Source organism: Ovis canadensis, chromosome 7 (genome assembly GCF_042477335.2).
Source record: "Ovis canadensis isolate MfBH-ARS-UI-01 breed Bighorn chromosome 7, ARS-UI_OviCan_v2, whole genome shotgun sequence".
Classification (NCBI taxonomy): Eukaryota; Metazoa; Chordata; class Mammalia; order Artiodactyla; family Bovidae; genus Ovis; species Ovis canadensis.
In genome coordinates, this window is record NC_091251.1 from 23869338 (window position 1) to 23988927 (window position 119590).

The window sequence follows — 119590 nt, forward strand, 5'->3', positions numbered from 1 at the left end:
TATTAAAAGAAAATCTGGGCAAGTGGGGAAAGACTGAAAGGAGATATCCTTTGACAAGAGAGAGAAAAGCATTAGTTACAAATATAAGTTTAACCATTTGAGTGACAGCTCCACATAGGGTGGGGTTCTGGGTGTCCCTGTTACTGGCACTGAGGGCCTCTTAGGTGGCTGCTGGGGAAGTGGAAGTCTATTTCTCTCCTTCTCTGTCTGGGTAGGCAATGATTTCAAATTCAAACCACTGAACGCTAATCGTTCAGCTGACAAGAGACTGGGAGTAGGTGGTGAGCATCAGTTCAGTTCAGTTCAGTCACTCAGTCGTATCTGACTCTTTGCGACCCCATGAACCGCAGCACACCAGGCCTCCCTGTCCATCACCAACTCCCAGAGTCCACCCAAATCCACGCTTACTGAGTCAGTGATGCCATCCAGCCATCTCATCCTCTGTCGTCCCTTTCTCCTCCCGCCTTCAATCTTTCCTAGCATCAGGGTCTTTTCAAATGAGTCAGCTCTTTGCATCAGGTGGCCAAAGTACTGAAGTTTTAGCTTCAACATCAGTCCTTCCAATGAACACTCAGGACTGATCTCCTTTAGGATTGACTGACTGGATCTCCTTGCAGTCCAAGGGACTCTCAAGAGTCTTCTCCTCATCAATTCATTGGTGCTCAGCTTTCTTTATAGTCCAACTCTCACATCCATACATGACTACTGGAAAAACCGTAGCCTTGACTAGACCAACCTTTGTTGGCAAAGTAATGTCTCTGATTTTTAATATGCTGTCTAAGTTGGTCATAACTTTTCTTCCAAGGAGTAAGTGTCTTTTAATTTCATGGCTGTAGTCACCATCTGCAGTGATTTTGGATTCCAAAAAAATAGGCAGCCACTGTTTCCACTGTTTCCCAATCTATTTGCCATGAAGTGATGGGACCATGCACCAAATTAATGACCTAAATCATTCACCACCTAGCCGTGTTACCTCACAGGAGAAGTGGGCCCACCCAGCTGTCCTGTCAGAGTGTCCCCATATGGATGATGCCTCAACCAACAAAAATTTCCCCTTTGCATCTCTCCACCTTGTTTTCTGTTCTTCATTTTTTGTTGAAATCCTCGCTTCCTTCCTTTCCCTCAAAACACACAGGCCGTCTCCTGTGTTATCGTTAAAATCCAAGGTTACTCCCCACCTCCAAGCCAATTTTCCATTGCTCGGTAAAAAAAACAAGAGGTCATTCCTTGAGTAGATATTTCCTGAGTGCATACTGGGTGCCAGACACTGTGACCAAGAGAGGCTTAATCCTTTTTTTCAAGGTGGAGCCAACAAATTAAATGATTATAGATTAACACTATGAAGGAAATAAATAAGGATGGAAATGGAGCTCTAATCACAAAGCCAAGGTAAATTTCCCTGCAGAGGCTGAGAGCTGAAAGAGGAGAAGGAGCTAGATTTGCAGTGGATGCTGGAGAACATTCCAGGCAGAAGGAACGACTTGCTGGAAGGTAAGAACAGCCTTGATCTGTGAGAGAAACTGAGAAGTAAGGTCTGGCTGGAGCCCAGTGAGAGAGAGGAACAAGACACACGATGAGGATGGATTAGAGAGGAAGGGACTGGCTCACTTTAGGCCTTATGGGCCAAGATACTGAGCTTGACTTTCAAGAGCCGTGGGACCCCTTCAGAACAGTTTTGTTGGAGGGGAACATTATGATCTAATTTGTTTTGAAAGGGTCACCCTCCAGCTGAGGAGAATGGACTGAAAAGTGAAAAAAATGAAAACTGATAGAACAGCGACCATTAATGTGCATACAAATAAACTAGAGAGCTTGTTAAAGTGCTGTTTCTTGCATGGGGTGCAGGGAACTGAGAGCCTGAAATTCTATTCATTTCCCACGTGATGCTGATGCTGTGGGTCTATGAACCACATTTTGAGTGGCAAGTTACTGGGAGACCATGGAGTATCCAGGTGAGTTCAGTTCAGTTCAGTCGCTCAGTCGTGTCCAACTCTTTGCGACCCCATGGAGTGCAGCACACCAGGCCTCCATCCATCACCAACTCCCGGAGTTTGCTCAGACTCATATCCATTGAGTTGGTGATGCCATCCAACCATCTCATCCTCTGTGGACCCCTTCTCCTCCTGCCCTCAATCTTTCCCAGCATCAGGGTCTTTTCAAATGAGTCAGCTTTTCCCATCAGGTGGCCAAAGTATTGGAGCTTCAGCTTTAACATCAGTCCTTCCAATGAATACCCAGGACTGATCTCCTTTAGAATGGACTGGTTGGATCTCCTTGCAGTCCAAGGGACTCTCAAGAGTCTTCTCCAACACCACAGTTCAAAAGCATCAATTCTTCTGCGCTCAGCTTTCCTGATAATCCAACTCTCACATCCATACGTGACTACTAGGAAAACCATAGCCTTGACTAGACAGATCTTTGTTGGCAAAGTAATGTCTCTGCTTTTTAATATGCTGTTTAGGCTGATCACAGGCGTTCTTCCAAGGAGCAGGCGTCTTTTAATTTCATGGCTGCAGTCACCATCTGCAGTGATTTTGGAGCCCCCCCAAAATAAAGTCTGCCACTGTTTCTACTGTTTCCTCATCTATTTGCCATGAAGTGATGGGACTGGATGCCATGATCTTTGTTTTCTGAATGTTGAGCTTTAAGCCAACTTTTTCACTCTTCTCTTTCACTTTCATCAAGAGGTTCTCTAGTTCTTTGCTTTCTGCCATAAGGGTGATGTCATCTGCATATCTGAGGTTATTGATATTTCTCCCTGCAATCTTGATTCCAGCTTGTGCTCTTTCCAGCCCAGCATTTTGCATGATGTGCTCTGCATATAAGTTAAATAAGCAGGGTGACAATATACAGCCTTGACGTACTCCTTTCCAGATTTGAAACCAGTCTGTTGTTCCATGTCCAGTTCTAACTGTTGCTTCCTGACCTGCATACAGATTTCTCAAGAGGCAGGTCAGGTGGTCTGGTATTCCCATCTCTTTCAGAATTTTCCACAGTTTTTTTGTGATCCACACAGTCAAAGGCTTTGGCGTAGTCAACAAAGCAGAAGTAGATGTTTTTCTGGAACTCTCTTGCTTTTTTGATGATCCAGCGCATGTTGGCAATTTGATCTCTGGGAGATGATTGTAATTAGGAACAGGGTCATGACAATAAAGATAGAGAAAAGTAAGTGTATCCAAAACATTTTATGCTGGACTGGGAAAAAAGAACACCAAGATGGGTGGTAACTTTCTCCTTCTGCCTCCCCCCCTTTTTTTAAATGAGAATTCTCACATTGGAAGGATGGATTTTAGGTCAACAGCTCTCATTACACAGAAATCTCCTCTGAATGCTGGAGACACTTCTGGACTTTACTATGCTAAAAGAGCATTTCTTCTTCATAAATGTGCATTACAATATCTTCTCCTATTGACATATATTGTGATTGTCATTTTCAATCACTCTTGTTAGTTCTTAGGGTTCCATCCCCCTCGACAGTGGTAAGTATGAAATTAGTCACTAGAACAGCCATTCTCAAAGTGTGGTCCCCAAACTAGCAGCATCAGCATCAAATGGGAATTTGTTAGAAATGAAAATTCTTAGATGCCACCTTACGTGTACTGAATCAGAAAATCTGAGAATGGAAATCCAGAAATCCGTGCTTTAACAAATCCTCTAGGTGATCATGGTGCTCATTTAAGTTTAGGGAGCACTGAATTAGAAAATTAGAAAATATTAGTGTATATATTATTGGACATTAACATCTTTCTGAATGAATCTTTTGGGAAGCAAAGACAAAGAAGATAGAACAACCTTAACCGAACAAATTAGAATACCTGGAAACCACAAACACAGCCATCTGAGCCTCTTAGATTATGTGTATAGACAGCTTTCACTATTACTGTTTGTTCTTTCTGTGTACTACTATGATGACAAGAAGAAAATTAGGAAATAAAAAGAAAACCCTATCTTCTTCCCTTTAAAATAAATTAAGGGACTTCCCCGGTGGTCCGGTGGCTAAGACTGCGCATCTGCACTCCCAGAGCAGGGGGCCTGGGTTCGATCCCTGGTCAGGGAACTAGATCCCACATGCCATAGCTAAAACCCAGCATGGCCAAATAAGTAAATAAATATTTTAAAAATAAACTGTTTAATGCTTTTCAGCTTAAGAGGATATTTGAGAGGCTCTTGTCTTTGTGCCTCTCCTTTCTCTTAGCCACAGTTGTCAATTAGGGGTATGAGGATGGAGGAATACGAGAATCACCTAACAAGCTTTCTCAAAATAAGTTCTCAGCTCATCCCAGCTGAGATGCTGATATAGGAATGTGGGTGGACTAGCACATATATCCCAAGAAATATTCCTTGCGATTCCAAACTACTTCCATCCTCACCTCTCCCCACATCCCCAAGCAGCTCTCTTAGTATCTTGTCAATACAGAATTAAGTATCAAGATCACAGAATCTATCTTCTGTCCTCTAGGACTCACTAATATGCCCCTACTGCGGCTTTAGTAGCATGCTGTGAGGTATGGTCTCAGCCCTGAAGGCTGTAATACTGAAGATAAAAGAAACAGCTAGTGAAAAGCATTAGACTAAATGCAATCAAGTGCCACATTGTGTGATGGAGACCTTAGGACTATGAAATTTGAAGAATAAGATTTGGCTTCCCATTCATTTTCACAATATCTTTTCATCTTGGAATACTGGGGGCCAGATGGCCTGAGATGCCAGAAGGACAAACACACAATCACATCCCACTCATGCATAAGAACAAAAACACAGTAGGGAACAGTAACAGAAGTCACTTTATGAAACACACCTGAAAACTGCAGATGCATTAGGGCCAAAGCAACCTGAGAGAAAACAAAAGAAGTCTTTTAAGAGCCACTGTTGAGCTTGTATTTGATGTTTCTCCATTCCTTTCCCGTTGCCTGATTCTTCACTATTTTGCTTCTTGTTTATTCCTTCAGGAGTGGATAAGTAGGACAGGGGAAACAGCAGATAAATTTTAGTATACTACCTCTGGTATTCTTTAATAATAAAAGTTCCAGTGATGAGAGTATTTCAAAGAGTTAGCTAAGCTTTGGGTAGGAATATGGATGTGAATTCCAAGATGTTTGGTAAAAAGCAAAAACCCAAGGTGAGACTAGTGTGCATGTATGTTACTTTTGTTAAACACATGAAAAAGAATATTTGTATTTCTCTATAAATGCTTTGGGAAAGATACACAAGTAACTGGTAACATTAGTTGCTCATGAAGAGGAACTGAGTGAGTGGACAGGGTTAAAAGAAGAGCTTTCACTGGATGCTCTTGTTATTTCTTGAATTCTGTACCATGTATTTGAATGATCTACTTTTTAAAAACAAATAAGCTTTTTTTAAAGAGTACTGGCTAAAAGGAGATTTAGGAATCTCAATCCTGTCTTCTAGGAGGCTTCATGGTATACTAGAAAAAGCATTGTTTTAGGAGTTCACACACACACAAAATAAAAGATCTGGTTCCCAAACCTGGTCTGCTTCTTCCTAGTTTTGTGGCCTTGGCCAAGTTCCTTAAATTAGCTGAATCTCACTTTGTGCATTAATAAAATCAGTATAACAAAAGCTACTTTGTGAGGATCAAACATTATATAAAACTGCCATGTGCTTACTCAATGATAGCTATTATTCTATGGATTTCAATTATTCCCACTATTCATTTCCACTAGTTATGTGTTGGATGTTGATTAAAGGGAACCTGAGATATGAATGAGGTCTAGGAGGATCTTAGTTTACAGATACCACCTACCTACCTTTGGGAGAAAATCAATCATTCTTTAAAAATTTTTAAAATCATTCTTTTAAAATTGTACTCAGGTACTTTTGGGGTCTTTAGGTGCAAAAGCCCAAAGGCTTCTTAAGCTTCATAAGGACTATTCCTTAATGTTCAAACTACAGCACAATTGCACTTATCTCACACGCTAGCAAAGTAATGCTCAAAATTCTCCAAGTCAGGCTTCAACAGTACATGAACCGTGAAATTCCAAATGTTCAAGCTGGATTTAGAAAAGGCAGAGGAACCAGAGATCAAATTTCCAACATCTGTTGGATCATCGAAAAAGCAAGAGAGTTCCAGAAAGACATCTACTTCTGCTTTATTGACTATGCCAAAGCCTTTGACTATGTGGATCACAATAAACTGTGGAAAATTCTGAAAGAGATGGGAATACCAGACCACCTGACCTGCCTCCTGAGAAATCTGTATGGAGGTCAAGAAGCAACAGTTAGAACCGAACATGGAACAATAGACTGGTTCCAAATCATGAAAGGAGTACATCAAGGCTGTATATTGTCACCCAGCTTATTTCACTTATATGCAGAGCACATCATGCGAAATGCTGGGCTGGAGGAAACACAAGCTAAAATCAAGATTGCCGGGAGAAATATCAATAACCTCAGATATGCAGATGACATCACCCTTTTGGCAGAGAAGAACTAAAGAGCCTCTTGATGAAAGTGAAAGAGGAGAGTGAAAAAGTTGGCTTAAAGCTCAACATTCAGAAAACTAAGATCATGGCATCCAGTCCCATCACTTCATGGCAAACAGATGAGGAAACAATGGAAACAGTGGCAGACTTTATTTTTGGAGGACTTCAAAATCACTGCAGATGGTGACTCCAGCCATGAAATTAAAAGACGCTTGCTCCTTGGAAGAACACCTATGATCAGCCTAAACAGCATATTAAAAAGCAGAGACATTACTTTGCCAACAAAGATCTGTCTAGTCAAGGCTATGGTTTTTCCAGTAGTCACATATGGATGTGAGAGTTGAACTATAAGGGAAGCTGAGCGCAGAAGAATTGATGCTTTTGAACTGCGGTGTTGGAGAAGACTCTTGAGAGTCCCTTGGACTGCAAGGAGATCCAACCAGGCAATCCTAAAGGAAATCAGTCCTGAATATTCATTGGAAGGACTGAAGCTGAAGCTCCAATACTTTGGCCACCTGATGCAAAGAACTGACTCATTGGAAAAGACCCTGACGCTGGGAAAGATTGTTGGTGATTGACAGGGAAGCCTGGCGTGCTGCAGTCTTTGCTGAGGTTGCAAAGAGTCGGACACAACTGAGCAACAGAATTGAAGGACTATTCCAAGAGATCTAGCAACCTCTGGCATGTAATGATGGCCAGCTCCATAATGCAATTTCATACTAGCTCCCCCTCCTTCCTTGCTTCACTCTTTTTCTTATTCCTTATATTACAAAGGCCTTATTTTGGCCTTTACTATGTTATTACTTTCCTCTCTTACTGTTACTGTCTCCTCACATACATTTTGTTTATTCTGCTGTTTCTTTTCTAATTTCCTAAGTTTTATGCACTGAGCATTCATTTCTAGCCTTTCTTCATTTCTAATAAAAGCATTTAAGACAATAAGTTTCCCTCAATGCTCTGTCTAGCTGTCACTTTTCACTTATAAAATTTCCAGTTGGTTCTGTTTTTCTAGTTTTCATTTCTTGGCTGAGATTCCCCATCTGTTTACTCACATTTTTCAAGGAAAATTCCATCTTTTGCTTTAAACCCTTGAACAATGTATTTGTAAAAGCTGTTTTAAAGTCTATGTCTACGTATTCCAACATCCAGGGTCATATCTGTTTCTATCAGCTATCTTATCTCTTGATTAAGGGTCACATTCCCTTGTTTGTTGAGTTCGTTGTCCAATAATTTCTTCCTGTACGTGGAACAATTTTGGCTGCTACACTGTGAGGAACTGCATGATACTGTTTTTCTTTAAAGCTTGTTGAGTTTTTTGGGGGCACATTGTTGATTATACTGATTTGCCTTGATCCTATTCTTTTTTTATTTTCCTTGCCTTGATCCTATTCTTTTTTTTATTTTCCTTGCCTTGATCCTATTCTTTTCCTTTTTTCTTGCCTTGATCCTATTCTGGTTTTGTCCTTAATTTAAGGCATGGACCTTACTGGAGTTTCAACTGAATGCCCAGGTACTCAATAAGATCCCTCCAGTCTGGATGAATTAGAACTCCACAATCTTTCAGCAATGGTGTTTCTGTTAAGTTCTCAGTCCCCTAATAGTCTCTCCTGGCCAATCTCACAATGGCCTTGACTTATGTATGTGCAGTCAAGCACTTAGCCACACTCCTGAAGACAACCTCCTATGAGATTCCCCTCTTCACAGCTCCATCATTTTGGGTGTACTGGCTCACAAATTGCAGTCACCTTAGCAACTCAAATCTGATCTCTGCTTCTTCTACTCAGCTGCTCTGCACTACAGCCCACCTCTTGCACCACACACCAAAAAGTGCTCCTGTTCAGAAAGGGAAGGCAATTGTAAAGGTCACTTCACGTTTCCCTTATGTTTAAGGATCATTGACCCGTGCTGTTGCCCACTGCTTGAGAGCAGTCATTTTCTGTGCTTTGCCACCTTCATAATCATTTATGGCACGAAGCTAAGCCTAATATCAGTTATTACATCAAGTATAGAAACAGCAATCCCCATCATTTTTTGATATGCAACATTTTTAACATTCAGTTTAAAGACTCTCAAATTCCCACTATTTTCTAAGTGGTTCATGAGTATGTTTCTTAGTCTCCAAACATGAGCTTTTAATATTTTTTCAGTACATATTTCTTATTTAATCCCAATGTGATCAAAGAAAGCAATATGTATGATACCACTCTTTTGAAATTTGTTCACACTTCCTTTATACCTCAATATATGGTACAAATATTCCATTGAAAGATGTGTATTCTGCAGTTTTGGGGTGGAATGTTCTATGGGTCCACTGAATCAAATATATTCATTGTTTTGTTCAAATTTTCTATATTCTTTACTTTGTTGTCTGCTTGATCTACCACTGAGAAATTGGTATTAAAATCATTCATTATAATTTGTGGGACTTCTCTACAATTCTCTGTTGTTTCTGCTGATTTGATTCTTATATCTAGTGACTCTCTTTATTTTTAATAATGCTCTTAGCTTTAAAAGCATACTTTTTCTGATAGTGATAGATTTATACTTGCTTTTCTGTTTGCTTGATATATACTTTTCATGCTTTTATTTTCAACCTTCTTATATTCTTATTTTTAGCTGTATCTTTTGTGAAGATTTATAGACATTCAGTTCAGTCCTGTTTCATTACTGTGAAACAGGTGTCCCCCAGCAACACTTGGCATAGTAGCTTGTGATGAAGCTTCATAATAGCTTTCTCATTTTTTGTTCAGCTTTGGAAAAACTGGTAAAACATAGGAAAGATTAGTAGCTGGAGGGTAGAAGGTGTCTGAGTTTATTAGAATGTCATGGGGAAAAAAGTATAGTTAAAAAAAGAAACTTCAATTTGTGGGAGTGATCTTCAAATGAATCAGATATTATATGAGACATTTCAAGATAAGAGAAAACAAGAAATTAGTTTTCAGTTCAGTCACTCAGCCGTGTCTGACTCTTTGCGACCCCATGATTGCAGCACGCCAGGCTTCCATCACCAACTCCCAGAACCTACTCAAACTCATGTCCATCACGTTGGTGATGCCATCCAACCATCTCATCCTCTGTCTTCCCCTTCTCCTCCTGCCTTCAATTTTTCCCAGCATCAGGATCTTTTGCAATGAGTCAGTTCTTCACATCAAGTGGCCAAATTACTGGAGTTTCAGCTTCAGCATCGGTCCTTCCAATGAATATTCAGGACTGATTTCCTTTAGGATGGACTTGTTGGATCTCCTTTAAGTCCAAGGGACTCTCAAGAGTCTTCTCCAACACCACAGTTCAAAAGCATCAATTCTTTGGCGCCCAGCTTTCTTTATAGTCCAACTCTCTCATCCATACATGACTACTGCAAAAACCATAGCTTTGACTAGACAGACCTTTGTCAGTAAAGTAAAGCCTCTGCTTTTTAAAATGCTGTCTAGGTTGGTCATAGCTTTTCTTCCAAGGAGCAAGCATCTTTTAATTTCATGGTTGCAGTCACCATCTGCAGTGATTTTGGAGCCCAAGAAAATAAAGTCTGTCACTGTTTCCATTGTTTCCCCATCTATTTGCCATGAAGTGATGGGACTGAATACCATGATCTTCATTTTCTTAATGTTGAGATTTAAGTCATCTTTTTCCCTCTCCTCTTTCACTTTCATCAAGAGGCTTTTTAGTTCTTCTTCATTTTCTGCCGTAAGGGTGGTGTCATATGCATATCTGAGGTTATTGATATTTCTTCAGGCGATCTTGATTCCAGCTTGCGCTTCTTCCAGCCTGGCATTTCACATGATGTACTCTATATATGTTAAATAAGCAGGGTGACAATATACAGCCTTGATGTACTCCTTTTCCTATTTGGAACCAGTCTGTTGTTCCATGTCCAGTTCTATTTGTTGCCTCCTGACCTACATACAGGTTTCTCAAGGGGCAGGTCAGGTGGTCTGGTATTCCCATCTCTTTCAGAATTTTTCACAGTTTATTGTGATCCACACAGGCAAAGGCTTTGGCATAGTTAATAAAGCAGAAATAGATATCTTTCTGGAACTCTCTTGCTTTTTGCCAGCGGATGTTGGCAATTTGTTCTCTGGTTCCTCTGCCTTTTGTAAATCCAGCTTGAACATCTGGAAGTTCACGGTTCACGTACTGTTGAAGCCTGGCTTGGAGAATCTTGAGCATTATTTTGCTAGTGTTTGAGATGAGCGCAATTGTAGTTCGAGCATTCTTTGGCATTGTCTTTCTTTGGGATTAAAATGAAAATTGACCTTTTCCAGTCTTGTGGCCACTGCTGAGTTTTCCAGATTTGCTGGCATATTGAGTGCAGCACTTTCACAGCATCATCTTTTAGGATTTGAAATAGCTCAACTGGAATTCCATCACCTCCACTAGCTTTGTTCATAGTGGTGCTTCCTAAGGCCCACTTGACTTCGCAACAGTTTTAGAATCTATAAGAAAATGTGTGCACATACGTGTGTGTGCATGCTCAGTCCTGTCTGACTCTTTGTGACCCCATGAACTGTAACCTGCCAGGCTCCTCTGTTCATGGAATTTTCCAGGCATGAATACTAGAGTGGGTTGCCATTTCCTTCTCCAGGGGATCTTCCTGACCCAGGGATCGAACCTGAGTCTTTTGCACCTGCTGCGTTGGAAGGCAGATTCTTTACCACTAGTGCCACCAGGGAAGACTTCTATAAGAATGAGTAGACTTGGTGCAATATAAAGCTAAAGCTAGTACAAGCCTGAGTGCCTGGACTAAAAGGACATAAAATACCCATAAATAGGACTGCAAACAACCACTAAACGGATATAAATATCCAGAATTTATGAAGGAAGACTTGGGGATTACATAATAAACGTAATTTTGATGAGAACCTATATTTGTATATCTATATGTAATTTGCATCCTAAGGTTTTTATATTCTAAATGTCTTATTGTGTATGCTATGTGCTGGTCAACTATGATTCATGACTCTCCTTCCCAAACCTTCTCTTCTTCCAGGATTCCTTATTTAAATAAATGACATCCACCCATTTGGTTTGGCCAGGAAATCTAGAAGTTAGCCTTGATTCATCCTTTCTTCACAATCAAATCCTATTGACTCTGTCCCTTAAGTATCTCTTGACTCAGTCCACTTTTTCTTCCTCTTCTCTGCCAACTTCCTAATCTATTTCCTCTAACTGCCTCCTAACTGCTTTCTCTACGTGTATCTGTACAGGATCATCTCCTCCATTCTGCACATAGTGCCTAGAATGATCTTTTAAAAATGCAGGTGACCATGTCACTTCCTTGCTTAAACATATAAAACAACAAAATAAATAAATAGGAAACTCCAATGGCCTCCCTCCCATCACTCTCAGAATAGAGACAAAGCCCTCAGTGAGGCCCCTGAGAACTGGCTCCTGCCTCTCACCACAGCCCCTCTGGCTTTCCTCTCACGGTACTTCAAAATCAACCCAGTGCTGTTGCCTCTGCCTAAATCGCTTTCCCCTCTATTCTTCACCTAGCCTACTTCTCCTCATTTTCCTTGTTTAGCTTTGATATCTCAAACAATCCACCGTGACCTCCCAAACAGGTTGAAAGCTCCCACAACACCCTGCACTACGTCTGCATAATCTCAGGTCATTTATAGATATTTGTAACATTGGTGTCCCTCGCTCTGTTATCAGTTCCATAAGGGCTGGAAGTTGCCTATCTTATTTCTCTTTAGATCTCCAGTCCTTAGCATTGTTTCTTGGTATATAGTTGGATCTTAATATTTGGCAAATGATCAACACACAAAAGAATGAGTGAATGATCATTGAATAGAGAATCTGTGATATATTAGAGGAGTATAAAGCAAAGCTCTATCCTCAGGTAGACATCTAAGGAAATCCTTCCTTCAGAGGAGGATTAGTAATTAACATAGGGAACATATGAAGGCCATATGAATGGTTCTTTTATGATTCTTTATGTTTCCCTTTGTTCAGGTTTCTGCCTGGAAGAACCAGGCTTGGGATTTTCGTATACTCAAACCATACCAGTAAAATACAGAAGGAGGATAATCTGTGTCTCCACGTTTTGCAGGAGGAAATTGAAGTTCAGAGATCACAATAACCATTTATTGTCTCAAAGCAGTTTTGTGACCTTTGAATTATAATGATGCTATTATGTTTTCTGTGTTTGACATTGAGGTATGGCCACTATTCTAAAGCTGTTTTCATGATTAAATAAGGCCAGTGAGTAGATAGTCTGATACTGAAAAAATAAATCATTCTAAATCCTAAAAATGTTTCCAACTGAATGTCAGGATAATGCAGTCATCCTTCCTTTCTGAGGTAACAACACTGTTCTCAAAATAGAGATTCTGCCTCACAGAATACATCATAACGGGGGTGAACTAAGTTATGAAAACAAGAGTCTCTATGCATCAGACTTCCAAGTCGTCTGGGTCAATGAAGTGCAGCTCTCTCTAGATTGAATTCTCTTTTCTTTGGCCACAGCTCTTCCAACATAGCTTCCTAGCAGCATCATGCACTTTCCTTTAAACATGATGTTCCAGTTGTGTGACTAACAACAGACCAATCTGACAAGAGTTTCTCACTGTTTGACCAAGCCTGTCACCACTTCCATTAAATGCAGGGTGGTTCTAAGTGAGTGCTCTCTCAGACACTCCTCCTTGGGGCCTGGGTGTGCCCTCACAATCTGGTCAAGTAAGTGTGAGACAATCCAGTAAACTCTGGGCCAAACTGGGCTGATTTCATTTTTTGTTTCAATCACAGTCATCTAACTGTTGAGACTCTTGGTCATTTTAAGGAAAAACTGAATTTACTCAAATGTTTGTATAATGTAGCCTAATTCTATGGCAACAGAAAGGAAATCACTGAAAGAACAAAATTTCTAGTGGAAGAATCATGGCAAGTATGTGACGAAGAAAAGTCTCCATTTAACTGTACCTCACACTGGCCAATTACTTGAAAAAAGTGCCTAAAGTACTTTTGAGCTCTCTAATCCTCAAAACTTTTAAGTCGCTTGTGGATATAATATTTCATGTGGCTTACTTTTTTCTTTTACATTCTCAACATAGCAAAATGCTGTGAGAATGATTAGTGACTGATATTATATTTAACAAAGTCATCATTAAGTTTTATTTCTCATTCCATAATTTCCATAGAGAATTTATGTCTAAACATGTTAAAGGAATGACTGAAAGGGAGATAATAAAGTAATGATTAAGAGTTTAACAAATAATTAGAAAAACAAGACTAACATATACAAGTATGCAGTGATAAACAGCAAAATGTAATCAAATGCTAGACTGTACAGTATCCAGAGTTAATGAGGATGCAGAGAAATAAACAAGTTAAAACACTGTTTCTGAGGAAGTAAATTGATAAACTCTTTTTTTTTTTTTAGAAAATGTTGAAGATCTGTTAAATTTTCTATCATGATTTTTCTTTTCCAAAATGCAGACATAAAATTTAGATGTGAGTCTTACAACTGGACCTCCCTAGTGGCTCAGACTGTAATCAGTCTTTCTGCAATGTGGGAGACCCGGGTTCAATCCCTGGATCGAGAAGATCTCCTGGAGAAGGGAATGGCTACCCACTCTAGTATTCTTGCCTGGAGAATTCCATTCCTTGCACCTGCTCATGCCTTTAAATGTTTAGCTTCCCAGGTGGTGCCAATGGTAAAGAATCTGCCTGCCAATGCAAGAGACAAAAGATGTGTGTTCAATCTTTGGGTTGGGAAGATCCCCTGGAAGAGGAAATGGCAACCCATGGAAAATTACATGAACAGAGGAGGAGCCTGGCAGGCTCCATGGGGTTACAAAAGAGTCATGGCCATATTTTTGTTTTTAATTTTTTTCATGGAAAACTTTAAACACATACAAAAATAGAAAAATGCATTTTCATGTACATATCACCAAACCACACATCATTTTATTTTCTTGGAACATTCATCCTCTGAAAATAATCACAAAACTTACTTCATCATACCTTTCAGTAAAAGGGAAAGTGTTAGTCATTCAGTTGCGTCTGACTCTTTGAGACCCCATGGATTGTGGGCTACAAGGCTCCTCTGTCTATGGGATTGCCCAGGCAAAAAAATTGGAGTGGGTTCCCATTCCCTTCTCCAGGGGATATTCCCAACCCAGGGATCAAACCCTGGGCTCCTGCATTGCACGCAGATTCTTTTCCCAGCATCAGAGTCTTTTCCAATGAGTCAACTCTTCACATGAGGTGGCCAAAGTACTGGAGTTTACTGTGTATAAAATAGACATGAGAACCTACTGTATAGAGAACAGGGAACTTGACTCAATGCTCTGTGTTGACCTAAATGGGAAGGAAATCTAAAGGAGAGGATACATGTATATGTGTAACTAATTCACTTTGCTGTACAGCAGAAACACAACATTGTAAAGCAACTATACTCCAATAACAATTTTTTAAAGACTGTATTCCCAACACATCCCTATTTCTCATCATAACATTTATTACTTCTAACATATTATACTTAAAAATATTACACTTCCTGTTTGCAATGCATTAAACTGTATGAAGACAGAGATTATCAAATGTTTTTTTCATTGGTATACCCTATACCTAGAACGTTGCCTGACGCACAGAAGGGCTTAATGATTAATAAATGAAGGTGTATTGATATGGAGAGATGTCCATGATATGGTAAGTTTAAAGAAATAGAAAACTACATCACAGTTTAAATAATAATATACCATGCTGAGGGGAAAGAAGTAGATTGTGACAGAGGTGGTAGCACTCAGCCACTTCACTCCACATTTCTCAGCTTACCTGCAGTTATAGCCAATAAATTGCGATTGGAAGGGGAGAATTATGGGCTGAGGCAGTAAAAATTCCATGTGAGATTTTACAGTCTCTTTTCACTGCTATGGTGAGTAAAGGGGCCTTGTATTCCAGGGTGCGACCACAGCCTGGTGGACTCTCCAGTACCCTGGGTCTCTGAATGACTGTATGAGGAAACGGTCCTGCCAATCTGTGTAAGACACGTAGCCCTGGCAAGAAATAAACCTTCGCTGTGTTAAATCACTGAGATTTGGGGGGTTGTTTGTTAATGGCGACATAATCTAGCTTATCCAGATGAATACATGTAGAAAAACTAGTATTCATTAAGCTCTTTCTATATGCCAGGAACTACACTGAACACTTTACACTTTATCTTATTAAAACCCTCACGAACCCCCATAAGCCATTACTATCACACTGAGGAAAGTGAGGCAGTACGAGGGCCAATAACTGGTCCAAGGCTGCCAGCTAAATGCAGAAGCTGGAAATGGAACCCAGGCAGTTTGGAGTACAAGCTACCAAGCTGTTAACTGGAGTTATCCCTGAGGGCAGCGTTATGGGGACTTACTACTCTGTTCTGCATTTCTGTAATGTTGCAAAATTTAAAATAATCATTCATTACCTTTGCAGTAAGCAATAAGCAAACAGATAAATGACGTGTTAGATACTTAAAGACTGTGAATTCAGAGACGGAAGTCAAGTGACCGCTGGAGTTCGGTGTAATTAAGAAACATCTAAAAATGGCCCTCTACCATCCATATAGGCATGCCTGGTTTTATAGGTGAATTTCAGCAAGGGAATCATATTTCATAATAAAACTGGATTTTTTTTCTAGGAGAATAATATTCCTACATATTTTAACTTTTGGCAAGGAAGGAATTAATAAAAATGGCATGCCTATAGCAAGATGAAGTTCTGGGGATGTTTTGCAGGTTTTCCAGGAAAGTCATCCCTCAATACCTGCAACAAGTTGGTTCCAACTGGGCTATCTTGGGGATAGCAAAATCTGCAGATGCTCAAGTCTCTTATATAAAATGGCATGTTATTTGCATACAATCTATACATATCCTCCCCATATACTTTAAATCATCTCTGGATTACTCATAATACCTAATACAATGCAAATGCTATGTAAATAGTTGCCAATGCACGGCAAATTCAAGTTTGGCTTTTTAGAACTTTCTGGAATTCTTTTAAGGTTTTGCTCCATATTTGGTTGAATCCATGGATGCACACTTGTAGATACAGAGGGTCAACTGTACTTCACGGCAAATAGATGGGGAAAAAATGGAAACAGTGACAGACTATATTTTCTTGGGCTTCAAAATTACTGCAGACAGTGACTGAAGCCGTGAAATTAAAAGACACTTGCTCCTTAGAAGAAAAGCTATGATAAACCTAGACAGTATATTAAAAAGTAGAAGCATCACTTTGCTGACAAAGGTCCAATAGTCAGAGCTATGGTTTTTCCAGTAGTCAGGTAAGGATGTGAGAGTTGGACCATTAAGAAAGCTCAGTGCCGAAGAAGTGAATCAATTGTGGTGTTGGAGAAGACTCTTGAGAGTCCCTTAGACTGCAAGGAGATCCAACCAGTCAATCCTAAAGGAAATCAACAATAAATACTCATTGGAAGGACTGATGCTGAAGCTCCAATACTTTGGCAAAGAGCCAACTCACTGAAAAAGACCCTGATGTTGGGAAAGACTGGGGGGCAAGAGGAGAAGGGGGCAGCAGAGCATGAGATGGTCAGATAGCATCACTGACTCAATGGACATGAGTTCTGAGCAAACTCTAGGAGATAGTGAAGGACAGGGAAGCCTGGCTGCGGTTCATGGGGTTGCAAAGAGTCAGACATGACTTAGCGACTAAACAACAACTGTACTTAACAGTGCTCTTTAAAAAAAAATGCAATAATAAAAAAAATTCCTTACAGCTAAATATGGCTATATTAAATGTATTTTTAACTGCTCTATTCAGTGATATTAAAACATATATGGCATAATATATAATAATACAGTGTATAACTAGCTTTGCTGGCTGCCCATGATCTGAATCCCCATTTTGGGAACTGAACAACAATTGACTTTGGACAGGAGGAAACTGAAAGGCCAAAATCCTGGTCGTCCCAGATTCTGAGCAGCTCACTGGGATACTGGCTGCTTCTATCATCATTGTCTGATCTTGGGTCTCACCAGGCTTCCCACCGATTCTGTAAAGTAATAATCCTTCCAGAATTGGTTTCTTCTGTATAGAAGGAAGAACTTGACTACCAATCCAGGCAAACTGACGGCTATATAATCTGAAGGCACAGTTTAGGAGAAATGAACCACCTTTGAAAGATTCAAGAACAAGGCCTAAATCTATAACGCAACAATGAATGTCATGAAAGCACTTTGACCAGACCTGAGAAACGCTGCATACCACCACATTTATCCCAGGCTTAATTTTTTGCTTCCTATCCAGGATTTTCTGTCATATCTGAGTGTTCCCTGACTCCATGCATAGAACACCTATGCTTAACTCCCATCTTTCATCTTTCATTTGTAATATCCCACTTTCAGAAAAGTGTCATTATGGAACATGATCTACTCAACAGTAAAAATGCTCTAAGTTTGTGGTTGAATGTTACAGAAAACAAATCTCTGAACTAGTTTTTTAGGTTAGGTTCAAAAGTATAAAATAAAATACCACCTCACCAGTAAGAAAATGAAAATTCCCCAAATTTCATTTGCCTGATCTCACAGTATTCATATGAAAAGCAAATGAAGCAGTTTATTTCAGATATACCTACTGTAAGATGCACTATTAGTTTTTCTTAGTGGTATATAATAAAAAAGTTAGTTTATTATAAACCACTAAGAAAGAAAAATATGGCCAATTAAAAACTATAACACATACTTTCTTCTTACTTGGAATGTTAACTCTTAAGAGTCTTTTATACTTAACTAAACATGGATCATTATATCTAGTTCTTGTGCATACACTGAGAGAAAAATATGAAGAAAATAAATTGGTTAAGGTATTCTTAAAACTTCTCATTGAATCCCACATCCTGAATCACTTTTCAATTCAATCACTGATATTCATTTTTTTTCCCACATAATATCATTACCCATCCCAACAAGAATGTTGGTGGTGCAGCATTTCTTATAAGAAACTGAAAAATGTTTTTCTGCTTCAAAATGGCAACACAGGAGAATCCTGAAACCACTTCTCACAGACACACTGAATCTATAGCTACACACAGACCGATTTCCTTCGAAAGATATCTGGAAACTAACTGAGCAACTCATACACATCAGATGAACCAAACCTCTCAACATCAAAATGGGTAGGTGGGACACAATCTCACCATAAACCTCATCCTGTGCAGTGACATAAAACCAGCAGAGAACTCACAACTCAGCTTCTCCCAGAGGACTGAAGGGTTTGGACCCCACTGCTGGTATCACAACTCTTAAGACTTCCACCTGAGAAATGGACCCCAAAACATCGGCTCTGAAAGCCAACAGGGATTGCAGACATGAGACCCACAAGGCTATAACAATCTAATCTAATAGATAGTTCTTAGATTGTGTGGATTCCCTGTGGTTAAACCCCAGGGCCCAGCACAGGGGCAGCAGACTGAAATGCACCTAGTCTTTGAATGAAACAGGATAGTCACTAACCTTAAAAACCCAAGGGACAGGCTTCTAACTTAAAAGGCTTCCAAGGGCCGACTGTATTGCTCTCCAGAAACCGCAGAGGCTGGTGGGTTCATCTTCCCGCTCTCCCCCTGCCTCATCCAGGTTGCCGGGATCTTCCAGAAAGGGGCTCATGTGCATGTCTGATGCTCCAGGTTTTGTGGCTGCTGCCCGGAGGATGCCACTTGCTCTCCTGGCTTTGGTGGCCAGTGAGGCTTCTGTTCAAGGGTCCCACCGGACTGTAACTAACAGAGAAACACCTTTCACCAGTTATCCCTTCCAAGCCCAGGGTGGAGGGAGCAGACTGAACTGACCAGTCTTTCTATGAGAGAAGACTATTAGCTCTGTTAATAGCTGTGGCCTGAGGGGCTGACAACCCTCCTCTCCACAGCTCAGGGAGGCCAGTGGGCACCACCTTAATGCTGGCTCTGTGCCCCACTCTGTACTACCGGTGTCTCTGAGAAAGGCGCTTATGCCCACATCTGGCCCCTGGGGTTTTGTGATTGCCCCTCAGAGGTCTGGCATGACCTGCGGGCCTTGTGTTCATGGGTTCAATGGGATGATAGCAAAAAAGAAAAAAAGTTTTAAACTGGCTATCCCCTCAGGGCTCAGCAGAGAGGGAGCAGACAGATTCATTTACCAGTCCTCCCCTGAAGGAAAATATTCACATACTAAAGTATGCTGCCTGAGGGTCTGGCTTCCATTTAGTCCCCCTCTAGATGCTGACTGAGATCCTCCCCTTTGGGATGCAGACATATCTTGGCAGATCCTGAACTACTGGGAGCCTATAAGAACACAGAAGGCTGCTTGGATAACCACAAAGGTTTAAGTGAGAGGCATGAGCTACAACAGTGTTGAAGAAGTTCCATCTTCTAAATCAGACCACTCCTTCAAGACTGAGACATGGCATTAAGCCAATATAGACAGTCAGGGAAAATGGAAAACACAGAGGAATAAGTTCCAAAGAAAAGAATAAGATAAAATCCCAGAAAAAGACTTTAATGACATGGAGTTAAATTCAGAATAATCTAATGTTTTAAGGGTGGTGGGTTAGTCAGTTATAAACCTGGAAAATAACTACAACTACTGTAATTTGTTAATGCATACACAAGATAAAAAGATGCAAACTGTGAAATCAAAAATATAAAATGTGAAGGGGGGTAAAAATGTAGAGCTTCAGAATGTGTGCATACTTAAGTTATTATCAACTTAAAATAGACTGTTAACAAATATAGCATATTTCATGTGAGCCTCATGATAACCACAAAGCAAAAAACTATAGTAGGTATACAAAAGATAAAGAAATTAAAGGTCACCACTACAGAAAATCACCCATCACAACAGAAGAGAGCAAGAGAAGAAGAGAACAAACGAATTACAAAACACCCAGAAACCAATCAGCAAAATGGAAATAAGTTCATACTTATTAATACTTTATATATAAACAGAATAAATTCTCCAATTGAAATATGTAGAATGGCTGATGGATAAAAAACAAAACAAAAACAAGACTGAAATATATGCTGTCTACCAGAGACTTACATCAGCTTTAAGAACAGACAAAAAGTGATGAAAATATTCTCTGCAAACAAAAATCAAAGAAAACTGTGGTAGCTATATCTACATTAGACAAAAGACTTAAAGACAAACCTATAATAGGAGATGAAGAAGAATGATAAAGGGGTCAATCCAATAAGAAGATACAGCATTTATAGATTTACAGGTATCCAACATTGAAGCAGAGGAGACTGGTGGCCTATAGTCCACAGGGTCGCAGAGTCAGACACAACTGAAGCAACTTAGCAAACACACACACACAACATAGGAACTGTGGAAAATTCTTAAAGAGATGGGAATACCAGACCACCTTACCTGTCTCCTGAGAAACCTTGATGCAGTTCAAGAAGCAACAGTTAGAACCGAACATGGAACAATGGACTGGTTCAAAATCAAGAAAGGAATACGTCAACGTTGTATATTGTCACCTTGCTTATTTAACTTATATGCAGAGTACATCATGCGAAATGCCAGGCTGGATGAAGCATAAGCTGGAATCAAGATGGCCAGGAGAAATATCAATAAGCTCAGACATGCAGATGACACCACCCTATGGCAGAAAGCAAAGAAAAACTAAAGAGCCTCTTGATGAAAGTGAAAGAAGAGAGTGAAAAAGATGGCTTAAAACTCGACATTCAAAAAACAAAGATCATGGCATCCGGTCCCATTACTTTACTGGTAAATAAATAGGGAAACAATGGAAACAGTGAGACTTTATTTTCTTGGGCTCCAAAATCACTGCAGATGGTGACTCTAGCTAAGAAATTAAAAGATGCTTGCTCCTTGGAAGAAGTTCAGTTCAGTCGTGTCTGACTCTTTGCAACCCCATGGACTGCAGGAAGCCAGGATTCCCTGTCCATAACCAACTCCTGGTGCATGCTCAAACTTATGTCCATTGAGTCAGTGATGCCATCTAACCATCCCATCCTCTGTTGCCCCCTTCTCCTGCCTTCAATCTTTCCCAATATCAGGGTCTTTTCCAGTGAGTCAGTTCTTCCCATCAGGTAGCCAGAGTATTGGAGCTTCAGCATCAGTCCTTCCAATGGATATTCAGAACTGATTTCCTTTAGGATTGACTAGTTGGATATCCTTGCAGTCCAAGGGACTTTCAAGAGTCTTCTCCAGCACTGCAGATCAAAAGCATCAATTCTTTAGCATTCAGCTTTCTTTATAGTCCAACTCTCATATCCATACATGACCACTGGAAACACCATACTTTTGACTATACAGACCTTTGTTGGTAAAGTAATGCCTCTGCTTTTTAATATGCTGTCTAGATTTGCCATAGTCTTCTTCCAAGGAGCCAGAGTCTTTTAATTTCATGGCTACAATCACCACCTGCAGTGTTTTTGAAGCAACCCATCAACAGAAAACTGGATTAAAGATTTACTGAGCATGGCCCCACCCATCAGAGCAAAACCCAGATTCCCCCACAGCCAGTCCCTCCCATCAGCAAGCTTCCATAACCCTCTTATCCTTATCTATCAGAGGACAGATAGAATGGAAACCACAATTACAGAAAACTAACCAAACTGATCACTTGTCTAACTCAATGAAACTATGAGGCAAGCCTTGTAGGGCCACCCAAGATGGATGGGTCAGGGTGGAGAGTTTTGACAAAACATGGTCCACTGGAGAAGGGAATGACAAAACACTTCAGTATTCTTGCCTTGAGAACCCCATGAACAGTATGAAAAGGCAAGAAGATAGGACACCGAAAGATGAACTCCCCAGGTCGGTAGGCGCCCAATATGCTACTGGAGAAGAGTGGAGAAACAGCTCCAGAAAGAATAAAGAAGCTGAGCCAAAGCTAAAACAGTGCCCAGTTGTGGATGTGACTAATGATCAAAGTAAAATCTGATGCTCTAAAGAACAATATTGCATAGGAACCTGGACTGTTAGGTCCATGAATCAAGGTAAATTGGAAGTGGTCAGACAGGAGATGGCAAGAGTGAACATCAACATTTTAGGAATCAGTGAACTAAAATGGACTGGAATGGGTGAATTTAATTCAGATGACCATTATATCTACTACTGTGGGCAAGAATCCCTTAGAAGAATGAAGAAGCCCTCACAGTCAACAAAAGAGTCCAAAATGCAGTACTTGGATGCAAGCTCAAAAACGACAGAATGATCTCTGTTTGTTTCCAAGGCAAACCATTCAATATCACAGTAATCCAAGTCTATGCCCCAACCACTAATACCGAAAAAGCTGAAGTTGAATGAATCTATGAAGACCTACAAGACCTTCTAAAACTAACACCAAAAAAAAAATATATCCTTGGGAGAAAAGTTATGACCAAGCTAGACAGCATATTGTAAAGCAGAGACATTACTTTACCAACAAAGGTCCGTATAGCCAAAGCTACGGATCACTCTTCTACCCTGGTGGCTCAGCCGATAAGGCGTCTGCCTATAGTGCAGGAGACCTGGGTTCGATCCCTGGGTCAGGAAGATCCGATCCCCTGGAGAAGGAAGTGGCAACCCACTGCAGTACTCTTGCCTGGAAAATCCCATGGATAGAGGAGCCTGGTGGGCTACAGTCCTTGGGGTCGCAAAGAGTTGGACACGACTGAATGACTTCACTTTCACTATGGTGTTTCCAGCTTCCCTGGTAGCTCAGACAGTAAAGCATCTGCCTACGATGCGGGAGACCTGGGTTCGATCCCTGGGTTGGGAAGATCCCCTGGAGAAGGAAATGGCAACCCACTCCAGTATTCTTGCCTGAAAAATCCCATGGACTGAGGATCCTGGCAGGCTACAGTCCATGGGGTCAGAAAGAGTCGGACACAACTGAGCGACTTCACTTCACTTCATGGTGTTTCCAGTAGTCATGTATGGATGTGAGAGTTGGGACTATAAAGAAAGCTGAGTGCTAAAGAATTGATGCTTTTGATCTGTGGTGCTAGAGAAGACTCTTGAGAGTCCCTTGGACTGCAAGGAGATCCAATTAGTCAATCCTAAAGGAAATTAATCCTAAATATCCATTGGAAGGACTGATGCTGAAGCTCCAATACTCTGGCTACCTGATGGGAAGAACTGACTCGCTGGAAAAGACCCTGATATTGGGAAAGACTGAAGGCAGGAGAAGGGGGCAGCAGAGGCTGGGATGGTTGGATGGCATCAACAACTCAGTGGACATGAGTTTGAGCAAGCTCCAGGAACTGGTGATGGACAGAGAAGCCTGGTGTACTGCAGTCCATGGGGTTGCAAAGAGTCAGACACGACTGAGCGACTGAACTGAGCAACATGGTGACTGTAATTAACAATTGTTGTTTAGTTGCTAAGTTGTGCCTGATTCTGTTGTGATCCTGTGGACTGTAGGTCGCCAGTCTCCTCTGCCTATGGGATTTCCCAGGCAAGAATACTGAAGTGGGTTGCCATTTCCTTCTCCAGGGGATCCCAACTCGGGGACTGAATTTGCATCTCCTGCATTGTAGGCAGATTCTTTACCACTATATCATCTGGGAAGCCCATAGTTAACAACACTGTACTGTATATCTGAAAGTTGCTAAGAGAACAAATCCTAAATTCTCATCACACACACACACACACAATTTGCAATAATGTGAGGTTTATGGATGTTAACTAAATTTACTGTGGTGATCACTTCCCCGTATATATAATACATATATCAAAATCATCATGTTGAAGACCTAAAACTAATATTTAATACAATGTTTTATGCCAATTCTATTTTTTTTTAAAAGAAACTATAAAAAAATCACTAGAGGACACATCAATGGTTCTATTAAACTATAAGTTGATACTGTCCCTGGGCTACCTTGAGCTCATCTTGACAGTCAAAGAAAAGAGGGTCACTGTCTGGCCAGATTGACTGAATCTGACTGTTGAGGAAGAAATGGGTTCTCATGGTACAATGAGGGAGTAGTATGTCTTGAATGCAGATCTTCTGGGGTACCTCTTAGAACTCCTGTGGTTTGTGATCAATTTTGTAATTGATTATTTCACTGATAAATTATAAAATCCACAGAGTTCTTTTGCTCAGGAGGAACTTGTTGTAAACATAGGGCCAGAAGTCTGAAAGAAAACAAGGTTGTATGTTTCTTAAGATTGCATGCATGCTAAGTTGCTTCAGTTGTGACCAACTCTTTGCGACCCTTTGGATTTTAGGCCACTAGGCTCCTCTGCCCATGGTGATTCTCCAGGCAAGAATACTGGAGTGGGTTGCCATTTCCTTCTCCAGGGGATCTTCCTGATCCAGGGATCTATGTCTCTTATATCTCATGCATTGGCAGGCAAGTTCTTTACCGCTAGTGCCACCTAGAGCCAGACAGCCTGGAGTGGGAAGTGGGCCTTAGGAAGCATCATTAGAACAAAGCTAGGGGAGGTGATGGAATTCCAGCTGAGTTATTTCAAATCCTAAAAGATGATGCTGTTAAAGTGCTGCATTCAATATGTCAGCAAATTTGGAAAACTCAGCAGTGGCCACAGAACTGGAAAAGGTCAGTTTTCATTCCAGTCCCAAAGAGCAATGCCAAAGAATGTTCAAACTATCGCAAAATTACATTCATTTCACATGTTAGCAAGGTAATGCTCAAAATCGTTCAAGCTAGGCTTCAATAGAACATGAACTGAGAAGTTCCAGAAGTACAAGCTGTATTCAGAGAAGGCAGAGGAACCAGAGATCAAATTGCTAACATCCGTTGGATTACGGAAAAAGCAAGAGAATTCCAGAAAAACATCTACTTCTGCTTCATTAATGACGCTAAAGCCTTTGACTGTGTGGATCACAAAAACCGTGGAAAATTCTTCAAGAGATACCAGACCACTTTACCTGCCTCTTGAGAAACCTGCATGCAGGTCAAGCTGCTGCTAAGTCACTTCAGTTGTGTCCGACTCTGTGCGACCTCATAGACGGCAGCCCACCAGGCTCCCCCATCCCTGGGATTCTCCAGGCAAGAACACTGGAGTGGGTTGCCATTTCCTTCTCCAATGCATGAAAGTGAAAAGTGAAAGGGAAGTTGCTCAGTTGTGTCCGACTCTTTGCGACCCCATGGACTTCAGCCTACCAGGCTCCTCTCTCCATGGGATTTTCCAGGCAAGAGTACTGGAGTGAGATGCCATTGCCTTCTCCGACGCAGGTCAACAAGCAACAGTTAGAACTGGACATGGAACAGTGGACTGGTTCCAAATTGGGAACAGAGGACATCAAGGCTGTATATTGTCACCTTGCTATATAAGTTAAATATAACGTATATGCAGAGTACATCACGTGAAATGCTGGGCTAAATAGAGCACAGGCTGGAATGAAGACTGCAGGGAGAAATATCAATAACTTCAGATATACAGATGATACCACTCTAATGGCAGAAAGTAAAGAGGAACTAAAGAGCCTCTTGATGAAAGTGAAAGAGGAGAGTGAAAAAGATGGCTTAAAACTCAACATTCAAAAACAAAGATCATGGTATCTGGTCTCATCACTTTGTGGCAAATAGATGGGGAAACAATGGAAACAGTGACAGACTTTATTTTCTTGGGCTCCAAAATCACTGCAGACAGTGATGGCAGCCATGAAATTAAAAGACGCTTGCTCCCTGGAAGAAAAGCTATGACAAACTTAGTGTATTAAAAGGCAGAGACATTACTGTGCCAATAAATATGGTCTGTATATTCAAAACTATGGTTTTTCCAGTAGTCATGTATGGATGTAAGAGTTGGACCATTAAGAAGGCTGAGCACTGAAGATTTGATGCTTTCAAACTATGGTGCTGGAGAAGACTCTTGAGAGTCCCTTGGACTGCAAGGAGATCAAACCAGTCAATCCTAAAGGAAATCAGTTGTGAATATTCATTGGAAGGACTAATGCTGAAGCTGAAGCTCCAATACTCTGGCCACCTAATGGGAAGAGCAGACTCATTGGAAAAGACCCTGATTGCTGGGAAAGATTGAAGGCAAGAGGAGATGGGGATGACCGAAGACAAGATGGTTAGATGGCATCAGCAATTCAACGGACAAGAGTTTGAGCAAGCTCTGGGAGATGGTGAAGGACACGAAATCCTGGCGTGCTGCGTGGGGTCTTAAGGAGTCGGACACGACTGAGCAATTGAACAAGTGCCACCTAGGAAGCCCCCTTCTTAAGATTAGTGTTTACTTTTGTTTATATCTTAGTTGTTTTGTATACATGAAAGCAAAAACAAGGATGGATAGAGATATTTGAAGGTTTGAAATATATCAATCAGAAAGTTATCTGAAATTTAAGTCTCACAAATAAGCAGAAAATGCTAATCCTTTGAAGTATTAAAAACATAGTCGATAAATTGAAATTTATGATACAAGACAAGGAAGAAGAGCTACTGGCTATATAACTTTGGTTATGTAAAGCAGTTAACATCTCTGAAGTTGTTTCCCAATCTGTGAAATGAGGACACCTGCTAGTTAGGTAAGTCGCTTGGGAGGTAGGAGGTCAGAGAAGTCAGTTTCTTATCTTAATCCAGGGTTTCTCAACTTTAGCAATACTGACATTCAGGCCAGGTCATTGTTTGTTGTGGGGAGCTGTCCCGAATACTGTAAGACATTTAGCAGCGTCCCTGACTTCTACGCCTCTATCGTCATGTGAGAGGCCAGTAACACTTCTCTCCTAGACTCAAGACTGAAAATGACCACCCATTGTCAATTGCCTTCTGGGAGGCAAAGTCGCCGCAGCTGAGTCACCGTGTTCATCCAAAAAGGGTTTGAGCGGGAAATAAAACGTAGTCTTAGAGTAGAATGCAGGGGGTCCACCTCACAGAGGCAGGATCTGTGACTCAGAAAACTGGGGATGAGGAGCTTCGAGCCTCCAGTGAGTACCCGAAGTCCTAATCAATGAATGAATTGACTCTGAAGGGAAGGTGCAACAAGGGGCAAACAAGAGGGGAAGGCGCTGAGACTGCGGTCTCCGAATCAAAGATACACACCCTAGTCACCATTACAGTGCTTAGCTGATTCCGAGGCAAAATTATTTTCCAGTTAAACCGCGACACCGAGGCTGTAATGGGAGCCTGACAAGCGAGGAGGTGCGAGCCGAGATGAGGATTCCTCCCGGCGCGCCGGCCGGTTGTAGACCCAGAGACATCTCCAGCGGCTCCCGGCCCCCGCCCCACGCGCTGACGTCAGCCGCAGGTCCCGCCCCCACTCCGCTCCGCCCTCCGGGTCTCGCCCCCGCCCCCTCCGCAGCCTCCTCCCCCTTCCCTGCTCGCGGCCCTGCGTAAGCGGGCAGGGGCGGGCTGGAGGCGTTGGTGCTGCCACGTCTTGGAGGCTGCGAGCGCAGCGGCCGAGGTGCAGCGGGCTGTAGCGCGGGAGGCGGGAAGAGGTGGGGCTGGCTCTGAAGCCGGATCCGGATCCAGTGCAGTGTACCCGGGTGGGTGAGAATCCGTCGAGCCTGGAGAGGAGCGCAGACTGCTGACCTCTACGGGTGAGAGGGTCTGGGGGTCGGGAGAGAGAGCGGGTCCGGACCGGGTGCCCTGAGTGCCGGGTTGGGCCTGCCTTCAGGTTTATCAAACAGGTGTGACTGCTACCCCCGGGAGAGGCGAGCTAGGCCCGGCGAGGGGCGGGGGCAGATTCCGTTCGGGGATCCAGGCATTTATCTTCGCCACCTGGGTGCACATGGGGGCGTAGAGGGCAGTTTGGAGTAAGTTGAGCGAACGCACGCCTGGAGCAGAGGTTAGGGATGGTGGCCAGTGGTCCAGCCATGCAGGAGGTGGCCTTAGCAAGGCAGGAGCAGAGACTAGGGTGAAATTAACTCTTCGTTCGGCAGCTTTAACGTGGGGGATTGAGACAGCTGTTCATAGTCTCTGCCGCCTTCGGTTTTGAAATGGGCATGAACGCCGTTGGCCCCCGTTCCCTTCGGAGGAGCACCCCACGGCGGTCAGGAGCCACTTGAGGACCTGATTCTGCTCCGAAGATCACCTCCTGCACTGATTAAATTGGGGTTTCACTGTGGGAAAGACAGACATCCTTTGTCTCTTCCAGGGGATTCTACCCTCTAGAGACACTAAGTATTGTGACTTCTCTTACAGGAGCTAACATTTATGTAAATCGAACTCTTAAAATGCCATACAAAATTGAAGGGCGACTAGTCTTTCTAGGATATACACTCGTGAATGAATCCTAGAATGGATCTCAGGAAATCATTTAGGTCAGTTTCATTAGGCAGGATTCACTGACGTTTTTTAGAACAGGGGAGATAGCTCCCAGTCTGGCACGATGATGTAAAGATTGGCCTCTACTGAGTATGGTACTGTAGGGCAAGAACGACATTGGAGGATTTAAGATTCACTCATTGGCTATTTCCTTGAGGTCAAGTCCCGAAAGCTCCACGTGCTATAGCTTGCTCATGGATAGACTGGGAATAAGGCCTAAATTATAGGAATCAAATAAACTATCAAGAAATTTTAAAATTATCAACTGAAGTGTAATTGCATAATATAGCCAGGCCTATTAAAATCATCAGTAAATGAAGTGTTCTTAGGTTCAAACAAAATTCAAATTATTATTGAAATTGTTATGAAATGTATGTAGACGATCCCCAAAGTCTCAAACAGCACAAGGTCCCCCTTCCTGCTTTAACCGTGTACTAAATAAAGTAATGCTCCAAGAGCTTATGAGATATAAAGACGTTTAGATTTGACCTTAGATTTTTTCAAATTTTTATATCAACTTCTGAAATCTTCATTCCCAGTATCTATTACTTGTTGCTCTCAGTTGCTTGTTCCTAGCAGCAGCTCATCCCCTTGTATATCAGTAAAGATGGTGAGAAACCTGTTGAACTTGTGTCCAAAGAACAGTCAACCAACTGATGTGATCTTACTAAAAATGAATTTGCTGTATGGTTTTTGTGATATAATTTGTGGCAGTTTGGAAATCTTTGTTTCTTCTGGATTTTCTGAATGAGCTCCAGATAAGTCTTATACCATTTGTTATTCATTCACTAGGCATTTATTGTGCTAATCTTAGGCATTATGGGCCTTTAAATACATGCTAACTTAGTAGTTAAACAGATTTTTGAGAAATACTTAATGGTTAGGGTTCATTTTTTTAAATTAATCTAAAATTTTCAAAGTAAGACCCCAACGAGGGAATTCCCTGCCAGTCTAGCAGTTAAAACTTGGTGCTTCCATTGCCATAGACCTGGGTTCGATCCCTGGTTGGAGAGCTAAGATCCCACAAGCAGCACACCCCTCACCCCCACCCCTGGCCAAAAAAACCCCAAACCCCAAATAAGACTCCAGTGAGGATGGAATTCGGCTTCAAATTCCTAACGTGGTACCTGGGGGCACTTTAAGACACTGAAAATTATCTTTTGCAAACCAAATTTAACAATTTTGCTCTTTTCTAAAATCTTTTGAAATTTAGTATCAAATCACATCTTACTTTAACTTCCTCAATAAATTAGACACCAACAGAATTTGGAAGGAATGATGCTAAAGCTGAAACTTTTTTGGCCACCTCATGCGAAGAGTTGACTCACTGGAAAAGACTGATGCTGGGAGGGATTGGGGGCAGGAGGAAAAGGGGATGACCGAGGATGAGATGGCTGAATGGCATCACTGACTCGATGAACGTGAGTCTGAGTGAACTCTGGGAGTTGGTGATGGACAGGGAGGCCTGGCGTGCTGTGATTCATGGGCTCACAAAGAGTAGGACTCTACTGAGCGGCTGAACTGAACAGAATTTTACTACATGGGGACATGGTAAAATAAAAGAAGGTAATCTTAAATATGCTTCCCTGGTGGCTCAGACAGTAAAGCATCTGCCTGCAATGCGGGAGACAGCTCTGTTTTATAAAATAGCTCATATAAACATTTTGATATTAATTTTTGATTGTGATAAGAATATGGATTCTTATTTCTATCCAGAATGCTTTAAGAATTTTAACTAGCCTGAAATTCTTATTTTCCAAATATAGGTTACGAGTGCTGCTTTGACTAAACTTTGTGTGTTAGTCGCTCTGTCATGTACGACCCTGCAACCCATGGACTGTAGTCCGCCAGGCTCCTCTGTCCTTGGGATTCTCCAGACAAGAATACTGGAGTGGATTGCCATTCCCTTCTCCAGAGGATCTTCCTGACCCAGGGATTGAACCCTGGTCTCCTGCATTGTAGGCTGATTCTTTACCAACTGGAAGTGGCTCACTCATGTCCAACTCTTTGGTACCCCATGGACTAAACAGTCCATGGCATTATCTAGGCCATTGCAGGCAGATTCTTTACCAGCTGAGCCACAAGGGAAGCCCAAGAATACTGTAGTGGGTAACCTATCCCTTCTCCAGAGGATCTTCCCAACCCAGGAATCACACCAGGGTCTCCTGCATTGCAGGTGGTGGCTTTACCAACTGAGCTATCAGGGAAGCCCCTTCTTTCAGATTACTCAAGAGCTTCAGGGGCCCTATTATCTGGGACAAATAAAGTGCACGCACTTAAATTACTTATTTAAAAAACCTGTTTCAAATGAACCCTGGGTGTGTGCTCAGTCGCTTCAGTCATGTCCAACTACAGTTCATAGGATTTTCCAGGCAAGAAAACTGGAGTGGGTTGCCATGCCCCTCCAGAGTATCTTTCTGACCCGGGGATCAAACCTAAGTCTCCTGCATCTCCTGCTTTGCAGGTGGATTCTTTATTGCTGAGCCACAAAGGAAGTCCCCAAATAGACCATAAGCTGGTTAAATTTTATGAATGATTGTTTTAATCATCACAATTTCCTTTCCTTACTGTTCTTAGATCCAAGCATAGTGTTTAGAGCAAGTTTTTTCTTCCTTTCCAAGAATGTTTTCAGTTTAACATAACCATAACCTTGTTGTAGCCGCTGTACCCAGCAGTATGACTCATGAATTAAATGAAAAGTGAAAAAACACGAATATATGTTAGAAAAGTTAACATGAACATATAAAAAAATAAACTTTAAATTAGTAGCTGACTCAATCATATCTTGTTGAGCACATAGTGTGCGACCCACTGTCAGGTGTTTGTATACACTAAGCCATTTCTTCAACAGTTTCATCTCCATTTTACAAATGAAGAAACATTGTTTAATTTACATAGCCATGATCAGACAGTTGACATCTGAATATCAGGTCTGACTCTAGAGCTTGTGGTCTTTACTTGTCTAGGTTTCAATCTCAGCTTTGCTATTATAATTTTGTGACCTTGGGCAAGTTACTTGTCTACACCTGCATTTCCTCATCTGTTAACATGGAGATAATCATCTTTAGTACTCTAGGATTATTACAGTGAGTCAGTAATGTGTGAAGTTCTTTGAACAATAATAAGTGCTGAACAAATAATAACTTCTATTATTACACCACACTACCTTCCCAAAGCCTCTGCTAGATTGCAGCATTCCCTATATAGTTACATTGGGTTATACAATATAATCTAGCTTTATGGAAAAGCTAAAAATTGTTGCCCTTAGACATACTGTGATTTATGAAATGAAAACATCTGGAAGTTGTGTTATTGGGGGAAGTTATTCTGTTATTAAGTGGACTTTAATTTTTTCCTGTATTGCTTTATGGTAGTATATTATGCATATACATAGATTTGTCATTAAATTCTTTGTTTCAAAGAACTAGAGGCAGGTATCAAATAGAATACAGTTGACCGTTAATAAGATGGGTTTGAACTTCAAGGATCCACTTACCCACAGATTTTTTTTCAGTAGTATTACAGTACTACACATTGCAAAGTAGGTTGAATCCCGTTACAGAACCAGAGATACGGAGGGCAGAGTACAAGTTGTATGCGAATTTTCTACTGTGCATTTTTGACAGCACGGAGGATTGGTGCCCTAAACCTGTGCTGTTCAAGGATCAACTCTGGCTTCTGTTAACTGGGTGTGGTGTTAGAAATGAAAGTTTAGTGTTACCACACAGTCTCCTAGTAGTTGTTTGGAAGACTGTTTCCTCCAGCAACCCTCTTCTACAGAACTGTCCCTCCCACCCCCTATTTCTATGCTTCATGATTTTCATTCTAGCATTATAGCTTTCATTTAGTTTCAGTTTTATTAAGACTACACCTACCTAATAAGAACCTGACCATTTCTGAATGTTCAAAAAAGAGAGAAAAATACCATAATTGATCATTTTTCAATAGCATGAAAAACACAGGCTATTCTTAAAAAGTTGCTTAGAAAAAAAAAAAAAAGTTGCTTAGATGCAGCTGAGCAACTTCTAGATTTTTAGAAAACCTGCTATCAAAACAAAATCCAATAGATACTTAGTGTGAATTTATCATAGCTGAGACCAAATATTCCAGTGAATTCTGTTCATGGTTCATATTTATTTTTAAAGGTACATCCTCAGTAGTCTTCCTTAGTATCAGATAAAACCAACAAATTATTCCTTAATCCAGGAATGTAAAAAAAATAAATAAAGGAAGTCATTTAAAAGTCAGTTATTCAAAATGCTATGCCAGTAGCACTGGCCCATAGGAAAAAATGTTTTAAAAGTCCTGTTAGAAAAATGGAGTTTAAAAGTGTAACAACTTCTAAATTTAGTCATTCATTTACTATATGACAGAATTTCTGTTTTCTATATAGCTCTAGCTGTGGCATTTGATGTTACATTGAGGATAGACTAAATAAGTATCTTGCATACCTGTTAAAGGTTTTCCTAAGTGCCATTTATTTTTATTAAGAAATTGACAATCTTGCCAATCAAAAATTTTCTATTAAATAAAATGCCTTAACATTTAAAATTTTGTTTTAGATCTTACTGCAAAGATGAAACCTGATGAAACTCCTATGTTTGACCCAAGTCTACTCAAAGAAGTGGACTGGAGTCAGAATACAGCTACATTTTCTCCAGCCATTTCCCCAACACATCCTGGAGAAGGTTTGGTTTTGAGGCCTCTTTGTACTGCTGATTTGAATAGAGGTATGGGCTCAGTTTACAAATGCTAGTTAGACTTACAGTTAGCATTTTTTCCACATACATGATGATGCTGATAATTTTTTTAAATATTTGACTTTCATATTACTTTTTTGTGCTTAAATTTTAAAGTGACTGAGAACTTAATTACAATGTGTATAGGCCAGATATTACTGTACTACAGTACGGTATTACACCACTTATATAGAACAGTGCTCCTTCCTAATTAAGCAGCCAAAAGGGGGAAATTAACCTTGTATAATGACACAAAAGTTAAGAATCTTCTCTAAAAATCTGGATGGAAAATGAGAATGAAGATAATTTGCCTTGGATAGTTGCAAAAGGTTTTGTCTACATGTATTCCTTTTTTTAATATCTAAATTCTCCAAAACAATATCCTTAAATTTCAGTAATTAAAAATCAACTTTTTATAGTTTCTCTTGTCAGGAAATCTTAAGTTATTTTGGTCAAATCAGTTCTTCAGTATATAAAAGTTAAGATTCCCAAAGTTCTATGCTATTCATGTTAACATAACATTAATCAGTAATCTTTAAAAAAACTGTTATCTCAACAATATTGTATTTTACAAATAATATTTGGTCATAATGAAAATCTTGCATTTTTAAGTAAAACCAAAGCACATATTTGGGAAAATTTGGCATCCCTTACATTGAATCTACTGCAAATTACATTTAAAACTGTATATGCTGGTTCTATTTACTGAGTCTTAAGGTCAGCACTATTCCAAAAATCTTATGCAGGCAAAAACATTAGTAAAATCTATTATTGTTTTATATATTGATTATATAGAAGAATGGGTTTGTTTAATCTTTTAAAATAAGAATGGTTCATTACAGAAAGTTTTGAAAAAATAATGCCCACCAGCTTGACACATTGCTTCTTTTAATATATATTTGCTCTTCTCATGACTTGAAATCTGTTTTTCAAAACTAGGTTTTTTTAAGGTACTAGGTCAGCTGACGGAGACTGGAGTTGTCAACCCAGAACAATTTATGAGTAAGTCCTACAGCCTCTTTTTCCTGAAGAAAAAGAAATAAAGGGAAACAAGATTTTACTTTTGTTTCAAACTCTGTTCAGTGTCTGCTTGTTTTATTCAAATAGCTGGAAAATATTCAAATAACAAATTAGCTATTATTTGTTTAATGTGGCCAATCTATTCTAGAATCCAAAAGTAACTACTACTGTTTTACAAAATACCTGGTATTTTTAGATAATTACTATAGCATAGAACCTGGGTGGCAGAGAAATTTCATCATCAAAAAATGTAATAAAAATATGTGAGGATAGAAACCCAGAAAGGTCAATTGACTTCCCCAAAATCACAGGGAGTTGTTGGTAAGGAAAAAAATACAACCTTCCTAACTCCATCCAGTGCTCTTAACACTGTCTTCATATCTTCTTCATTTTCTTCAATAGGTAATTTTATTTTGTACTCTATATGACCCTCCTGAAATGAAGGTTATTATTTTGTCATTGTTTTCCTTCTTTGAATCTATTTCTTCCTATTTCAGACCCATTACTAGAATATAACTGTGGAAATAAACAGTATGTTAATACTCTTGGGCTCAGTTTTTATTCCGAAATTCTTCTTTGCGGGAATATTAGATGAGAAATTGTTATTTCATCACTATAAGTCAGTCTGAGGGGAAGCTATTTATTCCATTTTTGCTCCTATTTGCTAACTGGCTTTGGAAAAATTACTGGGAAATGGAGACTTATTTTTTATCTGTTTCATAGGGTGCTTTCAAAGCAAACAAAAATGATGATTGTATTTCTAAAATAGGTCATGTAATCATGAAACACTTGTGATCACAAAAGGAAAATTGAAAACTACTTTATCAGATTGTAAAATAGCTGTATTAGCCTTCCTTCATTCTGCTAGTAGATCTTTGAAATGTATGTACTATGTTCTACTCAGTACTGACTGCTGTTTCAAATACATGGTCATTCTTAATAACTGACATTTTCTCTAGACACAAAGTGTAGTAAAATAGCTTTAAATATTCATTAAATTATTTCAGTTAATTCTAGTTTGTTTTTTTTTTGGCACCTAATAAAGTTTAATGTCTATATAACACTCTTTTCCAATTTCCACAGAATCTTTTGAGCACATGAAGAAATCTGGGGATTACTATGTTACAGTTGTGGAAGATGTAACTTTAGGCCAGATAGTTGCTACAGCAACTCTGATAATAGAACATAAATTCATCCATTCCTGTGCTAAGGTATGTGTTCACATTAACGCTTATGAGTAAAATGGATATCAACTTTTGAGTTTCCATCAGACAAGTCTGTTCTCCCACTGCTTTTTACTGCAAAATGAGAGCAAAATATAGCCTGGAATAGTTTTGCTTTCTAGAAATCACTTAGTCATTTTCCCATTCTCTTAAGAGTTGTGAGACAGAAAATGTTATTAATATGAATTGTTGTGTGTGTTAGAACTGGTAACAGTTCAGTTCAGTCGCTCAGTCGTGTCAGACTCTTTGCGACCCCATGAATCGCAGCACACCAGGCCTCCCTGTCCATCACCAACTCCCGGAGTTCACCCAAACTTCTGTGTACTGAGTCGGTGATTCCATCCAACCATCTCATCCTCTGTCGTCCCCTTCTCCTCCTGCCCCCAATCCCTCCCATCAGGATCTTTTCCAATGAGTCAACTCTTTGCATGAGGTGGCCAAAGTATTGGAGTTTCAGCCTCAGTCCTTCCAATGAACACCCAGGACTGGTCTTTAGGATGGACTGGATGGATCTCCTTGCAGTCCAAGGGACTCCCAAGAGTCTTCTCCAGCACCACAGTTCAAAAGCATCAATTCTTCGGCTCTCAGCTTTCTTTATAGTCCAACTCTCATATCCATACATGACTACTGGAAAAACAATAGCTTTGAACAGATGGACCTTTGTTGGTAATGTCATGTCTCTGCTTTTTAACAGGCTGTTTAGAGAGGTCATAGCTTTTCTTTCAAGGAGCAAACATCTTTTAATTTCATGGATGCAGTCACCATCTGCAGTGATTTTGAAGCCCCCCCAAAATAAAGTCTCTCACTGTTTCCACATCCATTTGCCATGAAGTGATGGGACCAGACGCCATTATCTTCGTTTTCTGAATGTTGAGCTTTAAGCCAACTTTTTCACTCTCCTCTTTCACTTTCATCAAAAGGCTTTTTAGTTCCTCTTCCCTTTCTGCCATAAGGGTGGTGTCATCTGCATATCTGAGGTTACTGATATTTCTCTGGGCAATCTTGACTCCAGCTTGTGCTCTTTCCAGCCCAGTGTTTCTCATGATGTACTCTGCATATAAGTTAAATAAGCAGGGTGACAATATACAGCCTTGACATACTCCTTTTCCTATTTGGAACCAGTCTGTTGTTCCATGTCCAGTTCTAACTGTTGCTTCCTGACCTGCATACAGATTTCTCAAGAGGCAGGTCAAGTGGTCTGGTATTCCCATCTCTTTTAGAATTTTCCACAGTTTATTGTGATCCACACAGTCAAAGGCTTTGACATAGTCAATAAAGTAGAAATAGATGTTTTTCTGGAACTTTCTTGCTGTTTCAATGATCCAGTGGATGTTGGCAATTTGATCTCTGGTTCCTCTGCCTTTTCTAAAACCAGCTTGAACATCAGGAAGTTCATGGTTCACATATTGTTGAAGCCTGGCTTGGAGAATTTTGAGGATTACTTTACTAGCGTGTGAGATGAGTACAATTGTGTGGTAGTTTGAGCATTCTTTGGCATTTCCTTTCTTTGGGATTGGAATGAAAACTGACCTTTTCCAGTCCTGTGGCCACTGCTGAGTTTTCCATACTTGTTGGCATATTGAGTGCAGCACTTTCACAGCATCATCTTTTAGGATTTGAAATAGCCCAACTGGAATTCCATCACCTCCACTAGCTTTGTTCATAGTGATGCTTTCTAAGGCCCACTTGACTTCACATTCCAGGATGTCTGGCTCTAGGTGAGTGACCACACCATTGTATCTGGGTTGTAAAGATCTTTGTACAGTTTTTCTGTATATCCTTGTCACCTCTTTTTTAATATCTTCTGCTTCTGTTAGGTCATAATATTTCTGTCCTTTATCGAGCCCATCTTTGCATGGTATGTTCCCTTTTTATCTCTAATCTTCTTGAAGAGAACTGGTATAGATGTAGAGAAATCAAGTCAGCATTGTGGAATTTGGCAGTAATGTTTGGAATCACTAATGCTAATTTTTTAAAAAAATGACACTTGGAATGTGCTGCATTAACACAAATTCCCATGTTTCCCACTGGTAAAAGGTTCAGAATAATATGTTCTAATCATGACCCTTCTAATGCCTGTAGAGTCCCTTCACTCCTCATGATTCACAGGAAATATTAAAGAAAACAAGATCTAGATAACTCAATGAGAATATGATTGAAACACTTGGAATGTAATTCTGTGATGTATGAATTTTGGTGTGGTTTCTGTACTAGAAATTAGTATACTGTATTTGTATGTCTGAAATAAATTGCTTTTAAGCAGGAATAGGATAGTGGATGTAGTACCTTAATAACAAGATTACATTTTGGTGATGTGGATTCTGAGATTTGTTTTTAAATAATGGGATGGGATTTTTCAGGATATGGGTGAATTAGGTCACAAATTGATTCACTGTATTATTTCCTCTATAATACGTTTAAAAATTTGCAATTTTTGAAGGTTTATAAAACATTTATTTATCAATGAATTCTTACCATCATTTGTTGATTTAACTAAAAACAAAACCTACATGCTTAGTCTTTTAAACATTGTAAATATTTTCAGAGAGGACGAGTAGAAGATGTTGTTGTTAGTGATGAATGCAGAGGAAAGCAGCTTGGCAAATTGTAAGTAGGCAGAAACAAGGTAACCCTAGGTAAAGTAGCTACTCTGTGTTTCCTTTTACATTTTCTTGCCAAGATACTTGTTAAAAATGTTTCCCTGCTTGAAGTTTTTTAAGCCTCATTAATTATGAACCCATTCTCACTCTATAGCTTAGACTGAATTTAATGAAAAGTATTTTTATATATAATTTATGCCATAAAGTTTGGAAATTGGAACTGTACTGTTAAAACAGCCAACACCTTAAAGTTATTAACTTTTAATAGTAGTACTTTTTCATATTACTAGGAAGAAGAAACTTTTGGTGAGTCAAGTAATTTGTCTATCATATTTAAAAACAAAGGACATGTTCTCAGTCATATGACTTTTAGAACCACATACTGAACTGGCCTTACACTGTATAATCCTCTATATATTTATCTAAGTCTTTTAACTTTCATAGGTTAGAATTTACTTTTAAATATTTTCTGAGTTTTAAGGAATTCACTCAGTAAATATTAAGCACATGTGCTAGATACTAGTCCAAGTATTTGATACCTATCAAATATCCTCCCTGGTGGCTCAGATGGTAAAACGTCTGTCTACAATGCGGGAGACCTGGGTTCGATCCCTGGGTTGGGAAAATCGCCTGGAGAAGGAAATGGCAATCCACTCCAGGACTATTGCCTGGAAAATCCCACGGACAGAGGAGCCTGGTAGGCTACAGCCCATGGGGTAGCAAAGAGTCAGACATGACTGAGCGACTTCACTTCAGTGAACAAAAGAGACCAATTTCTAGTATTTCTGGTGCACGTTCACTTAGCCATACCTTTTATAATTGTGTAACTTCAAGCAAGAGGTTCCGTCTTCAGAATGATGGTTTTTTTCTATATGGGCAACATGAGAAATTCCTAGTTTTCTCTCCTTAAGGCAGTTAGAATCACATTTTTATACTTGGTTTGGACTCTTTAAGGATTTATAAAGATGTATATGCTTTTGTTTTCACTTCATATTAATTAGACTAAATCCATAGGTAACCTGATACATTCTTTCACAGATATTTAGGTAGCTTTTACAATGATAAAGAACAAAGCAATTATTTATCCACTTTATGTGGGAATGTTGACTGAACAGTTTTGACTATTCAACACTGACTAAATAGTATGAATAGAATTTAGATACAAAGACTAATTTTGGCCATATTTTTTAAAAGGCTGCCAGTCTTTGGTGTTAACATTAATTTAAAAATCTACTTGTAAAGAGGGTTTGGGGTGAGTTTTCTGTTTATTAATAGACCAGAGATTACTACATAAAGTATATCTGGAACAAAATAAAATGCTTTGGGTTATTTAAATGCTTTATATATTTGTAACTTGAATTTTAAATGAATATAGTGAGAAAGGCCATAATATAAACCTATTTGTAATGTAAACAAAGTTTTGTAAACTATTCACTCACATTGTTATTAATATCCGTTTTTATTAACAAATGCTCTATGCCTCTCCCCCCAACCCTTTTTGAAATTTCAGGTTATTATCAACCCTTACTTTGCTAAGCAAGAAACTGAACTGTTATAAGATTACCCTGGAATGTCTACCACAAAATGTTGGTTTCTACAAAAAGTTTGGATATACAGTATCTGAAGAAAACTACATGTGCCGGAGGTTTCTAAAGTAAAATCTTTTAAGAAAGACATCTATCAAAGGAGCTGATGCAGCAAGGCTATACTCTCTTGAGTTAAAATATTTTGTTGCTGCAACCAGGTGACCTCTATAAATACTGGGTTGTGATACAAGTATAATGACACTTAGAAGATTACTTTGGGCTGGTGGGACATGCTGAGTTTAGATTACAAATAAATTATTAAGGGGATGATTTTTAACCAAAGGAGTATATTTTTAACTTGAATCTTTTCTTGCATTGTATTTTTCTAAAGTTTGGCTTCATTTCTTAGTGGTCAGAGTATAGGTAGTAAGGAGTTATGTGTCTGCTATCTGTACTGCTCATTAAAAGGAAAAAAGCATACAGTGAATAAGATTGTTTCTTATCACCATTCATAAAATTAGTATTTTTGTTTCAAAGAAATATATCTAAATACCAGTTAAGGTGTGTCATTTCACAGGTTACATGAAATTGGATGTTAGATATAACTAAATGTAGTACAGTCCAACATTTGCCAATCCTAATACTGTACTGGCAGACAACCTGGTGAGCCTTTAAAAGAAGTAGAAATGAAGATTAACTTATAAAATGTGACAACTAAATATACATCTAAAAGTTGTTATAATTCTAATGTAGCTGAAGTACTACCTGTCTTATATGTGAAATATAATAATTATTCATTTGTTTAAATATCTAAGAAAAATATAAGGTACTTTTTAACAGTGAGTTAGTAAATAAATCTGGTATATTATATATTTCTAACCTTATTTCTCATCTTTCCATGGGGTGTCCAAAGCCTGTCTTCTAACATTTTTATGAAAAATGGATTACAAAGTTGTGGAACATTTTGAAATGTATCAGACTGCATTTATTACATCCTTAAGATGTTGATGGAAGCTTTTCTATTTAATGTGACTATAAAGGTACTATTATTCTGGTCACTATCCTATTTTAATTTTTTTTTTTAAGTTGAAATAAGAATTAGATACTTCACTACTGGTTCTTATCTTCTGCATTCCATGTTACATTAAACCTGTTCATATGAATAATTTTGTTAGAATCCTAATGTTTCCTGTGCTTTTCTTGAGCTGTCTGTTGAAATTATTAGGTCGAGTCAGGGTTAGTAAAATTTTAATTTAGTGTACTCTTTGTAAAAGGAGAATAGAAAGTAAAAACCACCTGTTTCTTATCCTGTTGACCCACACCTGCTTCAACTAGATTTCATATCTCCCTCCATGCAGTAAAGCTAGTTAACTTTCTAAATAATAGAAATTCTTTACTAATAGAAGGTGTGCTACTTACCTGCTGATGACCTAGGCAGATGAACTGGTGTGTTCCTAGTGAAAGCAACAAAACTAAATTTTGCTTTTTAAGAAAAAGGAGTCCTATAACCTTGGTAACAGTAGCTTTATTAGGTATATCCTGGTACTTAAAAACCCATGTTAAAAAATAACCCTAATAGAAACTTCTCTGGTGGTCCAGTGGTTGAGACTCCTTGCTTCCTGTACAGGGGGCATGGGTTTGATCCCTGGCTGGGGAGCTAAGATCCCTGTGTGGCTGTGGGGGTGGGACCCTAGTAAAAGGCAAATGTTTTATTACATTTCTTACCACTAAACAATGTGAAGTAAAACTATAAGGTGGCTATTTCAATAAATCCCTTTAAATAATGTTCTTACGGTCTTATCTTGAATTCCCCCCATAGGAAACAAAAGTTGTAGGTAAGGTATAACACATAAAAATTGTGTCACTGAGGAAATTGATGATCTGCATTTAGCTTTAGTTAACCAGAGAAGCTTGATTTCACTAAGGCATCCTGTGGGTAAACTTGAGTATGAAAAAAACTGCATAGATACATTTCAGTAATACATTTTTGAGTACTCTTCACTTTTGAAAAGGTATAATCAAGTGGCAGTTGTGATTTTTATTTTGCTCCATGTGTTTTATATATTTGTATTTTACTGACTAAAACGCACATCTTTTTTTACATGTAACATTTGGAAATCTGGATGCATTTTATGATCAATGGTTTGTCATGATTTATTCAGCAATATTTTTGCCTTTTAGTGGGATCAAAAAGATGGTGTAGTGATGCTGATGATGACATCTCAGATTTGATGAAGGATATTATGTAGGTAGGCTAACAAGGGGAAAACTAAAAGCAAGAAGTATTTTTTTAAATGAGCTGGAAGCTGTTCTATGAATGGCCTTACCTCTTCCTTCAGACACAAATTCCCTCACTTTCAACTCCAAACTTGTTCAAATAATCATTAAAAAATATCTTGAGCCTAAACTTGGGACTTCCTTGTACTGACTATAATTTTTATGTGTGTAATCACAATGTTTTAGAAAATACCCTTAAGTGCTTCTCATTATCCAATGTTCATTTGTCCTTCATATTTAATCAGTGTGCGGGATTAAAACTGGGTTACTTTTACCTAGAAGACAACAATCTAAGTAAAGCAGTTATGGCATAAGCAGTACAAATGAACTTTTCAATCTTTTTTGAGGTATAATGGCACAACAGTTTTAATACAACCACCAATCTTCACAAAATAATTTTAATACTTTGTGCCTGAGCTAGCAGCATCTTGCACTGTGACATTCCTATACATACATAATAAGCATTTTATCCAAGTACAAATGTTAAAAGCAGAGTAACTTAAGCAATTGTCTATACAAAGGTAAATAGACACTGTAGGTTATTTTTCTTCTTGAATCATTTTTGCTGCATAGTAAATTGCAATTACATGTCAGTATAATGTTACTGATCTATAGAATACACTTTGAACTGTGAGGTATGGCAACTCCCTATGAGAGAGAGCTAACATGTAAACCTGAATATTTTGAGTGATTTTTTTTTTTTTTAGCTGCCATGGATGGGTAAGACAAAAAAAATCCAGCATTCAAAGACCCTAGCAACTCATTTTTCTAATAAATAAAAAAAAAATAAAATCTTTTAGTATTTTTCAGCTATTTCCTATCATTTTCTTATTGGAGCACTGATGAATGGACAAAAATATTGAGGTGAAGCTAAGTCTGTTATGGAATTATGGATTAAACAGTTACTTAAAAAAAAAAAAATCCGCCAGGTAACTGCTCATTTACTTTACATCAAGTTGAGATTTTGATATATATCTCTATATATGCATCCCAACTTTATAATTCAAGATTGCAGTTAAATACTTCTAAATTCACTTAAATTACCATGGTAATAAGACAATTAGAAACCTTATATTTTCTTTAAAAGGACATGCTTAACATTTTCTGACATTACTTCTAAACTCAGATGAAGCACAAAATCCTCCCAAAACAAATATACTGCTCTGAAAGTTAAGTGGTTGAAAGTTGGTAGCAAAAGCTATCATGGTTTAACATTTCCACCAGAGTAGATACAAATAAACAAAGGTAACTGCTCTTTATACACCTGATACAAAATTAACACAGACCAATGGACTGAAATTACAAGGTAAAAATACTGCTATTCTAGTTGAATATTTTCAATATTTGTTTCATACTTTCAAAATGGACAATAAAGCAGTTCTCCTATGTTCTGATGTGATATTTTAAATTCTGTGCCCAGATTAATATTTAATGCTTATAATTGGGTGCTGAGTCACTCATATATTATTCAAATATTCTATAAAATAAATCATGATTGGTTGAATGTACTATAATTAGCTATCACAAAATATCAAAGGAAATAGAGAAATTATAGAAACAGAACCAAATAAAAAGAATAGGAAGAGCTACCAGAAGAACCAGTTGAACACTGGATGGAAGAATATACTCAAACACTTGCAGTGTTCTTATATGAAAGAAAAAATAAAGTTTTTGTCCATATTAATTTGTACTCAAGAAAATGAAGTCCCTTTTTCTAGTGTCTGTGAGAGTCTTTACAGTGCTGGGCAGGCACTTTAGTGACAACATAAAAATTACAGTGATTAAAAGTGGAAAATTACCGAATATAATTCAATAACCAAACCTGTATTCTTGGCCAGACTACTAGAGAGGATATGTATATTTTAAGAAATTAATTTAGAAAATCTTAACTGCCTCATTTTTAAAACCTAAATGGACTATTATGAAGATTCTTTTAAGCAGTTTTTGTGGAAGGAGCATCACAGATTATTAGTTTGCAAAAGAGTCTTTGCTGACCTACCCAATAGTAATCTATATACAGGGAAGCTGTGTTATCTGGCACTTTTACCAACTGGAATTTCTGAACACTCAATGCAAATCTTGACTATACTAGACCAGTACACCCAATGATACAACACACCAATCATACAACAGAATACAAGACCTCAAGGGATTGACAATATGCTGTTTTTAGGGTGGTAAAATAGGGGAAGGGAAGAGAAAAGAAAACCATCTGGGTCAACAGAATTAATGCTTAATTAACAAAGCAGTTTTGATTCACTTCCACTCTCCTGTTATGCTGCATAAAAAAACTTTTCCTGTATTATTTCACCTCAGGGAGGAAAGCAAAGTAGGTAAGTTGGTATAATAGGTTACCTTATGTGGTACCTCTTGGTACCAAAGGAAGGTATGGAAATCACTCTCATCAGTAAAGCACCTCAAGAGAGGACTGAGAAAAATGAAATACAAAGGAGTTTCATTTGTGCTACCCTAAATCATCAACTATAAAAAGTTAAAACACTCCTCTCCTCCCCAGCATCATACTTAAAATAGTAAAAGTTTTTTAAGAACAATTTTTATATGTATAAATAAAAACATGGAGAACCTAGGATCCATAAAGTGACTTTGCTAATGCAAATTATGGGGGAAATTTGGATTAACTCAATGTAAAGAACTGATTACAACACTAATTTGTATACACTGAAGTCTTCCACAATCACTTTTCTACAAAAAACGCATCCTCAAAGAAAAGTTACTGTCTGAGCCAGAACAATCTCACAGAATCATTAAGACAACATAAAATGAAGGAGTAAATGTTCCATATTTCAAATAATTTACTCAGGTTTCTTCAAGCCTTAAGACTTTCAGTTTAAATCAATTTATCATTAAAATTATAGAAAAACGTTCAAAACTTTTCACTGTTCTACATACTAATTTAGAGGTCATAAGGATTTATTATTTTTTCTAATGAGGCAAGGCACTTTTCTTTTTTGGGCTTTGTTTAGGAAAAATAGTGCTACATTGGTTTATTATATTTAGAACCATTTTGGACAAAGAAAAAATGGGCTACACGACTCCAAAAAGAAGAAATAGAACATTTGGCTTTTAAGAATGCTAAAGGAAAGTTTAAAACTCTCCTTGTATTTGTGAACATCTGGTATTATAAAGCAAACATTTTCCTTTGTTCATTAAACTTTTTCTTTCTATAGAATAAAATTAGGAAGGTAACAGGAAAGAAAGCAATACTTGGATCATGTTAAAATAAGGACAGTTGGCTGTCATGATTTAAAGATTATTAATAAGGGACCAAGAAGTTTAAAAAATTAAAAGATAAACTATTGAGTTATACTAAAAAAAGAAATGTGGCAGATTCCTACATTTGTTAATGTTTCTGTAAGAGGCTCCATCATAATATTGAACTGTAAAATTATTTTAAAAATGTACTATGTAGAACATAAAATGAATTTTTAGCAAACTTTAGGAAATTCTTTTGTTATAAATTACCCAGATTTTATAAACAAATCCCCCTAACTTGCATTTTGTTTAAAGTAACAACTTTATATCATACAAATAAATTTCAAGTATGAAAAGTGCATTATTGCAATAATACCTCTTTGCAAGTCCAAAATTCTTGGTTTATAATAAAACTAAAGAATTAAAAAAAAAAAAAAAAGGAGTGAAACCATCAGTGCCATCTATTACAGAAGTCCAACATCTTAAAATGTTGCTCAACAAGTCGCAGAGAAACACGTCTGGAAGCAACATATAATTGAAAAGAAACTACTTGTGTTTTTACCATTTTACATTATTACTGTCTGTAGTATTTTTCTCCTCAAATAGAAATTCACATCCTCTATAATGTTGCTCTTGAATCAGCCATTCTGTGCAGCTGCCACTTGCATGTTTCCAAAATCATCTTCTTCTTCATGTGTTCTCTTCAAACTGCCTAAAAGTTATTGCATGAACATAATATATGGTATAATGGGAACTTAAATTCATTCATTAGAATGTTACAGCTAGGAAAAGCTTCATTTTTCATGAAGTGTTATCATATATATGACAATGAAAATTTCATGACTGAATTTTTAGTAAACCTTTGTACTGATAAAATACTTTTGTTACAAATTACCCAAAGAACTTAATACCTTCATGACATTGTCCCTCTTAATAATTATTAAGGTATTTTATATAATGAACATTAATTTTTAAAATAACAGTTCATAAATGTTTGGTTACCATTTTATAGGCATCCATCATAAACATGACTCAGAACATTATTTATGAACTTCATATAACTTTATGAAGTTATAATTTGTATAATTTTATTTTGTAGATGTAATTATCCTTTTGCTTTCACAGATGCTGTCAAAAATGTTTTTCCAGTGAAACTGATTGTTACCAACAAGTGTAGAACCGGAAGGAAGGCATGTAGCAGATAAGATACTCCTCATATCACAGTCTGCTAGTACAGAAATTTCCCACACAGAGTATGTGTGGGATTGTACATGCCCAACAATCATAATCAAGAAATTTGAGTCTCAATGGAGGAAAACTTTAGGGAACAACTGAACTGGTAAAGGGTTTGCTGCATTATCTGCCAAATAATTACATCACCTCAAACTTATGCCCTAAAAGTTGTGCTAAATCATGGTTAATAATGTTAGACCAGAGGGTGGACTGGATTCCAATGGGAAACTAGTATTTCACTATAAGATTAATAAGAAAAGAACAGAATTATAGTACTGATGGAATAAAGAAGAAAATATGCTAGTCATTAAAATAAGTCTAAATGTATGCGTACGTGCTAAGTCGCTTCAGTTGTGTCCGATCTTTGCGACCCTATAGACTGCAGCCCACCAGGCTCCTCTGTCCATGGGATTCTCCAGGCAGTAATACTGGAGTAGGTTGCCATGCCCTCTTCCAGGGGAATCTTCCTGACCCAGGGACTGAACTCGTGTTTCTTATGTCTCCTCACTGGCAGTTAGGCTCTTTACCATTAGCACCACCTGGAAAGCCTTAAGTCTAAACACAGCTGTTATAACAGATTCAGATGCAGTGCCACATCTGCACTCTACTAAAGGAGGTTGAGAGACATAGATAACTAATTCCAGGCAGAAAGTGAGGAGGTACAGATAAAGCTCTATGGTGGAAAAACTAGAAATTACTGGAAGAATAAGTTAATCATCATGTTTTCTTGAGGCAATGACATCTGAACCAAGTTTTTATGGAGAGACTGGATGTGATGCTTTCTAGGTGGAGAACAGAAGACACATGGGAAAGCATTAGTAGCTCAGTTTTCTGCAGTGCATATATAGAGGTACATTCAGAGATACAAATAAAGATCATAAGGGCCTTTAATTACTATCTATGATGTGTTTGTTTCAGTAAAAAATTAAGCCAAATGAAGACTTTTATACAAGAAGAAAACCATTATTAGAATTATCTTTCATGAAAATATGTCTGGCCACAATATATGGAACACTTAGGATGGGAGGCCAATACAGACCTGAACTATACTGAGATTAAAGGTATTATAAAAAGAAAGAATTTTTGTTACTGAAGAAACAGACCCTCCCATTTTGGAAAATGACTACATAGAAGTTGCAAACTAAAGAGTCAATAACAACTAGGAAGTTAAGCTTGAAGAGTGGTTATATAGTTTCATCACTAAGGAGGTATAATATAGTGCTGGACTTGTGGATGAGATCACCAGTGTTCAATTTCTAGATCCAACACTAACCAGGTATGTAACCTATTTTTCCTAACTTAAAAGGTTGTTGCTGCAAGTAAGACTGAAAGGAACTCTGGGAGAGAAAAATAATAAAGTAATAAATTCCATGAATGCTCTAATAAAAAGAAAGGAGACAAAAAATGGTAGCAAGGTCTTGGAGAGGAATGTAAAAGTTAAAAGATTTTGAGAGCAAGCCTGGATCATTAAATGGGGGAGGAAACACTCTAAAATAGGGAAGAAAAAAGGACAAATATTTATGGCAAAAGAGAAACTGAGTCACCCTGCTTTCACTTAGTAGCCACGTTTTATTTTCAATAAGATCACCTAAGTGTATTTAGGGCCTCTGGTACCAGACCCCTCTTATTATTTTAATCTTTGCAACACAGTTATACTACTTAATTGTGGAGAAGGGAATGACAACCACTCCAATATTCTAGACTGGAGAATTCCATGGACAGAGGAGCCTGGCGGGCTACAGTCCATGGGGTCACAAAGAGTTGGATACCACTGAGCAACTGACACTTTCACTTTAAACTACTTAAAGATTTAAAGCTCAACAAAATGGAAATCTGATCTTCCAACCAGCATGTTCTACTTAACTAGTGGCCTACACACAGAAGCTCTGTATAATACATAATTAATCATAAAACTAAAATTTCAAATTATTTTAATTCAATAGCCCATCCAAAAGTTTCTAAACAATTTAAATTGCTCAGTGTAACTTGCTAATAAGTGACAGATGCATCTTCTCTTCTACTTTTCATATCATCTATCTCCCCAAATTGCTCCAAAAGGAAAAAATCCTTACCTGTGGAGTCAGAATGAACAGATAACGACCTTTCTATCTGAAGTGGTGACATCATCTGTATTGTTAATTTTGCTAGGTAGATGGCTTCATATTCCTAGAAAAGATTTTAATTAACTTGAATATACATTTAAATTCTTGGATACCCAAAACAAAATGAAATTTAAAAAGTGGTTAATGCATGCATTACTGGTATTCTTAGTTTAGACTGAAAACTCCAATGCCATATGGCGTAACAGAAATGCTTAAAATTCCTATCTTATAATTTCACATATAATGATGAGACTATAAATTAAATCAAGCCAACAGCCTGCACTAGGGTATCACACACTGAACTAGCAATCAGTACATATTCTCTGCCACTGGGGCAGATCTCTGACTTAAGAAAATGAAATAAAATATTAAAAAATCAGACTAATATAAAGCACTTAATGGATTCAAGTATATTCAGTTCAGTTCAGTCACTCATTGTCTGCCTCTTTGTGACCCCATTGACCGCAGCACGCCAGGCTTCCCTGTCCATCACCAACTCCTGGAGCTTGCTCAAACTCATGTTCATTGAATTGGTGGTGCCATCCAACCATCTCATCCGCTATCGTCCCCTTCTCCTCCCGCCTTCAATCTTCAAGCATATATCTGGTTCAAGTATATATCTGGTTCTAATTTCTTAAAATCAACAGTCTCTACTTCCAGTTAAAGATGAAATAATAAAAGCATTCATGTACCTTCTTTCCTTAAAGGGAAGAGATATAACAAGATACAGAGAACTCCTGATTTAATGAAACTACAAAACATTGATAACCCTGAATATGAGAAAGAAAAGTAAGGAAAAAAGAACAGTGCCTACCTTTATGACAGAAGAAAGAGAATTATAATTAGGAAGAGGCCTCAAGAGGACTTTTGGAATTCTGGAAAATGTTCAATTTCATTATCTAGATGGTAGTCACATGGATGTTTGTTTACACTTTATGCATTTACGTATGTGTATTATATTTCACAATAACATTAAAAAAATGGAACCAGACTAAGCTATGCACAGAAGATACCTGGCTGCATACATCAAACAAAGTGGGTACAATTTAGAGTTCTCCAAAAGAGGTGGCAGACCTAAGATAAATCTTAGAAGCCCTTGCATAGTATGAAGTATGTGTGGGTCTATCAAGGAAAATGTGAACATCCACACCTGGCATTTTTGCAAGAAGCAAGCCTAGTAGAGGAGAAACTGTTGCCAAGCATCTGCTAATCTTGGTCAGCTAAAAGTAAAAACTGAATCACTAATTCTCAGGCCTGACTATACCTGAGGATCACCTGAGAAGTCTTAAAACCAGTGTATATATACTCAGCTTACCCCTCTCCTTGGCTGCCCCCTGCCAGTGATTCTCATTTAATGGTATGGGTAAACTTCCCCAGGTGATTCCAATGTGCATGTAGTATTTATGAACCTAAACAAAAAAACTTGTGACAGAGGGGCTCTTTTTCTCCACTCACTGAGTAGAGTCATACTACTGGAAAAAACTGTTGGTGAGAAAGTCTTCCAAAACAACTGGGAAAATTTAAGCTGCCTCTATTTCCCAGTCTCTTCCCACAACTTTATTATTGGGAAAATGGCTTATCTAAGAAGAACGTCTCCAGTTCAAAGATGACCAATAATCAAAAAGGAACCAATGTAAGTCTTATGTAAAGGTGTTTGTAAGGGGAAAAAAGCAACATTATAACCAAAGTCCATATATGAAGAAAACTGCATGAAAATTACACGAGGCAGGTGAAAATTGTGAATAATTCTCCATAAAATCAATGAGATATGGCATTTCTGAAACGAGTTCAAAGAAGAGATAAAAGGACTCATGAAAGAAATGTTACAATGAAAGAGATGACATAACTCTTAGAACTCAACAGAAAAACAGAAAAAAGAAAATAAACCACAAAAATAATGACTGTAAGAGAATCAACAAAGAGGAGAACAGACCACACCATGCAATTCTAGCACATTATTAATGTACCCTTTTCTCCTGGATTGTTCCCAACAGCACATAAATATGCCCTTTCCTACCATGTTAGAAAACAAACAAAACGCCCCTCTTAATCCTAGTTTCCCCTCCAACTACTGTTTTTCTGTTTTCCCCTTTTAATTCCTGGAAATATCTATTCTTGCTGTTCACATTCCTCTCTTCCCATTATGCTTATACTCCCCATTCCACAAAAACTTGTTTGTCAAGGACACTGATCACTTCATGCTCCTACCCAATGTCAGTTCTCAGCCTTTAGTTCAGTTCAGTCACTCAGTCGTGTCCGACTCTTTGCAACCCCATGAACTGCAGCACGCCAGGACTCCCTGTCCATCCCCAACTCCCGGAGTTCACCCAAACTCATGTCCATCGAGTTGGTGATGCCATCCAGCCATCTCATCCTCTGTCGTCCCCTTTTCTTCCTGCCCCCAATCCCTCCCAGGATCAGAGTCTTTTCCAATGAGTCAACTCTTCCCATGAGGTGGCCAAAGTACTGGAGTTTCAGCTTTAGCGTCATTCCTTCCAAAAAAGGAATGGTCTGTTCTCCTCTTTGTTGATTCTCTTACAGTCATTATTTTTGTGGTTTATTTTCTTTTTTCTGTTTTTCTATTGAGCTCTAAGAGTTATGTCATCTCTTTCATTGTAACATTTCTTCCATGAGTCCTTTTATTCTCTTTTAGAATGGACTGGTTGGATCTCCTTGCAGTTCAAGGGACTCTCAAGAGTCTTCTCCAAAACCACAGTTCAAAAGCATCAATTCTTTGGTGCTCAGCTTTCTTCACAGTCCAACTCTCACATCCATACATGACCACTGGAAAAACCATAGCCTTGACTAGATGGACCTTTGTTGGTAACGCAGTGTCTCTGCTTTTGAATATGCTATCTAGGTTGGTCATAACTTTTCTTCCAAGGAGTAAGCGTCTTTTAATTTCATGGCTGCAGGCACCACCTGCAGTGATTTTGGAGCCCCCCCACAAAATAAAGCCTGACACTGTTTCCACTGTTTCCCCATCTATTTCCCATGAAGTGATGGGACCGGATGCCATGATCTTCATTTTCTGAATGTTGAGCTTTAAGCCAACTTTTTCACTCTCCTCTTTCACTTTCATCAAGAGGCTTTTTAGTTCCTCTTCCCTTTCTGCCATAAGGGTGGTGTCATCTGCATATCTGAGGTTATTGATATTTCTCCTGGCAATCTTGATTCTAGCTTGTGCTTCTTCCAGCCCAGCATTTCTCATGATGTACTCTGCATATAAGTTAAATAAGCAGGGTGACAGTATACAGCCTTGACGTACTCCTATCAACCTTTGAAACAAAGGATCATCTCCTACTCTTAAAATGCCTTCTTCACTTGACTTCCCAAGCACCAGACCATCCTGGTTTTCTTCCCAATTCTTTGGCCACTCTTTTCAGCCTCCTCTGCTGATTCCCCATCTCCCCAGTCTCTACATGTTGGGAGTACATGAAGTTTCTGGTTTTTAAATCCTTCTCTACCCAAACTCCCTTCTCTGGTGATCTCACTGAGTTTTAAAGCTTTCAGTAGCATCCATATACTGAAAACCCCTAGATATAAGGTTCTTTCTCATGAACTCCAGGCTTATGTGCAGACCTGCCCACTATCTAATAGCTCTCTTAACCCTAACATGACCAAAAATGTCTCGATTTTATTCCCTTCAAATTTCATGCAGTTTCTCCTATACAAGAAAAAACAACAGTTCCTCTTCCAGCTGTTCAGACTAAAAGGCTTAGAATCATCTCAGTCTCTCTTCTCCAATCCAACAGCAAATTCTATAAGCTATACTGTCAAGTAAATCCAGAATCTGATCTCTTTTCATCAACAATCACTTTTGTCTAAATCCGTATTCTCTCTTGACTCCCTCCCATCACTCCATAGCCTCGTAACTCATGTACTTGCTTCTGCCCTAACCCCAACAACCCTTACAGTATATACACATGGTATACTACAGTTAACACAGATGACCCAGTTATTCCTTCACTTAAAAGTCAAAGGCCTATAAATGCCTATCACGTGGCCCCTTACCTCCCAGGTTTAATCTATTATTACTATTCATTTGCTCACTCTGTTGCAGCTATACTGACCTCCTCACACTTCTTGAAAATACTATGCATACTCCCATCTCAAGGCACTTGCACATATTCCCTCTAACTAGAATGCCTTCCCCCAAGTATCAAAATAGCTCATTCTCTTAATTTCTTCAGGTCTTTGGTCAAATAACATTTTTGCAATAAGGCCTTTCCTGATCACCTTTCAAAAATGCAATTAATGTCACACTTCTTTATATGACCTTAACAGCTCTCTTATTTTTCTCTGTGACCCATTACCATATGATCTACTACTTTTGTGTTGTTGTAGTTTAGTCATTCCGTCACGTCTGACTCTTTGTGACCCAGTGGACTGTAGCCCACCAGGCTCCTCCGTCCATGGGATTTCTCTGGCAAGAATACTGCCATTTCCTTCTCCATGACCTACTATATTTTAGTTTGCTGTTGCTTAGTCGCTCCAGTCGTGTCCGACTGTGCGACCCCATAGACGGCAGCCCACCAGGTTGGTTTACTGTCTAATTCATTAAAATAAGTTTTATGAAGTCAGGGATTTCTGTTTTGTTCTCTGCTTTACTGCCACTGCTTATAACAATGTCAAATAAACATCTGATGAAACAACAAAGCATGGGAAAGGAAAAAAAGCTTGCCAAAAATCAAGCCAAAAGACAAAAAAACAAAGTTGAAAATAATTACAGAGAAAAGGGTAGATATGGAAGAAAAAAAAGAAAACAATATAAAATATGTCTCTGGGAGAAAAAAACAAGCAAATGAAAAAGAACAACAATAGTCAAATACGCATTAGAAGAAAACTTTCTGTATAAGGGAAGATGTGAATCTCTAAGTGGTAGGGCATATTATAACTAAAAGGAAATTAATATAGAGCAATCAAAAAGATATACTTAATAAAGCATCCTATGCTCATCCAGACAACACCTCCTCCTCCCAATCAAGTCTTCTAAGAGGGAGGAGTTTTAAAAATTAGGCTACCTTCAGACTTCTCTGCTGCTGCTAAGTCACTTCAGTCGTGTCCAACTCTGTGCGACCCCATAGACGGCAGCCCACCAGGCTCCCCTGTCCCTGGGATTCTCCAGGCAAGAACACTGGAGTGGGTTGCCATTTCCTTCTCCAACGCATGAAAGTGAAAAGTGAAAGGGAAGTCGCTCAGTCCAACCCTCAGCGACCCCATGGACTGCAGCCTTCCAGGCTCCTCCGTCCATGGGATTTTCCAGGCAAGAGTACTGGAGAGGGGTGCCACTGCCTTCTCCGTCAGACTTCTCTAGGGACAATTATTCAATGTTAGGTCTGTGTACAAACTCATAAGAGAAAAAGTATTAAATTTTTTTTAATCTAGCCAATTGCCATTCAAACATAACACAACAGAGCTTCCCTGGTGGTCCAGTGATTAAGACTCCGTACTTCCTCTGCTGGGGCATGGGTTTGATCCCTGGTCAGGCAACTAAGATCCCACATGCCATGCAGTGTGGCCAAAACAAACATAAGAGCAACAGAAAAACATTTTCCAAAATGCTAGGACTTAGTTTCCAAGAACTCTTCTTGAAAATAATGCTCAAACTCCAGGAGCTGAATAAAGAAGCTAGAATCCTATTTAAATATAGAACTCAGCATGAACAATGAGAAAATGCGGTTATAGCATAGAAGGCAAATATTATAATTTGTAACAATGTAGAAAAAGTAAAATCCAGGAAATGTAACAGGACATAGTTTAAGTGGATGATCATATATTGCTAAGTAACAAGAGGTATAATATTTAAATATTTTTAAAAGTGTAAGCAGTACCTCCTAGAAGAACTAAGATTAGTATCAACAAAACAGGTTGTGAAGGGGAAGGAGGAAAGTAGAGGTATACAAATTTTTATCTTTTATACTGGAAATCCATTGATAGTTACTTAAATGTGATAACTCAAGGAACATATGTATATACTATAAAGTTAGATTGTGCCCATTAAGTAAACAACTTATAAATTTAAAAAGTATCAAAAGAATACAAACAAAAAACTCATCAATTTGTAGTGAAAAGTTTAAAAAAGATGTATTTTAAGAGAAAGCATGATATGAAAATAAAATGACAGACAAAAGTGCATGTCATTTTTAGTACAAAAATAGTGGGATAAATTCACCTATTGAAGAAAAATACAGGTAACAAATCAAAATAACAAAATCCAGCCATAGGGCACATGCAAGAAATGCATATAAAACAAACTGATTTACAAAGGCAGAAAGAAAAGCAATGAAGAAACTCACAAGGCAAATGCAAACAAAAAAGGATCACAATATTAAGGTTAATTTCAAAGTAAAATAACTGGACAATAAACATATAACTACAATGAAGATCCTACTTGAATTTTATCTACCAAATAATGAAGCACTAAAATTGGCAAAGAAACTAGAGGAATTAAAGAAATAAACAGAAACAGAGCAAAGTGAGTTTCAGTTCACCTCTAAGCCCCCAAAAGATGAAGTGAACAAATACAATGTGCCCTCTGTATCCATGAATGCAGAACCCGCAGATACACAGAACTGACTATACTACGCCGTTTTATGTAAGATTTGGAATCCATGGTGAGGGAGTAGAGGGGTGTGTGTGGCCCTGGAACCAATTCCTCAGATATAGAAGGATGACTGCAGACTGAATTTTATGCCCCGAAAACAGAGAATATATCTTCTTTTCCAACAGTCTTAATAACAACTGTTTATTATACCACAGAACATTTAAAATTTAGTTATATGATTTATAAAGAAAACTCTCAAATACTAAGTAAAAAATAAAATCAAAAGTAAAATGACAGAATATCGAATTATAACAAGAGTAAAAATGTTACATAGCAAAATCTATGTACGATATGTAGAATATGGCTAAAGAAATGCTAAGAGGATAATTTACAGTCTTGAATTCTTACTGCTCAGACAGTAAAGGAGACCCAAGCTTGACACCTGGGTTGGGAGGATCTCCTGGAGAAGGGAATGGCTACCCACTCCAGTATTCTTGTCTGGAGAATCCCAAGAACAGAGGGATATAGTCCATGGGGTTGCAAAGAGTCAGAGATGACTGAGCGACTAAGCATGCACCTGAGAAAATCCACAAAAGAATAACAGCAGCAGCAGCAAAAACAACAAAAACCTAAGGAAAGCACAAAGCAAGAAGAAATTCAAATACAGAAAAATTATATAAACTAACCAGATCAGGGGGAAAAAGAAAGCACTGATATACAAAATTAGAAAAAAAGAATGAAAAAAAATAACCACAGAAATTAGAAGATATCAAAAAATACAAAACATTATTTTCCTCAATTTTATCTCAAATCCAATGAAATTATATAGAAGATTATGAAACCATCCAAAGCGACCTAAACAGTCTACGAAAATCAGACCTAACTATTAACCAAATGAAGAAAGCTGTCCAAGAATTGGTTCACTCTCAAAATATATTAATGAATGAAATAATAACTTAATTAAACTGAAAAAATCAAGGTCCAGTGATTTCACAGGTACTATATATATCTCAAATATTAAGAAGCAGTTAACTCCAATCTAATTTACACTGTTCTAGAGCACTGGTGTCAGAGGTTAAAGTGTCTGCCTGCAATGTGGGAGACCTGGGTTCGATCCCTGCGTCAGGAGGATCCCCTGGAGAAGGAAATGGCAACCCACTCCAGTATTCTTGTCTGGAGAATCCCATGGACGGAGGAGCCTGGTAGGCTGCAGTCCATGGGGTCGCAAAGAGTTGGACACGACTGAGCAGCTTCACTCACAGATCACATAAAGAGAAGGCAAGTTTTCATTTTAAAAATGAGAAAACCATGACAGACATTCTAACCAGAAGATGGTAGTACAGAAAAAAAAATTATAAACCAGTATCACTTATTCAACTAACTCCAAAATCTTAAAAAAAAAAAAAAATTTTTTTTGACAAACAGAATCTAGCAACACATTAATGGAATATAGTCTACCATAACAAAGTGAGATTCATTTGTGAATCAAAATGATTCAAAATTAACAAGTCCAACATAATGTGATTCAATTCACCATATTAATGACTTAAAGGATGAAACAAGTCATTTCATAAAAAATTGTTTTAAGTTAAAAATCAGTATCTATTTCTGATAAAAAAACTTTTTAAATATGCACAAGCAAATACACACTGAAACACACACACACAGTGCAATAATAAAAGCAATGACATTGAAACCAAGAATAAAGTACGAATATCACATCACTATTACTTATCTAATTGTTCTGATACAATGACCATCAAAGTGAGAAAGAAAAAAAATTAGAAAAGAGGCAAAATTATTATGATTTGAAGATGAAAATGTAGGACAATCAACTGGAAAATTCTTTAGAATTGGTCCTAGAGTTTAGTAAGATTGCCAATTGAAAACATAAACAGCTTTCCTATAAACAAATAAGTAATTAGAAACATACTAGAAAGAAATTTGAAAAAACAATTCTAATTATAATGGAATAAAAGAAAATAGCTAGGAATAAATTTCATAAAAAATACATATATTTTATATAATGAAAACTTTAAAACACTAAAGGACACAGAAATTGACTTGAATAAATGGAACATACTCTTAGAAACATACTCTTTGGAAAATTTAAAGGTGTCAATTGTTTCTGCACCCTTTCCAGTAAAGTTCACACCACAAAATATGTGTTAAGAACTTGGCAGGAAAATTTCAGAACATTAAGGAGGAAATCTTGATTAAATTACTTAATATAAGTAATACAGACTATTTACAAATATTATAGCATTTAAAACTTTGATACAAAGGCAGCAATAAGCAGATCAATGGAACAAAATACAAAGTCAGAAATAGACTCAAGTGCGGATTTAGAATTTGGTATATAATAAAAATGGCATTTCAAATCATTAGCTGTGCTGTGCTTAAGTTGCTCAGTCATGTCCAACTCTTTGCGATCCCATGCACTGTATGTAGCTCATCAGGCTACTCTGTCCATGGAGATTCTCCAGGCAAGAATACTGGAGTGGGTTGCCATGTCCTCCTCCAGGGGATGTTCCCAACCCAGAGATCAAACTCAAGTCTCCTGCATTGCAGGTGGATTCTTTACTATCTCAGCCAGGAGGGAAGCCTTCAAATCACTGGCTACAGATAAATATTCTACAAAGAATCTTTACAAACCAATGAGAAAAAGACCAACAACCTATTAGAAAAATGGGCTAACTATAAGCAGCTGTCACTTTTACCACTATGACAACAATGATCCAAAAGTTTCATAAAACACTTTAGCTATTGGTATTGATTAGGTATGGGTAAGCAGGTACTCTTTGATTCCCGGAGTCTTTTTAAAGGCAATTTAGCAACATCAACTTTCAAATGCCCTCTGACCCAGCAATTCCACTCTGATCAATTATCTTACAGGTACATTCACACATAGGACATTCTTTCCAATGTTAGTTAAAATCATGAAAGACTGGAAACAACTTAAAGCCCTATGTATAAGGAACTGGTCACATAAAACTGTGAAACACACACACACACACACAAATATTATGGAGGTAGAGCTATATATGATCTTCAAGATATACTATTAAGGAGACTTACTTTTCAAGTATTCTTCTTAAGCATTACTGAATTTTTATTTTTTTATTCATGACTATTTTTCTCTTTTTAAAATGAAATAAAAACTAAAAGTGAATTAAAAATAAAAATGGATTTTCAGTTTCGGTTTCGCCCAGTGGGTCGGCAGAGGCCAGGCTTGTGGGTGCCCAGAGTAGGGGTTTGGATCCCGGCCGTGAGATTTCTGATCATGATTGTTAAAGTGAGTCTGCAGAAGCAAACACCCAGTAACTTCCTGAAGCAAATCATCGGGCAATCAGTTGTTGTGAAATTAAATTCAGGAGTGGATTATCGAGGGGTCCTGGCTTGCCTGGATGGCTACATGAATATAGCCTTGGAGCAGACAGAGGAGTATGTAAATAGACAGCTGAAGAATAAGTACGGGGATGCGTTTATCCGAGGAAACAATGTGTTGTACATAAGTACACAGAAGAGGAGGATGTGAAGACACCAAGACACAGTACTTTTCATACCGAGATATATTTTTTATCAAGTTTTTTGTTTCTTCTGTCATATAATTTTTCCTATTTTGTAATAGTTGGTGATTTCCCACTGACACATGATTGAGATAAATGTGTAAAATTGTGGATTTATGTATAGAGTTCTTCCATATTTAAGTTGCAGTCATTTTTTTTTCTTTTACCTCTATGTCAGTGTGCAGAAAGCAAAAAGATTTTTTTTTTAAACTGGAAAGAAAATTTTTTTCTCCCTACATGGAAGTTTCCAAGCAACGCCATTTGATATGACTGTTTTGCTTATGGGACTGACCGAAATGATGGATGTGAGGTTAATTAAAACACTGTAGAGATGGCAAAAAAAATAAAAATAATAAAAAATAAAATAAAAATGAAGTAAATTAAGTTTGGTAACTAACACATTTTGTAGTGCTCTTAATGTTTCAATGTAAGATTTATTCCTGCATAACTGGATGCAATCAGCCAGAGCACATTCTTTGACTTACGATTTTTCATCTTGGAAAAAATTAATCAGATAATCCACAGGTTTACTTTCTTTTTAGTGTATCTTCTACACATCATCAAAGTGTGAAAGAACATGGAGAAGATAAAGCATATAAAATAGAAAAAGCTGCTACATGTAACACACTTAGAACCAAACTTCTCTTATGCTTTGTATGTAATCAAAATAGAGGGAAAATGGAGGACACGTCTAAGATCAACTATTTTACTTTAGATTTAACAGTGTGCTTTTAATCCTTTTTTTCTTGTCAATGGCAGCTTTAAAAAAATACTTTTAAATAGATTCAAACTTGAACAAAGAAATTAGTCAGATTACGGCAATTTTTAAGTATTTACCAAGTACTACAACTAAATTATAGGAATACAAGCTTTTAATTATCATATTTTCTGACTGCCTTTTTGGAGAAAGAAATGGCAACCCACTCCAGTGTTCTTGCCTGGAGAATCCCAGGGACGGGGGAGCCTGGTGGGCTGCCGTGTATGGGGTCGCACAGAGTCGGACACGACTGAAGTGACTTAGCAGCAGCAGCTGACTGCCTTAACGAGGAAAAATAGAGAAGTTACCTGAAGTTGATGGACAAATCCAGCATTAGGATTAATACAAAATCTTCTTTCTTGAACATAAGCAAATGCATCTCTGAAAACAAAAAAAATAGGAGAACTAAGGCAGTAACATTATTTCATGAATTAATCTCAATTTTCCCAGAATTTACCTAAAGTAGGAACTTACCTAACAATTTACCTAAAACAGAAAATCATAATCAGACAGCTTGTACTACAGAGAGGTAGTGAACTGCAGTGGGAAAATCCTTTGCTTCCCAGCTGTGTTCTAGGGGATACTTTTCAACTTCTCTAAGCTTTATTTTTTTCATGTGTAACTTGGGGATCATAACAATTCCTATCTTTAAGCACTACTGTGAATATGGAAGATAGTAAGTATAACATATCGTGTATAGCATGTGTCACACACACTACATGCTCAGATTTTATTACTGGTTAAATTAGAAACATATGGACTTCCTTGTGTTGTTGAGATAAAAGTGTCCAGAAGTGTATCTGGCATCTGGCAGAGACCCAATAAATAGAAGTTATTTTCACTAGTATTGCTGACATGGCACCAAATAATAAAAAAAAATATATAAAACAAAATCTACCAAGCATTAATCTTTTCAATGAAATAAACACAAAAGTTGTATTCAAATAATATTTAAGAACACCTTTAAGCAAACTTTTCCATTATAATTTTAAGATAAAACTACCAAATGAACTAAAAGATTTGAATGTCCACTATGTGTCAGGCATGTGGATCCAATGTTGAACACAGCTCAAATGGACAAGGTTAACGGAATACACAGCATAAGAATGGAAGGTTGATACAGGCATGTCGTGACGTTTCACTGGCCACATTTAGAATTATTAAGGATCAGAAACCTCTGAGAGCTTTTTAGGGTAAGGTGAAATATGATTTATCTTTAGAAACAATCAGTGTGAAGAACAGAACAGACTAGAGGAGGAAAGAAAACAGAAGACCACTAAGATGATAACTATTGGAAGAGCTTGTATTATGGAGATTAAATAATGAGACATGACTAGAGCTTGATTAGGGTAATTCAATAATGAGAAAGAGCCAGAATTGAGGAATATTTTAGGACATAAAACAGAATTTGGTAATGGATTAGTCTGGGACATGAGTGAAAGAGTATCAATGACTACAGTAGATTTGTAACTTGTACAAGACACTCTAAGAAAGGAAATACTGTACATTGGCCAGCTTTGTTTTAGGGTGAAAAGCACATTAGCCTCTCTCTCCCTTTCGTCTATGCAATATGCTTGGAAAAGATGATTTTGCATAAAACAAATAATAAATTGTGAATAGACAATAAAACAATTAAGCAATTTTTCACCCAACTACTGTTAAAGGAAAACATAATAAATTAACCTTTTAAACAAGGAAAGCAATTACATCTTTGTCTAATAAGAATTTTAAAACTTAGATTAACCAATTTCCTAGTAGTAAGCAACCAGTTTTCCATGGGTTACTCCAACTGTAATTATCTTGGGTTTTTAAAATAATAAAATAACTAGCTTCATAAAGTAACAAAATAGCCCAAGTGGATCTACAAGGCAGACAGGCTACAGAGGTTAAGAGACTAATCACAGGATAAAAGGGCCTCATTAATCAACCATAACTAGATGACAAAAATCAGTAGATTATTAACTTCCAGTGCCCAAATTGTCTCCATTAAGCTTCATTTTAATGAGAATTTAAACTGTGGCTAGGTTTCAGAATACTTTCTTACCTGTACTTCATTCCAAATGTTTCCATAATGTATGCAATAACAAAGGCAGCACTAAAGAGGGGGAAAATATTTTAGAAAAAAAAACAGAAAACATACTCATTAATTAAATGCTGGAGAAAGAAAGATTATTGCTAACATCATACCTCCTGGAGATCCCTGCATTCCCATGGACAAGAACTTTTCCTGAAAAACAAGAAATAGTTATTCTGATAGAAAGATACCTGATGCAGCAGCTAAAATATACTGAAACCATGTATCATACCACAGTAAAATAAATCTTAAGCATTTTATGTATTCTGTATACACAACTTGGATACTTACTAATTTTCAAATCCTTGAATTTATTTATATTAACTGTGTGGAAACTACAATAGACTTTTAGAGTAAAAAGATTTAAAGCTGACAACATGAAAATAGTTCTATAGAGATATTTAAGAAAGTCTATACAAATAAAATAAGTTTTGGGAAATTTGGAAAGTCTATTATACATAATTATAATTTTCATATTCTTCATTTAAGACAAATACTAAAAATTAACTATAATGAATAATTTCCTAAAAATAAACATAGTTAAATGAAAGAAAAATTATTTACCTCCACTTTGTAAGCTCTCATCAATAAATTCTTTTGTCTGAAGGAAAAAGACAGTGTGTTATAATAAAACATATAGAATAACATAAGCATTCAATACAAACATATATACATAGTGAAACAAAATATACTGAAAATATTTTCCTGCTAATTTATATGAATAAAAATTACCTTACATCAAAAATTTCCAAAATGCTACAGATATAATTATTATAAGTTTAAATATTATTTTGCATTTAAGAAATCTGAAATACAATTTCTCAAATATTTGGAGATCATAAAAAAGATTTTTTAAATAGTCAATTTTCTTTAAAATACAATCCCACAATTTTCAGACATTACAAATAATAGCAGTATAGGAGAAAATCATGTTTCATTAAGTTTTAAAAGCACAATTAAGAAAGCAAATCATAAATATTAAATGATATTAAAATACTGTTACTTACCATGGGGAAAAAACGTATTATATTTTCAACCGGATTATCTGCAATATCCAAGACTAAATATCTGAAAATAGAATATTGTATGATTAAGCACACTTTCAGATAAAACTCTTCATATATTAAAAAAAACAAAAATTTCTTGACAACCATGAAAATAACTTTCAAAATATCATATTCCCAAGGACCAAGCCATATATTTTATAATGTTTGAAGGCACAGCAATTAAAGCCTTAAAGAACAGTTAATACATTAACATTTCTCTGATATGTATATAAAAAAAGTCTACCTTCTTAAAACAGAAAAATCATAAACAGGAAGAAATTTTCCTCTAGATCAAAGTAGACCTAGAAATTAAAGACAAAAATTGCCTATTTTCTCCTCTTTGTTATTCTTCTATTTCTAGCAACTTCCCTAAGACTAGAAGAGTTTTCTTTGGATGGCCCTGCCACCCTTCCTCACAACCCTACAGAGGACAATTCAGAGACAGACCAAAGCCTGAGAGAGAAAAAACTAATGGAAATAGAATGCAGCAGTCTGACAGAGCCGTGAGTCAAACATTCATTGTTTGAACTAACCTACAACAGAGCAACAAGCAACCCAAAGACCGTCTGTCCTCAAATTTTACACCTTGAAAAACATTTAAAATAAGTCATTTCAATATACAAGCCTTACTTTATCTTGTGAAAAACTGCCATTTCTGGAAATCTGCTGGCAGTTCAGTGGTTAGGACTCAGTGCTTTCACTGTTGGGGACAGGGTTCTATCCCTGGTTGGGAAACTAAGATCCTGCAAGCCTTGTCATACAGCCTCAACAACCACTCCCCTCACCCCACCTCCAGCCAAAAAACAAAGATGGATTTCTAATCCATCCAAGACGATCTATTTATTAACACAACTTAATTAAGTAATTGAGTCATAACATTAAAATGTAAAGTCAATATCGCTTTAATAATTACTTTGGTGGTAGCAACTTCAATAAATTCAGGACTTATCACAGAAAAGCTATACCCAGGACATTTTGGCACTAAAAACAAAAACTAGAAAGGTATACTATGGCACTTTGAAATAGAACACTGTCATTTTCTTTAATATATACAAGTCTAGATGTGTGGATACATGATGTGCATGCAATCATGCACGGTAAGTTGCTTCAGTTGTGCCCAATTCTCTGCCACCCTATGGACTGTAGCCCACCAGGCTCCTCTATCCATGGGCATTCTCCAGGCAAGGGTACTAGAGTGGGTTGCCATGCCCTCCTCCAGGGGGCCTTCCTGACCCAGGGGTCGGACCTGCGTCTCCTATGTCTCCTGCATTAGCAGGCGGGTTCTTTACCACTAGTGCCACCTGGGAAGCCTGTGTATACATGAAACATACGTAACACAAAAAATTTAGAAGGAAATTTAACAAAATGTTAAAGTCAAGCTCCTCTGGGTTGTGGAATTATGGATGGCTTTTAAAATATTTTTCTTGGTGTCATTCTGTATGTTCATAAATATGTATAAAGAACAAGTGTATCTTCTGCAATTAGAAAAAAATCAATCTATTTCATTTTAGATTACATGCAATCCCCTTTTTAAAACTAATTTTCTTTAACTGAAAAATGTGTAGATGCCAGATCCTAAATTTCCCTTCCCAGAAGTAACCACTGTCAAGTTTCTAGTCTGTCAGTCCAGAAATTTCCCACACATCTGCAAGAATAATGCCTAATTACTGCACACACTTTAAACACTGTGAGAGCACACATGTGGCTCTGCACCTTGTTTCCTTCATGCAATAAATCGTAAAGATTAGTCTATATCAGCACATACACAAGTATTTCATTCTTTTTCATGACTACATAGTCTATTTAGTATTCACACAATATATTTTAGAGTATCTTACACTGAGGGACATTCAGGTTGTTTTCATTTTTAAAAAAATAAAGCAGAACATTAAAAGACTTTTAACATATATGGTTTTATACAAATACTTCTAGAATGATATCCAAAGAAGAGTTAACAGTACCTGCCTCCTAGCTAGGGATAAATCAGGTAGTTGGGTTTAGGGAAGGAAAGAAATTTTTCCTCTCATACCTTTTTGACCCTTTAGTCTTTGTATCATGTGTAATATACGCTTTATTTTTTAAGTGAAGCCAAAATAAAGAACATTAAAACCATCAGACGTGCACGGGGATGACCCAGAGAGATGTTATGGGGAGGGAGGTGGGAGGGGGGGTTCATGTTTGGGAACGCATGTACACCCGTGGTGGATTCATGTTAATGTATGGCAAAACCAATACAGTATTGTAAAGTAAAATAAAGTAAAAAAAAAAAAAACGCAATACAAAAAAACAAACAAACAAACAAACCTTCAGACACTCAACCTCATCATTTTAAGATAAATGTGAAAGGCAAACTAAAACTACACAACACAATTTTTACTCCAGGAGATCACAAGGCTGAAGAGCAATTTACTCCAGATCAGGTGGTGAAGGGGCTTGCAATAAGGCAATGAAGCTACCAGCGAGGCCATGCAGGGCTAACCAAGACAGACGGGTCATAGTGAAGAGTGAAGAGTTCTGACAAAATGTGGTCCACTGGAGGAGGAAAAGGCAAACCACTCCAGTGTTTCTGTCAGGAGAACCCCACGGACAGTATGAAAAGACAAAAAGATATGACACCGGAAGACGAGCCTCCAGGTTAGATGTCCAGTATGTTACTGGGGAAGAGCAGAGGGCAATTACTAATAGCTCCAGAAAGAATAAAGTGGCTGGGCCAAAGTGGAAATGACACTCAGTTGTGGATGTGTCTGGTAGTGAAAGTCAAGTCCAATGCCATAAAGAACAATACTGCATAGGAACCTGGAATATTAGGTCCATGAATCAAGGTAAATGGGACACAGTCAAGCAGGAGATGGCAAGATTGAACACTGACATCTTAGGAATCAGTGAACTAAAATGGACTGGAATGGGTGAATTTAATTCAGATGACCATTATATCAACTACTATGGGCAAGAATTCCTTAGAAGAAATGAAGTAACCCTCATAGTCAACAAGAGTCCAAACTGCAGTACTTGGGTGCAGCCTCAAAAATGACAGAATGATCCTGCTTCGTCCCCAAGGCAAGCCATTCAACATCAGTAATCCAAATCAATGCCCTAACCACTGATATTGAATAAGCTGAAGACAACCAGTTCTACAAAGACCTGCAACACTTCCTAGAACTAACACCAAAAAATGATGTCCTTTTCACCATAAGGGACTGGAATACAAAAGTAGGGAATCAAGAGATACCCAGAATAACAGACAAGTTTTGCCTTGGAGTACAATATGAAGCATGGCAAAGGCTAAAAGAGTTTTGCCAAGAGAACACACTGGTCATAGTAAACACCCTTTTCCAAAAACCCAAGAGATGACTCTACACATGGACATCACCAGATAGTTAACACCAAAATCATACTATGTTCTTTGCAGCTGAAAACGGAGAAGGTCTATACAGTCAGCAAAAACAGGACCTGGAACTGACTGTGGCTCAGATCATGAGCTCCTTATCGCAAATTTCAGGTTTAAATTGAACAAAGTGGGGAAAACCATTAGGCCATTCAGTTATGACCTAAATCAATTCCCTTATGAATATACAGTGAGGTGACAAATAGATTCAAGGGATTATATCTGGTGGACAGAGTGCCTGAAGAACTATGGATGGAGGTTCATAACATGGTACAAGAGGCAGTAACCAAAACCATCTCAAAGAAAAAGAAATGCAAGAAGGAAAAGTGGTTGTCTGAGGAGGCTTTACAAATAGCTGAGGAAAGAAGAGAAGTGAAAGGCAAGGAAGAAAGGTATATCCAACTGATGCAGAATTTCAGAGAATAGCAAAGAGAGATAAGAAGGCCTTCCTCAGCGTACAGTGCAAAGAAACAGAGGAAACAACAGAATGGGAAAGACTAGAGATCTCTTCAAGAAAACTAGAGATATCAAGGCAACATTTCACACAACAATGGGCACGATAAAGGACAGGAACTGTAAGGACCAAACCAAAGCGGAAGAGATTAAGAAGAGGTGGCAAGAATACACAGAAGAATTATACAAATAAGGTCTTAATAACCTGGATATCCAAGATGGTGTGGTCACTCACCTAGAGCAGGATATCCTGGAGTGTGAAGTAAAGTGGGCTAAGGTAGCATTACTAAGAACAAAGTTAGTAGTGTTTGTTAGTTGCTCAATTATGTTCAACTCTCTGAGACCCCATGGACTGCAGCCTGCCAGGCTCCTCTATCCATGGAATTCTCCAGGCAAGAATACTGGAGTAGGTTGCCATTCTTTTCTCCAGAGGATCTTCCCAACCCAGGGATCAAACCTGCGTCTCTTATATCACCTGCTTTGGGAGGCAGGTTCTTTACCACTAGTGTCACCTGGGAAGCTCAAAGCTAGTAGAAGTGATGGAATTCCAGGTGAGCTATTTAAAACCCTAAATGATGCTGTTAAAGTGCTGCACTAAATATGTCAACAAATTTGGAAAACTCAGCAGTGGTCACAGGACAGTAAAAGGTCAGTTTTCATTCCAATTTCAAAGAAGGGTAATGCCAAAGAATGCTCAAACTACCCATACAATTGTGCTCATTTCACATGCTAGTAAGGTTATGCTCAAAATCCTTCACACTAGGCTTAAACAGTATGTGAACTGAGAATTTCCAGACATACAAGCTGGATTTAGAAAAGGCAGAGGAACTGGAGATCAAATTGACAACATTTACTGGATCATGGAGAAAGCAAGGGAGTTTCAGAAAAAAAACATCTATTTCTACTTCTTTAAATTCTGACTGTGTGGATCACAGCAAACTGTGGAAAATTCTTGAAGAGATGGGAATACAAGACCACCTTACCTGCCTCCTGAGAAACCTGTATGTAGGACAAGAAGCAATAGTTAGAAATGGACATGGAAAAGCTGATTGGCTCAAAACTGGAAAAGGAGACAACAAGGCTGTATACTGTCACCCTGATTATTTAACTTATATGTAGACTACACCAAGTGAAATGTGGGGCTGGATGAATAACAAGCTGGAACCAAGATTGCCAAGAGAAATGTCACAATCTCAGATATGCAGATGATACCACTCTAATGGCAGGAAGTGAAGAGGAACTAAAGGGCCTGTTAATAAGGGTGATAGAGGAGAGTGAAAAAGTTGGCTTAAAACTCAACATTCAAAAACTAAGATCATGGCATCCAGTTCCATCATTTCATGGCAAATAGAAGGGGAAAAAGTGAAAGCAGTGACAGAGTTTATTTTCTTGGAGTCCAAAATCACTGCATGGTGTGGTGACCACAGCCATGAAATTAAAAGACACTTGCTCTTTGGAAGAAGAGTTACGACAAACCTAGACAGCGTATTAAAAAGCAAAACCATCATTTTGCTGACAAAGGTCCCTATAGTCAAAGCTATGGTTTTTCCAGTAGTTATATACATATATGAAAGTTGAACCATAAAGAAGGCTTAGCACTGAAGAACTGATGCTTTCTAACTGTAGTGCTGGAGAAGACTCTTGAGAGTCCCTTGGACTGCAGGGAGATCAAACCAGTCAATCCTAAAAATCCTCAATCCTGAATATTCATTGGAAGGACTGATGCTGAAGCTGTATCTCCAATACCTTGGCTACTTAATGCGAAGAGCTGACTTACCGGAAAAGACTCTGATGCTGGGAAAGATTGAAGGCAAAGGGACAAGGGGGCAGCAGAGGATTAGATGGTTAAGATAGCACCACTTACTCAATGGACATGAATCTGAGCAAACTCCAGTAGACAGTGGAGGACAGGGCAGCCTGGAGTGCTACAGTCCATGGACTGCAAAAAGTCAGACATGAACTAGCAAATGAACAAGACTGGAAAAAATTAAAAATATTTTATAATTCTATCTGAGAGAGATACCAAGGAAGGAGTCACTGTCATTCACTTTGCACTAGGAATGCAAACTGATGCAACTCACTGGAGGGCAATTTGTAACATCTATTAAAATTTAAATGCTCACATTCTTTAATCTAGTCATTCTACTACAAATTTATCCTATTGATATATTCACATATGAATTAAATGACATAGAGGGATAGTCACTATTAGCAAAAGTCTGGAAACAATCTAAATGTCTAACAATAGGAGATAGTTTGAACAGATTTTAGTAGAGTAATACAATAGATTACTGTCTACTTAAAAAGAATAACACAGGAGTTCTCTGGCGGGCTAGTGGTTAGTATTCTAGGCCGTCACTGATGTGGCCCAGTTGGTCAGGGAACTGAGGTTCTACCAGCCAGAAGATGCAATGAAAAAAAAAAAAGAGAAGAATGTAGCTAAGTAATAATATGAAACAATCTCCAAAATACATAATTTTTTTAAAAAGCCTAAGTTGATCTGTGAATATATATGTAACATAACTCCAAAAAGATACTCAAAAAGAAGTAACAATGGATACTTGTAGTGAGGGGAATTGACTATTTATAGGACAGGAATAGGGAAACTATTTTTCAGTACACATTCTTCTGAACATTTAGAATTCTACATTATGTGCATAAATTACTTATTTAAAATATTTTAAGGGAAATTTATTCTTTAAATGATGTACTGTATGACCCATCTTTATAAGACATATATATACAAAGTCCAATATAATAAAATCAACTTAAAATAAAACATTACATGTTTGATACCCATAACATTTTTATACGTTACATCAACAATTCTTACCTAAATAATTGTTGAAAGTTGGGTTTAATAAAGTTTGCTTCAATATTTTGTCGTATACATATTATATGAGTTATTCCATGTTTCTGTAGTATAGGTAGCTATTAAAAAAAAGAGAGAAATAGTTTGAAATACAAAACTTCATCTTACTGTAATAGAGATTTGAAAATGCACAGGACTCAACTTTATAGTTAATACAGCCACATCTGAGCTTTAAATACAGGGAATCAAAGCTAATTTCATAACAACATGCTTGGAGTCATCAGCAAAATATTTCAATGATTCAAGACAAATACACTACATGTTCTCAAAAGGCTTATAGAATTATTTTATATCTATAATTTTAGAGCTTGGTATGACCTTAAAGATAATTTATTTGGGAAACAATATTCTACCTTCATTATACATATTAACCCTTTGACCTTTATATTATGTATAACATACTTTATTTATAATTTACATTTATACACTCTTTATTATTTATTTTTAATACTATATAGTGGTTAAAGGCATGGGCTACATACAGAGTCATGAGCTATGGAGGCCAAGCTCTAGATCCCAGCTCTGCTAATGACCTGAGCACTGTGGCTCAATTTTCTCACGTGAAAACTAGGAAAACAATACCTATTCACCAAATAGTTGTAAGAATTCTGTAAGATAATCTTTGGCATAGAGACTGGGACACATAGCAAGTATTTTTAGTAAATGGCAGTTATATATATTGGCTACAATTCTTATTTATTAGAGAGAACTACTCTAACATAAACAGTTATTCAACATTTCTGACCTAGTTAATAGCAGTGCTGGAGCCCAAATCTCTAGACTGCTCTCTGCATCTCCCAGTAAGTACAGTTTTTCTATTTTAAGCCAGAATTAATTTATACAATTCACAAAAACTAACTTCTAGGGTTTAAAAATTCTCCTAAAGTTAAAACTGGCAACTCCAAATTATTCTGTGATGCTTTGTGGCTCTATATTTAAAGAAATTTAACATGATAACTCTAAAAACTGTAAGTTTTTATTTGTAAGTGACTATAGGTTTCAGTGAAATTTACAGACAACATGTTATTTAAATAGTTAGAATATATATGCCACGAGAATAAGGACTTTGTTCACTGATTCACACTATGTATAAAGCAGTGCCTGGAACATAGTTGTTGTTCAATTATTACATGTTCAAGAAATGAATGAACAAATCATGAAGAATCAGAATTATTAATAAGCCTGTGTTTTCTATTTTCAGTTTATAATCCTATATATTTAATTCCCTTTCTGTATTAATAGAACAGCAATACTAATAATTCATGGAAAAAGTTAAAGAATAATTTTTACCTGTTACAGATCGAATGCTTGTGTCTCCCTAAAATTCCTGTGTTGAAGCCCTAACCTCAAAGGTAATGATATTCGTTTGCGGGGCCTTTGGGAGGTAATTAGATATAAATGAGGCTATGAGGTGGAGCACCCATGCTGGAATTAGTGCTCTTACAAGAGGAAGAGGCATCAGAGCTTCATCCCTCTGCCATGTGAGACTATCTCAAGAAGGAAGCAAACCTTTGAAGAGGGCCCTCACCAAAACCTAACCATGACGGCGCCCTCATCTCAAACTTCCCAGCCTCCAGAACCGTGAGAAATAAATGTCTGTGGCTGAGACCATCCACTCGATGGTATTTTATTATAGCAGCTTAAGCCAAGAAAATGTGGTTTCTAAATGTTAATTTTTGCAGCAAAATTATGTCTGGCATAGATTACAGTTCAGTTATCTTTGTATTTCCTGAGTACATCCTGAGATAGGGGAAAGGAGGTTAAGAATTTGGTAGGATTAATAATAAATCAATGTTCCATATTCACATTTATAGAACCCCCAAAATGAATTCAATATTCATTCCTTTGTCTATCACTGATCTATGATATATGAACTTTTCATACCTACTCTTAATATGAGAAACTACAAGAAGACATATTTAATCAGGGATAAAACCTGTTTATCAAGCTTGGAAGGCACATTAGATTACCAAGTAAAAACAAACCTTAAGACGGAACCCAAATATAACAGCACACAAAATATTTTTTTTTAGTTTTCAACACTTTTATTTATACAAAGCAAACTATAACCTTATCTCATACCTGCAAACAGAAAAAATTTTATAAAAAGAAACAGTTCACTACCTACAAAGACCCTAAATATATCCCTTTTATTAAAACTGTATTTGAATGTAATAAAAGATAGGCCGAACTAAATGAGTTTATTAGGAGCTTATTCCTTAAGGTTTCTTTATTTCTATTATTCTTCTGATGTTACTGTTTTATATGATGATATGAAAAGAAATATGGGCTGAACTATAATGATTTATGGTGGAAAATAATCAAATTTTGCCATTGAAGCTTTTCTTCAATCTAATGAGACCACAGCAAAGTTAGGGGGGAAGAGGTTTTGAGACAACGTATCTGTAAACAAATACTTACAAATTAATATGACAAAGAGTATAATACATATATTTACAATACGTATATTTATAAAGCACAGTGAGAATACCAAAAGCATATAGTCTCAAATCATTCTGAACCCCAGTATTTGTGAGTATTACATTATTTGGGCAATAACTTTGTTTTTACAAAGTAGATCTATAAAGTCTATAGTTATCTACTATATCTTTTTCTAAGTACTTATTTAGATATATATTTTTATCAACATCCCACCTTCTCAACTTAGTTGCAGGCCATCAAATTACCACTATTACTCTTAGATATGCCTCAACAGTCAAAAAGCTTTCCAGTTCCAAAATGAATGACATTAACTTATCAAATTATTTCAAAAAAAGTTTTTAATTCTAAGGTTTCTAAAAAACCTATTCAGGTATCAAACTGACTTCTAAATAGGCAGGGTATTAGGGAAAACATCTGTGATATAATGTTTTATATTATAATTCAAAGAGAATCAGCATTGACATAATTCATAGGGCTGAATCCTCTAGGAATTGGTAACAACACTGCTATTAATACATATATCTGAATGAGATCTACCCTTTCAATTGTGTAACTGAAGAAATAGATTTCAGCGTAAATATACAGGACACCTAGATATATAATACAATACTTTACAACCTGGAGGTTCTAGATCTCCATAGCTTGGAAAAACAAACAAAATTTGAGTCATTTCAATTAAAATATGTAGGTTCTATGAATGTATTTGTACACGCTTATCACGCATATTCTATTTTACCCTTTAACTAATATGTTAAATAATCTTATTTGGGGATTTAATTACATCTCATATTTCTCAGAAACTATAATTAGCAATTACAGATGTCCAATATCCAGATTAGCAATATCAGATATCTTGGAAGGTAAATAAATTATTAAAGGTCAGTTTTTGGCAAGTATTTTAAACACATGGATTTCATGAGGAAAATAAAAATACAAAACCTCACTTGTGATTTGTTGTTAAACACTTGAGAATCACTGATCCAATAAAATCTGAAAAGAAGTAGGTACTCCAGAGTCACAATTACTGGTAATATGCAATATCAGTGGACCCTTCCTCAAACAAAACTTTTTCTACTAAAAAAACTTACCCCAACTAGTTGGTTAATAAGGTCTACTGATGACTCTAATTTAAAGTTCTTACCTTGCTTTTCATGGCAGAAGAATATGGGCCTAAAAACAAACCAGGCAGAATTTCCTAGAAAAAAATATTGAGCTATTTACCACCAGTAATTTAAATCTACATAAAATATGTACCATGTAAGTATTTTCATAGCTGTTATAATAATTTGCTAAAAAGTTTATTATTTAGGGAGAATTTTCTAGCAACACTGAGCAAATGACTGGGAAGAGAAATGCAGATGCGCTTTATATAACAGGATGACATATTTAAAATTTAAATTAATTCTGAAAAGTCAGATATTTGAACTTCCATAGTGCTTTTTTATAAGCAGTCTGAGAATTAGTATTTTTGTCTTTTAGTATAATTAGTATTGTTGTCTTTTCGATTACTAAAACACCTCTAATTTTACTTCTATTCTCTGCTACAATCTAGAAATAAAAGTTATAAAAAATACCATCCTTTTGGAATTACACAAAATCTTATTCAATCAAATGAAAAGTAACACAAGATTCAGCAATTTAAATAAATAACATCTGAATCATGAATTAAAATTTATTCTATGAGAATTCAATATAGAAGCTCTTCAGTAGGGATATACCATACCCTACATACTAATACAATTTTGTACTTCAACTCTATGGGATATCAGAATTATTTGTGTATAGATTTAATTTAATAGCTTCTTGTATGTAGAAACTAGATTTTACTCATCTTTGCATTCCCCATAGCACCAGGTAAAATACCTCACAGGTAATCATGTATTTTTAATAAGTGAATTTTCACTAAGAGAAACAGGTTTTTTAGAGGTCAAGGAATTCCTGAGGAGAGACACTGCTTGACCTTGGGAGTGGCAGAGCTGAAAAACGCAACAAAAAATTTTGCTATGTAGTAGGTTCAGTTCAGCTGCTCAGTCGTAGCCAAACTCTGCAACCCATGGACTGCAACACGCCAGGCTTCCTTGTCCATCACCGAGTCCCAGAGCTTATTCACACTCATGTCCATCAAGCCATTGAAGCCATCCAATCATCATCTTCTGTTGTCTCCTTATCCTCCCACCTTCAATCTTTCCCAACATCGGTGTCTTTTCCAATGAGTCACTTCTTCACATAAGGAGGCCAAAGGATTGGAGTTTCAGCTTCAGTATCAGTCCTTCCAATGAATATTTAGGACTGCTTTCCTTTAGGATGGACTGGTTGGATCTCCTTGCAGTCCAAGGGACTCTCAACAGTCTTCTCCAACATCACAGTTGAAAAGCATCAATTCTTTGGCACTCAGCTTGCTTTATAGTCCAACTCTCATATTCATACATGACTACTGGAAAAACTATAGCTTTGACTAGATGGACCTTTGTTAGCAAAGTAATGTCTCCGTTTTTTAATATGCTGTCTAGGTTGGTAATAGCTTTTCTTACAAGGAGCAAGTGTCTTTTAATTTCACAGTGGCAGTCAACATCTGCAGTGATTTTGGAGCCACCCAAAATAAAGTCTCTCACTATTTGCCCACCTACTTGCCATGAAGTGATGGGACCAGATGCCATGATCTTCGTTTTCTGAATGTTGAGCTTTAAGCCAACTTTTTCACTCTCCGCTTTTACTTTCATCAAGAGGCCCTTTAGTTCTTCTTCACTTTCTGCCATAAGGGTGGTGTCATTTGCATATCTGAGGTTATTGATATTTCTCCTAGCAATCTTGATTCCAGCTTGTACTTCATCAAGCCCGGCATTTCTCATGATGTACTCTGTATATAAGTTAAATAAGCAGGGTGACAATATACAGCCTTGACGTACTCCTTGTCTGATTTGGAACCAGTCTGTTGTTCCATGTCTAGTTCTAACTGTTGCTTCCTGACTGCCATACAGATTTCTCAGGAGGCAGGTAAAGTGGTCTGGTATACCTATCTCTTTAAGAATTTTTCAGTTTGTTATGATACACACAGTCAAAGGCTTTGACGTAGTCAATAAAGCAGAAGTAAATGTCTTTCTGGAAATCTCTTGCTTTTCTGATGATCCAGCGGGTGTTCACAATTTGATCTCTGGTTCCTCTGCCTTTTCTAAATCCAGCTTGAATATCTGGAAGTTCACAGTTCACATACTGTTGAAGCCTGGCTTGGAGAATTTTGAGCATTACTTTACTAGCGTGTGAGATGAGTGCAACTGTGCAGTAGTTTCAATATTCTTTGGCATTGCCTTTCTTTGGGATTGGAATGAAAACTAACCGTTTTCAGTCCTGTGGCCACTGCTGAGTTTTCCAAATTTGCTGGCATATTCACTGCAGCACTTTCACAGAATCATCTTTTAGGATTTGAAATAGCTCAGCTGGAATTCCATCACCTCCACTAGCTTTGTTCGTAGTGATACTTCCTAAGACCCACTTGACTTTGGACTTCAGGATGTCTGACTCTAGGTTGAGTGATCACACCATTGTGATTATCTGGGTCATGAAGATCTTTTTGTATAGTTCTTCTGTGTATTCTTGCCACCTCTTCTTAGTATCTTCTGCTGTTAGTTCCATACCATTTCTGGCCTTTACTGTGCCCATCTTTGCATGAAATGTTCCCTTGGTATCTCTTATTTTCTGGAAGAGATCTTAAGTCTTTCCCATTCTATTGTTTTCCTCTATTTCTTTGCACTGATCACTGAGGAAGGCTTTCTTATCTCTCCTTGCTTTTCTTTGGAACTCTGCATTCAAATGGGTATATCTTTCCTTTTCTCCTTTGCCTTTAGCTTCCCTTCTTTTCTCAGCTATTTGTAAGGCCTCCTCAGACAACCATTTTGCCTGTTTGCATTTCTTTTTCTTGAAGATAGTCTTGATTACTGTCTCCCATACAATGTCAAGCTATCACTAATTCATTCATCTCATATTGTATTTTTTTCCATAAATTCCCTTTATTAAATGTTGGTTTGCATCCAGAAAATAGTCTTTATCAATTTCCTGTGGAAAATTCACCTGCTTATTCTTTATTTAAAATTTAAAAAATTTTAATTTCAGTATAGATTTATAATATTATACTAGTTTCAGGTGTATAGCATAGTAATTCAGTATTTTTGCAGATTATACTCCATTAAATGTCATTATACAGTAATGGCTATAATTCTTTATCTGATACAATAAAAACTTGTTGCTATTTTACACATAGGCGTTTTTAATCTCTTAATCCCAGACACCTAATTTGTCCCACCACACTTTTGTCTCTCCTTTGGTAACCACTAGTTTGTTTTCTGTATCTTTGTAATTGCTAAGTCGTGTCCGACACTTTGCGACCCCATGGACTGTAATCTGCCAGGCTCCCTTGTCCATGGGATTCTCCAGTCAAGAATACTAGAGTGGGTTGCCATTTCCTCCTCCACATAGTGTGAGTATTCAACTCAATCTTCTGGAGAACTTCACTAAATTAACTGAAGTTGACTGGAAATCAGACACAAATGTGAACAATTAAGTGAAAAGGGTGATCTGCTTTACAGTCTACCCTCCAGAGTTTATCCAAACTACACAAACACAGAAAGCAAACTGCTTTCAGAAATAATACAAATACTGTGCCAAATTTTTCAGATGAAGAAAAACAAAGTGACTCATTAAGCACATACATATATAACTATTTCAGTAATTCTAAGAAATTTCATCTCCCATCTTTTTAAGAGCCACAATTAACTTTTAATATGTTAATATTTAAAATACTCAGTGATGAGCCTATAGATCATGAGTCAACGGGACTCAAATCCTTTGTGAAATTAGGTTAAATTATTTAATAATGATAATAACAGTAATACAGGTTGGCTGGAATAAAGAAGAAGGTTGTCATACCTGCATCTCTCGTCTCATAGGGTAGGTCCACTCCTTAAAAATGGAAGGAAAACATAAGAAAAGTAAATAACATTATGAAAAATGTCACCCAATTAAAGGTCAAAGATGTAATATATAAATGTATGGATTTTTTAAAAATACATCATACTTAGAGAATATTCTATAAACACAGCAGATCAAGTGGCTTCATAAATATGTGAAAATTTAACTGACAAGAAACAATGATTAAGTTGACTCTAAGTAGTCAGGCTTCCAAAATTATGATTATGTTACTTTACAACAGACTGAATAGTTCAGTAATTAAAAGTATAGGTATTCCAGATGTTTCTCGCAAAAATGATACTCTAAATCAGAGATGTAAAACAGACACCTTGTCATTTTGCCACCTCTAATCAATTGACAGTAGATAGCTATTGGGCTTCCCTTGTGCCTCAGCTGGTAAAGAATCTGCCAGCAATGCGAGAGACTTGGGTTTGACCCCTGGGTTGGGAAGATCCCCTGGAGAAGGGAAAAGCTACCCACTCCACTCTTCAGGCCTGGAGAATTCCATGGACTGTATAGTCCATGGGGTTGCCAAGTCAGACACAACTGAGTGACTTTCACTTTATTGGCTTCTCTGATAGCTCAGCCAGTAAAGAATCTGCCTGCAAAGCAGAAGACCCTGGTTCAGTTTCTGGGTTGGGAAGATCCGCTGGAGAAGGGATAGGCTACCCACTCCAGTATTCATGGGTTTCCCTTGTGGCTCAGCTGGTAAACAATCCGCCTGCAATGCAGGAGACCTCGGTTCGATCCCTGGGTAGGGAAGATCCCCTGGATAAGGGAAAAGCTATCCACTCCAGTATTCCGGCCTGGAGAATTCTATGGACTGTATACTCCATGGGGTTGCAGAGTTGGACACGACTGAGCAACTTTCACTTTCAGACAGCTATTAATTAACCCCTATGTGGAGAAAAATTCAAGGAAGAAAAGAGTGCTGTGATCATTGAACATCTGCAACGGATGAAAAAAGAACAGAATATGATAGGTATTTATCTGCCATGCCTGATCTAAACTGCTAGATGCTTATCAAACAGCCTTTCCCATATCTCACTTGGGCTTGATTCTGTCTAGTTCAAGTCCCTTTAAAGAGACACTTTACATCAGTACAGAGTTCATTCTTGGAATGCAGACCAAAATAAAATAGCTAGAAAGGGAAGCCACTCAGTCATGTCCGACTCTGCGACCCCATGGACTGTAGCCTACCACGCTCCTCCATCCACTGTCCTTCGGATTTTGCAGGCAAGAGTAGGGTGGCCATTTCCTTCTCCATGCAAAATGCCAACGCAAAATGGCAAAGACAGAAAAAGTTAGAATAAGAAAAAAGCAATTACAGTAAATTGAAATGAGGAATCAAACACACTACAGGTAGTCTTCGTTTGTAAATGGACTACATTCTGTAAGTTTCTAGCTTAGTTGCTTGAAACTCAGAATTAAAAATAGTAATTAGGTTTCTAAAGTTAAAACTGCAAAAAGGTTTTTTAAATTTCTTTATAAAATTTTAGAATTACAGATAAGTTAAAAAAATGTACAAAGAATTCCCTTTACCCTCCATCCAGATTCCCCAAGTCAGAAAAGTATTTTTAACACAGAAGGTAGAAATGTTATACTTCTGTAATGGAAAGAGAGAATATACACTCCTACAATGACCATCAGCATTCCCTTTTTTTTTTTTAATAAAGAGAAACAAAATACATTTTTTGTTTCAAATCTTGAAACTCTCAACAATGTAGAATTGGTCTATAAACCCTGAGAAACCAAATAACTGTTAAAATATATCTTCCAAAGTATCTTTAGCTTTGCACAGTGGCAGTATCATAGCCAATGAAGTTTATCTGAGGCATATTAACTGTAAATTCAAAAGTATCTTTAAATGCACAGATGAACTAAGTGAGGGAAGTCCCCAGATAGACACACACACACAAACACAAGAAAGCACAAACCCAGCAAGGGCAGTAAACACTGAAACACAGCATCCTGAGAAGATCTGCTAGTCTTTTCAGTCTTATGTTTCTGTTCTTTTTTTTTAATAAAAAATAAAATTTTATTCATATCTTACACTTAACAAAAATGTTGTAGACTTAGATGTGAACCCAAAATAACAACTTTTAGAAGAAAACATATGAGAATATTTTTGTGACTGGGTTAGGCTAATACTTCTTAAATATGACACCAAAATCACAATACATAAAAGAAAAAATTCAATAAACTGGACTTCCATCATGATACAAATATCTGTTGTTTGTAAGAAGCATTCACAGTTAAAAATTGAAATTGGAGCCATGAACTGGAGAAAATACTTGTAAGGAATGTATTTGATAAATAAACTATCTATATAGAACATAAAAAGAACTCTTAAAACCCAATAATAAGATTTGAAGAAACGAGGAGACTGAATTAGTGATCAAAATCATCCCAACAAACAAGTCTAGAACCAGACAACTTCATTGGTAAACTCAACCAAACATTCAAAGAAGAATTAGTATCAATCCTTTACTAACTTTTCCAAAAAACAAAAAAACTGGGAACACTTTTCAAACTCATTTTATGAGGACAGCAGGTTGTTCAGTCCCTAACTCATGTCCAACTCTTGCTGACCCTATGGACTGCAGTAGGCCAGGCTTCTCTGTCCTCCACTATCTCCCAGAAAGTGGAAGTCACTCAGTGGAGTCTGACTCTTTGCAACCCATGGACTGTACAGTCCATGGAATTCTCCAGGCTGGAATACTGGAGTGGGTAGCCTTTCCCTTCTCCAGAGGATGTTCCCATCCCAGGGACTGAACCCAGGTTTCCCGCATTGCAGGTGAATCGCCAGTATTCTGGAGAATTCCATGAACTGTATAGTCCACAAGGTCGCAACAAGTTGGACATGACTTAGCAACTTTCACTATCATTATCTCCCAGAATTTACTCAAAATCCTGTTCACTGAGTTGATGATGCTATCTAACCATCTTACCCTCTGCCACACCCTTCTCCTTTTGCCTTCAATCTTTCCCAGCATCAAGATCTTTTCCCATGAGTCGGCTCTTAAAATGGATGTAAGAATGAAGTGCTAAAATGACCAAATCTGAATGTAGAGCTCAAATAATTTTCACAAATATACTTACCCACAAAATCACAACACAGATGGAGATTTCCATCATCCTAGAAAGTTCCCTCTTTCCTCTTCTCAGTCAGTATCTCCTGTCTTCAGATTGACTCTTATTACAGATTTTAGTTTTGTCTGTTCTAGAACTTCATGTAAGTGGAATCATTTGTTGTTTAGTCACTAAGTCGTGTTCAACTCTTTTGTGACCCCATGGACCAGAGCCCACTCGGCTCCTCTGTCCATGGGATTCCCCAGGCCAGAATACTGGAGAGGGTTGCCAGTTCCTTCTCCAGATCTTCCAAACAGAAAGATCAAACCCTCATCTCTTGCACTGGCAGAATTATTTACTAATGAATCACCAGGAAAGAATCATACAGCAGTAGTATTTTAGGTCTGGTTTATCTCAACCTAATGTCTATGAGATTCATCTATGCTGTTGAGTATGTCAGTAATTTACCCCTTTTTATTGCTGTGCAGTCACAACTGACTCCTTCTCCTGTTCATGGAGATTTAAGTAGCTTTCAGGTTTGGGCAATTATGAATAAAGGTGCTGTGAAAACTCTTTTATATGACCTTTGATGGACATATGCATTTATTTCTCTTGAATATATAAGTGGCAATTAAATGACAATCAGAGTAGGCCTATATCTGGCTTTACCAGACACTGTCAAAAGTTTTCCAAAAGCAATTTATGCTCCCACCAGCAATGGATGGGAGTTTTAGTTGTTCCACATTCTCACCATGGTCTTACTTTAAATGGCACTGCACTTGAGAGAAAGCCTAGGACCTGCTCAAAGTGGGAAACGAGATCATGACCAAAACACTGGGTCCCCAAGGGGCAATACCTTCAGTGAAAACACACTGGAGGGAGTAGAAGCTTACTTTATCCCCATAGAAATGAGTACCCCTGCCTTTCCTATCTTTGGGTCTGAGTAGGTGGTGGTGATACTAGTGGGATGGGGTCTTAACCAGTCTGACTCATGAGACCAAGTGAAAATTTAATGTCAAGTTGTCCTGAATGGATAGTGTCCCGGGAGAAGTAAATGCATTTTCTCTCTGAAGGAACATACCCTAAACCTAAATCAGAAATAATTCAAAAGTTAAGTTCTAGGAACTCACAATTTAAAAATTCATTTAATAAAGGAGGAAATAAGCCAGTATCAGAAGCCATACAACTGAATCACATCCACAAAAGGTTCAGATATTAATTACAACAATAAAAAATATTGCTGTCTTTGTGGATATGATAAAACATTCACTACAAAAGTACCCTTCAGTTCAGTTCAGTCTCTCAGTCGTGTCCAACTCTTTGCAACCCCATGAACTGCAGCACACCAGGCCTCCCTGTCCATCACCATCTCCAGGAGTTCACTCAGACTCACGTCCATCGAATCAGTGATGCCATCCAGCCATCTCATCCTCTGTCGTCCCCTTCTCCTCCTGCCCCCAATCCCTCCCAGCATCAGGGTCTTTGCCAATGAGTCAACTCTTCCCATGAGGTGGCCAAAGTACTGGAGTTTCAGCCTCAGCATCAGTCCTTCCAATGAACACCTAGGACTGATCTCCTTTAGAATGGACTGGTTGGATCTCCTTGCAGTCCAAGGGACTCTCAGGAGTCTTCTCCAACACCACAGTTCAAAAGCATCAATTCTTCGGCACTCAGCTTTCTTCACAGTCCAACTCTCAAATTCATATATGATCACTGGAAAAACCACAGCCTTGACTAGACGGACCTTTGTTAGCAAAAAAAATCTCTGCTTTTGAATATGCTATCTAGGTTGGTCATAACTTTCCTTCCAAGGAGTAAGCGTCTTTTAATTTCATGGCTGCAATCACCATCTGCAGTGATTTTGGAGCCCCCCAAAATAAAAGTCTGACACTGTTTCCACTGTTTCCCCATCTATTTCCCATGAAGTGATGGGACCGGATGCCATGATCTTCATTTTCTGAATGTTGAGCTTTAAGCCAACTTTTTCACTCTCCTCTTTCACTTTCATCAAGAGGCTTTTTAGTTCCTCTTCCCTTTCTGCCATAAGGGTGGTGTCATCTACATATCTGAGGTTATTGATATTTCTCCTGGCAATCCTGATTCCAGCTTGTGCTTCTTCCAGCCCAGTGTTTCTCATGATGTACTCTGCATATAAGTTAAATAAACAGGGTGACAATACACAGCCTTGACGATGCTGTAAAGAGCAATACTGCATAGGAACCTGGAATGTTAGGTCCATGAATCAAGGCAAATTGGAAGTGGTCAAACAGGAGATGGCAAGAGTGAACACTGACATTCTAGGAATCAGCGAACTAAAATGGACTGGAATGGGTGAATTTAACTCAGATGACCATTATATCTACTACTGTGGGCAGGAATTCCTTAGAAGAAATGGAGTAGCCATCATGGTCAACAAAAGAGTCCAAAATGCAGTACTTGGACGAAATCTCAAAAACGAGAATGATCTCTCGTTTCCAAGGCAAAGCATTCAATATCATGGTGACCCAAGCCTATGTCCCAACCAGTAACGCTGAAGAAGCTGAAGTTGATTGGTTCTATAAAGACCTACAAGACCTTTTAGAATTACACCCAGAAAAGATGTCCTTCTCATTATAGTGGACTGGAATGCAAAAAAAAAAAAAGTACCCTTAAGTATAACCAAAAATTAAGAAATCAATTTTTTAAAGACCCAAAAGGAATATGTAGAACTGAAAATGTACAACTGAAATGAAAAGTCATCAGATAGGCTAAACAGAAGAAAGGACACTGTTAAAGAGAGAATTTGTGAATTAGAAAACAGAACTAATGAAATGACCTAAATCCAGAGTTGGAAAATATGAGCAGTTAACAGACAGGTAAGATATAAGTAAAAGGTCTAACACCCATAGAATCTAAGTTCTAGAAGGAAGGGTGAAAAAATAAAGGGGACATATTATACACAATATTAATATGAATTTCCCAAAACTAGTTAAAGGTACCTTAGAAATAGGCAGCTTATAAGGGAAAGAAATGCACAGATAAACAGGAAAAGAGGAAACTGCTCAGCATAGCAAACAGAGAAAGAAGATTTTTTTTTTCCCCACACTAAAAGCAAATATAAGAATGGAAAATATGAATAGAGGCCAGAAGACCTACATATATGCAGCCAATTAATTTTCCTGAAAAGACACCAATGTAATTCAATGGAGAAAGAAAAGTCTTTCAACAAGTGATGCTGGAAATAACTGAATAAATGTCTGGAAAATAAAATAAACGTTGATCCTGACCACACATGCACACATGTGCACACACACAAATGTCTCATGTGTCTTCATTGCTGTAATCTACTTCCAATACTTGATGACAGTGCTTGGCACAGAGTCAATCAAAGAGATGCAGCTTTGTGTGGTCTATGAGACTTGACCCAAAGAATGTTTGACTCCTGTGCGCTTAGGAGCTCAGTTGTGTTCAACTTTCAACAGCCCCGATGGACTGTAGCCTGCCAGGATTCTCTGTCCATGGAATTTCCCAGGCAGGAACACTGGAGTGGGCTGTCATTTCCTCTTTCAGGGATCTTCCCAACCCAGGGATCAAACCTACCTCCCATCTCCTGCATTGGCAGACAGGTTCTTTACCACTAATGCCACCTGGGGAAGTCAGTGGGCACTCAATAGTTGTTGAATGAATGAAAAAAAAGTATGTGTGTTTGTGTGTAAACATAAATGCAAAAATGATATAATTTCTAGAAGAAAACACAGAAGAATATCTGCAACCTTGGGAAAAGAAACAATGTCTTAAAGAAGACACAAAAGGTACTAAGCACAAAGGAAAAACAATTCAGTCAATTTGATTTAATGAAAATTAAAAAATTCTGATCAACTGAAGTATACTGCTAAGAAAACAAAAGATCAAGCTACAAACTGAAAGAAAATATTTGTAGTACATATATTCAACAAAAGACTTGTATCCAAAATACAAAATACCAACAAAAAGTGAAAACCTAATTTTTAAAATGGGAAAATAAGTGAACAGACATCTCATGGAAGGTAACTAAAAGACCAATATCACATGAAAACATGCTCAACATCATTAGTCAGTCATTAAGGAAATTCAAATTAAAACCACTACATACCCACTAATGACTAATATTAAAAAGTGACAGTATCATATATGTCAGTGTTGATGTGGAGCCAGTGGGACTCTCAAACACTGCTGATGGGAGTATAAAATGAAATGCTAATAATACACTTACTCTATTAATTGAGCAATTCTTAACAAAGATTTGCTAAAGAGAAATGAAAACATATGTCCACCAAAAAGACTTGTCCAAGAATATTCAAAGCAGCTTTATTCATCATAACCCCAAACGTCTATACATATATACTCATACAATGAAACAGTACTCAGCGATAAAAAAGAATCAACAACTCATAAACACAACAGAGATGAACTTCACAGATACTATGATCAGTGAAAAAAGTCATAAATGAAACAGTTTCTTTTGCATGATTCCATTTACATGAAGTTCAAGAACTGACAAAACTACACTATGGTTATAGAAATCATAATATTCATTGCCTAATGTGGGGTATGGTAGGGGCTGCTTGGAAACATGAGCTAACTTCCTATGTTGGGAGAAATGGTCTGTAACTTGATAGAAGCAGTAAACACTGGTGTATATATTTAACAAAACTCACTGACTGTACATATTATCTGCATTATACTCTATGTAAATTTTATAATCTCTATCAAAAGGAGAAAGAATCCGGACAAAGACAACAGATTACATATAAAGAAAAGATAATTCAACTAACTGATTTCTCAACTAAAAGAATGAAACGCCAGAAGACAAGAGTAATACATTCAAAGTGGTGAAATAAATAACTGTTAGTCTAGGATACATATTGAGAAAATCATCTTTCAAGAACAAGAGTGAGATAAAAGACAATTCCATACAAACAAAAGAGAGTTTACTACCAGCAGACTCTTATTAAAGAACATCTAAAGTATGTTTTTTTTTAAGAAAAAGTACCGCTGTCTCTATTTTACATTTCTACTTGAGGCACTGAGAGCCTACATAACCTGACTTCAAGTTCAAGTAGTTTGTTCATCACTACACTATACAGTCTTTCAATGTAAGAAGGAACTATAAGCAAACATATAGTTATATTTTAACAAATATAGACTATATGATTAGCTTATAGAGATTAATAGAATAGGAAAAAGTATATAATTTACAAGCCAGTAGAGGGGTAAATGTAATCAAACTGTACAAACTGAATTGTTTATCTGCTTTTATAACTTACCAATATATTATAACCTTCTTATATTGAAAAAATGTTAAACAAGTCAAATACTCTTGTCATTTTAGTCACAGAACCCTTAACCATTGAGCACAGTACCTGCAAAGAATATGCATTGAGGAGATTCACGGCACTACACTCTATGGATCTTACTTTTGTTTTTTAAAGATTCTCTAGCAGCCTTATATTCTGAAAAAACTTGTCAGAGTTGTGAGAAAGAATGTAATTAAAGAAATGTGTACGTTTGAATTTACCAAAACTGAAATAGCTACATTATGTGTGACAAAAGAAGAACAACAGAGGACCATATATAGAGAAGTGGTGTACATATATTCTAGGGAATATGAGGCAATATACCTGATGGCACTTAAAGCCACAGGAAAAACATGTGCTTCCTTCTGGTGTCAATTTTATCATAAATTCCACCTCCCTCAAACCCCCCGAGGAAAAAAATATTTTCACTGACCACTATCTTAGAACATTCATGTTAAAACAAACATGAACATATGAATAGAATTCAAAATTTACATGAATTTTTAAGTGAAACAAGAGGCTTCAAATAAAATTTGAGCTTCTCATAAGGTTGTATTCGATAGAACACATATGCTGTATTTACAGAAGACATAATAAAGGAGTAAGAAGCAAGCTGTATAGAAGAGAATGAAAAATTACTCCTATTCACCGGACAGATAAAAACTACTCCTATTCACCTGTTATATGACTTGCTGTAACAGGCATGGTTCCTCTGAAACCTAGAACGTCTTTTCTCATAGAAAATTTCATTTGGAGCATTTCCTGGTGCCAGCATCAGATCCTGATCTCAGAACAAATCTTAATAAATGCCTTGTCTACCAATTCTGCCTTTAGATCAGGACTTTGAAAGTCATTTATGCTCACAGTCTTGCTCTACCAGACATGTATCTGTCCGAACATGTATCTAATAACCAAGTCTTGCATATATCACACTCAATCTTAATCTCAGCCTGCCCACATTGTTTCAAAAATCCACCTCTTTAGAGATGGTAGTGTTAATGAAGCAGACTCTCATTATAACTGATATGATGTATTTTGAGTTACTCCTGTAATTAATTAGAATCAATTTCCCAAACTCTGATTAGCCGAGCAGTCCAACTATGTTTCTCAAACCACAGCAAGCCAGTTAAGCCAAAATATCCTTAATTGTGAAACACACCATGCTTCTGATGGGAATTCATAAGTGAAAATCCTTCAATCAATATGAGCTAGAAGATACCACATATTAAAACGTCTTTCAGGCTCTCTTCTTACTTCTCAAGCAAATGCAATTACATGACCTATAAAGTCACACTTAGGGGACAGAAAAAATGCTGTAAAAATGTTCAAAGACCAATAAACAAATAAATGTACCAACTTAGGCTAGTTGAAACATAATGTTTACAAATACCAAGAGGACTGTTTAAACAACAGGTTGGGGCAGTTAAGGGGAAAAAAAAAAATCAGAATACTATACCTGAGCTGGGACACTTCACAAAACAGAAAAAGCAGTATTATAGTTTCTTTCACTGCTCCCCACCCCCAAAAAGGTCCTCTTCAGAGTAAGCGCTTTCCTTCTGGCCTAGCTAAAGTTCTGCTTAAACCAAAGGACCAAAAGAGATTTTTACTTTAAAAATGAGAGGGTTGGGAGGATATGGAAAAACAGAGAAGTAGTCCAAATCAGTTATTTCTAAACTAACTGCCACTGGAATTATCTAGTTCCATCTTAAACCAATTAACTCAGAAAAGGAGTCCAGGCTTGGTTATTTTTCAGAAGTTCCTTGAGTGAGCCTACTCTTGTTGTTTAGTTGCTCAGTGGTTCCCGACTCTTTGTGACCCCTTGGACTCCTCTAGCCCACCAGGCTCCTCTGTCCATGAGATTTCACAGGAAAGAATACTGCAGTGTGTTGCCATTTCTTCCTCCAGGAAATCCTCCCAATCCAGTAATCAAACCTGAGTAGCCTGCATTGCAGGTAGATTCTCTACAGCTGAGCCACTGGGGAAGTTCAGCAAGTGCTACAGAAGCTCAGACACCTGGGCATTGAACTAATCTGGAGATGGGAGAGTGGACACGAGGAACTGGCAAAATCAGGGACAGCTTCTCTGAAGAAATGGTGCCTCAAGTGGGATCTAGGCCAAGAATAAGCAGTTAATCAGGAGAGGGCAAGGGGAATGTGCTGGCAGTCATGGCAGGGGAAAATTGTAGCTTAAAGGCTTCTAAGGTAGGGGGAAAAACATAGAAGCATTCCAGAAATGGAGAGAAGGTGACTATGGATAGGGCCCGAACGGAGCAAGGGGAAGAGTTGCTCATAACATGATTAAGAGAGGCAGGTGATGCCAGTTCACACAGGACCATGCTGATGACATTTAAGGGTCTGAACTTCATCCTCAAAACAACAGGAAATTACAGCAATTTTAAAGGAATGACAATCTTTTTGCAAGCTGATCTAAATTTTTGCTAGCAACCATCCTAGGAAGAGTGCTCTATCCAGTATTTCAAGAAACTTGGAGGTAATATTTTTATAGAGGTGACAGGATCATAAAGTTATCATATCCTGATTACATCAATCATTAACAGTCTTCACTGAAATTACTGTACTTGAATTTTTTTACTTAAGCAAGACTGGCATGTGATTGGGAGTGCTTCCTATGTGGAAAAAACTATGCTGGCTAGTCACCATAATCGTGTAAGACCATTTGCCACTTTACATATTTCACTGGAAATTAAAAAATTAACATTGTTTTATTAGACACTTTACCATGTGTAATTAACTAGATGCCCTATTTATGATTATTTACAGTTCTGTCTGGCCAGAAAGCATCTTCCATCTTCTGTGAAATGCTCCTATCATCTTGGTGGGAGGGCTACCAATGATAAACTTCAGTCCCCTTAGCCCAGGAAGTGTGCGACCTAGACTGGATCCCTCATTATACTCACCCCTTCCTGGCTCTCCTGACTGATACCAAGGATAAGCCAATCCACTAGATTTTAAACACTAAAGCTTAGAGAAAAGCGCCTTTCCCCCTTAATGTGAATGCTCTAAGGGTCTGACCCTCAAGCAACTGATGGTCAAACTTGATACCTGTGGAGAAGCCCAAGAAAAAGAACAGATCTTGACAGAAAATAGAGACAGGCATTAATGAAAGGCAGGGGCAGTACTGCTGCATTTTAATATCATCTAGTCAAGTCTGTTGGTATTAAAGACTGAACCACTTCACTTTCACTTTTCACTTTCATGCACTGGAGAAGGAAATGGCAACCCACTTCAGTGTTCTTGCCTGGAGAATCCCAGGGACGGAGGAGCCTAGTGGGCTGCCATCTATGGGGTCACACAGTCGGACACCACTGAAGCGTCTTAGCAGTTCAGTTCAGTTCAGTCGCTCAGTCGTGTCCGACTCTTTGCGACCCCATGAATCGCACCACGCCAGGCCTCCCTGTCCATTACCAACTCCCGGAGTTCACTCAGACTCACATCCATCGAGTCCGTGATGCCATCCAGACATCTCATCCTCGGTCGTCCCCTTCTCCTCTTGCCCCCAATCCCTCCTAGCATCAGAGTCTTTTCCAATGAGTCAACTCTTTGCATGAGGTGTCCAAAGTACTGGAGCTTCAGCTTTAGCATCATTCCTTCCAAAGAAATCCCAGGGTTGATCTTCTTCAGAATGGACTGGTTGGATCTCCTTGCAGTCCAAGGGACTCTCAAGAGTCTTCTCCAACACAACACTTAGTAGTAGCTGCAGTCAAGTCTGAGACCAGTTTGCACTCCAAACTTTCTGGATTTAGTTACTTCTTTTCTTTGTTACTTACGCTCCTCTGGTTTCTGTCCCTTGTAACTGAGAGATAACAAACATCCAATGCTACAGAATAAGGAACGATCTGGCTTTCAGTAGATGATACGAATATCATTATGTACTAGGGTTAAGTATTACTTCTCTCCAACACAAGAAAAGCAGCAAGCAGGAAAGAAGCAAGCTGTGTTCCTAAGAATTTTACAATCTTTGCAAAGATAAGATGTATTATCATTCAATAAGATTAGATGCAAAGTCTGTAAACATTTTAAACTAGAACTATTACAACGAGAACAGGGAAGAATTGAGGTGTATTTAAAAGGACAATGAATTAAGAACGAGGACACCAAGGTGCACTAGGAATACCATTTATTCTTAGTAAGCTACAATTTCTTCATCTTAAAAGTGGGAAAGCTCTACATTATTTCTAAGGTTGCCTAGTGTTGAAATTACTGAATCATTTCAAGGATATATAAGCATACTCTTCATTCACATTATTCCATATAAAAGAAAAAAGTATAAAATCATTCTTAACCTAACCTAAATTCTCTTTTTTCCTATTTGAATCTACTCTTAAAACATGAAATTCTCAAGGATTATCATCACAAGCAAATGATCCCCCAAATCAAAAAAAGTGAACCAACCACAAAAGAAGACATTTAATAGAATGAATACCTGCCATAAACTGATCTCTTAAAAGCAGAAATTTAACATTTCTTTCTTGAGACTGCTAGAGCGCATTCTGTCTTCAGAAAATTTCTAATTTAGTAGTCTCCAATACCATAAAGCATTTTAAACTAGGAATAGATGCGGGAAAACGCAATACAAACGATAGGGAGGGAAGATGTAAGGTGGGATGAAAAAAACCCCGAGTTAGAAATCAGGAGACCAAGTTATAAAGAATTTTATTCCCCATATTAATTTCCCTCCAAAGGGCAAGTTTTTTGACTGAAGTTTTCAGATTCAAATGAGCTAGTTTCGTGACATTTCACTCTGATGATCACGGTTTGCCTCAAAAACACCAAAAATCAAATCAAACCAAAACAAACCAACTACTTCGGGAAACTTGTTGAAGGCACACTTCCAAGTTCAGGCCCCACATCAATTCCACACGTGGGCTCATGTGTCCCACAAGTCAATCGATGACACCAAAGATTATCCCTCAAAATAAGATTAAAAACATATCCTTGCATTGCTTTGGCAATAAAAGGGTTATCTTACTTCCGTAAGTCCTCGACGCCGAATCTGGGGGAAAAAGGACTGAAGTAAGCAGACCAGACCCGGCCCGGGCGTCTCCGGAGGGGAAGAGGAACTCCGGGAGCCGTGGTCGGGGCAGACGGCCCCGGAGCGCGAGACTCCGCGCCGGGGTCCCGAGACGCCCTCAGGAGGCAACAGGGCTACCAGTAGGTGAAGGCTGCGACGGTTGGGGCCTGGGGTCCGCCCCTCGGCGAAGAGCCACTGAGGCCTGTGCGTGTTAGTCACTGCCAGACTCACCTCGGCGTCTTCTTTGCACTGTGGGAGCGAGGGGAACTCCAGCTTCACGTCCTCCATGGTCCTGGCCCGCGGGTTTGTGGGTGGGGCCGGGTAGGAGTGGGAGTTACCCGCCAGCCGACCCTCGGGCAGGCAGTGGCGGTGAAAGGAAAGGTAGACAGGAGGACTGACCGGGAGGCAGCGGGCTTACAACTAACACACGCAGACTATAGGGTCCCGGCGACTCCGGCGACAGCCGGGAAGAGGGTTGGGCGGCTCGTATCCGGCCGCCATGCTGCTGCCGTCTTCCTCCCCCCCGTGCTTCCGCGCCCCTCAGGCCGCCCAAGCTCTAGCACCAACACGAGCCCTACAACCGTCTCCCCTCCTTCCCCCTCCCGCCGTCCCCGCGCAGCCCCAGCCAATCCCAGCCTACGCTTGCCTTCGGCCCGCCCCCCCTGCGGCCGCCAGGTGTCAGCGCGCCGCCGCCCCGCCCCTTCGCGAGCGCGCAGACGCTGGGGGGCGGGGCCCCGGAGGCGCCCGGGCTGGAGCTCGCTGGATGTGGAGGAGGTGGGGCTGCCGCAGGAGGGAGAACGGACTGTCCCGGGAAAGGCAGTGGGATAATCTGAAACAACTCTGCCCTTTCTGGATCCAACGCAAATCCCTACTTTGGTGTAAGAACCGGGAAGACATCCTAGCCCCCATACGAAACTGGCATACGAAAGGAAACTGTAGTTTTCTCCCTTCCTGAGAATCCTGCTCAATCTGTGGTGAGGTTATAACCAAAAGAGTAATGAAGAGTTCACCTGAAAATTATGTAATGCGACACAGAGAATGAAACACTCACTTTTAAGCAAACCGAAACGGTGTACTTTTAACAATACTTGGGAATATGACAATTGGAAAATATCAAGAAAAAATCTTAAATAAGAAAAATTGATAGCTCACTAATTTGTACATAATACTGAAGGTCTCTTCCTTTAATTTTAAGCTTATTACACTTCAACGTATTAGTAAACTATAAACTATATGGCTTTCAATATCTTTTTAAAAGGAGTTTGAATCAGTTAATTCGATATTGTTAATAAAGTTCAGGTATATAACACTTTCTCTGGGCCTAGGGAGATAATGGTATCTTTTTTGTTTTTAAACAGATGAAGAAAATTAAGATTAGTGGAGGAACCCACACTTAAAAACATTCAAGATTTGTACACCAAACTTACTCTTAAAAACGACCCCCCCGCGCCCCAACAACTGCAAATTACAATGGAAAGAATAAAAAAGATCACATTGATATTTGACCTAAACCTGACATCCTATTACTTTTTATAGTCGTATTTATGAAACTCACTAAATATACAGAGAAATAGAACTGTTTAATAATTTTTTAAGGATTACATTGGCTAGTTTGAGGGCTCCATTTTCTTCACCACTATCTGTAAACGGTTCTCTTTTAGTCATAAAAAGGCACATATTACTCTGCTAGCAAGTTTTTTATTAGAAGAATGATTTTATAATTACCTGAGTCATATTCATTTCTTCAGTGTTTACTAAACTGAAGACAGTTTCTTTTTTTTAACTGCACCTTTAATAACATAATCTTAATTGCTGCCCAATGATGATTTCCTGCTGTAATTTGTTAAAGCTTTAATTCCCACATAATATGAGAAAGAATTGTGTATAGGTAACAGAACTTTTGTTTTGAACACTTCTGACATCAACATCCCCTACATCAGACACTCTGAGCCTGGTATCCATAGATACCTATGGAGTCCATGGGTGAGCTTGGGAAATAATACATCTCGCAAGTTTTAATATATGCAAAATTGTGTGTATACATATGTGTAAGTTTTTCTGAGAAGAGTGTACAAACCTCAAAAGGAAATTATCATCTTACAAAAATCAAGAAAACCAAGTCACATTTAATAGCAAACATTACTTTTAATCATAATCTTAAAAAAAAGGTATGGATATGCATGTACTGTATCAATCAACTATCATACAGCCTAATCATAGAAGGCAAAAAATAAATAAAGACTTAATGGAAGGAGGGATATACAGATATAGACTCTCTCTCTCACTCTCTCTCTCATACACACACACACACACACACACATCTATGTTACATATAGTAAAATGGTCTTGAACACTGAGTGTAGGTACTGTTTTCAAGTTCAAAAATCTACGATCTAAATACAACTTCATCTTGGTTATTAGTTTATTATACTTACTAAAGAACCTAACAGACCATTGTAAATGTAGTCTTATAAAAGACAAGAATATTTGTAGGAGAACTAAATTAAACAGATTTTATTAAACTTTTTAGGATGAGGAAAACAAGTGATATAAAATAAGTCATAAGAAATGCTCCCTGGTACTACTATCTCAAACCATTTTCAAGGTTTTACAAAATACTCACACAGCAAATACAAAAAGCTTCAACATACTCTTCCGACTCCTGCTGCAATAAATGCAACATTAACAAACATACAAATTTCCTCTGTACTTCTTAAAAGCAGAATTACTGAATTACTAATTTTTACAATGTTATTCATACACATTTTTATTCATATGCTATTAATGAGATCATTGCCAATACATACACTATTTTCTTTAACTTTTTAAAAATTAAGCCAATAGATGTCATGCAGCGATCAAAAACCTTACAGTAAATTACACAGGTTTGTAGTCCAATTTAGACTCTAGCTTCTTAGAATCAGCCACTTTTCTGACTGCTTTCATGAAGTCTTCCTGTACTACAAAATCATGATCGGCACGAATTGCAAACATACCTGTGGAGAATAAAACAACACGACTGCTATATTTAATATGTGATTATTTACTATAAAATAATGAAGAAGGGTAAGTGAAATGGGTGAAGGTGGTCAAAAGGTACAAACTTCCACTTAAAACAGTCAGTCCTGGGGATGTAATGTACAGCATGGTGACTATACTTATTAACATTGCATTTTATATTTGAAAGTTGCTAAGAGTAGATCACAAGAAAAATATTTTTCTATGTGTGATGATGGAATGTTAACTATGTTGACTTTCTGTGGTAGTCATTTCATAATATACACAAATACTTAATCATTATGTTGCACACATGAGACTAAATGTCAATTTAGTTTATATATCAATTAAAACTATATCTCAATTAAAAAAACTTTAAAGAAAAGTAAACAACATAATATTATTCTACGGAATAAATGTGAAGGAACCCAGATGTACTACTTCTCAGCAAGCAGTTCCAATTTGTTAAAAACCACTATCATTGTTCAACTAATTTCCATAGCTATAGTGAGCATTATTTTCCAAACCAAAAATTAGGAAATAATGAAACAATTATCTGGATACTTAACTCCAGCTCACACAGTCCCTGTATCCAAAGGCATCTTGAAAAAACAAAAGTGAAAGTAAAAGAGAAGTCACTCAGTCGTGTCCTACTCTTTGCAACCCCATGGACTGTAGCCTACCAGGCTCCTCCATCCATGGGATTTTCCAGGCAAGAGTATGGAGTGGGATGCCATTTCCTTCTCCAGGGGATCTTCCCAACCCAGGGATCGAACCCAGGTCTCCTGCATTGCAGACAGATGCTTTACTGTCTGAGCCACCAGGGAAGCCAACGAACAAAACCCAACTATCAACAATACATACACATTTTAGGCAGCTCTTTCCTAACTCTACATGCAGCAATCCCCTGGAAGGAGGGAGCGCATGTATGGTTTGCTGCTGCTGCTGCTAAGTCGAGTCAGTCGTGTCTGACTGTGTGACCCCATGGACTGCAGCCTACCAGGCTCCTCCGTCCATGGGATTTTCCAGGCAAGAGTACTGGAGTGGGGTGCCATTTGCCTTCTCCGATCTATGGTTTGGGAAAACACAAAACTACTCCAGTAATTTTGATACCTTTTCCTTGTTAATAATCAAAAACTTAGAGAATAAGAATTAAATAAAGTCAACAGTGGGCTTTAACAAAAACCAATGGCATTATTCATGTAAGAAAATTTACCTTTTTCATGTATAAATTGATAATATGACTTTCATATTCAAATAACACAATTCAATTTTTGCTTTCAAATTTTTGACAAGTTACTTGTCAAATACTACTTGACAAGGAGGTAAAGGTTTGTAGGTGTTTCTGAAAAACATTAATTGTGTCATAGATGTAGGTCCCAGATTTTCAGACAAACCTAATTTCCCAATAAGTTAAAACTGGTAAAATAAAATTATCTACTAAATAAATGAATCCTACTACTATTTTCACTGAGGATCTGCTTATACTGAATTTTCACTAAGATTAAATGACTGGATTGCAATAGAAAATTTCAAGGGTTGCTTCCTGTCTTCAAGATTTCTATATAAGAATTCTTGGCAATAGTTATTCTGCGCTATCCTCAGAAATTAGGTGAATGGAAATGACTAGTTTTTTAATAGTGAAGTTTTAAAACCTGTTTAGAACACTGTAATTTAATTAGGCAAGCTATTTTTCCAAACCTTGTGCATATTACTGTTTCCAAATAATTTTTAGTCAATGACTGAATCTGAGATACATTCTAATCCAAAAAAAAGATAATCTCAGGATTTGAATGGGAAAAGACAACTATAACTGAATTAAATATATTTTAACTCAGAAAGATATGTTAAAAAAAAATTGAAGCTGAATAAAAAGAAAACCAAATTCAGTCTCCAGATGAGAAGCATAAAAAGCTTAAATTTTAATCCACACCAAGTTACAATTCTTTATTGGGAAATAGCTAAAAATAAACTTTAAAAAATGTGGGAAAAAGAATATAACTTAATGGTATCAGCTTTTAAGATTATGATACTGCTTTTGTTTGGATTTCAGTTTCACCAAAAAATCTTCTAACAAGTTGGTCCAATGTAGATTTTGAAAGGAGAATGTCATAATTTAAGTTGTGGGCTTCCCTGGGCTCAGTTGGTAAAGCGTCTGCCTGCAATGTGGGAGACCCAGGTTCAATCCCTGGGTTGGAAAGATACCCTGGAGAAGGAAATGGCAACCCACTCCAGTACTCTTGCCTGGAAAATTCCATGGACAGAGAAGCCTGGTAGGCTAGAGTCCATGGGGTTCCAAAGAGTCCGACACGACTGAGCAACTTCACTTTGCTTTGCTTTTAGTGTAGGTTACTGAGTTTACCTCAATATTTTTGCTTATTAATAAGTCTTTGTGAGCATGATTTACTGTGACTTCTACTGAGAGTTTCTGGACCTGCAGATTTTGATCCAGATACTGACTCACAGTATACCCATGAAGATACTCCTATGGAGAAGCATGTCTGAGCAGCCTCTTTAAACACTGGTGAATTTAAGAGAAACGTTAAAAATAAGGCTAAAGGTAAAATGAAAATGAGGAAATCACATATCCTAATACTTAAAAACTTCATATGCAACCTATGAAAGTCTAAAATCTACTGTAGATATTAATTTTTTTAATTTAAAAATTTTGTGTGGAGGACAAATCTAAGTGACTCTGTAGGGTTTTAAAGCCACTTGTTAACCGGAAATAAAAATCATACATTTCACAGAGAAAATCATACTAAAAAACTACTACATTTCCACAAATTGCATGAACACAAAATTTATAAATCCATCTTTCAAATTGAACTACTGGCTGACTAGTGTCAGAAGGCCTGTCAACCATTTTGCAGCAGATGGAGTGACCCCCAGTGCTGGCTCGGCTGGGTTTCTAGCACATGCGTGGCAATTCTGTATGGTCTCAGACTTACTCCAGGGGGATAGCATGCTATCACATGCGTGTTTTTCCAAACCCTACCCAGAGGCATCTGTAAATGCCAAGAAGTTAACTTTCCCAAGAAGATCTCGTCCCATGGAGGAATAGAGGATAAGAGCTGGTAAATAAATGCTCTGGTCTCCCATATTTCAGCCAGACAATCCTGGAAAGAATTCTGTATGTTTCTCTGAAGCTTCATCAGAATCAAACACCTCCTTCCTGCAACAGTTACTTTAGCTATATATCCTTGTAACAGCCTTCCCTCTTTGCATCTCACTTGTCCTGTTCTCTCCTACTTCTTGGACTCAATTTCCCAGAAAATAACAAGCACTCAAAACCTTGCAAAGTCCAGGCTCTGCATTTGGACAAACCCAAGCACATTTTTAGCAAATTAAACAAATCAAAATCAAGAGTAAAAACTGTACTTTAAAGCCTTACCTGCTTCAGTACAAACATTTCTTAGGTCTGCTCCATTAAAGCCATCTGAAAGCTTCACAATTGCTTCATAATCTGTTTTAGAAAAATACTGGAAATTAGGTGTAAAAAAAAAATAGTTACAGTAGACCTTTACTTGATTTATGACTATATAGAAAATTTAATTTAAGAGCTTGCTTTGAAATAAGTCAGCTAGGCATGATCTGTGTCAATATTCCACAATATCAACAACTAAAAGCAATACTTATGTTAAGTAAACCAGCACCAAGCAGAAATAAACGTACTTCTAAAACTCTAAAACCAAGAAACAATTGAGATCTGAAAGCATCTTAACCTGTTTCTACACAGAGACACAATTAAACACATGTGAACTTCATGTATCTGTCATGTTATTACTCTAAAACTGTAACCAAGTTTATAAATTACAAACCAAGTCTGTAATTTGAACAAATCTAGAACATTCAAAACCAACTGTAACCACAATGGAATTTTAATCATTAAAACAAATACAAACTACACCAAAAATAAGTCATCAGACATCATTTTACCACACACAGTTTTAAATGCTAGCGTAACTACTGGCTAGGTTTTCTGGTTTTTGTGAAAGCTCCAAGTGGTGAGATCTATGATAACAGTAATAGCTACATGACCTTTCTGTCCACATGACAGACTTGAAGATCTGCTGATTAGGCTAAGCAATTATAGACTTGATGAAGGACAGGAAGAAGAGAGGCAACAAAGGCTACTACAATGTGAAAATCTGTGATAAGACACCCTTGTCAGGCAACCTAGAATATGTGAATCTCTATTTGAAACCACAGACAATTCATCAATTAGTCTTCACTTATCTCTCTCTCCTAGATCATTATCATCAGCAAAAAAAAAAAAAAGTAAATCCCTCCATCTTAAAGAAAACTCCCCCAATTCCTAATCTCCATTTCTGCTGCACCTCCACATCTTCTCCCCTTTGCCAAAGAACTCCTAAAAGAAGTGTCTAAACTCAATGCCTCATGTCCTCATCTCTCTGACATCCATCTGCATAAGGCTCTCACTCCTACCACTCCAAAGAAATTTCTTTTCATGAGATCACCAATGATCCTCACCTAGTAAATCCAATCTCAGAACTCTTCTTATCAGGCCCACTGTCAGCATTTGACAGGAAATTAGTCCCTCCTTAAAATAATTTCTTCATTTATTTCCAGGATACCACCAGCTCCTGGTTAATTCCTACCTCTGTGACTACCCTTTCTCAGTATCCTTTGATGGTTTTTCCTCTCAATTTCTTAATGCTGGAATTAGCTCAGTTTTTAAAACCCTTCTCTATCCATGGTCACTTCCTTAGAACCATCTTTATGCTGACATTACCCATATTTCTGGCTGCAGCACAGACCTCTCCAATGAACTACTGATGCACCAAGAATTACTGATCAACATCTTTATTTGGCTATCTAACTGGCATCTCAAATTAAATATTGCCAGAATCAAATTCTTCATTCTCCCTCTAAAACTTAATCTTTCCCGTCTTACCTCAAATTTAATTGATGGCAATTCCATTTGTCCAGTTGCATGAGTCAAAAACCTATGTCATTCCTGGTTCTTCTCCTTAGCTCACACCCTACATCTGATTCATTAGCAAGTTCTATGACCTCTATCTTAAAAACATGTCCAGAATCACATTAGTACAAAAGATGCTGCTACCTCCTTAGACCAAGCCACCACCATCTTTTGCCTGCATTACTGAAATAGCCTCCTCATCGATCTTCTTGTTTATATCCTTGTCCCTCTGGTTGCAGCCAGAATGATCTTAATTAAGGTGAGTGAATTTTGAAAAATTTACAAATGATATAATGCCTGCAATTTAAAAAGCCAGAGGGAAAGTAAGAGGCAGAAGAAATTACAGATGAAACAAGATTGGCCAAGAGTTAATTACTAAAGCTGGGGAATTAATACTTGATAAGATTATACTCATCTCTACTTTTATGTATTTCCAATTTTCTGCAATAGAAGGTTAAATAATAAAAAGGTCATATCATTCCTCTGCTCACAATCCTCCAATGACATGCATACCACTAAAAACAAAAGCCAAAGTTCCTACTCAGTGGCCTCAATAAGGTTTTACAAAACCTGATTCCCATTACTTCTATGATTTATTTCACTTGCTGCTGCTGCAAAGTCACTTCAGTTGTGTCCAACTCTTTGCAACCCTAAGGACTGTAGCCCCCCAGGCTCCTCTGTCCATGGGATTTCCCAGGCAAGAACACTGGAGTGCATTGCCATGTCCTCCTCCAGGGGAATCTCCCCAACCCAGGAATCAAACCCACCTCTACTGCATAGTGGGCAGATTCTTTACTGCTGAGCCACCAGGGAAGCCCACTTCACTTGCTACTGTCCCACTGACTCTGCCACAGACACTTTGATCTCAATGCTGGCCCTAGAATGTTCCAGGAATGCATCTACTTCAAGGTCTTCTTACTTGCTGATCCTTCTGCATGATCTTTCCCCAAATATTCTTCTAGGTCACTACTTAAAAATCACTTTGGTAAGGCCTTCCCTGTGCTTCCCCCTCCCTACCTCCATTCAAAACTGTATACATGTTCATACCTGCTCCTGGCATTACCTATTCCCCTTTTCTTGTTTTATTTTTCTCCACAGTACTTATCATCATCCAGTAACTATGTATTAGGCAAGTCAAGATAGCGGAGTAGAAGGACATGCGCTCATCTTCTGCAAGAACTCCAAAATTACAACTCACTGCTGAACAACTATCGACAGGAGAATGCTGGATCCCACCAAAAAGACACCCCACACCCAGGGGCAACGGAGAAGCCCCAGCAAGATGTTAGGAGAGGCAAAATCGCGTTTACAATCAAATTGCATACAACCAGAGACGCCTGGAGGGCTCAAACACACCTTGTGTGCACCAGGACCCAGAGACCCCACACAGACTGAGCCAGAACGGTGTCTGTGTGTCTCCTGTGGAGGTACAGGTCAGCAGTGGCCTGCCACAGAGACAGGGGCTCTGAGCGCAGCAGATCTGAGTATGGCATAAGCGTTCTTGGAGGAGGTCGCCATTAAACCCACCATAAAGCCACCAGAACTTACACACACTAGGGAAACAGACTCTTGGAGGGCACAAACAAAACCTTGTGTGCACCAGGACCCAAGAGAAAGGAGCAGTGACCCCACAAGAAACTGGCGCAGACCTGCCCAGGAGTGTGCGGAAGTCTCTGGCAGAAGCGTGGGTTGGTGGCGGCCACCGTGGGGTCAGGGACACCGGGTGCGGCAGGAAGTGCAGGGGGCCCTCTTAGGGAGGTCGCCACTACCCTCACCACCTCCACCATAGTTTGGTCTCAGGTCAAACAACAGGGAGGGTACACAGCCCATCAACAGAAAATTGGATTAAAGATTTACTGAGCATTGTCCCAGGGCTTGTCCCACCCATCAGAACAAGAACCAGTTTCCCCCTCAGTCAGTCTCTGCCATCAGGAAGTTTCCATAAGCCTTTTGTCCTTATCCAACAGAGGGCAACAGAATGAAAACCACAATCACAGAAAACTAATGAAACTGATCTGGACCACAGCCTTGTCTAAATAAAAGAACTATGACCCATGAGTGTAGGGCCACCTAAGATGGACGGGTCATGGGGGAGAGTTCTGACAAAAAGTGGTCCACTGGAGAAGGGAACCCTATGAACAGTATGAAAAGGCAAAAAGATAGGACACTGAAAGATGAACTCGCCAGGTTGGTAGGTGCTCAATATGCTACGGAGATCACTGGAGAAATAACTCCTAAAAGAATGAAGAGATAGAGCCAAAGCAAAAACAACACACCCAGTTGTGGATGTGACTGGTGATGGAAGTCAAGTCCAAAGCTGTAAAGAGCAATACTGCATAGGAACCTGGAATGTTAGGTCTACAAATCAAGGCAAATTGGAAGTGGTCAAACAGGAGATGGCAAAAGTGAACATCAACATTTTAGGAATCACTGATCTAAAATGGACTGGAATGGGTGAATTTAACTCAGATGACCATTATATCTACTACTGCGAGCAGGAATCCCTGAGAAGAAATGGAGTAGCCATCATGGTCAACAAAAGAATGCAAAACGCAGTACTTGGATGCAATCCCAAAGACGACAGAACGGTCTTTGTTCATTTCCAAAGCAAACCATTCAATATCACAGTAATCCAAGTCTCTGCCCCGACCAATAATGCTGAAGAAGTTGAAGTGGAATGGTTCTATGAAGACATACAAGACCTTCTAGAACTAACATCAAAAAAGATGTCCTTTTCATTATAGGGGACTGGAAAGCAAAAGTAGGAAGTCCAGAGATACCCAGAATAATAGGCAAATTTGGCCTTCAAGTACAAAATGAAGCAGGGCAAAGGCTAACAGAGTTTTGCCAAGAGAAAATATTGGTCTTAGAAAACCCTCTTCCAACAACACAAGAGACTTTACACATGGACATCACCAGATGGTCAATACCAGAATCAAATTTATTATATTCTTTGCAGCAAAAGATGGAGAAGCTCTATACAGTCGGCAAAAACAAGACTGGGAGCTGACTGTGGCCCAGGTCATGAACTGCTTATTGCCAAATTCAGACTTAAATTGAAGAAAGTAGAGAAAAACACCAGGCCATTCAGGTATGACCTAAATCAAATCCCTTACAAATATACAGTGGAAGTGACAAATAGATTTAAAGGATTATATCTGATAGACAGAGTGCCTGAAGAACTACAGACGGAGTTCAAGACATTGTACAGGAGGCAGTGATCAGGACCATCCCCAAGAAAAAGAAATGCAAAAAGGCAAAATGGTTGTCTGAGGAGGCCTTACAAATAGCTGAGAAAAGAAGAAAAGCTAAAGGCAAAGGAGAAAAGGAAAGATACACCCATTTGAATGCAGAGTTCCACAGAAAAGCAAGGAGAGATAAGAAAGCCTTCCTCAGTGATCAATACAAAGAAATAGGGGAAAACAATAGAATCAGAAATACTAGAGGTCTCTTCAAGAAAATCAGAGAAAATCAGGGAACATTTTCATGCAAAGATGAGCACAATTAAGGACAGAAATGGTATGGACCTAACAGAAGCAGAAGATACTAAGAGGAGTCAAGAATACACAGAAGAACCATACAAAAAAGATCTTCATGACCCAGATAACCACGATGGTGTGATCACTCACCTAAAGCCAGACACCCTAGAATGCGAAGTCAAGTGGGCCTTAGGAAGCATCACTACGAACAAAGCTAGTGGAGGTGATGGAATTCCAGTTGAGCTATTTCAAATCCTGAAAGATGATGCTGTGAAAGTGCTACACTCAATATGCCAGCAAATCTGGAAAATGCAGCAGTGGCCAAAAGACTGGAAAAGGTCAGTCTTCATTCCAATCACAAAGAAAAGTAATGCCAAAGAATGTTCAAACTACCACACAATTGCACTCATCTCACATACTAGTAAAATAATGCTCAAAATCCTCCAAGCCAGGCTTCAACAGTACGTGACCCAAGAACTTCCAGATGTTCAAGCTGGATTTAGAAAAGACAAAGGAACCAGAGATCAAATTCATAACATCTACTGGATCATCGAGAAAGCAAGAGAGTTCCAGAAAGACATCTACTTCTGCTTTATTGGCTATACCAAAGTCTTTGACTCTGTAGATCACAACAAACTGTGGAAAATTCTGAAAGAGATGGGAATACCAGACCACCGGACCTGCCTCTGGAGAATCTGGATGCAGGTCAAGAAGCAAAAGTTAGAAATGGACACAGAACAACAGACTGCTTCCAAATCAGGAAAGGAGTACCTCAAGGCTGTATACTGTCAGCCTGCTTATTAAACTTATATGCAGAGTACATCATGTAAATGCCGGGCCAGATAGAGCACAAGCTGGAATCAAGATTGCTGGGAGAAACGTCAATAACCTCAGATATGCAGATGGCACCACCCTTACGGCAGAAAGCGAAGAAAAACTAAAGAGCCTCTTGATGAAAGAGAAAGAGGAGAGTGAAGAAGTTGGCTTAAAACTCAACATTCAGAAAACTAAAATTATGGCATCCAGTCCCATCACTTCATGGCAAATGGATGTGGGAACAGTGGAAACCTTGAGAGACTATTTTTTTGGGCTCCAGAATCACTGCAGATGGTGACTGCAGCCATCAAATTAAGACACTTGCTCCTTGGAAGAAAAGCTATGAACAACCTAAACAGCCTGTTAAAAAGCAGAGACATTACTTTACCAACAAAGGTCCTTCTGTTCAAAGCTATGATTTTTCCAGTAGTCATGTATGGATGTGAGAGTTGGACTATAAAGAAAGCTGAGTGCTGAAGAATTGATGTTTCTGAACTGTGGTGTTGGAGAAGACTCTTGAGAGTCCCTTGGACTGCAAGGAGATCCAACCAGTCCATCCTAAAAGAAATCAGTCCTGAATATTCATTGGAAGGACTGATGCTGAAGCTGAGACTCCAATACTTTGGCTACCTGATGAAGAACTGACTCACTGGAAAGGATCCTGATGCTGGGAAAGATTGAAGGAGGGAGGAGAAGGGTTCAACAGAAGATGAGATGGTTAGATGGCTTCACTGACTTGATGGACATGAGTTTGAGTAAGCTCCAGGAGTTGGGATAGACAGGGAAGCCTGGTATGCTACAGTCCATTGGCTCGCAAAGAGTCAGACATGACTGATCAACTGAACTGAACTGAATATACTAGACTGTTGACTCTGAAGAACACAAAAAGTATAGGCATCAGCTCTCTCCATAATCGAAAATCTGTGCATAACTTATAGTCAGCCTTCCATATCCATGATTCTGCATCTGTTTATTCAGCCAAAGCCAGTCAGGTAGTACTACAGCATTTGCTAGGGAAAAAGATCCACATATAAGCCGATCCACACAGTTCAATCCCACGTTGCTCAAGAGTCAACTGAGTATTTTACTCACTTCACCTGTCTCTCCTGACAAGTTATATGAAGGCACGAGCTTGTCTGTTTTGTTCATTGCTATATCCTAGGCACTTAGAACAACTCAGCACAGAGAAGATGCTCAATAACTATTAGCTGAATTCAAGACCACCATGTTTCCTGAATCTAAAACTCAATTTGGTAGACTATCGGTAATATCCAGTAGTATTTTGCTTCATGGTTACCAAATATGAATACATAAAAAATAAGCTATTTCCTTACCTATTTCACCATGCTTTGTAATGGGACCTGCATGGATTTTCAATATATCTAACCTTGCTTGTTCGTTTGGTAAATCAATATCTGAAAATAAGAAAATTATAAAAAATTCTATTACAGTCAGGTTTTTTCTTTGTTAAATAGAGTAGGGGGTGAGGAGGAGGTTTGGGATACAGAAATAGACATAGACAAAGAGAAATGGACAGCAGGCAAAGAAATTTAACTCACGTATTTTTCTATCTAATCTGCCTGGACGAAGCAAAGCAGGATCCAGTGTATCTGGTCTGTTGGTAGCCATGATCATTTTAACTCTATGCAGAGTATCAAATCCATCCATTTGATTCAGTAGCTAAGAATATATTTGTGAATATAAATCGAAGGTACATTTTATAAAATATCCCAACCATTAAAAAACTTCAGACACAACTTTTATATGCCTAAAGCCATGAAATATATTGCTTACAGATAGATATATGAGGTACAGAATGATAATTTGATGAAACATTTTTTTCTTACATAAAGGGATATATTTTTCATGCTAAAAGTTCCAACTAAACTATGTGGATCTGATTTCCAAGTTCAAATTTTTTGATAGAATTAGTTTTAAAATAAAACTAATAACTAATGTTTCAAGTGCTTATGGTATGCCAGATATAAAATTTACATTAGCATAACTGGATACAATGATTTTCTACAAACCTGATAATAAATCCATTAAACATCTTTTCAAATAATTCTATTATACATAGAAATACTGAGACATATTTCCTTTAATTTCTAAAGTTTTCTTGAGTAAATGCTGGAAAATCTAACTGCATTCAATAACATCTTTAAAACAAAGCTAATCTAACAGTATGTCTATTTCTTTATGTCAGTATGTCTAACATTCCCAAAATGTTAGCCAATAACATATCAGCTACATGAATAAAACTAGCATGTGTTGCTTTAAAAATAATTCAATTTAAGGCTTCTAAAAGACTCTTCAACTAATTTTGAAATACTGTGTATATTGTGAGCAGACCAGAAACATTTATGAAAAACAATTTTCCAATACCCACACTGAGACAGAAACTGACAATGTATTACCAATGCCACCTATCTATTTATAGAAGTTAGAAAATGTGTTTAAAATCTTGCCATCACTTTCACAGAACTTAAGAGTGGGAAAAAGCTTTAATATACATTTCAATACCCCAGCATCCATCTTCAATAATCAAAACAATTTTAGCTTTCTTTTGTTGTCAACAATAGAGGAAAGTATTAGTAATTTTCAGAATAGCCTAATACATAATGACAACTCATTTACTGTTACCAGTTTTAATATATTTGTCACTTGTGAAATATCTATAAAACTAATACAAGATCACATTCACAATGTAAGTACAATATACAATTTAAATATTTAAATAGCTAGTCTGCTCAAAAAACAGAACAGTACAGCAGTAAATCAAATGAAAATTTTTGGATATCCCTATTGTTTTCTAGGACTCATTTTCTTACTAGAGACTGTGCCAGAGAAAAGTGCTCGTTCCTGGCAATATTTTCAAATTTCATATGTAAGTGCATTCTTCATTTAAACCATTGTACATATTTTGACTTTCAAATACCCAATGTATACTTATTCATTTTATAAATACTGATTTTCTTCTAAACCACTTTCACCAAATATTACCTCCATTAAAGTTCTCTGAATCTCTCTATCGGCTGAAGTACCCTCAGAAAACCGACGACCACCTAGAATAACGATATGGAAACTTATGTGTTACTCCTCCTCTTTAAGCATCATTTAGGAAAACAATACAAAAATGATAGTTCTAGGGTTTAAAGTATTAAGATGAAAATTAATTAACAAAAATTATACTGATAAAATTAGAATTGATTTTGGTATGTTTCTCATTTTCTCAGTGTTGAAGTTTATTTATTAAGATTGGTTAAACTTTAAGAATTAAAAAATAATTCATCTTGCTACTTCACAGAAGTTGCAATTAGAGGTGAAAAGAGATGGAAAAGTTTCTTTTAGATTAAAAAGTTTTCCTAACTTTCAAGAAAAGTTTAAAATAAATTTTTAAAACTGTTGTTCTTACCAATAGCATCTATTTCATCCATAAAAATGATGCATGGCTGATGGTCCCTGGCATAGTTAAACATTTCTCTGATCAAACGAGCACTTTCACCAATGTACTTGTCTACTATAGAACTAGATACAACCTGATTAAAGGAAAAACATTAAGGTAAACATAAGATAATTCAAATTTAATTTCAACAACTACACAAAGAATCTTCCCTTTACCTTTAAGAAATTGCAATCCAGCTGGCTAGCCACAGCTCGTGCCAAAAGTGTTTTTCCTGTACCTGGGAATGAAAAAAGAAGTAATTTTTGAAAAGTAATATAAATTTGAGGGAAAATAAGATACATTTTCAAAAGCTTTTAAGAATGTAATCCTTTGAATAGTAAATTTGGCAAAAGGAGGCCAAGTCCTGAACAGAATTTCCATTTTATTCAAAATATCCTTTCTCATTTTAAGCCAACCGAATACATAACTCTAGAAATATACCAAACCCTACTTAGTAACAAACTATGATGGAAACTTGCATATTAAAATCCATTGGTCTATACTGCACACTGAGTGGATCTTTACTTAGGTATGATATTATAATATTAAGTATTGGCTATTTGAAAACTACTGATTCAGTGGATTATTAAAATCTTCCCAATACTGGCATTTTCCATTATACAATATTTAAAAAATCATATTTGCTAATACCATCACCAATCGCATCCTGTCCTGTATTAACACAATGGAAAAGTTGTCAAGCTCATAGTACCAGATATAAAGTTTTCAAAAACAAATTTTCATGTGCAAAGTTCCAATTTTATCAACAGTTACAGATGGGGTCAGTTGTTTAACAGGATTGGCTAACTTCATTTTTTTAAAAAAATATGTGCAAGGTTACCAGTAACCAGTCTGATAACTAATTGTAAATTTTTCTTTCAAGTAAAATGGCACTCTATGAAAAGCAGCAAATTCAGCAGGCAACTGAATAACAGCACAAATGGTTTTCTTGGAAATATCTACCCTATTAAGAATGCAACAGAAATACTTTATTTTCCATTTCCTCACAAAATACAAGACATTATTCAAGGATCAAAAGTTCATATTTTTACCAGTTTATCAAGGACATTTTAAAGTGTAACTGGCCTCTTTTCATACTGCACATGTTGAGTGGCCACAAAGACAATGACTATTGTAACATTTTGTGCCATTGACTTAATTGATTCATGCTACATCATGAGCACCCTTGCACCATCAACACAGATGTTAGCTGCCTTTTTCACTGTGTTGACATCTTAGTATTACAAGAGTAAGTTCTGACCTTGCAGATGCCCTGAAAGTATCTCTGGGATACCCATGGGTCTGTGAACCACATGGGACAACTGGCTAGAATCACAACATGTTAAGATATATGCTTATGAAACATAAGACTAAGCAAGGCTAAGAAAATTATAGACACACATCTCCAGTTGCTTCCTTACTCTGAACAGAATGAAGGCTGAAGTGGCGACATTAAATATTTATATCTTATTGTTTTATTCATTGATTCATACTGAGACAGACGTAGCTTAACACCAACCTGGTGGTCCATATAACAAACAGCCTTTTGGAGGTATTATTCCCACACGCTGGAATAATTCAGGGTTTGTAAGAGGTAATTCTATTACCTAGAAAAGAAGTTGCAGGTTTCTTAAACAGTTAGTTAACATTTTAACGTACTTTCAAATATTTTAAGTACAATATGAGCTGTTAACGTACACACATAATTCATAATAGATCTAGAATTCGTGCTATGTAAAACCATTTATACTAGAGGTCTTTATCTGGCAGATGTAAGATATCTCTTAAATCTAAAGAGCTTAAAATATTTTAAAAATTAATTAAAAAGCATGTGGCAGAATTTCCCTGGTGGTCCAGTGCCTAAGACTCCACACTCCCAATGCAGAAGGCTGGGCTGGGGAACTAGATCTTGCATGCTACAATTTTAAGATGAGGACAGTCAAATAAATACATAAAAATACTCATTTTTTTAAACAAGCACGTGGTAATTTGTACTACTTATTTAACACACTTGTTAAAATAACCACACACTTGGCATAAGTGATGGTTGCACAGGCATATAACCTGTCAAAACATACTTCAACTGTACATTTAAAAACGTGTATGTTTAAAATTTCACTGAATATAACCTATGCATCAACAAAAAAATTATACTAAAAGAAATCAGTTAAGCTAAAAAACCCAAAAAGATCCACACTATTTTGCATTTGAATACAACAAAAATAATTATGAAATTGTCACTGAAAGAAATGTTATTTAAAATTTTCTTAGGTTGGCATTTTGTCATAGTAGTCTTAATAAAACCATAAATTCTGCTCTTAATGTTCTAGTTCAGTTCAGTTGCTCAGTTGTGACCGACTGTTTGTGACCTCATGGACTGCTGCATGCCAGGCTTCCCTGTCCATCACCAACTCCTGGAGCTTGCTCAAACTCATATCCAGCGCATTGTTGATGCCATCAACCATCTCATGCTCTGTCATCCCCTTCTCCTCCTGCCTTCAATCTTTCCCAGCATCAGGGTCTTTTCCAATGAGTCAGTTCTCCACATCAGGTGGCTGAAGTACTAGAGTTTCACCTTCAGCTTCAGTCCTTCCCATGAACACTCAGGACTGATTTCCTTTAGGATGGACTGGTTGGATCTCCTTGCAGTCCAAGGGACTCTCAAGAATCTTCTCCAACACCACAGTTTAAAAACATCAATTCTTCGGTACTCAGCTTTCTTTATAGTCCACTTCTCACATCCATACATAACCACTGGAAAAACCATAGCTTTGAACAGACGGACCTTTGTTGGTAATGTCTCTGCTTTTTAACAAGCTGTTTAGGTAGGTCATACATAGCTTTTCTTTCAAGGAGCAAACATCTTTTAATTTCATGGCTGCGGTCACCATCTGCAGTGATTTTGGAGCCCCCCAAAATAAACTCTCTCACTGTTCCCACATCCATTTGCCATGAAGTGATGGGACCATATGCCATAATCTTAGTTTTCTGAATGTTGAGTTTTAAGCCAACCTTTTCACTCTCCTCTTTCTCTTTCATCAAGAGGCTCTTTAGTTTTTCTTTGCTTTCTGCCATAAGGGTGGTGCCATCTGCATATCTAAGGTTATTGATATTTCCCCTAGCAATCTTGATTCCAGCTTGTGCTTCATCCAGCCTGGCATTTACATGGTGTACTCTGCATATAAGTTACATGAGCAGGGTCACAATATTCAACCTTGACGTCCTCCTTTCCTGATGTGGAAGCAGTCTGTCGTTCCGTGTCCAGTTCTAACTGCTGCTTCTTGACCTGCATACAGATTTCTTAGGAGGCAGGTCAGGTGGTCTGGTATTCCCATCTCTTTCAGAATTTTCCACAGTTTGTTGTGATCCACATAGTCAAAGACTTTGGCATAGCCAATAAAGCAGAAGTAGATGTCTTTCTGGAACTCTCTTGCTTTCTCGATGATCTAATGGATGTTAACAGTTTGAACTCTGGTTCCTCTGCCTTTTCTAAATCCAGCTTGAACATCTGGAAGTTCTTGGGTCATGTACTGTTGAAGCCTGGCCTGGAAAATTTTGAGCATTATTTTGCCAGTGTGTGAGATGACTGCAATTGTGCAGTAGTTTGAACATTCTCTGGCATTCCCTTTCTTTGGGATTGGAATGAAAACTGACCTTTTCCAGTCCTGTGGCCACTGCTGAGTTTTCCAGATTTGCTGGCATACTGAGTGCAGCACTTTCACAGCATCATCTTTTAGGATTTGAAATAGCTCAACAGGAATTCCATCACCTCCACTAGCTTTGTTCATAGTGATGCTTCCTAAGGCCCACTTGACTTCGCATTCTAGGATGTCTCGCTCGAAGTGAGTGATCATCACACCATTGTGGTTATCTGGGTCATGAAGGTCTTTTTTGTACAGATCTTCTGTGTGTGTATTCTTGCCACCTCTTCTTAGTATCTTCTACTTCTGTTAGGTCCATACCATTTCTGTCCTTTATTGTGCTCATCTTTGCATGAAATGTTCCTTGGTATGTCTAATTTTCTTGAAGAGATCCCTAGTCTTTCCCGTTCTATTGTTTTCCTCTATTTCTTTGCATTGATCACTGCGGAAGGCTTTCCCTTATCCCTCCTTGCTATTGAGCCACAGTCAGCTCAATGCCCTAAGACTGATTCAAAGAAAGCAAAGTGAGGGACCCAAAAGGTGAGGATTTGACTGTCCAATTTAAACTCTTCAGTCCCAGTAACTTGTTCAGTTCAGTTCAGTCGCTCAGTCGTGTCCAGCTCTTTGTGACCCCACGGACTGCAGCATGCTAGGCCTCCCTGTCCATAACCAACTCCTGGAGTTTACTCAAACTCATGCCCATTGAGTCGGTGATGCCATTCGACTATCTCATCCTCTGTCAACCCCTTCTCCTCCCGCCTTCAATCTTTCCCAGCATCAGGGTCTTTTCCAACGAGTTAGCTCATCACATCAGGGAGCCGAAGTATTGGGAGTTTCAGCTTCAACATCAGTCCTTCCAATGAACATTCAGGACTGATTTCCTTTAGGATGGACTGGTTGGATCTCCTTGCAGTCCAACGGACTCTCAAGAGTCTTCTCCAACACCATAGTTCAAAAGCATCAATTCTTCGGCTTTCAGCTTTCTTCACAGTCCAACTCTCACATCCATACATGACTACTGGAAAAACCATAGCCTTGACTAGACGGACCTTTGTTGGCAAAGTAATGCCTCTGTTTTTTAATAGGCTGTCTAGGTTGGTCATAACTTTTCTTCCAAAGAGCAAGCATCTCTTCATTTCATGGCTGCAGTCACCATTTGCAGTGATTTTGGAGCCCCCAAAAATGAAGTCTGCCACTGTTTACCAGTAACTTGAGAGAGAAACTTTTATTGAATAGTTTTGCACATAAGGTATGATTAAGACATACCAAAATTGTGGGCAATTAATATTCTCAACTGTCTCCAGATGGAAAAGGGGACTGCATGTTCATGGTGTGTGTGTGTTTGTTTAATTAATATTCTCAACTGTCTGCAGATGTCCTTGGTGTGTGTGTGTAATTAATATTCTCAACTGTCTGCAGATGGAAAAGGGATTGCATGTCTGTAGTGTATGTGTGTGAGAGAGAGAAAAAGAGAGAGAGATTCTGCTCCTATGGCTGATGCAGCAAACCACTGTAAAAGATTTCACTGTTTCATGAAGCACCAGTTCTCTCTCTGCCCTTTCATTAACTACTAAGTGAAAATAACATGCTTTTATCTATGCTTAAGCCAGTGCTTCCTCAAGATGGTTTTAAAAAAATTAAAAAGCTTGGTTTCATAATCATCTGGAATGCTTGCTTATTTTTGCTTTTTAGGCCACACCATGAGGCATACAGGATTTTAGTTTCCCAACCAGGGCTGGAACCCAGGGTCCCAGCACTGGGAGTACACAGTCTTAACCACTGGACATTAACGCAACTCCCCCAGAATGCTTGTTTAAATGTTAATTCCTGTTGACTCTACCCCTAATCCATTACATCAAAACCATGCAGAGAGCTTAAGAATCTGTACCTTTAATAAGAGTTCCAGAAAATTTAAAGTGCTGAAATCAGATAATGCAAGCTTTTCTAATTAACCAAATTCATTCCTGAGTGTATCCATCCTAAATTAGGATGAAATCAATAGGACAATGTAATCTGCTTAAAAGAGAACTGTTAAGAAGCTATCTGTGCTGTGAAGCAAGGCAATCCTGATTTGATTGTTCACCTAAGAACTTAACTGTTTCTGTTGTCCAGTCACTAAGCTGTGCCCCACTCTTTGCGACCCCATGGAATGCAGCACACCATTAAAGCCTCCCAAAGCCAGTATTTTTCTTAAATGACAGTAAACAGCTTTAACAAAATAAAATATGTAAGACACAGATAACTTACTCTATTATAAGGGCAATAGCATAACGAGGTTATAGGAAAAAACTACATCACACACACTATCCAAATGTGCTCCAACCCAAGTAAATTACAACATAATCAAACTAACAGATGGCACGAGCACTGGATTATATCCATTATTCAATATATTCAGTATATGTCAATTATTCTTAGTTGTTTCCCCCTTCTTTGTCATAAAAAAAGAGTAAGATTTTTCTAACACCAAATTTGGCCACCTCATGCGAAGAGTTGACTCGTTGGAAAAGACTCTGATGGTGGGAGGGATTGGGGGCAGGAGGAGAAGGGGACGACAGAGGATGAGATGGCTGGATGACATCACTGACTCAATGGACGTGAGTGAGTGAACTCCATGAGTTGGTGAGGGACAAGGAAGCCTGGCGTGCTGCAATTCATGGGGTCGCAAAGAGTCGGACACGACTGAGCAACTGAACTGAACTGAACACCAGATTATCTCCAAATTACAAAAACCTGTCATTTTTATAGCTAGAGCTTCAGAGCTATTTTTCTCTCAGCAAAAATACTATTTATATAATATTCAGTCAACATTATTTGGACAAAGTAATTTTACATCCTCTCTCTTCCTTCAGGCATTTCTTTTTCATGGTTACTTATTTTTGATACAAATGTACATGACACATCTTAACAGACAGCCCACCTACCACCACACAGGTGTGTGGCCCCTAGGACAGAGGTGGGGCAGGGAGAGGAGCTGGTAGCACTGCCATCTGCCTCTCAGCCTCCCCAGACTGCAGCCCAGGCTCCAGAGACCCAGACACCACAGGCGCTGGCTTTCAGGCATTTTAAAACCAGTACCATTTCTTGATAAGTTCAGAGAACAAAGCATACACTACCAACCTCTCTTAATTCACGAATCTGTTCTGACAGCCCTCCAATCTCAGAATAAGAAACATTCCCAGGGTCCTCATGAGACATGTTGTAAACCAATGGATCCACTTCTCTTGGCAAATATCTGTAATAATAAAGTGTACTTTTCTTTTAAAAGATGTATTTTGTCTCAGTCTACAAAGAGTATAAATGACTGCTTATACAAGAACCTGTAGGAGATCTTATAAAATCATGTTTAAATTAATCTGAAATTAGTAAAAGCAGAAAAGTGGCAAAATATTCAGTGATCTCAGGAAGTACCGATTTTGGATAAAATATTCCCTCCATGACAATAAAAGGTTAACTAAATAGTATAAGACACGTACCTCATGATAGTTAGTGTAGTCATATCCAAAGCAACTCTTGTTCCTGGCTTCAGCTTACTTTTGTCAAGCTAATTTTATAAAACAGAAAGTGTTACATAAACACTTGAAAGGGGGTATAACAGTATAACAAGAGCATAGTTAGAAGCCAAATAATCATTTTTATCCTTCAGAGAGGACACTAATCTTAGGTTATAAACAACATGCAGTGCTACCTCTTAAAAAAGTGCCCTTTTGTGCAATCTCACTGTGATACGTGAAACCCCTAATACACAAAATTTGAGGAGCCAACGACTGTTTTTGAAGCAGGAACTGACTGCAATATTTTACTTTCAAAGGCTATTTAATAGTTCTGCTCATCATTTTGATTTAGGCACTGTAGTACAGTGACTTTGGAAACTGGTAGCAAAGTATACATATAGAAATCCCTTAGTGAACATTTGTGAAGAAAGGAAAGCACCTTACAAGTATGCCCATTAAATTTATTTTAAAAACTATGGTTGTGAGAAGAATATACTCCATGATCACAGTAGATAGGGGAGAAATGCACTGTTTCCCTCTAGAGATTTTTTTTTTTAATTCTAAAGAATTTAAAAAAATCCCAGCAACCTTCATTCATTCCTTTGCTACCTGTCAGACACTATGGCAAACATATTTCATGTTAAGTTGAATCATACTAAATAATTTATTGGCATATTTAGGCAGTGTAACTTATTTGGGTAGAACTGGATAGAATCTATCCAAAGAGATTCAATCACGCTCAGGCTGTTTCTCAAAAAAAAAAGTTACTTTTCAATAGTTTAGAAAACTGCTTGTTAATACAATTTCAGAATCACACAAATTACTGAACACTTTTCACAGAATTTTGCAAAGAGTGCTTGGTTTAGGATTTAGTGCCAGTTAAAATGAAGTGGGAGGCTTCTCTGGTGGCTCAGTGGTAAAGAATCTGCCTGTCAATGCAGGAGACATGATTCAATGCCTGGGTCAGAAGATCCCCTGGAGGAGGAAATGGCACCTCACTCCAGTGTTCTCGCCTAGAAATTTTCATGGGCAGAGGAGCCTGGAGGGCAACAGTCCATGGAGTAGCGAAGAGTTGGACAGGATAGAGCAACCTAAAGTGGAAGCAAGCTAAAAACTAGGTTTAATATAATGGATTAAACTAAAAATATTTCCCAGATACAGTAGTTCCCCCTCCCTTATTTATAAATGGAAACTTTATCATAATAAGTATGTATGTATAGGAAAAAACACAGCACATATAGGTTTGGTATATGCCTAGGTTTCAGGCATCCACTGGGAGTCTCGGAACATATCCCCCACGGATTAAGGACTACTGTACTTGAAACAAGAGCTTAAACAGAGATCAATAAGAAGTTATTTCATTTATATCTATAGGCAATATATACTCTGGCCTTTCTAATATTTTTCTGCTTTCAAATGCTCTATTGCCCTCATACAGTCATGAAATATCTTTAAATGCCAACTTTTGGCACCCAAAGGGTCCTAAAAGGGACATAAATATCCTTTATAGGATTAGGCATCTAAAATTTTGATTTAGAAAATATCATCCCACTTATATGTAAGTAAAATTTTAAGACTGAACTTAGTTCTTGGGTAAAATTCCATTCTATAGCCATGTCGGATCAATGTTTTAAAACCTGAACCTGATATAACAAATACTCAGAGAAAGCTCTTCCAATGAGTTTTTCAAGATCTGCTAAAGGCATTTCCTAAAGAACAGAGCAGTACATAAATTGGCTTCAGTGGTTACTAAATAATTCAAATCTGTTTGTCAGTTTTTGACTGCAAAATAAAACTTGGAGTTATCTCAGTTTGCTTATTCTAATCTAAACCAATTCATACAAAATCAATTTAATCTATAGTAAAGTTTATTTCTGAATGTTTAAAGTGCAATTTATAATGTTTAATCTTTTAAGTCTTCTTCAAAAAGAGACATTAAAATAAAATAACCTGAGTTATTTTTCAGTTCTAAGATTCTCTGATTTCTCTGTGTGTAGAGTTGACTGAGCTAATGCAATCAAGCAGAAAAATAGACTACCAGGAGGGCTCAGCTGGTAAGAATCTGCCTGCAATGTGGAAGACCTGGGTTCAATCCCTAGGTTGGGAAGATCCCCTGGAGAAAGGAAAGGCTACCCACTCCAGTATTCTGACCTGGAGAATTCCATAGCCAGTATAGCCCATGGGGTTGCAAACAGTCGGACACGACTGAGCTTTCATCAGGAGTCAAATCCATGGTTTGAGTTTAGGCTTTACTAATAATTAGCTGTATCTGAACAAGTCACCTTTGGGACCTGGAAAAGTAAATAACTTACTTGAAAGCACTTTTGTCAATTATAAAGCACTATACAAATATAAAATGTTACCTGTCGACGACAACCCACAACATATCTCGGTCCATTTGTAGCTTTAACAATGACTAAAGGGGAAAAAAGAAATGAAAAAACAAACTGAAACACAGAAAGTAAAAACTAAATATATCCACATTGATGGCAGGTTGAGTTTTATTTCTGTTCTCCAAAAGACAAGAGTTGAAAGAAAACTCAGTCTATGCAAGAATATCATCTATTTTCATTATACTCATTTAAGCAATAAGCATTCAAAGCTGGTGACAGAAAGGAGGTAACCCTGCTCTTTTTCTCTCTACTGACAATCTAATACACTTACATTTTTCTTCAGTTAACTGCTTAAGTACTTCACCCACAATCTAATAAAGAAAAAAGAGAGCATTATTTTTTGCCAAGAGCTTATAAAAATAAATCACCATGACCCTCTACATCCCAAACTCCATTACCTACCTGCCCAACACTTTGTAGAGCCTTCAGATCATTTTCAGATTTTTCATACTGCTTGGTAAGTTCTTTTAATTGTTCCCTTACTGAAATAATATAATTTGAACATTTTGAATTAAGTAATCTTCCCGAGTTTAAGACACCAAATCTTAACTTTTGTCTGTTTCACTTTACATATATTTTATATCCACTGTGTCAAACCACACAAAAGTAACAATGCTGTTTGTAGATGACATGTTTCAAAACGAAATATTACAGAGAAAGCACCTATTTTTATTTTCTTGATTGGCGATACTTACTTCTTTGAGCACATTTTAGGTAACATTCTTAACAGGTATTGACCTTCTGGCATTTCCAGATCTGAGATTACAAATCTGAATAATAAGAGTTAGACCCTTCTCACTTCATCTATCTGCATGCACTGTTACCCTCTGGCTTTTTAACCTAAATAAAGCTCCGAAGAATTATGGTTAAGGTTTTCATTCATTACGTCGGTGATGGTGCATTAAGAAAAAAATACAAAACTCTTTTTATTTAGTTCAGGAGGTAAGGGGAACTTGTGTAATTAATGCAGTACAATTCAAACCACGAGTAAAGATGAAAAGGGCTATTACTGACCGATACGCCTTATCCCTTAAACCCCATGTTCGGCTTTCTTCTCCACTAACAAGCCAACCCCCCTAGAATCTCATCTCGTGCTTGAGCTTCTTTGACTCAACTCTTTTCCCCGCTCCGGGTCCCAGGGCTCCACCAACATTGCACTCCTTACACCTGAATCTGGGAAACATCTCTGACCAACTTCTTCCTCACTCTTTGTCGGGTCATTTCCCACTTTCATCTCAGAACTGGGGATGTTCTGTCTGTCGCCTGGACCAGACTAGATCATTTCCACGCCCGAAAAGGCTCGGCTTCCCAAATACTGGGAGGAATGACAAAGCGCCTTGTCCCTGGACTGAGGCCTTCTCATCCCCGGGACTCGGTTGCCGGGCAAAAGGCCTCCACTTCGGCAGAGACAGAAGCGGGTCCAGGTACGAGATTACGTGGAAAGAAAGGTGCACTCACACTCCTTGAGACGGCCGTCAATCTCTTTGTGCTCCAGCAGTTTCTTGCGGTAGTCCTGAAGCGCCTTATCTCTAGGGTCCGCCATGATGAGAAGCCGTCGCTCATAGGGGATGCCGGGAATGGCCATGGCCGCCCGGGCGGGGGACGGGGCGGGGCGAGGGAGAAGAGCCTCCCTGGAAGGGCAGGTTCGCAGGTGACCCCGCCCCTTCCGGTTGGCTCCGCCTCTGCACTGCCCTTCTCCAACTTCTGCGTCTAGGGCGCCGGAACCTGTGGAAGGAGACCTCCACCTACACCGTCCCCTGCTGGTCTGCCTGGGTAAAGCAGGGCGCTGTCCCCTGAGAAGCCTTGGTGTTTTTAAGTCATGCTGTCCTGTAACCACTAAAGACTTTGTAATAAACTAATATGAGAGTAAAATAGAGAATATACATATTTCTTTAAGTAGCGCTGATGGCTTATCCATGTATACCTGTTGGTATAACACAACACTATCTAGGATCTCCAGGTACAGAATAAGTAAGCTATTGATTCATTTCTTCACTCAGTGAATGAAGTACTAAGGATTTGATCTGGCGGGAAATTAAAAAAAAAAAATTTCAAATTGTAATAAATGCTGTTCAGTTCAGTTCAGTCGCTCAGTCGTGTCTGACTCTTTGCAACCCCAGGAACCGCAGCACACCAGGCCTCCCTGTCCATTACCAACTCCCAGAGTCCACCCAAACCCATGTCCATTGAGTTGGTGATGCCATCCAACCATCTCATCCTCTGTCGTCCCCTTCTCCTCCTGCCCTCAATCTTTCCCAGCATCAGGATCTTTTCCAATGAGTCAGCTCTTTGCATCAGGTGGCCAAAGAATTGGAGTTTCAGCTTCAACATCAGTCCTTCCAGTGAACACCCAGGACTGATCTCCTTTAGGATGGACTGGTTGGATCTCCTTGCAGTCCAAGGGACTCTCAAGAGTCTTCTCCAACACCACAGTTCAAAAGCATCAATTCTTTGGCACTCAGCTTTCTTTATAGTCCAACTCTCACATCCATACATGACCACTGGAAAAACCATAGCCTTGACTAGATGGACCTTTGTTGGTAACGCAGTGTCTCTGCTTTTGAATATGCTATCTAGGTTGGTCATAACTTTTCTTCCAAGGAGTAAGCGTCTTTTAATTTCATGGCTGCAATCACCATCTGCAGCGATTTTGGAGCCCAGAAAAATAAAGTCAGCCATTGTTTCCACTCTTTCCCCATCTATTTGCCATGAAGTGATGGGACCAGATGCCATGATCTTCGTTTTCTGAATGTTGAGCTTTAAGCCAACTTTTTCACTCTCCTCTTTCACTTTCATCAAAAGGCCCTTTAGTTCTTCTTCACTTCTTGCCATAAGGGTGGTGTCATCTGCATTTCTGAGGTTATTGATATTTTTCCTGGCAATCTTGATTCCAGCTTGTGCTTCCTCCAGCCCAGCATTTCTCATGATGTACTCTGCATAGAAGTTAAATAAGCAGGGTGACAATATACAGCCTTGATGTACTCCTTTTCCCATTTGGAACCAGTCTGTTGTTCCATGTCAAGTTCTAACTGTTGCTTCCTGACCTGCATACAGATTTCTCAAGAGGCAGGTCAGGTGGTCTGATATTCCCATCTCTTTCAGAATTTTCCAGTTTATTGTGATCCACCCAGTCAAAGGCTTTGGCATAGTACATAAATGCTGTGAAAGTGAAATGAAAGTGAAGTCGCTCAGTCGTGTCCAACTCTTTGCGACCCCATGGACTGTAGCCTATCAGGCTCCTCTGTCCATGGGATTTTCCAGGCAAGAGTGCTGGAGTGGATTGCCATTTCCTTCTCCAGGGGATCTTCCCGACCCAGGAATCGAACCTGGGTCTCCCTCATTGTGGGCAGATGCTTCACCATCTGAGCCACCAGGGAAGCCCAATAAATGCTGTCACCCTCTAATGTAAATAAAACAGGATAATGTTACAGAGTAAGGTGAAGAGAAGTAATTTAGGACAGATATCTGAGACAAGGAACCAACCATGCAAGAAACTGATGAAAAACCTTCCAAACAGAGGAAACAGCTAATGCAAAGATCTGAAGGTGAAAGGAAAGTGAAAGTAAAAGTCGCTCAGGCGTGTCCGACTCTTTGCGACCCCGTGGACTATACTGTCCGTGGAATTCTCCAGCCCAGAATACTGTAGTGGGTAGCCTTTGCCTTCTCCAGGGGATCTTCACAACCCAGGGATGGAACCCAGGTCTCCGGCATTGCAGGTGGATTCTTCACCAACTGAGCTGTCAGGGAAGCCCTAAAGGTGAAAGGGGCTTAGCTCATTTCTTGGAACAGAGAGAAGGCCAATGAGACCGGAAGGGATGGGTTGTGGAGATGAGGGGCACAAGATAAAGATGCGGAAGTAGACTGAGTAAGGAACGTGAAACCTGACAGAACTGTCTTTAAGATTTCTGTGCTTTTGGACAAATTAATCTTTCAAAAATCTCTGTAAAATGAGTAGAATGTTTTACCTATCTCATAGGGATGTCATGAGTATTAAACAGCACAGTGTGCCTCTAAGCTATTAATACATGTGTGCATGCTCAGTCGTATCTTACTCTGGCAAGGATACTGGACTGGGTTTCCATTTCCTCCTCCAGCGGCTTTTCCAAACTCTGGGTTCAAACCCATGTCTCTTGCATCTCCTGCACTAGCAGGCAGAATCTTTACCACTGAGCCACCAGGGAAGCCCCAAATATTCAATAGTGCTATTTTAAGTTATTTATTTTAAGAGTGGTAATGACCTCAAATTTTGTGGTACGGGTCCACAACGCTGTACCTCTTCTCAGCATTACTCCTGGGGAGAATTTAGAG

At 38.1% G+C, this 119590-nt stretch overlaps 3 protein-coding genes and 1 pseudogene across 4 annotated transcripts; 2 read left to right on the forward strand and 2 right to left on the reverse strand.

The window, feature by feature from the left end:
• The first annotated feature begins 27662 nt into the window (after nucleotides 1–27662).
• On the forward strand, nucleotides 27663–41510 carry GNPNAT1 (glucosamine-phosphate N-acetyltransferase 1). Its single transcript, XM_069595395.1, has 6 exons — nucleotides 27663–27887; nucleotides 33177–33344; nucleotides 34293–34355; nucleotides 35457–35584; nucleotides 38142–38203; nucleotides 39707–41510. The coding sequence occupies exons 2-6, from the start codon at nucleotides 33191–33193 to the stop codon at nucleotides 39852–39854; spliced, it is 555 nt and encodes a 184-aa protein (XP_069451496.1). The 5' UTR covers nucleotides 27663–27887; nucleotides 33177–33190; the 3' UTR covers nucleotides 39855–41510.
• Nucleotides 41511–42337: 827 nt separating this feature from the next.
• On the reverse strand, nucleotides 42338–90727 carry STYX (serine/threonine/tyrosine interacting protein). 2 transcript variants are annotated; one of them, XM_069595392.1, is made up of 11 exons: nucleotides 90304–90727; nucleotides 76613–76645; nucleotides 72834–72887; nucleotides 69212–69309; nucleotides 62502–62562; nucleotides 62059–62095; nucleotides 61608–61647; nucleotides 61465–61515; nucleotides 59729–59801; nucleotides 48518–48611; nucleotides 42338–45924 (listed from the first exon to the last, which is right to left on the reverse strand). In XM_069595392.1, exons 1-11 carry the CDS (start codon nucleotides 90358–90360, stop codon nucleotides 45851–45853), a joined length of 672 nt encoding a protein of 223 aa, XP_069451493.1. In that variant the 5' UTR covers nucleotides 90361–90727; the 3' UTR covers nucleotides 42338–45850. The 2 variants fall into 2 exon arrangements, with proteins under 2 accessions (XP_069451493.1, XP_069451494.1); XM_069595393.1 differs by lacking the exon at nucleotides 61465–61515 and having other exon boundaries at nucleotides 90304–90683.
• LOC138931559 (U6 snRNA-associated Sm-like protein LSm6 pseudogene) lies at nucleotides 58363–58693 on the forward strand (annotated as a pseudogene).
• Nucleotides 90728–92197: 1470 nt separating the features above from the next.
• On the reverse strand, nucleotides 92198–116944 carry PSMC6 (proteasome 26S subunit, ATPase 6). Its single transcript, XM_069595391.1, has 14 exons — nucleotides 116741–116944; nucleotides 115685–115764; nucleotides 115554–115593; nucleotides 115253–115305; nucleotides 112872–112939; nucleotides 112516–112630; nucleotides 107274–107361; nucleotides 105931–105992; nucleotides 105725–105848; nucleotides 105313–105374; nucleotides 103869–103989; nucleotides 103644–103724; nucleotides 96464–96535; nucleotides 92198–93068 (listed from the first exon to the last, which is right to left on the reverse strand). Exons 1-14 carry the CDS (start codon nucleotides 116865–116867, stop codon nucleotides 92950–92952), a joined length of 1212 nt encoding a protein of 403 aa, XP_069451492.1. The 5' UTR covers nucleotides 116868–116944; the 3' UTR covers nucleotides 92198–92949.
• Nucleotides 116945–119590: the final 2646 nt, after the last annotated feature.

Excerpts from the sequence above, each read along its gene's own strand:
- GNPNAT1 (XM_069595395.1), top strand. The coding sequence starts at position 33,191 with ATGAAACCTGATGAAACTCCTATGTTTGACCCAAGTCTACTCAAAGAA. Across the intron at positions 33,345-34,292 it reads TACTGCTGATTTGAATAGAG|GTTTTTTTAAGGTACTAGGT; the intron begins GTATGGGCTCAG and ends TTTCAAAACTAG. Across the intron at positions 38,204-39,706 it reads GGAAAGCAGCTTGGCAAATT|GTTATTATCAACCCTTACTT; the intron begins GTAAGTAGGCAG and ends TTGAAATTTCAG.
- STYX (XM_069595392.1), bottom strand. The coding sequence starts at position 90,360 with ATGGAGGACGTGAAGCTGGAGTTCCCCTCGCTCCCACAGTGCAAAGAA. Across the intron at positions 62,563-69,211 it reads AACTTTCAACAATTATTTAG|ATATTTAGTCTTGGATATTG; the intron begins GTAAGAATTGTT and ends TTCTATTTTCAG. Across the intron at positions 59,802-61,464 it reads ACATTTGGAATGAAGTACAG|AGATGCATTTGCTTATGTTC; the intron begins GTAAGAAAGTAT and ends TTTTGTTTTCAG.
- PSMC6 (XM_069595391.1), bottom strand. The coding sequence starts at position 116,867 with ATGGCCATTCCCGGCATCCCCTATGAGCGACGGCTTCTCATCATGGCG. Across the intron at positions 112,631-112,871 it reads ACTACACTAACTATCATGAG|ATATTTGCCAAGAGAAGTGG; the intron begins GTACGTGTCTTA and ends TTATTATTACAG. Across the intron at positions 93,069-96,463 it reads AAATGTTTGTACTGAAGCAG|GTATGTTTGCAATTCGTGCC; the intron begins GTAAGGCTTTAA and ends TATTCTCCACAG.